Source organism: Dermochelys coriacea, chromosome 27, assembly GCF_009764565.3.
Source record: "Dermochelys coriacea isolate rDerCor1 chromosome 27, rDerCor1.pri.v4, whole genome shotgun sequence".
NCBI classification, from domain to species: Eukaryota; Metazoa; Chordata; order Testudines; family Dermochelyidae; genus Dermochelys; species Dermochelys coriacea.
In genome coordinates, this window is record NC_050094.1 from 14,774,978 (window position 1) to 14,913,919 (window position 138,942).

At 56.5% G+C, this 138,942-nt stretch overlaps 4 protein-coding genes and 1 long non-coding RNA gene across 13 annotated transcripts in view; 1 reads left to right on the plus strand and 4 right to left on the minus strand.

Moving 5' to 3' along the window:
• Window positions 1-210: 210 nt before the first annotated feature.
• GHDC (GH3 domain containing) lies at window positions 211-7,160 on the minus strand. The gene is given in 15 exon segments (XM_043503397.1): window positions 211-738; window positions 1,649-1,737; window positions 3,043-3,176; window positions 3,442-3,513; window positions 4,997-5,120; window positions 5,123-5,185; window positions 5,628-5,714; window positions 5,717-5,833; window positions 5,836-5,890; window positions 5,892-6,200; window positions 6,597-6,664; window positions 6,667-6,732; window positions 6,882-6,920; window positions 6,923-7,024; window positions 7,027-7,160. Coding segments are annotated over 15 exon segments (1,635 nt in total). The 5' UTR covers window positions 7,136-7,160; the 3' UTR covers window positions 211-537.
• Window positions 7,161-9,515: 2,355 nt separating this feature from the next.
• LOC119848910 (signal transducer and activator of transcription 5B-like) lies at window positions 9,516-23,106 on the minus strand. The gene is given in 19 exon segments (XM_043503398.1): window positions 9,516-11,885; window positions 12,043-12,150; window positions 12,985-13,036; window positions 13,364-13,519; window positions 15,017-15,147; window positions 15,239-15,333; window positions 16,019-16,225; window positions 17,256-17,378; window positions 17,456-17,543; window positions 17,965-18,016; window positions 18,019-18,143; window positions 18,601-18,756; window positions 19,267-19,418; window positions 19,516-19,646; window positions 20,132-20,306; window positions 20,573-20,662; window positions 21,156-21,312; window positions 22,137-22,274; window positions 23,014-23,106. Coding segments are annotated over 18 exon segments (2,253 nt in total). The 5' UTR covers window positions 22,265-22,274; window positions 23,014-23,106; the 3' UTR covers window positions 9,516-11,758.
• A 5,238-nt stretch (window positions 23,107-28,344) lies between these two features.
• On the minus strand, window positions 28,345-53,729 carry LOC122457636. The gene is made up of 3 exons (XR_006277278.1): window positions 50,228-53,729; window positions 35,714-35,720; window positions 28,345-28,357 (listed from the first exon to the last, which is right to left on the minus strand). It is a non-coding gene; the product is annotated as an uncharacterized LOC122457636 (long non-coding RNA).
• A 40,419-nt stretch (window positions 53,730-94,148) lies between these two features.
• Window positions 94,149-122,111, plus strand: LOC119849086 (signal transducer and activator of transcription 5B-like). 3 transcript variants are annotated; one of them, XM_043503402.1, is made up of 19 exons: window positions 94,149-94,463; window positions 97,714-97,851; window positions 104,364-104,520; window positions 105,013-105,102; window positions 105,383-105,557; window positions 106,044-106,165; window positions 106,991-107,142; window positions 107,652-107,807; window positions 108,262-108,441; window positions 108,864-108,951; window positions 109,029-109,151; window positions 109,485-109,577; window positions 110,182-110,388; window positions 110,984-111,078; window positions 111,170-111,300; window positions 111,642-111,797; window positions 112,107-112,158; window positions 112,881-112,988; window positions 116,495-122,111. In XM_043503402.1, exons 2-19 carry the CDS (start codon window positions 97,724-97,726, stop codon window positions 116,619-116,621), a joined length of 2,340 nt encoding a protein of 779 aa, XP_043359337.1. In that variant the 5' UTR covers window positions 94,149-94,463; window positions 97,714-97,723; the 3' UTR covers window positions 116,622-122,111. The 3 variants fall into 3 exon arrangements, with proteins under 3 accessions (XP_043359337.1, XP_038241669.1, XP_043359338.1); XM_038385741.2 differs by lacking the exon at window positions 94,149-94,463 and adding an exon at window positions 96,683-96,811; XM_043503403.1 differs by lacking the exons at window positions 94,149-94,463; window positions 97,714-97,851 and adding an exon at window positions 100,119-100,166.
• STAT3 (signal transducer and activator of transcription 3) overlaps window positions 120,244-138,942 on the minus strand; it is a 36,104-nt gene continuing 17,405 nt past the window's right edge. For 5 of the 7 annotated variants that reach the window (XM_038385394.2, XM_043503400.1, XM_038385397.2 and 2 more), the window contains 23 exons: window positions 136,794-136,940; window positions 135,571-135,715; window positions 133,793-133,891; window positions 133,094-133,189; window positions 132,900-132,981; window positions 132,166-132,260; window positions 131,229-131,380; window positions 130,610-130,768; window positions 130,357-130,449; window positions 129,353-129,412; window positions 128,967-128,996; window positions 128,755-128,848; window positions 128,631-128,678; window positions 128,115-128,198; window positions 126,472-126,570; window positions 125,943-126,078; window positions 125,468-125,520; window positions 125,289-125,383; window positions 124,206-124,345; window positions 123,484-123,699; window positions 123,205-123,247; window positions 122,632-122,744; window positions 120,244-122,403 (listed from right to left, as the gene is read on the minus strand). In XM_038385394.2, coding sequence (XP_038241322.1) covers window positions 122,348-122,403; window positions 122,632-122,744; window positions 123,205-123,247; window positions 123,484-123,699; window positions 124,206-124,345; window positions 125,289-125,383; window positions 125,468-125,520; window positions 125,943-126,078; window positions 126,472-126,570; window positions 128,115-128,198; window positions 128,631-128,678; window positions 128,755-128,848; window positions 128,967-128,996; window positions 129,353-129,412; window positions 130,357-130,449; window positions 130,610-130,768; window positions 131,229-131,380; window positions 132,166-132,260; window positions 132,900-132,981; window positions 133,094-133,189; window positions 133,793-133,891; window positions 135,571-135,715; window positions 136,794-136,921 — 2,316 coding nt within the window. In that variant the 5' untranslated portion in view covers window positions 136,922-136,940 and the 3' untranslated portion in view covers window positions 120,244-122,347. The remainder of the gene's footprint in view (window positions 122,404-122,631; window positions 122,745-123,204; window positions 123,248-123,483; window positions 123,700-124,205; window positions 124,346-125,288; window positions 125,384-125,467; window positions 125,521-125,942; window positions 126,079-126,471; window positions 126,571-128,114; window positions 128,199-128,630; window positions 128,679-128,754; window positions 128,849-128,966; window positions 128,997-129,352; window positions 129,413-130,356; window positions 130,450-130,609; window positions 130,769-131,228; window positions 131,381-132,165; window positions 132,261-132,899; window positions 132,982-133,093; window positions 133,190-133,792; window positions 133,892-135,570; window positions 135,716-136,793; window positions 136,941-138,942) is intronic. The other 2 variants (XM_043503401.1, XM_038385400.2) reach the window with 1 other exon arrangement.

Consider the following 138,942-nt stretch of genomic DNA (forward strand, 5'->3'; position numbering starts at 1 on the left):
TACCAACCTGGGAAGTGAACTTGAGGCTGGCACCATCTGGTGGGCAAACTGCTCCCCGACAGGGCCACACCTGGAGCAGCAGCATCGCCAGCAGGTCGGGCCCCGAACCCGCAGGGAGCTGGCAGGCCTTGCAGGGCAGAGCCTGCCTCGGGCAGGGGCAGGCAACTTCTCCACTCTGCCCCGTGCCCTTGGGCTGCAGGTGGGGCCCCGCTGCTCCCTTCAGCATGCTCCGTGATGGGGAGGCCACGGAGGGTGCAGCGCCCCAACCGGGCACCCCCGCCTGCGGTAGCACCATGAAAGGCTATGGGACAGAGGTCATGGCCCCCGCCCCACCCATCCCTCCCAGGCGAGCTCTGCACGCAGCCTCTGCCAAACTGGGAGCCGCCCCCACTCTGGCCACGGGACTTCCCCAGCTTCCTGCCCCACAGCCCCGGTTCCCTACACCAGGGACCCTCCCTGCCCCCTGCAAGCAGCAACACACGCACAGAGCCCGAGCGAGGGCAAGCTGGGCCCATGGCACCGCAGGGCTGGCCAGCCTCACGAGACGACTCTGCTCTGGATGAAGTGCAGCGGGTGCCTCTCCCTCAGGACTCTTGCCATGGGGCCCAGGGGGCCCGCAGCATCCCGCAGCTCCCTGAAGGCCCCGGCTGTCACCAGGTGCAGCCGCACCGGCCCAATGCTGCCCTTGAGGCGGAAGGTTTTGTAGACAGGAAAATCCTCCTGGAGACACTGATCCAGCTGCAGGGAGAGGGAGAGGGGTGGGGGCTCGCCCTGGGTCACATGCAGGCTGATTTAGGTTCCAGGAGCCAAGGGTCGCATCAGACCCTCTATCTCACCCGTGTACCAAAGCTCCTTCTACCCCAAAGGTCACCAGCCTGAACCAGCTGGGCCCGGCAAGCCCAGGTGCCTCTACCCACAGTGGCTGGTCACAGCTGCAGAAGGGGAAGGTGCCAGATGCCTTACAGTGCCGGGACAACCTGCCCCGAGCGCTGTTAGCAGCAGGGGCTCTCCCCCATCCATGTTTGCATCTGGAAGGTCTCGTTACCCCTGGCAACATCCAGGCCCCTTTGGAATCCTGCTCTGCTCCCAGCCTTAGTCAGACCTTGTGGCGAGGAGTTCCACAGGCAGAGCGTCTGGCTCTTCTGCTGCACCGAGTGCCCCCTTGTGCCGTGAGAGTGACAGGGCCCCTCTCTGCCCCAGACATTGCTGTGTGCCTCTCTTCACCTGTGCAAATCCCCCCACCAGCCCCCGAAAGACGGGGCATCCTGCAGGGCACAGCCTGGGAGCGCACAAGGAGCCGAGGCCCTGTCCCTGGGCTCAGCAGCGCAGCTGGGGCAGCTCCCGCAGGCCAGGGCTGCCACCTAGTGACCAAACCCAGCCATGGCAGCACAGACCTCCCGGGGGGAAAAGCTCAGGCCAGGCCGGGGCACCTGTGCGGCTCTGGTGGGGCCAGAGCCCCATGCTGGGAGCAGCCCCGAGCAGGCAGGATCATTCCCTCCTGCAGGCTGGAGAGAGAAAGTCCATTCCCCCCAAAGCCTCCTTCCAGCTCCAGGCCCCTGGATTGGGGAAAGCAGGGGCAGGAAGACCCCCACCTGCCCATGGCACCAGCTGCCTCTGCCCCATGCTGCCATTTTCCCAAGGCACTCACCTTATAGCGCTGTGCCTCCGACAGATCACGCACACCCCGCAGCTCCACGAACACCTGGTAATGGGGGGCGCAGGCCCCGGAGGAGGCACCTGGGGGGCAGCATGGACCCACGTTAACCCACCCAGCTGGAAGAGCAGGAGAGACATCCCATGCTGGGAGCTGAGGGACGGGGTGGAAAAACCTCATGGGGGGGCAGGGACCCAGACCACTCCAGGCCAGCTGGCCGGCTCTCAGCAGCAGCACCTCGCTCCAGATGGGTGCAGAGCCGCTCCCAGGAGGTGCCATCCTGTCATCAAGCTGCTCAGGGGCTGCCCCCTCGTCTCAACGCTGGGATCTGGATCACCTGGCCACTCCACAACACCAAGGCTAGTGCCAGCCACAGCCCTGGGCGGCTTGGCCCCCTCCTGTCCAGCTGTCTCACCAACCCCTGCAATCAGGCCCAGACCAGGACCCAGCTGGGCCCAGGCCCCAGGCTGGGGGAACGATGTGACAAAGTGGGACTGTTCTTAATGTTTCTTCTGAATACTGTAGGGGTGCCTCAGTTTCCCCTAGGCATTTCTTAAGTCTCTAGGTAGTGGGATAAGGGGGTGTAATTGTTGCAGAGCAAAGGGCTAGGGTATATAAATGGCCGACACTCTGTCTCCTGGCGACTGATGGCCTGGGCCCTTCCCCCTGCAAGGTGAGAGCTAAAGGGTTGGAGAACAAAAGAATCTGGTGACCTCCTGGTCCGGGAAAGGGACAAAGCCCAGAGGAGGAGGGGCTGGAGTGGGAGACAGTTTGGGGCTGGCTGGGGACATGGAGTGAAGTGCAGACGGGGTTGTCTGGCTCATTGCCCCCCCAAAATGGACCCAGCTGAGGGATCCTGTTCTCTGCACCTACAAGCTCTGGTGTAGACCATGTTCCTGTCGTCTAATAAACCTTCTGTGTTACTGGCTGGCTGAGAGTCACGTCTGACTGTGGAGTTGGGGGGCAGGACCCTCTGGCTTCCCCAGGACCCCGCCTGGGCGGACTCACTGTGGGAAGCGCACGGGGGGCAGAGGACGCTGAATGCTCCGAGGTCAGACCCAGGAAGGGGGGAGCCGGGTGAGCTGTGTGTCCTGCAGACAGGCTGCTCCCAGAGAGGAGACTTCCCCAGAGTCCTGCCTGGCTTCGTAGGGAGCAGTCCCACAGCATTGCCCAAGGACTCCATGACACACAGCCAGCCGGGCCTGAGCAAAGACAGGGTCAGGCAAACCCAGGGGTGCTGAAAGGGGCAGCAGTGCAGAGGCAGAGCCAGTGGGGCAGAGAGGGGCCAGGCTGTCTCAAGCCGGGAGCCCTAGGACACGTACAGGGCCCTTGGCCAGGTTTGGCCCAGCCTTGCCAGCCTGGGGCTGGGTACCAGGAGCGGCACTTACCCAGAAGGCTGCTCTCTGCACAGACGTAATCGACCAGCCGGGCTCCCGGCCACATGGCCACGGCATGGCGCAGGCTCCGGTAGAAGCGCTCCTCAGGGACACCTTCCCCACGCACGCTCAGGGTCTGGCTCAGCCTGGGGAGCCAAGGGCAGGGGGTGAGTGTGGGAATCGGGTGGCTGCACCTCTGCCAGCAGGGGGCAGTGCCATGGCCTCAAACTCTCTGGCCAGAACAGCCCCCCCCTCAAAGCACTGGGGAGGGGAGTCCCCAGTCCCCACCCCACTTCATCCTCCCCCCAAACTGCCCTCAGGGGCAGCTCCCATCTAGTCCCCGGCGTTCCCCAGGCAGCAGCCAAGAATGTGGGGAGCCAGCACGGGGTGTGTGGGGGTGACTGTCCCCACCTGCGCACGGGCCCCACCACGGGGCACTGGTTGTGGAATTCAGCCACCTTCAGCACCTCCCCAGTGCGGCACCTAACGGATAAAGGGGTAGAGAGAACATGAGCCTCGGCCGTAGTCCCTGCAACGGGCCCCATTCCATCGCGGCTCCCATGGACAGCAGGGGGCCCTTGGCATGGGGCGTACTGGGGTGGGGGTGTGATGTTATTGACATAATCTGGGACAGTATAGATCATTGTTGCAACCAAGGTCCTGTAGTGGCACCAAATCTTGAATAAACGGAGTCAAATAAGGTGTCTAAGACAAGGTTATGGTTTGCTGGTTAGGATTATGCTGTCTGTACGTGGGTATCATTTTTGTAGTTATAAAGTTATGAACATTGGCTCTACACTGTCTGTAGTTCAAACTTGTGCTATGCTTCTGGGGGACACCCTAGACAAGTTGGTGTCAGCTCTGCCTAGCCTGCTGGATGGCCCATTAAGGACCATCAGCTTTACAACCAACCCATTGAGAGAAGGCAGATACACCTTGGGTCTCAGCAAAGTGTGCAGGGACTTGCCCATGTGACTCCAAACTCCATTTTGCTGTAATTTTCCACAGTCAGAACAAAGAGGGGTTCTTACACCTGGAGGAGACTATAAAAGGCTGATGCCTCGTCTCCATCTGGTCTTCGGTCCTGCTTCCGACCTCTGGAGGGACTTTGCTGCACTGATGCTCTGAACCAAGGACTGAAAGACCCATCCCAGCTGGGGATGTTCTCCAGAGACTTGATTTGAACCTGCAGTTTATTCTATCACTGCCGCAAGCCTGAACCAAGAACTTTGCCATGACTGTATATAATTTATTCCATGTAACCAATTCTAGCTCTCATCTAAATCTTTTTTCCTTTTATGAATAAACCTTTAGATTTTAGAGTAGCAGCCGTGTTAGTCTGTATTCGCAAAAAGAAAGATGCATCCGATGAAGTGAGCTGTAGCTCACGAAAGCTTATGCTCTAATAAATTTGTTAGTCTCTAAGGTGCCACAAGTCCTCCTTTTCTTTAGATTTTAGATTCTAAAGAATTGGCAACAGCGTGATTTGTGGGTAAGATCTGATTTGTATATTGACCTTGCTCTGGGGCTTGGGCCTTTGGGAGCGAGAGAACCTTTTTTTCTTTTACTGGGGTATTGGTTTTCATAACCATTGTCCCATAACGAGTGGCACTGGTGGCGATACCGGAAACTGGAGTGTCTAAGGGAATTGCTTGTGTGACTTTGGATAGCCAGTGGGATAAAACCAAAGTCCTCTCTGGCTGGTTTGGTTTGCCTTAGAGGTGGAAAAACCCCAGTCTTGAGCTGTAACTGTCCTGCTTGAAGCAATTTGTCCTGAATTGGCACTCTCCATTGGGTCCCGCCAGAACCAGCATCGTTACGGGGGGAAGATGCTGAGAAGTGCAGGGCATACTGGGGTGGTGGGGGGCACGGGGCGTACAGGACTGGTGAGGCTAGGTGTATGGGTGTATGGGCTGGTGGGGCATAGGGGGCACAGGGCATATGGGGGTGGCAGGAAAGGGGGCACCTGGACAATCCAGCCTGGGCTGTCAACACCAGCTCGTACTCCTGGCCCTCCTCAATGTCTGCCAGCAGCATGGTCTCTGGGGATGCCTCGACGCCCGGCCCCTGCGGCAGGAACTCGCAGAAAGCCAGCCCGGGCAGAGCAGGTAGCGGGAGTCGGGCTTCTCCGGCCACAGGTTCAACCCGAGCAGACCTGGTGGAGGACACTGTGGGTCAGCAGGGAGAGTACACAGCCCCCAGCCCTCCGGCTACCCAGCCCCCGCAGACAGACCCACAACGGCCCCCTTGTGCAGCATGGAGCTGCTGCTGCCTCAGGGCCCAGGGGGGTTGAGGGGCTGGAAATACCCCCTCGGCCTGCTTACATAGGTGAGGTTTTTCGTAGGAGAGGGTGGGTGAGATTCTGTGGCCTGCGCTGTGCAGGAGGGTCGGACTAGATGATCAGAATGGTCCTTCTGACCTTAGTATCTATGAATCTAAGAAGAACCTGACCAGCCAGCACTGGCCCCCCATTGCTACGTGGGGCTGGGGCTCCCCACGCCCCCCCATTGCGCAGACACTGGGCTCTGCTTACAGGGCTCCTGCCTGCACACGGCGCTGACCCTGGACCCCGCCTGGCTTGGCCGATGCCCCTTTACCTCCTGCTGCTCCGTAGAAGGGGCAGTAGAAGGGGAGGCCCTGGCCACTCCGACTCCCGCAGGGCCTCCTGTAGAGCTGTTCGCCGCGGGCTCTGCCACACCCACCACCTGGAGCCGCGGCCACAGGCGCCGGGCGATGCCGTCCCAGCCCCTGGCACACTGTGCCCTCAGCTCCGCCGCCCGCGCCGCGTCGGGAGCCAGCCGCCCCTCAGCCGGCGCCGGGTCCCCTCAGGAAGCTCCAGCCGGGGACTCAGCTTCCCCAAGGGCCAGGTCCTGCGCCAGGCCCTCCCAGCTGGCGCGCAGCACGCCCAGGGCATCGTACAGCTCCGAGGCCAGCCCGGCCTCCAGCGCCCGCAGCGCCCGCTCCCGCACGGCAAACACCAGTTGCACGTACAGGGCCGCGGCTCGCGAGGGCACGGTGCCCATCTCCTCCGGAGTGCAGTACAGGGTGGGCAGCGGCCAGGCTGCGGCAGGCAGGGAGCAGCCCCGGGCCCAGGAGAAGCGGGCAGTGCCCCGCGGGCTCAGGGCCTCCGGGAAGACTCTGCTGAGGACGTCCAGGTACAACACGGGCCCCTGGGCGGAAAGAGGGAGAGAGAGAGGAGAGAAGGAGACAGAGCCAGGGCATCTCCCCCCGCCCCCCCGGGTACCAGCCTGCGTATCCCCACCTCTGGGTATCAGCATGCAACACCCCCTCCCCTCCCCCCCCCCCATTCCCCGGGTACCAGCCTGTTGAAATCCACACCCCCCCGCCAGGGAAAAGCCCAGCCTAGGACACCTCCCTCCCCTGTAGCTTTCTCCACTCACCTGTCACTCCCCCCAGCCCCTCGGCTCCCTCTGGCTCAGCCCAGTTTGGGAAAGCAGGGCTATGTGGCACACGGGTGGGGAGCTGAGACACATCCCCCCTCCTGGGCACCCTGAAAAGGGAGGAGCCCTGGTCTGCAGGACCCTGCCCCGGCTGCCCCCACGTACCTGCAGGGGGGAGTCCGCGGTGCAGCAGCTCCGAAGCAGAGCCCAGGGCCCCCTCGGCTGTGCGGGGGGGCAGGCGCCTCGCCCCCGTGGGAGCCGCGCCGTGCCAGGGGGCGACGCTCCCGGAACAGGCCCGGGTCTGCGGGGAGAACGCGCCAGGGTCAGGCTGAGCCCCCCACACCCTGCTGGGATGGGGGCGGGCCCAGCCCCCCCGGCCGGGCTGCCCACAAGGAGCTGGGGGCCCGGGGGCTGGCACCCTCGCCCCAGCGCTGGGCCCTGCCCTGGTACCTGGCTCCGCGGCCCCGGCTCGCCCCAGCAGCCGCAGAGGAGATGCCCCTGGCTCCGCCGCACGGCCACAGACGCCCCTGCTCCAGGTTGCCAGCGCTGGCAGCCCGCGGCCCGGCCCAGCACCCGCAGCGCCAGCCAGTGCGGAGAACGAGCCCCCAGGGCCCCCTCCGGGCCCCCAGGACCCTGCGCCCCCGGGCGGCAGCGCCAGGCCAGAGCAGCAGGGCCAGCGCCCTGGCCAGCCCGGCGAGCAGCATCGCGGCGCTGGGGGAGAGGGGGAGTCGTCAGCACAGGGAGAGACACGGACCCCCCCAGCCCCCGGGCCCCCCCAACACCTCAATGGCCCCAGTGCCCCCCACAACCCCACCTGGCCCCCCAACACCTCAATGGCCCCACAACCCCACCTGGTCCCCCAACATCTCAATGGCCCCCAGTGCCCCCCACAACCCCACCTGGCCCCCCCAACACCTCAATGGCCCCACAACCCCACCTGGTCCCCCAACATCTTAATGGCCCAGTGCCCCCCACAACCCCACCTGGTCCCCCAACATCTCAATGGCCCCAGTGCCCCCGCAACCCCACCTGTCCCCCCCACACCTCAATGGCCCCCACAACCCACCTGTCCCCCCAACATCTCACTGGCCCCCAGTGCCCCCACACCCTACCTGGCCCCCCAACATCTCAATGGTCCCAGTGCCCCCCCGCAACCCCACCTGGCCCCCCAACACCTCAATGGCCTCACAACCCCACCTGGTCCCCAACATCTCAATGGCCCCAGTGCCCCCACAACCCCACCTGGCCCCCCAACATCTCAATGGCCCCAGTGCCCCCACAACCCCACCTGGCCCCCCAACACCTCAATGGCCCACAAACCCACCTGTCCCCCCAAACACCTCAATGGCCCCAGTGCCCCCACAACCCTACCTGGCCCCCCAAACATCTCAATGGTCCCAGTGCCCCCCGCAACCCCACCTGTCCCCCCAACACCTCAATGGCCCCAGTGCCCCCCGCAACCCCCCGGCCCCCCAACACCTCTATGGCTCCAGTGCCCCCCCAGTATCTCGGGCCCCCCAGTGCCGCCGGCCGGTTCCGCAGCCCCCCTCCCCCGCCAGGAGCCGCGTCTCCTACCGGCCCCCCCCGTGTCGCCCCCCCCGGACACTCCGCCTCCCGCTGAAGTGACGGGAATTAAAGGGACGGGAGCGGCCTCTGCTCTTAAAGGGCCAGATGCCCATTGACACCCCCCCGGAACGGGGGTCCCGCCCTGCGGCCCCAGGGCAGGCGGCACCGGCAGAGCTGGGGGGGGGCCCAGGCCAGGGGTCGGGAATGAGGGGGCACCAGCAGAGCTGGGGGGGTCCAGGGCTAGGGGTCAGGAGTGAGGGGGCACCAGCAGAGCTGGGGGGGTCCAGGGCTAGGGTCAGGAATGAGGGGGCACAAGCAGAGCTAGAGGGGGCCCGGGCCAGGGTCAGGAGTGAGGGGGCCCCGGGCCAGGATGTGAGGGGGCACAAGGCAGAGCTAGATAGGGGCCCAGGCCAGGGTCAGGAGTGAGGGGGCACCAGCAGAGCTGGGGGGGGTCCAGCGGCTAGGGGTCAGGACATGAGGGGCACAAGCAGAGCTAGAGGGGGGCCGGGCCAGGGGTCAGGAGTGAGGGGCCCCGGGCCAGGAGTGAGGGGGCACAAGCAGAGCTGGGGGGGGGTCCAGGGCTAGGGGTCAGGAATGAGGGGGCACAAGCAGAGCTAGAGGGGGCACCATCAGTGCTAATAGCAGCATCCTGGGCCCACAGGCTCCCGGCACCCTCGGGAGCCAGGCCGACGGCCAGAGACGCCACCAAACCTTCCCCCTGCAACTGGCCTTTCTGCCCCAGTGAGCGACTCGCCGCCCCCCCGGCACCGACGTCCCAAACAGTGAACCTGAGACCCACAGCAGAGCGTTCATTCCTCCAAATGGAAGCAGAGGCCGGGCCCCCAGGAGCCCGCCAGGGACTAGCATTGCTCTCTATTTTAAGGGGCAGGGGCCCCAGACACCAGGCTGATGGGCAGTAGGCTACAGCCCTGGCCAGAAACCCAACCCCAGCTGCCAGCCGGGCGGTAGATGAGTCCCCTCGTCTCTCCTCCGACCCTGCCTCCATGACACCTCCAGCGTGGAGACAGTGGGAAAAAACAGCTCCAAGGCTCATCGCTGGCAGCAGCTGCCGTCCCCAGCACAGCAGCAGGCACTGCCCACCCAGGGGCTCCAGCACCCCAACTGGAGGCCAAGCCCAGCCCGTTCAATGTAAGGTGCAAGAAAATGTGCAGTGCAGGGAGAAACTGCCCCTCCAAGGAGTTTCTTCCTGCCCCTGCCAGCGGGAGGATGGCTGGCATCCTTGCCGCCCTATCAGAGCTGCGCCGTGTGTTCATGCTCTCCCGCTAAAGATCTAGTTCTCTTCCTGGAGCCTGCTCTTGTGGCAGGGAGTCCCCCCGGCTATTGTGCACTGTGTTTGGAGACTAAGAAATAGCACAGGAGGTCCCATGCCTGCTGGGTGGCATGCGGCATATGGGACCGGTAGGGGCCAGAGGCCTGGGGGCCCAGGGCCTATGGGGGCAGCGCTCAGGGCAGATGAGGCCTGTATTGTAAACAGAAACACAATTTTGCAGCCCCCAGCAGAGTTGACAATACTTTATTAGTGCCCTGTGCAAGTCAGGAGCAGACTGCAACACTAAAAGTAGGCAGTTGAAATAATTCAATTTCCACATACAAGATTTTCTGGTGGGTTTGTTTTGTTTTTAAAAAGAAAATCAAAAAGTTTCAGCCTGGCTGTTTTTAAAATTATATTTTTTTTCCTTTCTACAAGAGTCGTGATCTTTAACCTGTGGGTGTCCCACCTCGCATCAAAGCTTTTCCTGCTTCTCTTTGAAATTTGCTTGTAATTCCAAAAGGTGAGAACTCACCCCCACCTGGCCGGGGCCTTGGCAAGAGAATTTTTCTTTAAAAAAAAAAAAAGGAATTGTTTGTTTTCAGGATGATATTAGCTCTATCTGCAGGAGCCAGCCCAGCACTCCAGGAGCCCAGGGCTAGCCCCAGCCCTTGCCCTGCGGGCGTGCAGTCTGGCAAAGCAGGTGGTTGTGGAGTTGCGCACATGAAAGGCCACGTGCAGGATTTGCAGCAATGCTGAGCCAAGCACACACTCACACGCCAGCTGCCCCCGCTGCCTGCAGCACTGACCAGCTAAGGGACAGACCATTCGGACAAGGCGCCCCGGCCTCCTCCCCACATGCCCTGCCTGTGTCCAGGCCTCGGGGATTTCAGTGACTAGTGCAATGCCCAGGGGCAGACACGCTTTGCTTCAGGGCAGCTGGTCTTAGGTTCAAACCAGGGCAGACAGCACTGGTGCAAATGGTGTCTGTGCTGGGAGCCACCCAGCCCTAGTGCCGCTTCGCCAGAGGCTCACACAGCCACGGCCCAGTAAGTCCTTTGCAAAGCCTGCCAGGTGACAAGCACGGTGTCTCTGGGTCTGGGCTCATGGGGCGCTAGGCAAGACGTGGCTCAGGGCTGACCCAGCGGCATGACTCCCCTTATGCAGCTCAGGGCACTCAGAACACAGGGAAGCAGCAGAGGGACGAGAGGGCCTGGCTGGGGCCCCGACACACCCGTAACCAGGTTCAGCGCCTGCTGCCTCCGGCCATGCGGGGCCAGTTGATCATCTGGGGGGGCTGCTGCAAGTCCTCTAGAAAGCGGGGGGAGGAATGTCACAACTCCCCTGTCCTCCTGCCTGGCTGCCTCCATGGAGTCTGACCACTGAACCCAGCTGGCAAATGCAGTATTTTCCCCAGAGCAGCTCCTCCCTCGCACATCCGCACAGGGTGCAGCTCAGCCCTGGGCTCAAACACCTGCTGCCTGGCCCACCAACAGCCCCAGCCCCAGGGGCTCTGTCTGACCCCTCCCCAGGACGTCAGCTGGCTGCTGAGCCCAGAGCTGATGCTCCCACAGAGACACGTGGAATCCAGAGCTTTGTATTAAAAAAATATTCTGTGCTTTATTTACTCAGCCGTAGAAAAATAATGTTGAAGGGGAGGGAGGGCACCCGGGGCGGGACCGGCAGCCTCTCACCCCAGCCTGAGCCGCGCCTCACCCAGACCCCAGCCAGGAGTCCCGTTCCTCCTGCACACAGAGCAGTCGTGTCCATCTGGAATCCCCTCCTTCCTCTCAGGGTTTATTAACCCCCCCCCCCACCGCTAGACATAGGGGAAGGGCAGCGTCCCACTGGCTGAGCAGACACGGGCCAGGCAGGAACCGGGAGGAGAAAAGGGCCCTGGAGGGGCGCCTTCCCAGCAAGACACTCCCAAGGCGCAGATGCTGCTACCTGGGCTGAGAAGAAAAAGTCTTTGTCCCCAGGTCTCTGTGCACACAAACAGGACCCAACACACACACACGCCCCCCGGGATGGGGGAGCTGGTAACAAAAGGAAAGAATTTGAACACAAAAGTCCTAGATGTGACAATTACCGCAAACAAACTCCCAGACCCACCCCCCACGCTGAGAGGCCCCTGGGCACAAGGGCAGGGATCCGAGTCCAGCAGGCGCTGAAACACATGGGGCTCCAGGGACCTGCTGCACGGGGAGGAGAAGCGCTGCAGAAGCGAGAAGCTGAAGGCAGGCCTCAAAGGAACAGACAAGGAAACCATATGACAAGCCCACTGCCTTTAGTACACGGGGATAAACACCAAAGAGCCAAGCGCAGCCATGGACACTGCAGCTGGCACAGAGCAAAGCCCCCGGATGAGCACCCCACACACATGGGCCCACGCACAGAGACACGAACACAGGGCTGCTCTCCACGGGGCACGCGCCCCGGATTGTCTCCCAGGGACACGGCTGCCGGGCTGGGGCCGTACCACAGCACAGGGTCACGACTGGCTGTGGGGGATCCACTGAGTGTCCATGGGCCGCCGGAGAAGCTCCTCCACGTGTCGTGCGACGTCCATCGTATCGTCCAGGTCGAACTCGCCCTCGGGATCCAGGACGGAGTCAGGGCTGAGAGAGAGAGACAGGGCGAGCCTGGGGGAGGCATCCCAGAATAGCCATGCCAGGGGCCGGGAGCAGCATGCTCCAGCTAAATGCCCCTCCCCAGCACAGGGGAACCCCTCGCCCCCGTAACGCAGCTCAGGCCTGGGGAAGGAGCAGCACCTACTTCTGCGGGTAGACGTTGTAATGCGGCTGGGAGCACACGGCTGGTGACGGTGCCTGATCCATGTAGGTGACCGTTCCGGCGGCGGGATCCCCAGAGGCGCTGGCAAATCTGGAACAGATGAGGGACCGGCGCGTCAGCTGGGTTGGGGGTGCCAGGGCCATGGGAAGGGTGATGAGAGCATGGGGGCGAGGAAGCATTACACCGAAGGGCAGGCTGCAGCTCTGCCCCAATCTGCCGGCTCCTCTCCCTGGCTGCAATGGCAACTTCTGTCCTGCTGGCTCCATGGCCTCGGGCTACTGATGGTAGCTGAGGGGGCTGAGGGATTTCACATGGGTCCAGTTCCTGGATCAATGCCATCCTCAGCTCCCCTGGGGCCGGGGGGAAGGAGGCCATATCCACGGCTGTGTCATGGTGCTTTACACCCTCTCACGCAGTCCAGGGAAAGCCATGTCAGTGAGGACGGCCACAATCAGAGCCGGCCTCATCTGTGCAAATCCTGCTCAGCCCATACCAGCCCCTCCCAAGTGCCCAGCAAACAGCCCCATGGCCAGTTCACGTCTCAGGGGTGTTTTAAATCCTCCCAGTGCGACACACCCGGCGCAGAGCCAGGCTCCAGCCCTGCCACAGGATCCCGACACCCATCACTTCCTCCTGCAGACTGTGGGGCCACCTGCTAGGGCTGCCAGCCTGGAGTGCTCCTCCCTTGGCCACCTGCTCTGCCCCCTGTGAGCAACAGGGCAAGCAGCTTCCCCACCCCCTACGGTGCCTGCAGCTTGCAGGCCCATCCCCTGGTAAGGCTCAAGGCTGCAGAAGAGACTCGGGGCTGGGACACTGGTTCAGAATCTGACATTTCCTCAACAAGGGGTGTTAACGGAGGGGAAGAGGGAGACGCGGGCCGAGGACAGCACACAGACAGACGCATGCACGCCCAGACGGACTTACTCTGGCACCACTTGTTTGATCTGTGGCTTCACATATCCATCCACGGCTTTAGCTACAGACAGGGCGAGAGAGAAGACAGCGCTAAGGCACGGAGAGGCCAGGGGACGTTCCAGGCACTGACCCGACAGCATCACCTGGGCTAGCAGCCGGTCAGCACAAGGGCTCCAATGAGCAGGAGAGCCCATCAGCACTGTCTGGCTCGGGTCTCTGTGCCACGAGGCCAGACACCACTGAGAGGAACCGTTGGCTGCTAACGGGCTAGGCCCTCAGGGGTACGAGCTGGTGCCAGCTCCCACAGCCCCAGAGCCCAACGTGTGTGTGCCGCAGGGTGAGGGGAACACAGGCCAGTGCAGGGCCCAGTGCTGCGTGGCGCACTCACAGAGAACCGGCGTGTAGTACTTGGAGAAGACTTCGTCCTTAGGCCGGTCAGGGAACACGTAGATGAGGTAATTGAGGTCACCCAGGCGGTCGGCTAGCGAGCGGATGGAGAAGTCTCTGGTTGTGAAGGGCATGAGGTTCCAAAACATCCTCTCAGCTAGAAACGCAACAGCGGAGAGAAATGACAGTGAAATGCAAAGTCCAGAGCCACGGGTCTCCTCAGTGCCGCAGAGGGGCTTAAGAGCAATGCTGCTTAAGACAGGCCCTAGTGCGGCACAGCTGGCCCCTGGGAGTCAGGCCTCGAGGAACTGCGAGACTGGCTTCAAAATCATGAGACCTCCAGTAAGAATCAACATTAGGTTCTTTTTCTCCACCTTCTGCCTTTGAGCTTTAGGATTCCCTCCCTGCATCCCCCAGGGCTGGAAACGTACTGTTTGTGTACAAAAAGGTGAGATTCTCACAGAATTGCCGGAGTCCGGGAGCTGGGGCTTTAAGAAAAAAAAACAAATATTGCCAGACTTGCAATTCAAGTCCCATGAGTTTCCCACCGGCTCATGCCGAGTGCCAGGGCTGCTGCTGCATTCAGGGCGTACAAACTCCTTTGATACGTTTCACGAGCATATTTGTTTAAAATCTCAAGTTACTGAAAATAGCTTTTCTTTGAGCTCACCCACTCCCTTGCAACACATCATCTGACACAACAGCTCCACAGAGAGCCAGAAAGTGAAACTAACTAGAAGCCAAAGTGACCTGAAAACTCTGCTGTGATGGGCCAAGCTGAGCTGAGAGCCAGAGGCGAGGCAGAGCTGTGATGCTATTTCAGGTTTAACATGGAGTCTAATTCGTTGCGAGTGACACTCTGCTCTGGTTGTATTTTCACATAGATCTCTTTAAACACAGCTCTCGTGACAAAACACCCTTTAGAAGATTTACCGTACTGCTCAGCATGGACCCGCCGCACAATGGCCTGCCCTGGATTTCATAAATGGGAAGAGAATCGTGACAGCCTGGAGCAGCCTAGGCCACACGTTCTGAGCTAAAGAGAAAACCCAAAGCTACCCTTTCCAATGGCTCTCCAGAGCTCCCAGCCAGCCAGCGGAGGTCTGCATCCCCTAGCCAGTCATGCTGGTATAGTTAATGGTGCAACCACCCTAGCATGGCTGAGGTTAGACAGCAGGGCAAGGCTTGCACCAACATAGCCTGGTTCCTGCATGGGAAGGGGGCTACACTATCCTGGCCTGAGCACCTTTACCTGGTCTCCCGACATCAGTAACAAATCAGCACAGCATAACCGCTAGGACAGAGGTGGGCAAACTACAACCCACGGGCTGTGGTCAGATGGGGGCAGGGGCCAGGCCATGCATGGCTGTTTGGGGGGGGGCACAGCCTCCCCTAACCAGCCCTCCATACAATTTCAGAAACCCAATGTGGCCCTCAGGCCAAAAAGTTTGTCTGCCCCTGCCCTAGGAGCACAGCCGGCCTTCCAAGCAGGAGGAGCCAGAGGCAGGAACTGCCCCAGCACGACGACTGGGTTTGTTCTGCACCATGCCCAGCTCACGGGCCATGAACTGACTCACGGGCCAGGGTTGAGCTGGCCCTGTTCCAGCCCAGGCATGGATCTGGCTCCAGGCTGCCCAGGCCCACCCTGACTCACGTGAGTCGAACTTCCAGGCAATGGTGATGCCCCCGATCTCGGAGTCGCTAAACCGCAGCAGGAAGGTCCCGTCCGGCTTGTTGATCAGCAGGTCGTGCGCTTGCTGCTTGTTGACGAAGCCCAGGATGGCCCTGGAGCACAGAGAAGGGGGGTGAGGGGCTGGCAGTCGGGGGGAAAGGGGTGGTTGTGCCGTGCCAGCCGTTACAGGAAGGAGGTTCTCACCCATCATTCCAGTGAGGCTTAAGATGCTTCTTCAGCACCTCCATGACCCCGTCAAACCACTGCCAGAAAGTGTAATTCCGCCCTGGCAAGTTTTCCTGGTAAAGAAAAAAGACCCTGAGCATCTCTGAGCCCAGCATGCCCTAAGACAGCTGCTCCTGTCCCCCAGCCTGGCTCTGGCCACAGGGAGAACTGGCTTGGCACCAGGGATTCATGCACACCTAACATGCATGCAGGCATCACAACGAGCACTGGGTGAGCAGGCTCTGCTCCTGGGAGCAGCTGTGGGCACAGTCCTGCCAGCGCAGGCAAGCCTGGCGTCTCTCCTGTGCTAGTCAGAGGGAGGAAGGCAGCAGAGTGGCACAGTGGAAGTGTGCCAGGCCCCTAACCCAGGGGGTGATGGATTGCCACCATCCCCGCCTGCTTCCTTGGGAGGGGAAGGCTGGTCTGGTGTCAGTGTGAGCTGGGGCCAGCATCCCGTCTCTTGCAGTCTGTCAGCACCATTTGCTTCTTGCTCCTTCCCACATGCCATGCGCTGTTCTGCAGCGAGATGCGACTGCCAGCCTGTGCCAAAGGGATTCCTGGCACGCTGCCCCGATGGGACAGCAAGTCTCCATGCCTGGCCAGGAGCCTGGGGGGAGGCGCACTGTTGGGGCATCTCACCAGTACCCACAAGTGATGCCACTCAGCTACTACAGGATCCCTTCCCCTGCCCAGCTGGCACCCCTGTTGCCCTCCTGGCCAAGGCCCACCAGCAGAGGCTGGTGGGGTGGCGCGGCTCACCCTGTTGAACTGGGACCAGGAGACGGACATGGCGCTGTATTCCTCCAGCTGGGCACTGCTGCTGTTGAAGAGCTTCTGGGCCAGGAAGAGCAAGTTCTCCTTCGTCAGCCCCCGGCTGCTCTGCACCTCAGCCTTGAACTTCATGTTGAGCGCCTCACACAGCTGGGGCCACAGCACCTTGTCGGGCACGGCAAACGGCACCCGGCCCTGCGGGAGGGGGCAGCATGGGTGCCCAGGGTCAGGGGGGCTCCAGTTGCACCCGGGCAGGGAACTCAGAGGGAAGGGCTCCAGCCCCAGAAGCCAGCACCATCCATGCACTATCCCAGTGCCCCCGTCCTGTGGCACTCACCCCCTGCGCCCCCTCCAGAGTCCCCCTCCACCTGCCCGTGCCACCCACTCCCAGAGCTCCCCTCCCCCTCCTCCCGAGAACTCCTGTCCCCCTTCCCCTGTGCCCCCAACCCCCCACTCCCAGAGCGCCCCTCGCACTCCTCCTCCCCCCCCCGAGAAGTCCTGTCCCCCTTCCACTGGCCCTCACCCCCTGCACCCCGGTCCCCCCACTCCCAGAGCTCCCCTCGCCCTCCCCGTGTGCCTCCCTCCCCCAGAACTCCTGGTGCAGAGGCCGACTGGGGGCAGGAATGGGAGACTGCCCAGGCAAGAACAGAGAGGGCTGCAGGAGGGGCCAGGTCGGGGGGCCCAGACCAAGGGGACCTGATGATGTGGGGGACCTAAGGGGCCCCAGATGTGCATTGCCCAAGTGAAGCGGGAGGCCCCGGGTGTGGGACTCTGCCCCCCGGCGGCGCTGGCTGCTCACCGGCTCAGCGAAGGCGTATCCCAGAGCACGGTGGCCGTGGCGTTGTTGTCCTGGCTCCCGTGCACGATCACCACCACTGGCAGGGACAGCGTTCTGTGGGAACCAGCAGGGCCAGGCTGAGTGTGGGGCGGGCGTGGGGGCTGGACCCAGCTCCGGTTCCTGCCCTTCCCCCACCTGCCGCTGGGCGACTCTCAATCAGACCAAGCCCCCCCGTGCTTCTCGCCTCCATGCCCAGCCCACGGACCCTGCGCCCCCCGGGCTGCCCCAGCTAGTGACCGAGGCTCCGGAATTCCTGTGTCCCTCCCTCCCTCAACCCGGAGACACCGTCCTGGGGACGGGCGACACGGCCCAGCCTGACAGCAGCCCAAGAAGGGCTCCTCGAGCCCCCAGTGCTGGGCGGGTCCTGGGCAGCGGTGCCAGCTTTACCTTGACCTGGAAGACCAGCTCGTTGCCGCCAACGCTGAACTGCGACTCGAAGAGGATGGTGAACTTCTCCTCGGTCACCGACTCCGCGCCGCGCCGGTCCGAGCGCTTGATGCGTTTCAGGGACTGCGGGAGGCAGGGCAGAGCGTGAGAGGCGGGTGGGGGCAGGGGGCGGGGGACGGTGCCTGCGGCCCGGCTCTCACCATGTTCCTGAAGTGGGCGCTCAGGGTGCCCGTGGCCTGGTGGTACTCCATCACGCAGCAGTTGTTCAGGATCTCCCCACTGCTCTCGCTGCAACGGGAAAGGTAGGTGAGGGGGGCCAGGCACTGGGCTAGCTCTGACTGCTGGGGGCGGGGGGGAGGCTGGGCGGTGCCGACAGTCACCATGGGAGGCAGCTCAGGGGACTCCACTGGGGGTGCTGGGACAGGGGCCGGTCACCAGCCCCACAGGTGTAAGGCTGACCCTCCCTCCGCTCAGCGATACCCCGGGGGTCAGAGGAGGCAGCGCCAGCCATGTGCTGGGCTGGGCTCTCTCCAGGGGATCCAGGTTACGTGAGCAACGGGACGCAGAGAGAACAAGGGACCAGCCCCACAGGGTCCTGCCAGAGACCCCCAGTTACCCCACCCCGGACTCAACAGGAGCCGCGCGGCTCAGCGGGGCCAGCTTGGGTGTCCCCAGGACCTGCCCTGGGCGAGTGGCGGGGGGGCATTACTTGCGGGTGCTTTCGTTCTTCAGAAGGGCCTTGGCTTGCTGCTCGCTGATGTGGTGGCCTTCACCTGGGGCGGGTTCATGTGCACGTTCAGCTTCCCCCCCACCAGCAGCCGCACCGTGGCCGCGAACTTGGTCTGAGTCTTCAGCACCTGGGGGGGCTGCTTCTCGATGATGAAGGTGCTGGGGGGAGGAGCCAGCGTCACGGGGCCTGCGGCTGCAAGATGGGCCCAGGGGCCGGGCTACAACCGCCAGGTGCGGGGAGAGGCAACGACACCACCACAGCCCCGCCCTGGCTCTCAGCACCTGCACCCAGATCTGCTTTCCAAGCCCCCTCCCACCCAGAGCGCTTGCCCCACGAGCCCCTTTCTCTCGCCACCCGCCTGCAGTGCCAGCGGCATCCCCCCCCCCCCCCCCGACCTAGCCGGCCCGTGGACCCTCGCAGCCCAGTTCCTGCCTGGTCAGGTCAGAGTCTGAGCCTGTTCCCAAACCGTACCCTGAGCTCAGCCTCAGCCCTCCCAGCCCGGGTGGGGCAGATGGCCCAGCCCAGCTCTCTCCCTCCAGCCTATGTGGGGCAGCCGCAGCCCTCCCAGCCCGTGTGGGGCAGTCGGGCACAGCCCGGCTCTGCCCCCTGCATTACCTGGTCACCAGGGCGGAGATGATGTCTGTGATGGTGCCATTGAGCTCAGCCAGCATCTCCTCTACGGGCCCCGGGATGGGCAGCTGCTGGCACAGGTGCTCGGCCCGACGGATCTGCTGCCGGTTCTGCCAGATGATCTCGGCCAGCTTCTCACACCTGGGGCGAGGGGCCCCCGGGCCAGGTCAGCGCTCTGGCAAGGCCCAGGGACGTCTCAGAGCCCCAGGCTGTGGAGTCCCGTATCTGCTGGTCATGGGGCTCTCTGTCTGCGCCTCCCCCACGGGGTCCCCCCCAGGCCACGGTGTCCAGGCCAAGCCAGGCCAACCCAGGCTGGTGCGGTCCGGCCTTAGCCTAGCCCTGTGGGGAGCTCAGCCGCCCCAGGAATCCAGTCCCACCTCCCTGGCGATGGGGGCAGGTGACCACCCTGGTACCCTGGACTAATAACCCCAGTGAGGGCAGGGTCACCCGCCAGGGTCACCCCCCGGGGCTGCCTCTTGCGACCCAGGGCGGCCCTGGTGACTGCCCCGGATTCCCTGCTGCTGGCGGCACCGTTCGCTGGTTTCCCAGCCAACTGCCATGGGGCCAAGCGGCAGCTCCGGGGTGCCCAGTCCCCATTTCCCACAAGGCCGCGAGCCCCGTTCCCGCCAGCGCTGGGAGGGGCGGACGCACCAGGACTGCAGCACGTCCAGGGTGCCCTCGGGGGGGCCACCGTTCCCCGCCAGCTGCTGCCGCCGCTTCCACTGGATCAGCTCATCATCCAGGATGGTCGTCTGTTGCTTGCGCAGCAGCTGCAGGGTTTTCTGGTGCTTCTCTGCCAGCTCCTGCGAGGGGGACGGGGTGTTAGCGGGGGGACGGGGGCGTCACTGCCCCCTGCAGGCACTAGGGCAGGGAGTGGGGTCCCCCCAGGTTGGCACTCACCACTCGGTATTGCTGTAGTGTCTGGGCCTCCCGGTGCAGCCAGGCCTCCAGCGACGCCTTCTTCTGCTGCAGCGTCGTCTCGCGGGACATGCGCTCCTGGGGGCCCAGCTGGGAGAGCTGGGAGAACTGAGCTGGGGAGGAGGCCAAGAGGGTTAGGCCTGAGCCCCGCCTGTCCCGGGGGCTCCCGACCCTCGTGGCATCTCCAGAACCCCTGCACCAGGCCTGCCCCTGGGATGGGGGGAGACTCGCTCTCCAGCCCCCATGGAGCTGGTGGGACGCTGCTGAGCTGGGGACTCCCATGGGACTGCGGCGGGAGGGGAACCGTCCTGGATGTGCTCACATACCTGCAGCCTCCTCATGGGGGCACGGCAGGCAGGTGAGATGATGCCCCCCAGATGCTATGGCAGAGTCTCCCCCACGCCAGCTGCAGCCCCCGCTGGAGCCCAGGGCCTGGTGCCCCCTCGGCAGCTGGGACGGGGCAAGTGCTTCGGCACGTTTGCTGGCACGGGCTGGTGTCTCCCCAAGGATGGGATCTCAGGGCAGGTCCCTGCCTCCATCAGTCCATCCCCATGGCCCCTCCCTCTCCCCATGGCTAGAGCGCCCCCCGTCCCCCCACCTTGGAGGCGCATGTTCTCCTGGTACTGGATGATGAAATACTCCTGCGTCTGCTGCAGCTTCTTCAGCTCGTTCTCCGTGTCCTGGGTGACGAGGCGCAGCTCCTCGAAGGTCTGGTTGATCTGCAGGTGCTTCTGGGACATGGCGTCCGCCAGGCTGCTGGCCGGGGAGGGGCTCTGCAGAGAGGGGGCACCAGGTCAGTGCTGTGCCCCCCACGCCTGGGGCAGGGAGAGGCAGGGCTGCAGGGGCTGCCATGGGGGGCAGCGACGGGACCCAGAGTACGGAGGCCAAGGCTCACGCCATGGGGCAGTGGCTGGAGCCACGTGCACAGGGTGGGGTGAGGGGCCCCAGGGTGATCCCAGCAGAGTCAGCGCCGGGGCTGGGCTGGGGCACTGTCCAGAGAGACGGGGGAGCGAGACAAAGCCCCCGTCTGGCTACTCACGTTAGTGGCCTCCCGAACCAGCCGCTGCTCATGGTACAGGATGTGGCGGATGCAGCGCACCAGCTCCATAGGGCACCGGTCGTACGTGTTCTGCAGGAGGGAAAGCAAAGGCCCTGAGGCAGGCGCAGAGCGGGGCTAGGCAGGGACTCTCACCGTCCCAGGCTGGGGGAAAAGGGGTGCCATGGGCACTGGGCAGGGGGGGCTGCTCCTGCCCTAACCTACCTTGCCAGCATCCCTGCTCCCAGGCCACGTGAGTGAGATGGGGGGTCACCCCAGCCCGCCTGTGCCAGGACGGCAGCTCCCCTTGGCCAGACGAGGAGCCTGCGGAGGACGGAAGCGGCTGGCGGGGGGCTGCGACATGCCAGGGGATGGAGCTCAGGGCAGCAGCGGAGGGGCTCAGGGATGCGCTGGTCCCATGCGGTGAGGAGAAGGGAGCGACGGGCACCAGGCACCTGCCATCACACACTCTGCTGCTGTCCCAGCCCCTTGCTACGCGCCAGGCTTGGCCAGCCCACGGGGGAGCGCCCAGCCCCTGGCAGGACACGAGGGGAAAGGCCGCCCCATTGTGGCTCTGGGCACTGACCTGCAGCTGAGTGGCATAGTGCCCCAGCTTGATCTTCAGCAAGAACCCGTCCTCGCCCACTTGGTGATCTGCCTTCTTCTGCAGCTCCTGGATCAGCCCCTCCAGCAGCTGGGTGGCTTTGAGGTTCTCCTGGGGGTTATCGAGGTCGATGGAGTCCCTGGCACAGAAAGAGATCGGGGGTGGGGAGAGGGCCCAACTCGACACAGGGACTGCATCTGCTGCGGGAACCCAACCCCCCACAACTGAGGCCCCCCTGCGTCTGTCCCTCAGCCAACTGGGATGATCCAGCCAACCCACCACACAAAGCCCACAGTGAATGGGAGCAAAGCCCTATCCTGAGCCTGCCCCCCCGACCCTGACCCTGCTCTCCAGCACAGTGCCAGCCCCCCATTGCACCAGGACCCCCAGACCAGACGTGTGGGTCGCAGACAGGGAGGGTCATACCTTTCGTTGGGGCATCTCCAAGCACCATGGTGGGTAAGGGGAAAGTGAGGCCCGGAGCGCAGCAGTGACTGGCCAAGGCCCCAGAGAACAGGTGGCAGGACAGGGAGGAGGGCCAGAGCAAAGAGTCCCCAGGCTCGGCTCTAACCATTAGGCCAGGCTCCACTCAGCTGTGGGGCTGTCAGATCCCAGGACTGCCCAACAGCTCAGGGGACCCTGCAAAGACTTAACCTTCCGCCTCCTCCCAGCTCTGAGTCTCCCGGCTCCACCCCCGTGCCTTGGCCCTGCCTGGGGACAGGCGAGAGGAAGCTGAACAGCTGGTCTATGTGCCATGGCCTCTGGAGTGTAGAGCTCATTGGGGATCCCCCACAGACACCACTGACCGGAGCCAGCGAGTTGGTAAGGCCAGGCCCACAGCCCCATTTCCAGCCCCTTAGACATGGGTTTGTCAGGGCACTTGGCAGCCAAGCCACGTCTCCTCTCGATGGCCTGAAGGACCAACTGGAGTGTGTCAGGCAGCAGCGGGGCGGGCTCACCTACCATGCTTGGCTCTCGATCCACTGCGACAGGTAATGCCGCACCTCGATGGGGAAGTGCTGGCCGTACAGTGCCTGCATCTGGCGCAGGGCCTCTCCCTGCAGCTGCTGGGCCTGGATCCACACAGCCATTGTTCAGAACCTGGGGGGCAAGGAGACGCCATCAGGACAAGGACCCTCTGTCCACACTTAGGGGGAGCAGGGCCCTCTGTGCCATCAGCCTAGAGCAGCGTCAGACAACAGCTGCCCGGGGCAGCCTCTATTCTAGCGTGGGAGGGAGACTTCCTGGCTCTAACATCACATGCACTGCTGGGAAAGGCTTCTGGGGACCCAGGATCAGACTCCCCCTCCGCCTCCCAGGGAGGGCCCCTGAAGAATCCAGCTATGTACAGTCCCTTGTAATGACAGGCAATGCAATAACCATCTCCCTTAGCATGCACCCAGAGAGCTCAGCCTCGGTCCAGGCAAGTGAAGTCATCCACCGTGAAAAGGGGACAGGGGGAACTGACCAGCGCAGAGAGGAAATGTCTGCCCTAGCCCCTTGCCTGTCTTCCCCGGCCACCTTCCCTGGCTTCCAGCACCCAGACAACTTCCCCAGTCCTTCGCCTGCCTTCCCTGAGAAGCTGATGGGAGGAGCTGGCCGAGGGTGTGATGGAACAGGCCAGCACCCACCCATTCAGGAATCACCCACATGCACGTGGCACAGGTTCTCAGGGGTTCGCCCAGCACAGCCCATGCAGTCCAGCTCCTCGGGGGCAGAGACCCAGTTCTGCTACAGAACGGTCCCTGCCCTGTTAAACTGCCATGGAAGCAAAACGACCAAGCGTTCAGGGCCCTTCATCCAGGATAGCACAACAGCCAGCACAGGGATGGGGTCTTACGTGCCTCCCGCAGGGTCCTTGCAGCGCAGACCTGGGGGCCCGGGTTCAGGAGCACACTCTGCACACGCCCGCTATCGGCTGTACACAAACACTCAGGGGAAAAGAAACGGGCGAGGTCGCGGTCGGTTCTGAAATCAGATTCTTGGAGCTATTTCAGGCTAGTCAGACTCTCCAAACACTAGGGGAGAAGCGCCAGCTTCTATTCTGGGCCCAGGCCGCACCATGCAGCCATGCTCTTGCCTGGCACTTTATTCTGGGGGTTTAGGTATTTAAACTGGCTCGTGGCGAGAGCACACATGGCAACAAATGCAATCCCTGGAGGCAAATATAGAATGGCCGGACAGAGCCAGCGCCTATAAAAAGCAAGAGCTTCCCTCTTCAAGCTTGACAGATCTTGGAAAAACAACTCGCCCGACAGAGTTTTTACAGGTGACGCAACAAGGTGCACGAGAGGAGCTCATGGGCCGGGGCGAGCAGCGCCAGCCTAGGATGCTGGTATAAATACCACAAGCACAGACAACCTTACAGAACATGACTCAGGGTTCAAATCAAGCACTGAAAAGTTATGAAATGCCACAATTAACGCCTGGGCAACCTTCCTTTGGCACTTCCTAACTGCTGAGTGTTCAACTTCGTACCCTTATTAACATTAGTTTAAAACAGTTCTCTGTGCAATTTCCTAGGTTTTTAGGAAAACAAATGAACTGGGGAAGAATCTGCCAAACCCCCCAGACATGAACTCCATCACATGGCATCACGTTGACCCCCAAGTGTCATCAGCAGGGTTGGACTTTCACATCCACCACACAGACCTCTGCCACTTGAGCTAAGCATTAATCAACAGCAGTAGTAGGTTGTTATTCTGTACATGGACCAAAGCTAGAGGAGGATTATCACGGAGTGTGGGGGAGTCCGGGGCCTGCACCCCTCTTCCTAGGATTCACTGTGACTCTCAGCCAGCCATTAAAATGGAAGGTTTATTGGACAATAGGAACACCGTCTGAAACAGAGCTTGTGGGTACAACCAGGACCCCTCAGTCAAGTCCTTCTGGGGGATCAGGGAGCTTAGACCCCAGCCCTGGGGTTCCCTGCGTTCCACCACCCAGCACCAAACTGAAACACACACCCCCTCCCCAGCAGGCTCCCTCCTGCAGCCTTTGTCCACATTCCCAGGGCAGAGGTGTTACCTCCCCCTTCCCCTCCTGGGTCAGGTTACAGGCTCTCAGGTCTCCCATCCCCAGCGAAACTCCCCTGCCACATTCTGAGGTCAACACTCCCCCCTCCCTACTGCATCACATCTCCCCCCCTCGAGACTGAACTGAGTGGGGTCACTCTGACCAGTGACCTGGGGAAGTTCAGGGCCCTTTCTCCGGGACAACACATCCGCTATCGTGTTGGCACTTCCCTTCATGTGGACCACGTCCATGTCATAATCCTGCAGGAGCAGGCTCCACCTCAGGAGTTTGGCGTTGGCTCCTTTCATCTGGTGCAGACAGGTCAGGGAGAGTGGTCGGTTACATGGTGAAGTGTTGCCCGAAGAGATATGGCTCTAGTTTCTTGAGGGCCCACACCATGGCCAAGCACTCCTTCTCGATAGCTGCGTAGTGTTGCTCCCAGGGTAGCAACTTCTTGCTCAGGTTCACGATGGGGTGTCTCTCCCCCTTTTCATCCTCGTGCATTAACACCGACCCCAGTCCCGTGTCTGAACACCATAAAGGGCTTGTCAAAGTCTGGGTTTGCCAGAACTGGGCCACTGGCCAGAGCCTCCTTCAGCGCCCGGAAAGCCTCCTGGCACTGCTCAGTCCAGACCACCTTGTCTGGCTTCCCCTTCTTGCATAGCTCGGTGATGGGGGTGGCTATGGCGCTAAAGCGGGGCACAAACCTTTGGTAGTATCCTGCCAATCCAATAAAGGCTTGGACCCACTTTTTGGTGTGGGGAGTGGGCCAGTCTCTGATCACCTCCACCTTAGCTGGTTCCGGCTTTAGGCGGTCGCTCCCCACCCGATGGCCCAGGTAAGATACTTCAGCCATCCCCACCTTGCACTTCTCCACTTTTACAGTCAGCTCAGCCTCCTGGAGTCGGTTCAGCACTAGTCTCACCTGGGACACATGGTCCTCCCAGGTCTGGCTAAAGACACAGATGTTATCAATATACGCCATGGCAAAACTCACCATCCCCCTCAGTAGCTGATTCACCAGGGCGCTGGAAGGTGGCCGGCTCTCCCTTGAGGCCGAAAGGCAGGGTCAGGAACTCAGAGAGCCCCAGAGGGGTGATATAAAGGCCGATTTCAGCCGGGCATCTGCATCCAGCGGCACTTGCCAGTAGCCCTTTGTAAGATCCATGGTGGTGAGGTATCGAGCTCCTCCCAATTTGTCTAGGAGCTCATCAGACCTGGACATGGGGTAGGCATCAGTGATGGCAGTGAACTTCTGATAGTCCACACAGAACTGGATCGACCTGTCCTTTTTGGGGATCAGCACCACCAGCGAGGCCCAAGGGCTGGCAGATGGCTGGATCACCCCCAAAGCCAGCATGTCCCTGCCCTCTCTTTCCAGGTCCTGAGCAGCTTTCCCTGTCACTCGGAAGGGGGAACATCTTATCGGTGGGTGCGACCCTGTCTGTACCCGGTGGACAGTCAGATTAGAGTGTCCAGGCTGGTTGGAAAACAGCTGTCGGTACGGATGCAGCACCCCCCTGATCTCAGCTTGCTGGGCAGGGGTTAGCTGATCCGAGAGGGGAATTGTTTCCAGGAGTGAACCAGCTCTGGTCCCAGGGAATAAATCTACTAAAGGGTCATCTCCCTGCTCCTCCCAATGTCCACACATGGCCAACACCACATCCCCCCGGCATAATATGGCTTCATCATATTCACATGGTACACACGGCGGTGGTGGGCCCGGTTCAAGAGCTCCGCCACATAGTTTACCTCATTTAGCTGCTTGACAATCTTGAACAGTCCCTCCTAGGCGGCCTGTAGTTTGTTCTTTCTCACAGGGATGAGAACCATCACCGGATCCCCGGTGGCGTAGGCGCGGGCCCGCACCGTGCGGTCATACCAGACCTTCTGCTTCTTCTGAGCTCTGGCCAGATTCTCCCTGGCCAGGCCCGCGAGTTCAGCAAGTCTCTCTCGGAAGATCAGGACATACTCCACCACTGACTCTCCATCGGGAGTGGCCTTCCCCTCCCATTCGTCTCTCATCAGGTCCAGGGGGCCCCTTACCCTCCTCCTATATAGTTTGAAAGGTGAAAATCCGGTAGACTCCTGGGGTACCTCCCTGTACGCGGACAGCAAGTGAGGTAAGTACTTGTCCCAGTCCTGCGGGTGCTGGTTCATAAAGGTTTTCAGCATCATCTTTAGTGTCCCATTGAACCTCTCCACCAGCCCATTGGACTGGGGGTGATACGCTGAGGCCCAGTTGTGCCGGACCCCACATTTCTCCCACAAGCACCAGAGCAGGGCCGACATGAAGTTGGATCATTGGTCTGTCAAGACTTCCTTGGGGAACCCACTCGGCTGAAAATGGTCAGCAGCGCATCTGCCACGGTGTCTGCTTCAATGGAAGCTCAGGGCTCTGCCTCGGGGTAGCGGGTGGCGAAATCTACCACCACCAGAATGTATTTCTTCCCCGACCGGGTCGTCTTGCTGAGAGGCCCCACTATGTCCATGGCCACCTTCTGGAAAGGTTCCTCTATGATGGGCAAAGATTTCAAAGCCGCTTTCCCATTGTCCCAGGCCTTCCCCACCCTCTGACAGGGGTCACAGGATCGGCAATACTGCCGGACAGTGGTAAAGACCCCAGGCCAGTAAAAGTTCTGTAGCAGCCTCTGCCGGGTGCGCCGGATTCCCTGGTGCCATGAGCGGGGGATGTCATGGGCCACATACAGGAGCTTGCGGCGATACTTCTGGGGGACCCACCAGCTGCCTCCTGACCCCACAGGACTCCACTTCCCCTGGGGGAGCCCATTCTTGGTACAGGAACCCCTTCTCCCACAGGAACCTCTCCTGGCAACCTCTCCTCATGGTCTGTTCCGCACTGAGGTCGGCCAGGTCCCTGAGCTTCCGCAAGGAGGGATCTTTCTGCAGCTCGGCCTGGAACTCAGCGGCTGGGGAGGGGATGGGGCTCAGTTCCCTGTCATTGGCCGGGTCTTAGGTCACAGCCTCTCTGAGCTGTTCCCCTCGGTGCTCCCTCCCCACCAGGATAGGGTCCTGTGCCTCCAGCGTAGTACCCTCCCCAAGGTCAGGGCACAGTGCCCCTCATTGGCTCTGACTACGGATCACAACCAGGGCGGTCTGGGGGTTGCTTGGCCAGTCCTCTAGATCCCCCCCCATCAAAACCTCAGTGGGCAAATGGTGGTGAACCCCTACATCCTTGGGGCCCTCCTTGGCCCCCCATTTCAGGAGCACCCTTGCCACGGGCACCTTGAACCGGGTCCCTCCCATCCCCGTCAGGATCAGGTAGGTGTTGGGCACCATCCAGTCTGGGGCCACCACCACGGGCCGGGCCAGCGTCACCTCCGTGCCCCTATTCCAGTATCCATTGACCTTCCTCCCATCCACCTCCAGGGGAACAAGGCCCTCTCTCCAGAGGGACAGCCCCGCACCAACCCTGTAAACCGAGAACCCTGAGTCCAGAGCCTCCAGCCCTCTGGCAGAGCTGGCCGGGAGTACTCTTCCCTCCTGAGCAGGTGGTAAGCTGGCAGCCCCCCTTTCTGGGGCGTCTGCCCCTCGTCCAGCTGGGTCCCTACCCAGTTAACCCTGGGTAGGTTGGGTCTGCTCAGTCTGTCCCTGAGCCTGGGGCACTGGGTCCGTACGTGGCCTCTCTGCCACAGTGATAGCAGCTCAGGTCACATTGGTCCCCTCTAGCGGGTCAGAGGGTCCCGACGCCAGGCATTCCCCTTGGGTGGCGGATTCTCCATATTTCCCTGCTGGGAGGTCCCATGGTGACTCACTCTCTGCATCGTGGGGTGCCTGTTCTTTTGGGACTCCTCCCTGCTACCCCTGGACCGACTGTTCACAAACTTGTTGGCCAGCTACCCTGGGTGCTGTGGGTTCTCTAGCTTTTTGTCCACCAACCATAGCCTCAGGTCAGAAGGGCACTGTTCATACAGTTGCTCCAGTACAATTAGGTCAAGCAGGTCCTCTTTAGCTTGAGCCCCAGCTGTCCACTTGCGGGCATATCCCTGCATTTGGTTGACCAGTTGTAGGTATGTGACCTCAGGCGTTTTACGCTGACTCCAGAACCTTATCCGGTACATCTCGGGGGTCAGCCCAAACTCACGGAGCAGGGCCTTTTTGAACAGTTCGTAGTCTCCTGCCTCTGCCCTTGTCATTCGGCTGTACACCTCCACGACTTTGGGGTCCAGTAAGGGGGTGAGAAACGAGCCTGTCTGCAGTGTCAACACTGTGCATCTCGCAGGCATTCTCAAAGGTCGTCAGGAAGCTATCTATGTCCTCCCCCTCCTTACGCTGGGCCAGGAAGCACTTATCAAAGCTCCTTGCAGTCTTGGGTCCCCTCTCACTCACTACAGCCAGGGCCCCACTGCTCCTCAGCCTGGCCAGCTCCAGTTCATGCTGCCTCTGTTTCTCCTCCTCCTCCTGTTCACGCTGATGTTGCCTCTCCTCCTCTTCCCACTCATGCTGACGCTGCTTTTCATGATCCTCCAGCTCCCTCATTTTCATCTCCCTCTCCCATTCCAGCCACCTCCGCTCCAGGGATGGGGAGTTCCACCGGGAGGATCCCTTGCTGGCTGCCAGGGTCAGGGTGCCCTCGGTATTCATTGGGCTTCCCCCAACCCCTCCCCCAGGCATAGGTAGGAAGGGTCTTGGGATGTCCTCAGCAGCAGTCTGACCCCTCCCAGCCTAGTCAGGCCCCAGGCTGCATCCACCGGGCGGCTTCCCTCAGGGACAGGGATCGGGTCATCCAAGCGATTCCTCTTCTCCAACTGGGCAATCAGCTGTTCCTTGGTTGACCTCCCAATGCGCAGCCCCCTCTGCCTGCATAGCTCCACCAGGTCGCTCTTAAGGCGTTTAGTGTACATCTCCCTGCTGGCCACTCACAGGCCTGGGCAGCTTTCCACGGTTTCCAGGAAGAATCCCTAGGGTGCCAGCCCTTCTTGAGGTCACCACCTCTTTGCCAGGGTCAAGCTGCAGACTCCTCTGCCCCTGGGACCACTTGCTGCAATCCCCTGGGGGACCCTGTTACTGCAAAATTCCTTCTCTCTGGTCACACACTCCCAGGGGTTAACCGCCCCCGGAAACCATCTCTCTCTGAGTCTTCAGCATGCCTGGTCCCCATCAATCCCCCTTCGTTTTACTGTTCCCCAGTCACTTACTGCAGGAAGCGCTGTTCACGGGATGCAGTAGATCCCACCCCTGCCACCAGTTGTCACGGAGTGTGGGGGAGTCCAGGGCCTGTACTCGTGCTCTTGTGGTCCCAAACCCATCTGCCCATTCCCCCCATGCTTGGCCTCTTCTGCCCTGTCCTCTCCAACCTGTCCCAGTTCTGGCTCTTCCACACCCTGGCTCTCTGTCCCATTCTCCTCACCCAACCAGTTCCTGTCCCCCCTACCCAGACTGTCCTAGAGGCCCATCTGGAGTTCCTCTCCAAATCTCCACTCAATTCCAGTGATCTCCATCAGCCCCTGTCTCCCTCCCACCCCCTGCCAGCTCCTAGTCCAGTCTGCCTCTCTCCTTCCCCCTAGCTGCCTCCTGCCTCCCGCCATGTTCCCCAAGCTCAGTGGTTCCCAGTTCCAGGCTCCCTCCCTGATCCCCTTGTCCAATCTCGGTGCCACCCCAGCCTCTTTGCCCAGCCAGTCCCAGTTCTCCCCCCCATACCCAGGTTCTCTTGCCTCCTTCCTCCTGCCCTACTGGTTCTCAGTCCATACCCCTTGCTGAACTAGTCACCCCACTATTTCCCTCCCTGGTTCCCAGTCCTCAACCCTCTGGCCCCAATCTCCGGCACCCCATATACAGGAAGGCCATACTTCCAGGAGGGTGACTCTCCCCTGGGAAGCAGGGACTCCGAAAAAAAGTGGGAGCTGTGGAGGATAATCAGCCGAACATGAGCACCCAGCGTGATGCTGTGGCCAAAAGTGCTGATGTGATCCCAGGCTGCAGAAACAGGGAACCTTGAGCAGGAGCAGAGAGGTTATTTTACCTCCGTGTTTGGCCCGACTGGACTCCTGTGCTCAGTTCTGGCGCCAACAATTCCAGCAGGATGTTGGTAAATTGAAGAAAGGTCAGAGAAGAGCCCCAAGAATGATGAAAGGTTCAGAAACCTGCCTTACAGTGACAGACTCAAGGAGCTCAGTCTATTTAGCTTAACACAGAGACAGTTCAGGGGTGTAAGTACCTACGTGGGGAACAAATATTTAGTAACGGCCCCTTCAGTCTAGCAGAGGAAGGTCTAACCCAGTCCCATGGCTGGAAGCGAACGCTAGACGAAGTCAGACTGGAAAAAAGCCGTACCTTTTGAACAGTGAGGGCTATGAACCATTGGACTCCAGCTGCACCCTAGCTCAGCCTGAGCTGTTCTGGGGCCCCAGGGCACAGCACTCCCCCCCCAGCGCCAACGAGGCAGCTCTGAGCCTCACGCCACATATGGCGAATCCCAAGCTCCTGCTAAGCAGTGGGGGCTGTGAGCATGAGGGGGGAACAACGGGGGGGGACAGGAAAGGTTCTGTGCAGAGCTGCCATACAGACCCCTAACCCTGCCATGCTGACATCTCGCCAATGCCCCAGGAAGCTTTTGCTGGAGAGCCTGGGGGCTGGTCGCAAACTCACTCCTTCCAGCACAGAGCGGTGGCCCCGACGACAAATCTCTCTTTCAGCGCCGGATCAGAAGCCGCTGGTCCCTTCCCCGAGTGCAGGGGATACTCACGGCAGGAACATGTGTTCTCCTCGCTCTGCCCTTCCCCATGCACTGCCCTGGCAGCGCCTTGCCAGCCACCTGGGCACCCTGACCCTGGGCACCGAGGGGGATCCTGCCTCTTGGCGAAGGGGTCGTGCCCGCAGGGATAGCCTAGCGTGGCAGCCCAGCGCTGCTGCTCCTCAGGCTGCCTGCTACAGGAAGGAGTGAACAGCAACTATTTCCTTCCAAAATGTCAGCTGCTTCTCGCAGACCAAACAGCAAGTGCTGGGCTCCTGGCAGCTTCCTCCCCGCCACTGCAGTGAGCGCACGGCCCTGCGCAGATCCAGCCACGCTCGCTGGGAGCGCCAGCACCAGGCCACATGGGGCCGGCAGCAGCACAAGTGTCTCACTCAGCTGAAGACATGCCATAAAACCAGCGGGGCAGCTTCCCACTGCAGAGCCTCAGGTGGGTGTTTGCACCCGGGGGTCTCCGTGCCTGGCTGCTCTTCAGCAGGGCACAAGAGAAAGGGAAGGAGGCTGACCTCAGGCCTGCACAGGCCACATGTACTCAGTGGGCCACGACAAGCTGTGACCCTCTCCCCTCACACCAGCACTTACTGCTGCTTTGGTATTACTGGGCCCAGAGGTGCGCTGGGCACCTGGCAATGCCAAGAGAGAGAGACCTAACCAAGGAACTGAAACACCAGGGCCCCAAGCCTGCCATGGGGGGGGGGGGGTAGGGAGACATCAGGGGACAAGGAGAGGCATTTAACGAAAGACACAGAACACACAGCACCCTTGGCTGTGCCCAGGAAGCAGCTCCTAAGGGCGGCTCTGAGGAGGGGATGGGCAATGCCTACCCTGGAAAAATGTTTACTGCCATCAGGCCATGTGAAAATGTCTCTCTTCCAGCAGGGCCATGCTGTACTTCGCAGTGCTCCACAGCCCATGCATGGCATGCCTGGCCTCTCCCGCTTCTCAGTGACCATTTCAAAGCCTGCGCCGGCACCTGAGCTCCCTCCCCCAAGGTCACTGTTCTTACAAATACAGCACAGGGTCGGGGTGGGGTGCAAGGAGCCAGCCCCAGAGTTTACCCAGCAGCCGGCAGGCTGAGCCCACGAGCAAGCGCTGGCTGCTGCACTTTTGCCTCCATTTGAATATCATTTGTGCACTCACTGCTTGGCACCATTCAGCTGCCAGCCCGGTCCCAGCAGCCTCCGGGCCACCCAATGGAACAGCTGGGGCCGACGGGCTAGGCATGCTTTGGAAGTAGCGCCTGGAGTGAAGTTCTGGAAGGCTGGGCTCACCACCAGTGCCTTATGGAGCTCAGCAGGGGCCCCACCAGCACATAAAGGGGCAGAGCTCATGGGAGAGGAGGGATGACAACCCAGAGACCGGTGGCCAGGGGACTGCTCACTAAGCAGCCTGGCCAACCAAGCATTCAGAAATCGTGAGGCAGGCCCTACATAGATCTTGGGTTCTTTTCTTTGCCTTCTGTGGATAAAGCCATCAGGTGCCATGTCCTGAGTTCTCTGCAACGATGAGGCTACAAATTCCCTTTCCCTTCAGACAGATTCTCACAGAATCTCAGGATTCCAGAGGCTGGAATTTTAAGAAGCTCACCAGACTAGCCGGCGAACCCCGCCAGGGCCCAGGGACAGCGCAGGCAGGGGAGATGGAGATGTAAACTCCTTACCTCACCTCCATGTTGCCTGCAAGCCCTTCGCTTTGGAACCGACTGTGTGGTTGGGTCGCTTCACATCTGCCTGTGGTTTCCAGCACGTTTGTTTCAGGCAGAGCTGGCACCAGCTGTGCTGGAGAGACAGGCTGCTCTAAAGGTTTGGTGCGTCAACAGGTTTTTGTTCTTCTCTTGGAGAAGAGCACAGCATTTGCCCTGCCAGTCTTTCGCTGCAGCACAAAGAGAGAGACAAAGAACCAGCTTCTCTGCACAGAACAGCCCTTGCTCCCCCAGACAGCCCACACTGGAACGATCTGTGCCAGGCGAGCGAGGGAAGGGAACGTCAAGGCCTGCTCCACACTCACAGAAGAGAGACAGTATCAGTTGTGGAAATAAAATATTTCCTCTTGAGCACAAAAGCGAAGGGCCCAGCTACAGGCAAAGCCTTTGAAACCCAGCCGTCCAGAGCCAGCAGCTCTGCGTGTGCCCCCACGGGCTCGACGCTTGGCCGGGTTCACCAGCTCAGCAGTTGGCTGGATAGAGCCCAAGAGAAACCTGATGCTACCACATGAATGCTCCAGCAGGAGGCACTCTCCTCTCAGTCACTAGCGCAGCAAACATGGCACCTGGAGATGCGGAGAGCGAGACACGCTGGAGGTGGGAAAGACGCGTTCTAAACACTCACCGTACTTTTCACAACGACTGGGGCGCTGTTAACTCGGGTGCCCTTCCAACTCCCATCATCAGGGCTCTGCTTTCCAGAAGTCCCCCACTACCACCGCACCCAAGCTCCTCGCTTCCGGTCTCGACACTCTTGCATTGTGCTGCTAAAATTCTGCTGTGCTCTGCCCCTGAGAGGGCTGCATTTCAGAGGAGGCCAGTCACTCCGGTCACTCTGCAGTGTGCTTGGAGATCTTTCAGGATGAAAGTTGCCATGGAAACACAATAGCTCAGGCTCCAGATCTAATCACACAGTAATTACATTGGCGATATGTAACCCCATGTCCTACTCTGCCACCCACCACTCAAGGACCAAGCAGTGGAATAAAGATTGGCTGGATCTCAGAGCTCACACTCGACATACACTTGTCCTCCCTGATAGCGTATCAGTCAGAAACACACAGGAGCAGACACACGTCGGAGAGGGGACTGGCTCCCTTCCTGAAATTTCTGAAGAGCCACGTATGAATTGAAAGTTCAGAGATGAGACCCTGAACCAACCTGGACCTTTACATTCTTTGCCGGCACATGAGGACACTGCCTGAATACCGAACTCTCATTCAGGGCTGGTCTGCACATGAAAGTCCATCTGGAGTCAGGCAGGGTGTGAAGTAAAAGTAGTTCAGCTGTTCCTGATTAGCTCCATGTGTGGTCGCTCTTATTCCAAATTAGCTTAATCCAATAGTTTAAAGTGGAGTTAATCAGGACTAGCTCTTGTGGAATAACCCCCCATGTAGACAAGACCTTTTAGAAAAACCTGTGGAGAGAATCCAAACAGCAAGAGAAACAAGAGGAGAATACGCTGTGAATCCTCGCAAAGAGCTTCTGATGGGGCAATTCTTTATCCTCAGCAGGGCCAGCATTACTGGGGTGGAGAAAGTGAATAAGGAAGTGTTATTTACTCCTTCTCCTAACACAAGAACTAGGGGTCATCCAATGAAATTAACAGGCAGCAGGTGTAAAACAAACGAAGAGAAGTATTTTTTCACACAATACAGTCAGTCTGCGGAACTCCTTGCCAGAGGATGTTGTGAAGTCCAAGACTATAAACAGGGTTCAAAAGGGAACTAGATAAGTTTGTGGAGGATAGGTCCATCAATGGCTATTAGCCAGAATGGGCAGGGATGGTGTCCCTAGCCTGTTTGCCAGAAGCCGGGAATGGATCACTTGATGATTACCTGCTCTGTTCATTCCCTCTGGGGCACCTGGCATTGGCCACTGCCAGAAGACAGGATACTGGGCTAGATGGACCTTTGGTTTGACCCAGTCTAGCCATTCTTATGATGGCTATGGCAGTAAAGAGACATGGGAGCAAGACTGCCCAAACATGGCCAGGAAATTGCCCAGCAATTGTCACCCCAAAGCAAGGAACTAACCCATTACCTCCCAGTTTAGCTCCCAAACAGCAGTCCACACACTCCCTCTCACATGGGAGAGGGCTAGGTATTCTTAACCCTCCCTCAGTGCGGGGCGTGAACTAGAGGAGCCCTCGAGGTCTCGTCTATTCCTAGGAGGAGTGGAAACATCTCTTTCCTCCAGAGCCACTTGTGTGCACGAGGCAGTGATCAGATTCACCAGTGTCAAGTACTCGGAAAGCAGGAGTCAGGCCAAAATACTGAGATTAGTTCAAAAATCCACAAATCAATGCCGGAGTCCTTTGCTTTGCCATTGGGACCCACTTGGGGGTTTTCAAGCTTCTCTCTGCAACCATGAGGGCTAGAAATGTACAGCCACAACAAAGGACCGAAAGCGGAGATTCTTGCGGAATCACATGACCCCAAGAGCTGGGGCTTTGAGAAAAACACCAAGTATTGCAAGATATCTGATACAATCGCAGGAGTTGGCCACCCTGAGAAACATCCTCACAAACAAAACCTGAAGTTGAATGAAAACAGCCATTCGGTGGATGAGAGATTTCCCGCAGATGGCATCTGAGCACTTAGCAGCCTCATCTGCACCAGCATTTCCCTCCAAACTGCCTTCCCCAGCGGCTCCACGAGTGGCAGCAACAGGGGAGGGCTGGTTCACAGAGGCCCCATATGCCTTAACCACCAGGCTGTCTACAAACTCCACATGGGAAAATGGGGAACGAAGAGAGAAGGATGGAGACATGCCCAAAGGCACACGGGGAGCTTGGTAGTAAAGCTGAGAACAGAACCTAGAGTCCTGGCTCCCAGCCTGGCACTCAGTCCATTAGAGCACATGATTTTCCATGGCAGAAGGACAAAGGATGCATTCATCCCAGGGCAGGAGTCAAACGAGCGACTCCGAGGCCAAGCCTTCCTCTGGCTGCTGCAGCATAGCAGCTGTGTGTGTGTGTGTGTGTTTTCTAAACTCTCTGTAGAAACACCTCCAAGCTCTGCCGATCCACCCAGGCGTTCGCTCCCCGGCAGGCAGCCGCCCCCGCCCCCCCACTCAGCAGAGGCTGGGCCTGCGGAGGTGTTGCAGTACAAACACGCTCCCCAGCTGGCTCACAGAGTTTGAAAGTTATCCCAGAGCATCTTGAATGCAGAGCTGAAGGAACCCGCTGCAAACCCCAGTGAGGCTGCCCAAAGCCTTCACAGAGAGAAGATCAGCGAACATTTCAGATTTCAGAGTAGCAGCCGTGTTAGTCTGTATTCACAAAAAGAAAAGGAGTACTTGTGGCACCTTAGAGACTAACAAATTTATTAGAGCATAAGCTTTCGTGAGCTACAGCTCACTTCATCGGATGCATTTGGTGGAAAATACAGAGGGGAGATTTATATACACACATAATGTTCTCTGTGTATGTGTGTATATAAATCTCCCCTCTGTATTTTCCACCAAATGCATCCGATGAAGTGAGCTGTAGCTCACAAAAGCTTATGCTCTAATAAATTTGTTAGTCTCTAAGGTGCCACAAGTCTTCCTTTTCTTTTTACGGTAAGGAGTGATCACTTAAGATAAGCCATCACCAGCAGCAGGGGGGGGGAAAAACGAGGAAAATCTTTCATGGTGACAAGCAAGGTAGGCTATTTCCAGCAGTTAACAAGAACATCTGGAGAACAGTGGGGGGTGGGAGGGGGAAATAACATGGGGAAATAGTTTTACTTTGTGTAATGACTCATCCACTCCCAGTCTCTATTCAAGCCCAAGTTAATTGTATCCAGTTTGCAAATTAATTCCAATTCAGCAGTCTCTCGTTGGAGTCTGTTTTTGAAGCTTTTTTGTTGAAGTATAGCCACTCTCAGGTCTGTAATCGAGTGACCAGAGAGATTGAAGTGTTCTCCGACTGGTTTTTGAATGTTATAATTCATGACGTCTGATTTGTGTCCATTCCTTCTTTTACGTAGAGACTGTCCAGTTTGACCAATGTACATGGCAGAGGGGCATTGCTGGCACATGATGGCATATATCACATTGGTAGATGTGCAGGTGAATGAGCCTCTGATAGTGTGGCTGATGTGATTAGGCCCTATGATGGTGTCCCCTGAATAGATATGTGGGCACAGTTGGAAACGGGCTTTGTTGCAAGGATAGGTTCCTGGGTTAGTGGATCTGTTGTGTGGTTGCTGGTGAGTATTTGCTTCAGGTTGGGGGGTTGTCTGTAAGCAAGGACTGGCCTGTCTCCCAAGATCTGTGAGAGTGATGGGTCGTCCTTCAGGATAGGTTGTAGATCCTTGATGATGCGTTGGAGAGGTTTTAGTTGGGGGCTGAAGGTGATGGCTAGTGGCGTTCTGTTGTTTTCTTTGTTGGGCCTGTCCTGTAGTAGGTGACTTCTGGGTACATTTCAGAGTGAACACTGCAGAGCCCAACCCAGGGAGTGCCCGAGATCTGCAGCTCTTCCCAGCCTTCCATACCGATTCTCTTGGCAACCCTGGATCGAGGAAGGAGACCCCACAGGAACAACACACGCAGCTCAACACGCTGTCCGCCAGCTTCCCCCCAGAGCCGGGCGGTGTGCATGGCTCCATTGCTGCTCCACTGCAGAGAGGGACCTGGCGAGGCCTGTCTGCACCCAGACCCTCCTTTACAGGTCAGAGCCAGCAGCTGTTCCCTTCACCTCCCCAGGTATTGCATGCTGCCCGCTGAAATGCTCGCACCAAGCAACTGGAGACTCCAAGCCAGACCTAATCTCAGGGGCACTGAAACCTGGTTACCAGGGGACAGGAAATGTAGGAGCCGGAGTTGAACTCACCAGGTCCTAAGGGGAGCCAGATATGCCTGAAAGAACAACCAGTACTCACTCTGGAGCAGGGTATGTTTAGGAATTGCAGATGGGAAGGGAGGGCCTAGCCTGGAGCCGGAGCGGACCTGAGCATTGAACACGCAGGGCCCAATTTCCCTCCCTTGTTGAGTTTACTCTAGCGCCACTCTCAAGAATTGTCCCGCCCAGACGTACACCAGAGAGGCAGGAATTGGGCCCACCCCTCGGGGCAGCAGCCAGCCCAAGCAGCCAGGGTCCTCGGGCAGCAGGCCGAGACCTGCTCTGCAGGGTCGCTCTCACTGGTGCTTGGCAGAGCCACAGGCAGAGGGGAGTCCATAGAACAGTGGAGCCCCAGGCCACCCGTGCCAGGCCGCCCTGCGCAGCCCACACCCTGCCCTTGTGCAGAGGTGCCATGCTGGCTGCACAGCCAGGGAGCCTGCGCACCCACACGGGTGGGCCCTGGGTTCATCCCTTTGAGTGGCACTGAGCAGTGCCTAGGGGGCTGCCCCAAACCCCTGGCAGAGGAATTTCAGGGCAGCAGTTTGGGGAAGGGGGCAGAGGGGAAGGCTGGGCTCTTCACAGCCCAAGACCCCAGCCCAGCAGCCATATGCAAGAAGGCCTGGCCCAGACCAGATGCAGAACTGCTGCCTGGCAGCAGGAGGCCCTGCAGCATTATTCCCCTCTGAGCACAATGAACCAACTGCGCAAGACTCCTCGGGGCTGGGACCCAGGGGCAGCTGCACATGACCCATGCTCCCGCTCCTCTCCCCTGGCTGCCAAGAGCACTGCAATGGCAGCACTTGGCTCCCTTGGATACTGGGTGCCAGGGCCCAGAAGCAATGCTGCCCATCACCCCAGCGCCAGGCCTTTCCAGGAGAAGAAACGCGGTGCAGAATCTCATTCCTGGCCGAGGATAACGACTCTCAACCCACCCAAGGGAGCAGAGCTGCCGGGGGCTTGGCGAGGGGGGGAGGTTATCGTGGCCATGCCTAGAGCCCCTGTGCAGGAACAGCTCTGCAGACAGTAATCTGGCTGGGAGGATGCGACTAGGCAGCTTAGCAAGCCCTGGGGAAGCCTAATCTCTGCTATTAACGTCAGTGCCCCCATCGTGGCTAAACCCAGACATGGATTAGACAGGCCTTGGTGGCGCTTTAATAATGGCCCCCTGCGGCGCCTGTGGCCACGCGGCCCAATTCCCCTTGCTCCGGGGGGCAACAGGGGCTTGACCAGCTGGAGCCAGTGAAGCACAAAGCAGGGACCCACCAGTATATAGGCTCTGCCACAGCCCAGGGGCTTTCCCTGCTCAGACGGGATTCCCTAGGCCAGGAACCCAGAGCCAGGCGCCTCCGCGGCTCAGCCAGCTCCATCCCATCCAGCCACTTCCCTTCTCGTGAAGGGCCCAGCAAGCCCAGTGCCCTGACGCCTCTCCCTACAGCCAGGGAAGGGCTGAGGTCTGCACTATCTCCCGCTCTTCCCTCCACTGCAGCAGAGCAAGCCAGCGGCTAGCACACAGGGACAATGAAGAGTTAAACCGAAGCATCCCCCTGCAGTAAGGGGCCCAGGAACCCTGCGTTCTGCTGGCCTGAGTGCAGCCAGCCTAGCCCAGCCTCCCGCGGGAGCCACTCCTTCGCACTTCATCTGCCTGGGACACGCAGTGGAATCGCCGCCTGGGTGCCCCCGTTCTGTGCTGCAACGTTCTGGCTGGGCCACTGGCAGAACTAACCCCGAGCCCACACCTAAACCCTGCCTGCAGGAAAGGCTCCAGCTTCTGTACCAAGAGGTGCCAGACCTAAGCTCACAGGTGAGTTACAAGGGGCAGCCCCTGGGGGATTTGAGCTGCTACAGACAGAGCATGGGGCAGGCTCCACAGATACAGCTCACTTCCTGATCCTGTACTGAGCCCAGCATCAGAGCAAGTTACCAGTCAATAGGTTCCCCAGAACCCCAGGCAGGTCTGCGCTCCTGGGCCATGAATCCGGTGGGTTCCCTAGGACACCAGGCACGTCTGCGCTCCCAGGTTGCAGATCCAGTGAGTTCCCCAGAACCCCAGGCAGGTCTGCACTCCCAGGCTGCAGATCCAGTGGGTTCTCCAGCACACTGCGCTCATCCAGGTTTTGCCCAGGCCTGTTTAGAATGACTAGAGCAGCTGGGATAACACATCCCCGGCTTGGTGGAGGATTCAGCTGTGCAGGCAGCATGGAAAGCTCCTGACCTAATGTGCAGGCCCCGCCTTCTCCCCACAGCACAGTCCCTTTCAAATTCTATTCCCAGAGCCCCATGCTGGTTCCTCACTGCAAAAATCAAACAGGGCTTAGTAACCCAGAGCCACACACCACCCACAACAGCCCTACCAAAACAGAGGAGCAGATTCCAGAGCAGTGCTGCTGCTCATCCCAGCACGGGGGAGCGTAGCTAAAGCAACGTATTTAGAAACAAGAGATTATTTCAAGCTTTTTACAGTGGCCAGGATATAAAATAGAATGAGTGCTCTGTGGCCGTCTCTCCCAGTTGCTGGCTCATGGGCTATGGGATTAGCTGTACCCACCTTTCCAGGGAGCGCAGGGCAAGGGCTGTGCTGCAGACGCACTGTGGTGTGTTTCAGAGAGGTGCCAGAGTAGCAGCCGTGTTAGTCTGTATCCGCGAAAAGAACAGGACGACTTGTGGCACCTTAGAGACCAACTAATTTATTTGACATAAGCTTTCGTGAGCTAATAACACTCTAATAAACGTGTTAGTCTCTAAGGTGCCACAAGTCTTCCTGTTCTTTTTGCAGAGAGGTGAACGAGGCCAAAGCTGCAGGAACCCCATGCTGCTGGACAGCTGCTCTCCTCTGTCCCTAACCCGACCCGCTGGATCAAACAAGGTATTTTCTCTACACTATGAGCCATGTCACCAAGATCTTGATCTGGGGCAAAGATCCCCGGCCAGGCCTGCCCTCAATCTCCCTAATGCAATTGCTCGCTTGGGATAAAGCCTCCGGCTGAGCAAAACCCTCCCAGATACAGACAGAGGCTTGGCAAGGCTCCACTGCAAAGTGCACCCTTGTTGCGCAAAACTCACTGCCTGCCACTCCCCGCTGGATGCACCACAGAGCCACTCCAGGTACAGACTCCCAGCCTGCTGCCACTGCCCCTGTCAGGGCAGCACAAACCCTGTGGGACACACCATGTGGTGCTGACCAGAGGGCTCCCCAAAGGGGACCCCCAACCTTGCGCACAGCCAGAAGGATGCGTGGCTCACAATGCCAGGCCTGGATGGTGAGAAAAGCATTCATGGCTCCACAGACACCTTCTGGCCACTTCCAGCTAATCCTTCCGTTGCCCCAGTCAACCCCAAAAAGGGGTCAGGACCCGACCCCAGACAGGCACAGCCAGAACAGGGAATCCAGCAGAGAGCGAGCTCTGCTGAGCATCCCACGGTCCACCAAGGACTCCCAGCTTGACTCTGCCTTTGCCACATTTGATTCATTTCTCGGGGAGGCAGCTCCCGTGCCCTGCCAGAGCTGGGCAAGGCCTTGCCTCAACTGACTGCCAGCACTTCAGCATCCACAGCCACCTCTGGCAGGCCAGCCACGAGCTAGTGCCTAGGCAGGGCTGCTAATCTGTCTCCACACACAGCATGGGCACGGGCGGGCTGGGTGAAGGGAGTGAAGGATTATGCACGTTTGAGTGAAGAATTAGTCCCGCTTTGGGCCTGGAGACACAATTTCATTTTATCTGTTATGCTCAGGCAAGCGAATACAAGATGAAAAATCCACTTAGCAGCCAAGCTAGGCCCAGACAGCCCTGGGGGAGGCGCCCCAGTAGCTTTCAGCATCTCAAGCCACTTTCTATGCATGCTCCTGGGGAGGGGGGCGTGTAACAAGGCTGGTTCTGGCGGGACCCAATGGAGAGTGCCAATTCAGGACAAATTGCTTCAAGCAGGGCAGTTACAGCCCAAGGCTAGGGTTTTTCCACCTCTAAGGCAAACCAAATCAGCCAGCCAAACAAGACTTTGGTTTTACCCCACTGGCTAACCACAAGTCACACAAGCAATTCCCTTAGACACTCCAGTTTCCCAGTATCACCACCAGTGCCACTCGTTATGGGGACAAATGGTTATGAAAATCAATACCCCAGTAAAAGAAAAATGGTTCTCTCGATCCCAAAAGACCAAGCCCCAAACCCAGGTCAATATACAAATCAGATCTTATCCACAAATCACGCTGTTGCCAATCCTTTAGAATCTAAAATCTAAACTTTTATTCATAAAAGAAAAGAAATACAGATGAGAGCTAGAATTGGTTAAATGGAATCAATTACATAGAGTCATGGCAAAGTTCTTGGTTCAGGCTTGCGGCAGTGATAGAATAAACTGCAGGTTCAAATCAAGTCTCTGGAGAACATCCACAGCTGGGATGGGTCTTTCAGTCCTTGGTTCAAAGCTTCAGTGCAGCAAAGTCCCTCCAGAGGTAAGAAGCAGGATTGAAGACCAGATGGAGGAGCTGCAGCAGCTTTTTATATTCTCTTGTCATGTGGTCTTTCTTTCTTTGTCCCAAAGACAAGCTGTCCATCACATGGCTTGGAAAAACCTCAGAGTTCTGTCCATAAGCAGGTCCCTGCACATCCTGCTGAGTCGCAAGGTGCGTCTGCCTTCTCTCAGTGGGTCAATTGTATCGCTGATGGTCCTTAATGGGCCATCAGGCAGGCTAGGCAGAGCTGACACCAACTTGTCTAGGGTGTCACCCAGAAGCATAGCAGAAGTTTGAACTACAGACAGTATAGAGCCAATATTCATAACTAACTACAAAAATGATACCCACATATAGACAGCACAATCATAATCAAACCATAACCTTGTCTGAGACGCCTTATTTGACCCCCCTTATACAAGATTTGGTGCCACTACAGGACCTTGGTTGCAATAATGTTCTAGATGGTCCCAGTTCAAGTCAATAATGTCACCTGGGGGGGGCTTTCCCCTGGGAACGTGGTCCCTTGTGGCTTGCACTAATGGGTCGCACACAGGTCAAGTCATGAGTTTGAGCCACAGGGCAGCCTGGATCCCGGCCGGCTGAGGCTGGCTAGAACAAGGTGGGGAAAAAGCTGTTGCTGTTCTCTGGCTGAGTCGTTCAAGTCAGCTCCTTGCACCATTTTCAGGGGGAGCAAGAAGACCCTGCATCTTGGCCAGCCTCCCTCACCTTGAGCAGGCTGGGGTCTGACGTCCCAGGCTGCTGATCACAGCAGCTGGCGCATTCACCTGCTCGCCAGTGCCCTGCTGGTGCCACCCTAGTGCCATGCAGGGGCCTCAGTGACTACACTCAGAGGCTGCAATCCAAACCAGCCAGGCAGGGCAGGGGCTGTATCTCAACATTTACAAACTCCTTCCTTTGGGTCAAATGCACATGGAAAAACAGTCCACTGGCTTCTCCCCACCCTCTCTCTTGTACATTCCCGGCTCATTTTGCCCCTTCCTCCAAACACCACCATGGCTGCTGGGCACAGGCTGAGTGACTGTGCATGCTGCTGTGCCAGGGGTCGGCAGCCCAGCCCAGTCCCACAAGGAGGCGGCACAACATGGTCAGGCTCCCAAAATCCTCGTCCTTCTTGCACAAGGGACATGGAGTCACTCAGGGCTGGATCTGGGGAGGTGCCAAGCACCCTCGACGCCCATGGGCGCCAACGGAGTCAAGGGATTCTCAGCGCCGGGGCTTGGCTAAGGGGCGTTTGAGAGCCACAGCATGGAGTGTAACCTTAGGACACAGTAAAGGGGCTGGGGAGACTGACGGCAAACGCCAGCTCATCTCACCAGCAGCAGCATGCGTCCCTGCTCCCTGGGAACACTGCAGCACTGTCATAGGCACCCCCAGGGCTGCACAAGGCCAGGGAGTCCTGGTATTACAGACGAGGAAGGAACCTGCAAGGGCTGCCTTCACTTTCCACAACCAGTCCACATCTCTGCCACAAGAAGTGGGATGAGCGGCCAGGACCCTGCATTCACACTGATTGGCAGGGGCTTGGTTTACACAGCACCATTCATAGACTCACAAGTGGGGCCCAGGCTAGAATACCCAGAGCACTGCCAGTCAGGAGCGAGGAATAGGCAGGATCAGAGCGGGAGGTGAGCAAGCCAGGGCTAGAAGGGGGCAGAGGGTCAGGATTGACGGGCACCAGCGGATGTGCGGGGAGTTTTCAGGATTCCTGCTTACAGGACAGCTGGCGCTAGGCAGTTCTATCAGTCACTCATTTTAACCTGCAAAAAGTTACACACACAGGATGAGCCCTGCCTTCTCGCCAGCAGACAGACAGACACTCATGATTCAGGAAGCAATCCGTCACATACTCATGCTTTATGGACACAGAGGAATGACTATTAAACACTGGTTTTAAAATGTCGTGACCAAAACCCAAGTGCCTGCTCCTTACGGCATGTGCCAACATAGCAGGCCCCTGGCAACCTCTGGATGCTCCTGCAATACAGATCAGGATCGATAAAACCGAGTGAAGCTATTGCCTTAGCAATATTAGCCTCACTAAAAGCAAACAGTGGTCCGTCTCGGGAGAGATGTCCATCTTTTCACGATGCTCCAGCCTCCGTCAGAGAACAAACTATTTTTCCTTTCACCCTCCAGGAAACACAATTTGTAAAGACACATTTTAAAGCAAAGTTTCTACTCGTGATTGGATAAAGACGAAATCCTTGACACGTTGCACTATTTAACCGAATCAGTGTGGAAACTGGTGTGACCAACCCCTTTTTGTGGACACTTGTACATTGATTTCAGTATGCCTGACACCGAGTTAAGAGAGCATCCGCTTAAGCTAAGCTATTAAATTGAATTAAAGAGTGCCAGAGCCAGAATTAGGGTGTTGCACCCATATTACTAAACCAGTTTTTAATCCATTTCAGTTAAATCAGTGCAAGCTGGGGCTCTAGACATGGCCTAAGTGACTTTCGCCAAAGGAAATCCATTCCTGGAAGCCTGGGCTAATATATCTCCCAGACACTGCAGCCTTGTTCCTTATTAAGCCAGGAGCCTTATGAAGTTAGAGATCAAATTAAGGCTGTCGATCAATCAAAGTTAACTCACGCGATTAACTCAAAAAAATGAATTGTGATTAATCGCACTGTTAAACAATAGAATACCAATTTAAATTTATTAAACATTTTGAATGTTTTTCTACATTTTAAAATATATTGATTTCTGTTACAACACAGAATACAAAGTGTACAGTGATCACTTTCTATTAGTTTTTATTACAAATATTTGCACTGTAAAAACAACAAACAAAAGAAATAGTCTTTCAATTCACCTCATACAAGTACTGTAGTGCAATCTCTTTATCGTGAAAATGCAACTTACAAATGTAGATTTGTGTGTGTTACATAACTGTACTCAAAAACAAAACAATGTAAAACTTCAGAGCCTACAAGTCCACTCAGTCCTACCTCTTGTTCAGCCAGTCACTAAGACAAACAAGTTTGTTTACATTAACAGGAGATAATCCTGCCTGCTTCATTTACAATGTCACCCAGAAAGTGAGAACAGGCGTTCGCATGGCACTTTCGTAGCTGACATTGCAAGGTATTTGCATGTCAGATATGCTAAACGTTCATTCATATGCCCCTTCATGCTTTGGCCACCATTCCAGAGGACATGCTTCCATGCTGATGATGCTCGTTAAAAAAACAAACCGTGTGTTAATTAAATTTGTGACTGAACTCTTTCCAGGAGAACTGTATGTCCCCTGCTCTGTTTTACCTGCATTCTGTCATATATTTTATGTTACAGCAATCTCAGATGATGACCCAGCACATGTTATTTGATTTACGAACACTGTCACTGCAGATTTGACAAAACGCAAAGAAGGTACCAATGTGAGATTTCTAAAAATAGCTACAGCACTCGACCCAAGGTTTAAGAATCTGAAGTGCCTTCCAAAATCAGAGGGACGAGGTGGGGAGCATGCTTTCAGAAGTCTTAAAAGAGCACTCCGATGCAGAAACTATAGAACCCAAAAAAGAAAATCAACTTTCTGCTGATGGCATCTGACTTAGATGATGAAAATGAACATGCATTGGTCCACTCTGCTTTGGATTGTTATCAAGCAGAACCCATCATCAGCATGACCTCTGGAATGGTGGTTGAAGCATGAAAGGACACATGAATCTGTAATGCATATGGCACGTAAATATCTTTCGACGCCGGTTACAACAGTGCCATGTGAATGCCTGTTCTCATTTTCAGATGACATTAAAACAAGAAGTGGCAGCATTATCTCCCGCAAATGTAAACAAACTTGTTTTTCTGAGCAATTGGCTAAAGTAGGACCGAGTGGACTTGTAAGCTCTAAAGTTTTACATTGTTGTATTTTTGAATGCAGTTTTTTTTTTTTTTTTTACAGAATTCAACATTTGTAAGTTCAACTTTCATGAGAAAGATTGCGCTACACTACTTTTATTAAGTGAATTGAAATATTGTATTTTTTTGTTTTTACAGTGCAAATTTGTAATCAAAAATAAATATCAAGTGAGCACTTGTATTGTGTTGTAACTGAAATCAATGTAGAAAACTGAAAATGTAGAAAACATCCAAAAATATTTAAATAAATGGTATTCTATTATTGTTTAACAGCACGATTAATCGAGATTCATTTTTTTAATTGCTTGCCAGCCCTAGATCGAATATTTTTACGGAAGAGCTGAGAAGTGAGATCAGCTACACAACACATTTCCACACGTGTGCATCTGCCACACACTAGTTAATGTACGGCAACGCAAGCCCGTCAGCTCATAACCGCAGCACGGACATTTCTCCAGATCATACGGCCGCACAACCCTGACCTTGCTCTGCACACAGGGATCTCCAAGCACCTCATAAAGGAGGCTAGTGATTCCACCGATGGGGTAACTGGGGTGCAGAGACTCCCCCAGCATCACACAATGGGCCAGGGGCAGGGCCAAAAGTCAACCCAGCTCTCCTGACTCTCAGGGACGGTGTGGCCAAGCTGGCCTAAGACATTACTGTTCTGCACCCATCCTTTCAGTAAAGGCCACACCAGAGATCTGACGCTCTATTCAGAGCCCATCCTTGAACACGATTCCTTTTCCAAGCCATCTGTTACAGACGTACTGACCACACAGCCAGGATCAAAGCCATCTTGGCGTTCAGAAAGCAAGAGGTCTGTGCTGCAGATCCACTTCCCAGAATGCCTCCTGCACAAGGCTACGCTTCCCAGGGACTCAAGACAGGCAAGCTACGCAGAGGCTCAGACCACCAGCACCTAAGCTTGCCCGTTAATATCTTTGGCTGCAGTCAGCCAGTTGCTGGGCAGGGCAGCCCCCTCCCCCACCCTGAAGGTCTGGAGTGAAAATAGCGACAGCTTGCTGAGATGCCGATCAGCCAGCTAGGGGAGTGAACCAGCTCACATGCTGCTCTCTGAACCTTCCTGGGTCCCAAGCCAGGGCTTTTTGGCTCTCCTCCACTGCCTCCCCAGCCAACGAGCAAAGCAGCTGGGCTTTTCAGAGAGACGCCTGAAGGAGAAACACTGACCAACCAGGCTTCTTTTGATTGCAGATTCATGGCCAATGTGTATCCAGTTAAGAGAAAGGTACCTGACTCCCAGGGCCTCAGGGCAGCAAAAGCCTCCGTGCACCCAGCAGCATGGGTAAGCCAAGCTGTGGCATGCAAGTGCCAAGCTCTTGAGAAGCAACAGAGCAGTCCAGTGAAATGAATCAAGGGATAGTAACCTGGGGCAGAGCCCAGTTCCACTGGGATTTCTTGATGTTCTCTGCTCTTTTGGGCCCTGAGTGTACTGCAGGAGACTTCGACCTCACCCCACGGCTGTGTGGGGAGAGAAGCTACCTGGAAACCCAGTGAAAGGGGTGGTCAGATCAGATGGGGAGGGAAGGAAAACAGACTCTCCTCCAGGCTGAGATGGGGGGAGGAGTTTTGGATTTGACTAGAGTTCAGGAGCTGGGATTTCTATTCCATGGGAAATTCTGACATTTTGGGATAAAACCATTCTGGATTGAAAAGAAAAAAGCCGAAACCTCAAAATTTCCTGCAAAATGAAATGTAACAACTGTTTTTATTTGGGACCACTGAAATATTTTTGTTTCCACTTTATCATTTTGACTTTTACATTGTATTAAAATATGAAACACAATGCAATACGTATATAAACTTTGTATTAACATTACTAATTGAATATAAAAACCACAATGTTTCATTTTGACTTTTTCCATCAACATTTTAATTGACATTGAAACATTCTGATTTCGACAAACCTGTATTTTTCAATGGAAAACTGTTCTGTGCAAAGTTGCCCCCAGCTTTAGATGTTATATTATGGAGAGGCTGCCCCCCAGAATAATGAAATAAAAACCCATTGGTCCCCCGCACACCTGACATACTCCCAGCATCTCAGAGCAAGTGCAAAACTGGCGCTTGCCTTAGTGCAAGAATGTGACTTGCTCCTACATGGCACTGACCACACCCTGGGGAGGGGAACCGGGTATATCAGGCTATCAGCAACTAACCCTAATGCAGCCCGATACCGCTGCCAGTAACTGGGCCTTCGCAGGGCCACTGGGCACGTCACAAATGCACAGCCTGACAAACAGAGCTAGGTTTGCCTTCTGTTTCAACTAGAGACAAAAAGGGGAGCCGGGGAAGGGTCCTTGTCCAACCGGGGGAGGAACAAAGGGAGTCGGGACCCTGAGAAGCAGCCACCTCATATTTTTCAAGTTTCAGGCAAGCCCGGGGCATTGCAAAGCCATGCCAAGCGTGGGGCTAACTGCCCTATGTCTCAAACCAACCAATCCTTGTCTGCAAAGAGCTTGGGGCCACTCTCAATTAAACCTTTCATGGGGCAAGGACAGGCACAGCCTCTTCTGGGATGCCAATGCCAACAGTGATGAACCCTTTGCACTGAATGGACCAGCACCCCCAAGCCATGTGGACATCCACGTGCCAACTCCAGACTAGTGACCAGCACATCTACATCTTGCCTGAACCTGCCCAGCGCAGCCCCACTGACCCGCCTTTGCCAATAAGCCCCTGGAAACCAGCTCTGACTGCAGGCACCTAGCCCAATACAGGTTAAAGGCGAGCTGCAATTAACTCCTTTGTTGCTGACATCCATTGCAATGAACAATTTCACACCCTCCTCTCGGCACTATCAGCTGCACTCCACGCAAGCTCTGGCATGTCCCTGGGGCCCTGCCAGGGGCTGGGAACTGGAACACTCGATGGCCCAGGAGCTGTGAAGGCGTCTGTCTGTAAAGCTTTTGGGATTTGGCATCGTGCTCACAGGCCTGTGCTTGGATGAAACTTTCTCTCATCTCATCAAAAATGTGAGATGTTCATTTCTGCGCGTCTCCCCCACGAGCCCAGGCTCCCACCGCCTCTCGCACCCCCAACAGCAATTGCACAACAGAAATTGCCCGGGCCAAGGTTCAGTGGCCAGAAAGTCCCGCAAGAATGGTTTGAACCCACCTGGGGGCCACCCTAGAGCCTGCAGCCCCTACCCAAAGCACTCCAGAAATCGACACTCCATAGCCCTACTCTGTCCACGTTTCTCCACCGCTGAGTGACTCCTGACCAAGCCGCATGGTAAACAAAGCGAGAGGAATGGTCCACAAGGCCCATTAAATGGGGGGAAGAAGAGTGGGCTAGTGTGAACCATGGACCTAGAACGAAGGAAGCTCAGTGGAAATGGAAAATCAATGAGTCCTTGGGAACCTGCTGGGAAATAAGCGGAGCATTTCTGAACACACCAAACAACCGTGCTGAATCAATGGCTGCTGATGGGGGTTAAAGGCAGACATGTGTATAACAAAAGTCCCTGGAGAGCAGATTTGGAAAAGGGACTTTAAAAAAAAATGGAGACTAAAATTAGAAATATGACTAACAGAGGGGCCCAGAAAAACGAGAGGCCCAAAGCAAGAACTGGTGTGATGAGCTGGCCGGCATGGGGCGGGCTGGCGGTAGGGGGAACTCATTCCACGTGCCATACAGAAGGGAGATGGAGAGGTGGGGGGAGCAGAGTGGGGACCACACCGCCCTTTGGGAGGCAGGCACAGCACAGACCCTGGGGAAGGAGCGCTTGCTCCCATATGATGACAATCCTAAGAATCCTACAGGGAAATTTTGGTATTAACCTATCTGACAATCTCCCCCTCCTACCCACTGCCACCTGAGCTACCAGAAATATGCACAGTTTCTGCTCTCTCTTCCCCTCAGGACTCCTGTGAAACAGGAGCCAGTGCTGAAGAACCCAGGACCATCATGGCATCGCAGGCCCTTGCCCTGGGAAAGCAAGCACTCCCAATCTAAGCACTTATAAAAAGGCACAGATGAGTAATGGGCTCATCGGTGCTGGAGAGAAGCCTGTCAGGCTGCAGAAGCCATGCCCAGCACACCCCCGCACACCAGAAATGCCATGGCTGCGTTTTAGAAAAAACAACAACAACAAATGGGAGAGACTCGCAAGCATTGGACACCCGTTCTCAGCCTGGGCAAGGGGTTATGACACACAACAGGCAAGAATCTTCTCCCCTTCCCTCCTGCAAAGCTTAACAGCCAGCATTTGTGCATCATGGGGAGTAGACAGACAGGAATGTGTAAACCGCACTCGGCTTTCACACTAACAATGGAGAACCGAGCACTCTGAGAGCCAGCAACCCACACAGTATCTAATAAAACCCTAGCAATCCCCCAATCAGACACACAGCCATGTCGCAAACCATAATGTCCATGTCACAACAGCAGTGAGTTCAGAAGCCAGAGCAAGAGCAGAGATTGTAAAACTTACCAACCAACTGTTTCAATAAAGAACAATCCGTGACCATGTTATGGCTGGACTATAATATTCCACTGCAAGAAGCTGTACGGCCCCAGTGGGAATCCAGCCTGCTGTTAAAAGGTAAAACTTGGACCCCGGACTAAGCCGAACATGCGCGGCTGCAGCAGGGGAAACGTGCACCAACGACCATATTTTGTTTTGCAAGCAACAAGTGCTTCCGTCCCCTCTCTGGTGCAGCTAGATGGGCGGATTCCGCTTTATCACCAGCTCAGCTCACCCCTATCATCCAGGAAGCTGTGTACACATACGCGCCTCCCCCTGACGTTTCCCAACGCGGCAGGGAGAAGCAGCTGAAGGCAAAGCACCTTCTATCAAGGGGCAGAGGCTGAAAGGCTAAAACCATCCCTGCACCCAGAATGCCAATTTCAGGCAGGCAGAGCCGGCTCAGGCCCTTCCAACACACCTGCTGCTCCTGGGAGAACAGGCTGCATGAATAAAGCCCCTGGTCTGTAAATACACTCCCCACCACGTGAAAGGCATGTCAGAAAACAGTACAGCTGCTTTGTCTAGCCAAGGAGGAGCCTGAGAGCCTGGCGCAGCCAAGCAAAGGGATCCCCAGGATCCAGCTAACTCCTCTGGCTCAACAGCAGCATTCAGGTTACAGCACAGACGGAGCTCAGGGAAGCAGGAGGGTGATGAGTGAGGTCTCAGGAAAGCCCCCAAATAAGAGAATCAGGAGGGCCAAGCTTATGTTCAACCAGCACCACCACCTCAAAGTGAGCCGCCTCTCCTCACCCTAGCACTGACGGTCCCTCTCTCTCTCCGCCACCCTGAGGAGTTTTGCTCCTGTTGGAATCTAACAAACCCAACCTCCATGAGGGGACAGAAGCTGCTGGGCTCTCTTGGGGTCTGTCTCAAAGCATCCTGCGTACTTCTCTTTCTGAGAGTGAATGTCTGAGCTGCCATGACTGGGGAAGGGGACCCAGGTCTCTGTCAAACTGGGGTTCCTTCCAGTGACTTTCCTCCATTCAAATAACCCTCGCAATGTTCACGGTGCTTCCCAGATCCCCAGATGTTATCCAGTCTCAGCAATGACGGCACCAAGGCCATGGCTTGGAGGGAAGGAAAAGCTGAAGCTGGGGGAAACCAGCCTGTGGCTGGGGCGAAGCACTGCAGGCAGCTCTGGTTCAGGAGTGCCAGAGAAGGCACTGCATCCAGCTGGGACAGTGTTGCCCTTTGGAGGCAAGGAGCTGTATGCACGAGGGGCCCCATATGCACTCTACCTAGCTACCAGCCCAGCCCCACCCATCCGCTGAGCCTGCTGTGCCAGAGCACTGGGAAGGGGCAGACTCCCCGGGGTGGCCAAGAGGCAGAAAGCAGTCAGGGACACGGGGCTGGACAGGCCTGAGCCCTCCCTGGACTGCAACGAGTGCCCCACTGGTTGGGACTTCCTGCTCCTGCCCCCTCTTGTGAACAGGTCCCACCCTCACCTGGGTGCCTGTGGCTTCAAGCCAAACCCATCAAGAAAGTGGCTTTTAAAATCAGCTGAGTGGATTCCCTCAAGTGTCTGACTCACATTTCCTACATCTCAGAGCCCTGCCACAGGGCCCCAAGCACCACTTGGGCCTTTCTAGAGACCAGAGGGTAACACGCTGCACTGCTACAACCACCTTTTCACCTGGAGATCCTAAAGCATGCTGGACCCCACAGCTCCCTCCCGGGATGTTCTCAGAAGCTAGGGGCCATACGAAATGCTCCCAAGGCATGCATCCCAAGGCATCATATGGGGTGCATTCAAAACAAACAGAAATACCATTATACCAAGCAGAGAGGGCCTTTAAAATGTAAGGCCCTAAAGAATTTAATGGGAATGAAACCAATGGGGTCCTATAGAAATCACGCTAACCCCCTATAGAATTTAGTAGAGAATGAGCTCACTTCTATAGGGTTCTCTCAGCGACGCTATAAATAGGCTTGGAAGGATTAGATTTTAAATCAATAAATGTTAGTAAACCTCAATTTCAATGTACACACACAGCTAGATGAAAAAAATACTCCCATCAGTAATAATCAAAATTTATAGATAGGCAAAGTAAGCAAAATTCTGGTCGAGAACTTACTAGAGACTGTCATTACATAATTGTCTGACAGCCCCAAAATTTCCTGCAACTGTGAACATTTCAAATCAATAAAAAATTTTAAAAAATGCTTAAAAATAATCAGCATTATCGGCTGTAATCATAAGAAAATCAGACTCCAATTCTGCCGACCCTAGCTGTACAGTTCTATAGCGCAGAGAGAACGTACGAGCAAGTTCTCCAGCATGCTCCAATGTATCTAGGAAAACCTGGCTGTAGGCTGAATTCTGCAGGGACAATCCCCCACCTGGATCACTCAGAAGCGCTTTCCAGTGCAAGTCGCCCCTACAGTAATTCCTGCTCAGCTCGAAAGCCATTTCTGAGTCAAACGTGCTTCTTCACCATACTCTGCGGCACAGCCACCAACTGCTTTCTCACACCTATGCAGTGGTGAGCGCAGGGAGCAGGGATTTTGCATTAGCTAGACAGAGCAGGGAAACCCCATGAGCAGAGACTTCACTGCTTATCTGGGGTCAAAGCTTCCCCGGCTCTCGGCAAGGCAGCTCCACTGAGATATGGCAGCGAATCAAGTGCTGAAAACTCTGGCGGCAGCTGGACTCCATCCCCAGTCCAGCAGAGCAAACATCCCCTACAGTGCCCCAGGCACCGTGACTATGGCCTTGTTGCCACCCTGTCCTCTCCTACAGGACTGTCACTCACACTGGAAGACAAGAGACTCTACAATCGCTCTTCGTGATCAAACCGTGGGCATCCGCTCTCCTGCAGGTGCAAACCTGTTCCCAAAGGGAACACGGTAACCCCCAGCTAACACTCGAGAGCGTCTGCTGATTTCTGACACTGGAGTCAGAGAAGTACAGATCCTGCATGCCATAGCTGGAGGTCTGATGCCAAACCCAGGGGTGGCACGCAAGGGGGTTTTAAGGAGGTGCCCCTAGGGGCTGGAGGAGAGGGCTGTCGCAGTACAAGCACTAGCAGGAGACCGTCTTACTTTTCCATTATGGCAATACAGGCTCTCTCAGTGCCCCTTACACCTGGCACCTCCTTCCACATCACCTCTGAATGCAGCCCATGCTTTTCCCTCGTCCATCCTGAGAGCATGACCTCAATGCACATTCCTCCAGCCTCCAGGCAGCGTCCCAAAGCCACCCCAGAAATGGCCTAGAATGCTGCTTACCTGGAGGCAGGACAAGTTATCCTGGGACACCAACCTGCACAGCGACGGGCGGGCTGTCGCACCAATCAGGGCAGCACAGCACCATGTGGATAGAGAGTTTCAAAAGTGATGCAGCTTGCTTGCCACAGCATGAACACAGGCCAGCCAAGAGATGTGAGCTATCCCAGTGCAGTTTCTAGGCATAGACAAGCCCTAGGACACTCGCCCTCTGCCTCACCAACACTCAAGGAGTTAACCGTATATACTATGAACTCCATGAAAGGTACCGTGCCAGCGTCCCTATGCCCCACCACTTCCCTAGAGCAAACAGCCTCGGAGGGAAGAAGCGTCTCTGGCTGGCTCCATCCACACCCACCCAGGGTCCGCTCCCTTACAGGTGGTGATGAAATTTGAAACAGGACCCGCATCACTGAGTCAGCCCAATATTGAGATACGGAAGGCAGAACAAGGGGTCCGCCCTCTTCTCAATATCACCATGAAAAGGGAACTGAAACCACACCAGGCGAATACGCTGCAGCCACAGCAGCCACCCAGTCAGCAGGGGACTGAATCAGAGCAGCAGCCACTCATCCCGGGTCCAGAACTCGCTGGGGGATCCCGCAGGAGCGAGCCCACAGACACATGCAGCAATGCCAGGCCACGCAGGGTCTGCTTTCCCCAGGAGCAAAACACCCACAGTCAGAGGCAGCCATTCAGACGTGCTCTGAGCCAGCGTGCTGAGCGCCAACACAATTCAACAGCCCTGTGCTTGGACAGCAGCTCAAAGTGCTACCGGAAGCAGAGATTCTTCCTACTCTTCCAGGGACAAATTGAACATCCCTGAGGCAAAAGAATTGGGAAAAGCTTCGCTTCGTAAAGGAATGTTAGAATCTAGCCGACTCCCACCCAGCCAAGCTGCCTCCTGCTCTTCACATCCGAGTGCCTGGACATTAGACAGGCCAGTCTCCCGCTGTCATAGGGGGTTGAGTTCTGCAGCTCCACCACTGTCCATCTCCGCAGGGTTTTCTTTTTCCAAAGGGAAAGGTTTGTATGTTAGGCTTCAGCAAAAAACAAACAAAAAAAAACCCCCAAAGTCTCTGAAACTTTGCTTTTAAACTAGAGAGCAGCTTATCTTTGCCACTGTACTCTGCTAAGGCAGCCAGCTTTGTCACCAGACTCTCCCAGTCCTTACCCAGATGGCCCCCAGGCAACAATGAACCACCCTGAACTCCTCTGCAGGGCCACAGCCTGTCCACATTTCAGTCCCTCTTAAAGACACCTCTGCCCTGCTGCGATAGTGAATCTCCTGGATCTGTGTATGAGCTGTACGCAGACTGCCTGCCTCTGCCTCGCCTCCACCGACCTTTGTCATTCAGCTGCGAGTCCCTTGGAGCAGAGGCCGTCTTTACATGTTTGGAAAGGTGTGGCATGCAGCAAGTGCTACTGCAAAGAAAAAATATCCTAACTTTGGGGCCTTCAGCTGGGCTTGGTTACTGACCCCTGGGGTGTTCCCAGAACCTGGGTTTAACTCCCAAGACACCACGCACAGCGCAAGCCAAGAGAGCTCATAATACAGTAGAGGCACTGCAGCCTGGCTAGTAGGCACAGTTGCAAACAGACCAACAGGCTGGAGCTGGTGTATTGCTACCCACAAGCCCCCGAGCAGCCCCCAGCTCGGCTCCCAGGGCAGTGCGGTGAATGAAATAAGATCCCGCAGATTCCTGCCTGCTCTAAACACATTCCACAACATGCAACATGGGGCAGAACCCTGTAAGGGGCAGCCAGTGCTGCACAGCTCTGCCCAACCCACAGCTTGGTACAGGGCTGGCATTGGCACTAAGCGAGACCTCCAGCCTCGAAAGGGGCCAGAGTCTAGATTTAGCCTGCGCAACCCTGAGAGCTACCAGACTGGGAACCAACCAGATGAGTACAGTTTCTACAGATTAGACCTAGGTAATCTACCCTGCTGCTCATGCCCCTTGGGTTCCAAGCAGTACGTCTAGTGGTCTGGGCAGAAACCCAGCACCCAAAAAATCCCAAATTCTACTCCCAGACTGTCAATAATTCCCTGGGTAAGGCCTCTTCTGCCTCATCAGTAACACAGGGGCAGTCATGGAGCAGGGAGGTGGCTAGTGATGGCCTGTCTACACTGGAACATCCACCACTGGTGAATTTGCATCACTGCCAACTCAATTCGCACCTTGCTGCCTATCAGTCTGAAACTGGAGTAAGCTGCCCTGGTGCAAGCCACATTGCACCAGTGTAAATCACGACTGCACGGGAGGGTGTGAGTGTGTGTGGAGTTGAACTGCTGCAACAGGGAGTGTCTACCAGGCCTTGTTTGTGACTGCCCCACATTGGGAGGGTGTGAAGTGCTACACGAGTATCAGATCTTCCTTCCACAGCCAGAAGCCATTTACAAACAGTCCCTGTCCCTAAGCCTTGCAGGTTTTTCTGCAGTGTCACTATCAACCATTACTGATTCTGAAACAAAATGGTAATGTTAAAAACCAAATAGAGAAGACAAAAGCTACCAAAAGTCCCTTTGCCTCATTAAAAAAATGAAAATTACCCTTTCTTCAGTTGTTTGGATTTCAGCTTTTCAACTGTTCTCAGCCCAGTTCCCAGGATGACACACAAGGCTAGGAAACGAAACACCTACATACGAAGAGACACATATGGGGGAGGTACCAAGTAGTATCATGCTACCATCTTGTTTGTACTGTTTGTATAGTGCCTAGCACAGTGGGGTGCTGGTCCATGAGTAGGTCTCCTGGGTGCTATGACAATACAAATAATATATAATAAAGCCTATAGCAACATGCCCTAGAGGTTTAAGCTGAGGAGGGGAAATCCACTCTCTCACGCTGTACAACAGGGAATGCAAACTGTACCTGGAGCAAGACAGCAGGCTGAACTCTCACCATCATCCTCACAGTCACCTCCAGGACAGGCCCTCTACCATACCAGTCAATCCTAACTGGCCTATCGTTCCCAGGTCAAGGCACCTTGTCTGCACTGAAGTCGGTTGGGGGAGTGGATAGTGTTGTGGGGAAGAGCGAGAAGTCCAACATTTCAGACTATACCCCAAGCATGGTATGGATGTCACTCTAGAAAGGACACTGAGTGATGGCCACATGAGACCTGTCTTTCACACTCCATAGGGCTTACCTAGGATAAGAACAGAGGTTATGCCGGCTCTGTGAGACAGGATGTGAATTTCACTGGAAGAGACAACTTGAGAACTGAATTAAGTAGTTTGTCTCTGCTCTCACCACACACACACACACACACACACTGCCGGCAGTAAGGCCCTGGTACTGACACTGCAAAAACTACCTACGGCCTGCACCCAAGGTTCGGGGGTTTTTAATGTCGGGTTTAGTGACACTGAGTTTCACAATGACCAAAATATTTACAAAGCTCTTACCTCTCATGGTCGACTTTAACACTTCCTCCCCACCCCATCCTGGCTCATGTGAAGCAGGTGTTTGAAGAAATCCCCTCTTCAAAGGGCAGGTACAAAACAACTCTAAAACCAAGATGTTGGTTTCACTTTGATTTCTGGGCAATGCAACCTGGGGGCGTGCATTTCAGAACCATACAATTAGGCCCTGATCCTATAACTGATCCCACAACTGGACCTGAGCAGACAGACCCATTCACCTGCACGTAGTCCTGGTGAAGTCTATGGGACTCCAAACAGGTCCGATTACAGGGTCAGGGCTTTGACAACACAAAACATTCCATTTCTTTTTACTTGTTCAAATTGTCCTCCATGGCTGGCATCTCCTCTGCCCTGTCACTGACTCACCCACCCTGCAAGATCTCCTGCCCTCCTTGTCTTCCTATGCTAGGGTTCTTCAGGTGATTTCCTATCATGGCATTAGCTCTGATGCAGAGAAAGCACAAGTCTTTTTACCACCATGTTGCATAATTTTGCTTCAAGCAGGTTGAAAATATTATTATCTATGCATATTACAGTCAGGCCTAGAGCCCCTGACTAAGTCAGCGCCCCATTGTACAACACTGCAGCCACACACACTCTTGCCCTCTCTTACATCTGGCCAACCACAGGTTTTGTACCAGCATATCTATGTGGGCTGGGGGGTGATTTGTTACTGATATAGGTGTACCAGCACAATCACTGCTGTGGATGCAGTTATACCAGTATAAAGGTGCCTTGTACCGATATAGCGTATTGTCTATCCCATATGGGAATAAGCTATATGGGTAAAAGCACTGTCATACTGGCAAAACCTCAGCCACACGGGGGGGGAGGGGGGGGGGAGGAGGTAGCAGGTGTCCTATTTCAGCTGCACTGGGGTCTCCACTGTCTACGTGGAAGCAAGGCCTTACCCTAGCACTATCGCCAGAGCTAGCAAAACAGTGGAAGCTGGTTTGTTCCCAAACTGCTCAATTAGACACAGCTGGTGGGAGTGGCTTTCCTGCACTAGACACCCCCGGCTCTAGCCAAATCAACTACTATCTGGAATGCAATCACCAGGACCAGACTTTCATGCAGCGCTTTGAACTACAGCACGAGACAAAAACAACTGAACCCAAGGTCTGCACCAACTTCATTGAGCAGCACAGAGGCAGAACTAGAGTGCCAGGCTGATGACAGCACAGTGCCAGTTAAGAATGGGGACCCCCCCCCAATGACGAGAGAGATCACGCACAACCCTGGCCTCTCTATAAATCCAGGGTACACCCACATCTTGAATACTGCGTGCAGATGTGTCCCAACTCAAAAAAAAAATCTATTGGAATTTGAAACAGTTCAGAAAAGGGCAGCAAAAATTATTAGGGGTATGGAACGGCTTCCGTATGAGGAGAGATTAATAAGACTGGGACTTCTTGGCTTGGAAAAAAGAGGACTAAGGGTGGATATGATCAAGGTCTATAAAATCACAACTGGGGTGGCGAGAGTAAATAAGGAAGTGTTATTTACTCCTTGTCATAACACAAGGACTAGGGGTCACCCAATGAAATTAACAGACATCAGGTTTAGAACAAAGAAAAGGAAGTATTTTTGCACAAACGCAGGGTCGGTCTGTGGAACTCCTTGCCAGAGGATGTTGTGAAGGCCAAGACTATAACCGGGTTCAGAAAGGAACGATGGAAGTTCATGGAGGGCAGGTCCATGGATGGCTGTTAGCCAGGCTGGGCCGGGACGGTGTCCCTAGCCTCTGTTTGCCGGAGCGGGGAACGGGCCACAGGGGAGGATTCCCTGATATGTTCCTTGGCTCTGGGCAGCCGGCACTGGCGCAGTTGGCAGAGCGGACACTGGGCTAGACGGACCCTTGCTCGGACCCTCTCTGGCCGTTCTGATGGCTCTGGGACCGGCGTTCCCTTCCGCAAGGAGGGTCCCTCGAGGATTTAGGAGGGGAGAGAGCAGCACATGGGGATGTCCTCACCCTACGTCTGGGAGGGAAACGCCCTGCTCCTTTCGCCAGGTTTACGGCCCCGCCCCAACAACCGGGGAGCCGGAGCCAAAGCAACCCAGCGGCCGCATTCACGGCCCAAGGTGCAGGCGGGGAAGCAGCAGCCACAGCGGAGGGGGGCAGCGGGGGGCCCCCACCCCCTGCCGCGGGGACCTGCGCCCCACGGGCTCCTCCTGCCTCCCCTTCCTCAGGGAGACCCAGGCCGGTGACGGTCAGTCTGCGCCTCGGCGTCACCCAACGGCCTGGCGGCGCCAGCCTGTCACCGGCTGCCTGGCTGCCGGCCGGTCTCTCTCAAGGGCAGCCCGCCAGCGTCCGCCCGCCTCCGTCCCCGTCCCCGTCCCCGTCCGCGCCGCAGCCCCGGGCCCGGCCCGGCCGCGCGCTGCCCGCAGGCCCCGCTCCGCCCCCCCCGGGGTCTCCCGGCCCGGCCCGCGCGGGCGGCCGGAGCGAGCGTCGGGGGCGGCGCCCCGGAGCTGGAGCTAAACCAAACCCGGCCCGGCCCGGCCCGGCCCGGCCCGGCCCGCTCCTACCTGCGGCCGCGCCGGGCGGCTCCGGCTCCGGCTCCGGCTCCGGCTTCCGCTTCGCTCCGCGGCGGCTGCTCCCGACTCGGCTCCGGGGCCGGCTCTGCCCCCTCCGGCCGCCACCTGCACCGCCCCCGCCGAGCCCAGCGCCCGGCCCCGCCCCCGCCGGCCCCTCCCCCGGCCCCCCGGCCCCGGCCCCGCCCGAGCCCAGCGTCCAGCCCCGCCCCCCGACCTCCCCGAGACCCCCGGCCCCGCCCCCCGAGCCAAGCGCCCGGCCCCGCCCCCCCGAACCCTCCCCCCCAAGCCCCCGCCAGCCCCGCGCCCAGAGCCCCTCCCCGGCCCCGCCCCCCGAGCCAAGCGCCCGGCCCCGCCCCCCTGAGCCCCCCCAGCCCAGCGCCCGGCCCCGCCCACCTGAGCCGCCCCCGCCCAGCGCCCGGCACCTCCCCCCAACCCCCGCCGGGCCAGCGCCCGGCCCCGCCCCCCCGAGTCCAGCGCGCAGCACCGCCCCCCCGGAGGCCCCTCAGCGCCCGGGACCGCCCCCCCACAGAGCCCCCCCGGGCCCAGCACCGGGTACCCACTACTCTTTCCCCCACAGACCCCATCGCACCCTAGGTCCCTGCCCTTCTGTGCAGCTCCCTGCACCCCACTGACCTTCATCATACTGCAGTCCCCTCCCCCAACCCCTCTTCCCTTCCCCATGTGAACTCCCCTGATTACCTGCCCCCACATTCCGCCCTGCCTTCACCCTCCTGTCCCCAGTGCAGCCCCACATTCCCCCCTGCCCTCCTCCCCCCCCGCAGAGCAGTAGAGGTGACTTGCAGAGTGAATAGCAATGAGAAAAGGAGTACCCGTGGCACCTTAGAGACTAACAAATTTATTTGAGCATAAGCTTTTGTGAGCTACAGCTCACTTCATCGGATGCATCTATAGCTCACGAAAGCTTATGCTCAAATAAATTTGTTAGTCTCTAAGGTGCCACAAGTACTCCTTTTCTTTTTACGAATACAGACTAAGACGGCTGCTACTCTGAAACCTGAATAGCAATGGGGTTTCTGCTTCCTTTTGCCCCTCTGTGGGGCAGGGACAGGGATCAATCCACTTCACACAACAGGGCAGCTGCCTTTCCTTCTAGAGGTGGGGTTCCAGTTCTTGACGGCTTGGCTTGGCTTGGCTTGGCTTCCCCTCTGTGGGTAGCAGGATAAGGGGTTGGCTTGTGGCACCAGTGACGCCAAGGACCCCATACTGCCATAGGAGCCTCCAGGACAGAGCTGGCAGCATCAGGACCCTCGCCCCGGACTAGCTAGCAGAGCTAAGAGGGCTCCCAAGCCCCCAGCCTGGTTCCTCCAGGGAGACCTTGAATAAAACCAGGGAAAAGAGAGTCGAGCTCCTTGTTCTATCTAAGGCTGAAAAGGAACCACGGAAAATCTCCTAGCCTCTCCTAGCCTTCTCTGTGCAGCACAGACAGTACAGGACCCACAGCTACATTCTTCCTGTGCAGTTCCCCTGGAAGCTTCACTTTCTCCTTGTGCTCAAAGAAAAGGAGTACTTGTGGCACCTTAGAGACTAACAAATTTATTAGAGCATAAGCTTTCGTGAGCTACAGCTTTCCTTTTCTTTTTGCGAATACAGACTAACACGGCTGCTACTCTGGATCCTTGTGCTCAGTAAGAGCCCCCAATTCAGCCCTAGGCCGGGGGCCAGTACAAACCTCATTCCAACCCCCCCAGAAAAGCTGAGCAGCACGTGGGCTTTGCGCTGCCCAGACAGCCCTTTTACCCAAGGGCTGCACCATTGCCGCCCTCGGAGGCTTGGCAGTGGCATCTGGAGAGCCAGACACACACATGGGCTCATAGTCCCTTCTCCTGCCTTTGCAGCCTTTGACAAATGCAACCTTACCCACCCAGATCCCATAAGAATGCTGCAGCAAAGATCCTTCTCCTAGCCTGGCACTTTGACTGTGGCACTCTGCTCTCTGCATCCCTCCAATGTCTCCCCCTTCTCTACAGCATCACAAGGAAGCTACTTGCCTTCACTTTCAGCCTCTCCCCGGACCCCGCCCTACCCGTCAGTTCTCCGTTGAGAGTCGATTCCCCTGGTGCCAGCCTCCATCACCCACTAGTTACATTTTCAGACCAGCACCTTTGTGCTTTCTCTCCTGCTGCCCCTCACCCTAGGGAGGAGCTCCCTCTAAACCCCCTCAAAGCTAGATAACTATTCACCTTCAACCCCTGCTCAAAACTCCTTTTCTGTGACACTGACCACTAAATTAACACGAGTGTGCCAGCAGGTGTGCAGACATTACTGCTGACCAGTATGTCTGTGTATTCCCCGCATTGGTCTGGCTTGTGTCTGGTACACTCTTTGGGGGCAGGACCGCCTTTTGGTTCTGTGTTTGTACAGTGCCTGGCAGCTCAAGGCACTAGGCACTATGGTAAAACATAACGAATAATCCAGTTTTCAGAATAACTGCCTACATTACAGTGTGCTCCAGCCAGCCAAACATGAGAGAAACATGCTTCCTGGATGGACAGAGAGTTCTTTTGGATGCAGCACTAGTTGTGCAAAGGACTTGCATGTAATTGGGAGGGGGAGGGAAATCACTGCTAAGCAAGTGCAGTAGGAGTGAGATCATCATCCAAAATCCTGGTGGTTTTCTGGCTTCCTTATTCCAGGTTAATCAGCTAAAGTGCTGCTGGGTTTAGTTTGGAGTTTTTCCAAATTTCATTGTGCTGTATTCAGAGTTCATCTGGATCTTTGCTGTTCGAGATTGTAACTCACGGTCACATCACCCAAGCGGTCTGTGGAAGGTGTACGATGGAGATTTCATTACATGCTACTTCCACCTTACAATACAAGAACAGTGACATTAAACAGGCAACAAGAAAAAGAGGACTTGTGGCACCTTAGAGACTAACAAATTTATTTGAGCATAAGCTTTCGTGAGCTACAGCTCAGTTCATCGGATGCATTCAATGGAAAATACAGTGGGGAGATTTATATACACAGAGAACATGAAACAATGGATGTTACCATACACACTGTAAGGAGAGTGATCACTTAAGGTGAAAAGAAAAGGAGGACTTGTGGCACCTTAGAGACTAATTTCAGAGTAGCAGCCGTGTTAGTCTGTATTCGCAAAAAGAAAAGGAGTACTTGTGGCACCTTAGAGACTAACAAATTTATTAGAGCATAAGCTTTCGTGAGCTACAGCTCACTTCATCAGATGCACTCCTTTTCTTTTTACGAATACAGACTAATACGGCTGCTACTCTGAAACCTGAAGGTGAGCTATTACCAGCAGGAGAGTGGGGGGGGGGGGGAACCTTCTGTAGTGATAATCAAGGTGGGCCATTTCCAGCAGTTGACAAGAATGGCTGAAGAACAGCGGGGGGAGGGGGGAATAAACGTGGGGAAATAGTTTTACTTTGTATATTGACCCATCCACTCCCAGTCTCTATTCAAGCCTAAATTAATTGTATCCAGTTTGCAAATTAATTCCAATTCAGCAGTCTCTCCTTGGAGTCTGTTTAGGCAGCTGTTTAAAACAGGCAGATTGCGAAATCGTATGCTCCCTGCTGCAGGATACCGCTGAGCATTCAAATAGATTAGACACACATGAATAAGGGGAGCGTCCCCAATTGCAGTCGTTAGGGTATTGATTGGGAATGTCAGAATTGCCAGACTGGATCAGACCAAAGGTCCAGTATCCCACCTCCAACAGCACATCTTCCCAGGGAGGTGAAAAGGCTCCCTAGCAAGCAGCTGTGGGATAATCTGCCCCTACGTAGTCTCATTTTGGTCTCTGGTAGTTAGAGATTGGTGTGAGCCCTCATGAACAAGGTTTAATACCCCTGTAATGGTACCTGGTCCTTACTACGGCAGGGCACAGCTGCCTGTAGGAGACCCAAGGCAAGCGAAGTACTGCGGGATGGTCTTAGAATCATAGAATCATAGAATCATAGAATATCAGGGTTGGAAGGGACCCCAGAAGGTCATCTAGTCCAACCCCCTGCTCAAAGCAGGACCAAGTCCCAGTTAAATCATCCTAGCCAGGGCTTTGTCAAGCCTGACCTTAAAAACCTCTAAGGAAGGAGATTCTACCACCTCCCTAGGTAACGCATTCCAGTGTTTCACCACCCTCTTAGTGAAAAAGTTTTTCCTAATATCCAATCTAAACCTCCCCCATTGCAACTTGAGACCATTACTCCTCGTTCTGTCATCTGCTACCATTGAGAACAGTCTAGAGCCATCCTCTTTGAAACCCCCTTTCAGGTAGTTGAAAGCAGCTATCAAATCCCCCCTCATTCTTCTCTTCTGCAGACTAAACAATCCCAGCTCCCTCAGCCTCTCCTCATAAGTCATGTGCTCTAGACCCCTAATCATTTTTGTTGCCCTTCGCTGTACTCTTTCCAATTTATCCACATCCTTCTTGTAGTGTGGGGCCCAAAACTGGACACAGTACTCCAGATGAGGCCTCACCAGTGTCGAATAGAGGGGAACGATCACGTCCCTCGATCTGCTCGCTATGCCCCTACTTATACATCCCAAAATGCCATTGGCCTTCTTGGCAACAAGGGCACACTGCTGACTCATATCCAGCTTCTCGTCCACTGTCACCCCTAGGTCCTTTTCCGCAGAACTGCTGCCGAGCCATTCGGACCCTAGTCTGTAGCGGTGCATTGGATTCTTCCATCCTAAGTGCAGGACCCTGCACTTATCCTTATTGAACCTCATTAGATTTCTTTTGGCCCAATCTTCCAATTTGTCTAGGTCCTTCTGTATCCTATCCCTCCCCTCCAGCGTATCTACCACTCCTCCCAGTTTAGTATCATCCGCAAATTTGCTGAGAGTGCAATCCACACCATCCTCCAGATCATTTATGAAGATATTGAACAAAACGGGCCCCAGGACCGACCCCTGGGGCACTCCACTTGACAATCTTACAGTCTTACATCAGCCTGTGTTACTTAGTACACGGGCTGCTGGATTCTGACCCAATCGTAGCACTGAGCTTGGTGGTTTCATGCCTAAGTGCAGAGAGTTATGATAATAAAGCCTGGATGTCCCGAAGGCGGGTCACTGTAACTCCGGTAAGTCTGAGTCACTCTCAGTGGCTTGGTTTCCCTGCAATGGGGTCAGAACTTCCTGTTGTGTGAAGTGGGCCTTCGGTGTCATTGGGGGCCCAGGCAAGTTGGTCTGTCGCTCCTGAAGACGGAAGGGAAAGAGACGCCAGCAATATTTCTGGTTTCTAGCTCCCCTGGGCTTCCAATTCCTCCCTGGGCCACACTGAGCCACAATGTGCTTGGTGGGGCCACTGCTGCCCCCTCCCTCCCATGTAAGTATGGTGCTTCTCCGTAGCAGGGACCCCACACAGCTGGGGGCAAGGGATGGAGAGCAGCTACTAACCCATGGCCACAGGCACCACAGACATCAAATGTGCAGGGCCCCCTTGCAGTGCTCGCAGGGGCAGCTTCTAAGATGCAGCTGTCTGTGCGCTGTGCTGCCTCTGCGGACATCCTGAGGGGTTTTTGCCTTTCTGCGTAGGTCGCTGAGGGAGACAGGATAATGGCCCAGAGGCTGTGTCAGCTGGGCAGTTCCTGGACTCCTGTAGCCCGGCGTTCTGCTGCAGGAAGCAATACTCAGTATGTTTGCTTCTGCTTCAGCAGTCTCGCTGGCCACATGGGATTTGCTGGGCTTTCACTTTCATTACCAGCACCAGCCTGTGAACTCTGCTGAACAGAATTTTCCAAGGGCCATCCGTGGACACCCATGCTCACAGGGAACAGATCTTTCCTTCACAAATGGCCCCACTGAAGCCAGGAAGACCACTTGGCCCTAACTGAGACCAAAAAGCTGCGCTCAAGAAGCCATCTGGCCCCAGCTAGCCTAGCCCCGAGGGTGCTGGGGTTCTGATTCAAATCCTCCAGACATATCTCCACAGCTACGATGATCAACATCCCCCACAACACACCTTTCCAGATCCATGGGTCCTACACACACCTGTCACAACACGTGCTGCACCTCAGTAAGTGTATCTAATGCAAGAATTATGTGGGTGAAACCAGACAATTGCTATGCTCTGAATGAACTCACCAAGAAAATGATACAAGACAAAACACTCCATCACCTGTGGGTGAACACGCTTCACAAAGTGATCACTCCAGATCTGACCTACCAAAGGAAACCCGTACAGCACCTTCAAAAGACAAGCTTAGGAACTCAGATTCATAACTCTGCTAGATACTAATAAAATTAGTCTTGGTCTCTTCTTGAGATGCTGGTTTTACGGCTCATTTCAACAATTGGTTACCTACTAACCCTCCTTTGTCTCAGGACTGCAGAAGTGTTAATTTCACACTTAATTTGAATTGGTTTCTTGCAACATGTTAACCCCTTATGCTTAACAATCTGTCCCACTGAATGTAGCTGGGACACTCAAAGAAGAGCCCAGTGAAGTTTGAAAGCTTGTCTCTTCCACCAACAGAAGTTGGTCCAGTAAAAGATATGACGCTCCCACCTCTTGGGAAATGGGATCAGACTTCACCAACAACAACTGTAACAGCTGCAGCCCATTCCTGCTGTTTCTATTTCCCCAAAAAGGACAGTTATTACCACGACAGCGGGCTTGACAACCAGCGAGTTCTCAGCTTTCGGCAGAGCGCCCCCACCCCCCTCCACGGCCCCTTTGGTGAAATTCTGTGAAGGTGGCGGCCACTGGGGAAACAGGCCTGTCTGGGGGTGTCCAGGCAACACCCCTCTGTTGCCAACGTGGGGCGACTGGGTCTCACGTGGCGGCCCAGAGAGCGCCTGTCCCCCAGCACTGGATCTGGTGTCCCACAGGGCTATTAACCACAGCCTGACCTCCTGCAAACATGCCACAGGGCCCAGCCCAGCCCAGCCCAGCGGCTTTAGGAATGTCTCAGAGAGGCGCCGCAGGCTCCCCTTCTGGCCTCTCCCCGTAACAGCTGAACAGGAAGGGCTGGCCCTTGCTGGGGCCTCCGCAGAGAGAGGATGATTGTGGATTGTGGGGTGGACCGAGTGGAGTTTCACAGCCTGCTGCCCTCCCTCTGCCCCAGAGCTCTGGGAACATGAGGCGGGGCTGCAGCCTGCCCCTCCTCACCACCTTTGTCCTTTCCAGGGGCGGGTGGGTGGAAGCAATAGCCATCAGCCTTCCCTGGGGCACTGGACTTTGTCCTGCCTTCTGCAAGAGGCTAACCGGGCCATGGGCGCTCACGAATCAGGCACCTGGCGCTCAGCCCCCTCTGAACTCTCGGCCTGCCCAGTGCTGCTGGCACTAAGCTGCAGAGTCACTGGCCTGCAGGCAACGTCCTCTGTTACTGCACAGAGTGGGGTGTGCTGCCCCACTCCCTGCCCCCGAGCCCTCAGCTGCCCAGCTGCCCTGCCCCCAGGGGGTTGGTTTCTAGGACTGTGGTGCCACCTCTACTCCTGTGCACTAAGAACCAGACAGGCAGCTCTGGTCTGACACACCAGACTTGATTAACGATTTTCACTGGCTGGCTGGGTTCAAAGCAGTGCCGGAGAGCCAGAGGGCTGCGTATCACATAGCCAGCGCCCTCGAGGGAGCTACTCCCTGTCCAGCATACCAGCTGCCAGGTGCTGCCACAAACCACTGCTTTGCCTCTCATGCCTTCTGCCCACTCAAGGTGAGTTACATCCTCGGAGCAGCCTGCAGACAATTAACACCAAGGTCTGGCAAACTCGTGATGCCCGCCTTTCCCACTCCCAGCTTGCACCGGAAGCCTTTTGGTACCTAGGGGTATGTCTACACTGCAGACCCAGGCGTTCTCTTAACTGGGGTTAGCTAAACTGGGTTACAACAGCCGTGAGGACACAGCTTTGCTTTCACCTGGGGTCCACAGCTCAAGTAAGAGCCTATAGGGCCCTGGGGTGGAACTGGAGCTGCTGACCCAAGTTAAAGCCGAGGTGCCATGCCTCCCCTGCTATTTTAACCTGGGTTAGCTAACCCCAGTTAAGAACACACCTGTTTTGGCAGAGTAAACACCGAGTGACACCCTTGCTCACAAGACTCTCCAATGCCAGCCAGGCTGACAGATCAAACGGAGCTGGTGCCATGGGGCAGACCTGGCTTTGATTCCCTACCCTGATGCCTTGTGGACCAGGGCAATGGCACTTCAGAGAGAAGCTTCTTGTTCAGAGTAGCAGCCGTGTTAGTCTGTATTCGCAAAAAGAAAAGGAGGACTTGTTGTTACTCAGCCAGGTGCTGGTGGGCCTGGATGAGATCTCTGTCCAGTCATCAATGGAAGCAAGGATCTCTCAAGTGCCTCCCATGGCACTCCTCACTGTGGTGTCTAGGCGCCATGGGCAGGTTGAGACGTGGATTTAGGGGTAAAGAGAGCCCCGCTTGGGGTATTTAGACAAACAGCAGACAAAACACGTTCCTGCCTCACCCCCCATAACAACGACCCCTATTAACATCAACATCTGTCTATTGACTCTCCACACCCTAAACAAGATGCCTAGGGCAGCCTGTAATAAGGGGAGAGCAGAAGTGGCCTTAGCCCAGGGTCGGCCAGTTACAGCAAGAACAGGCCGGCTGGCCCAGGAAGCCTGCCCAACTCTTCCACTGTCCAATTTCCATCCCCGCTTGTGGCTGTTCCGGCCAATGTGCCAAACATTCTCTCCCCCTTTGGAGGGGTTGTTTGGGTCAGCCCTGCCAGGAGCTCCCATAAACTCCCACAGGAAAGCCATGCACAACCTTGAGAAATAAGGATTTTATACACATACTGGAGTCACCAAGGAGTCTCAGGCCAGTTGTGATTATGCCGCCCAGCAAGCTGCATTGCAGAGTCCAGGATGCCACAGTCTATTCCTTGGGCCTTTCCGCCTCCTCTCCTCTGGTTTTGGGGTTATTCTAAGTTTACGATAATCACTAGAAACTCCCAATTCCATCCGTTTCCACCAAAAAAAGGGAACAGAATGGGGGAGTCAACAGAAAATTCAATTCATCTCCCTCTCCAGATTTGCAAAGGAAACACACACACCAGCAAGTTGCACCAAGCAAACAAACCTCTTTCACAATACAAAATCCACATGACCAGTCAGCAGTGCCATTTGGCCAGTGACTGATCTAGCCGAGAAAACCAAGGTCACTTTTAACATGGAGAGCTCAGGGGCTTTCCCTGCAGCACATGTCCAGACTCCTCTGGCTGAGAAATCTTTTGATGAACACCAGTTCTCTTATAGCAGCAGCCAGATACACAAGCTCCAGGGAAAGTTGGAAGATGATAAATAAGGGTGAAAGTGGGTTTTTCCCACTTTCACTCACTTTTCCATTTTTGTTTCCAGTGGGAAACATGGGGGGGAGTAAAAAAGGGGAGAAAAAACCCAAATTAAGAAAACACAAATGGGAACTGAAATTTTTCTGTTACCAAAATTGGCAACAAAACATGAAGATGTTGTGGAGGGTTTTGGGGTGGAAGGAAATGAAGCGGAAAGGACAGCATTTCTTTGAGATTATATACCATGGGCCAGCCCCTTGTCAGGCATAAATCAGCACAGCTCTCTGGAAGTCAGCGAAGCGACACTGATTTACCCCAGCTCAGGGTCTGGTGCGACACATGCAATTCCCATCCTCCAGCCTAAAAGGTCTTGTCTGTCAAAGGGTGTATGGCTGGGCATAACCCCTTTGCATTTGAGCTGAGCAAACTGTATATTCACATGGACACACACTCACTGTCTCTTTGCACCTGCAAGCTTCTCTGAATATTTTCCCAAGCAGGAGTCTGAGGCAGCATCTCCTGTCTGTATCCTGCCTTAGATTGCCAGCTGCCACTGCAGCATTCTTCCTAGCTTCTCTGGAGGAGACTCTTGTTACTAATGTCTTCTATCTAGACCAATGCTCCCCGAACTTTTTTGGCTCCAGGTCCCCCCACCCCCTGGTACCTGGTCTGTGCCTCCCCCCCCAACACACACACACACACACCCGGGAGCTATGGTCAGCAACTGGGGCTGGGAGTGGGGCTGCGGTTGAGGCCAGGAGCTGCTGTCGGGACCGGGGCTGACGCTGCAGCTGGGGCCGCAGTCAGAGCTAGGAGCTGGGGACTGCGGCCGGGAATGGGCCCATGGTGAGGGCCGGGAGTTGGGTGCCATTCGCAGGAACAGAGCTGCAACCAGGAGTGGGGCTGGGTGCCAGTGGCTGAGGCCAGGGGGTCTGGACCTGGGGCTGGGGGCAGGGCCGGAGTAGAGCTGGGAGGTGTTCCCTCCCTACCCCCCATGGGAGCTGCCTGGGCCCCCCCACTGTTCCTCTGCACCCCTCTACAGGGGCAGTCCTCACAGTTTGGGGACCACTGGTGTACACTTCATACATTGTGTCCTGGTATTGTAGTTTGGCTCATCCCAAGACACACCTCCATCCCTGTAAAAGGTGCAGTACATGTAGTATGATTTCCTCTGAGGAGAGACTGTGATAACACCACCAGGACATGCATATCTGGACTGGGGCCATGTGCATGTGGGTGGCATGCCGCAGGGTGCTGTGCCCCACAGAACTCCAGGCCAGCTGCCGCTGGGAGAAGTGCCGGGGCCTGCGTGTGAACATCACACTCACTCTGGGGGAGGGATAACGAGGGGTAATAGAACAAATCTGTGGAATCTGCCCTGATTTCCTGATCTACTACTGCCCACCACTCTGCTTGCGAGCCCCTGTAATGCAGCACCAGGCAAACAGACGCCCTTGAGAAGTGGTTGGAATTAGTGCTGTCAGACCGCGCTCCTGAGAGCTTTTAATTACACTTGGCATTCTGCAGTTTTTAATGGAACACACGTTTGTCCTTAACAGCAGGACACTCTAGTTTTGGGGTCCGGGGAGTTGGGGGGAGGGGATAGCTCAGTGGTTTGAGCATTGGCCTGCTAAACCCAGGGTTGAGAGCTCAATCCTTGAGGGGGCCATTTAGGGATCTGGGGCAAAAAAAAATTGCAGATTGGTCCTGCTTTGAGCAGGGGGTTGGACTAGATGACCTCGTGAGGTCCCTTCCAACCCTGATATTCCATGATTCTAATTGCAGGGGAATTGCAGGTTGGCATGAAAAGGATTTCTTATACAGCAAAGGCATGACATGACAGCTTCGAAAAGGTGGATTTTTCCAAGCAACCTTTGCAGAATCCTGCCTAGAACTGCAAATTGATTGCATCCTCCGGTGGACATGGCTAAGGCAGGCCAGCAGCCTTGCTGCTCTGCAAAGGAGCTTTGCTTTTGCTGAATTCTCAAAAAGAGCCCACGAGGGTAACCGATGGCCAGCTGGAGCAGTGTCCAGACCCAGGCACGCGCTCTGTTGTCTCAGCTGAGCTCCCCAGGACCTGCCCTGGTGCAGCTTGTCTGAGCTGGGGAGGGAGCGCAGGCTTTGTAATTGATTTCCTAGAAAATTGTCTCTCCGACTCCTGCATGTGGAGCACGAGCTTGTGACTTTCACAGCAACCTTCCCCTCTAATTATGTGGCATTTGGGGAGTCTTAATTATTCTCCAGGGCTGGAAGCACCTATTTAGCCAGGAGATGAGAGAGAGATGTTTCAGAGGAAATGAGGGGGTGCGAATGCTGCCCTTCCTCGCTCATCCCCCTACGCTGTGCACGCAGCCAGTCACACCTCCGCTGCAATCCCCTGCACCACTCATGCCCCTTCTCTCCTGAGAGCTCTCATGACTCCTACCATGGGCGGGCTGCCTCGTGGGACACTGCATGGCTATGTGGTATGGTCACAGCACCAATCACGCGCACCGGAGCCAGAGCCGGAGCAAGGCTGGGTTCTTCGGTTCACAACCGTTTGGGTGTAAGGAGGAGATGGGAGGTTCTGCTTGGAACCCTGCCAATCCAGACCCACATCTCGGGTTTTGGCTTCTTAGGCCAGAAGAGACCATAGTGCTCTGACCTGCGGCAGAACACAGGTCACAAATCTCCCTTTAATTCAGCAGTTCTCAGCCAGGGGTCCGGGGCCCTCTGGGGGGCCATGAGCAGGTTTCAGGGGGTCCGCCAAGCAAGGCTGGCATTAGACTCGCTGGGGCCCAGGGCAAAAAGCCAAAGCAGGGCTGCAGCCCAGGTCCCAAGCCCCGCCACCCAGGGCTGAAGCTGAAGCCTGAGCAACTCAGCTTTTCAGGGCCCCGTGGCATGGGGTCCCAGCCAACTGCCCTATGTGCTACCCCCTAATACTGACCCTGGCTTGTCTATGCAGAAAAACAGTTGTGGCACAGGTGGGCCATGAAGTTTTTATAGCAGGTTTGGGGGGGGGGGGCTCTGAAAAAGTTTACACCCCTCTGCTGTAACTAATTCCTGTTGCTGTGGGAGAACAAGAGCATCTCGTTTAGAAAAAAAACATTCTTGGCTTCCCAGAGAGTGCAGAGCTGTGAGCCAGGTGGCTACCACCTGCCCTTCGCGCGAGGGAGCCTGGTCTGTGCCCGCCAGGGGTCAGCTCCCTGACAGCCCAGCCACACGCAGCACAAACCCTCTGCTGTCCCTCATTCAGGCTACTGATAGACACGCTCCAGCCCAGCATCCTCCCTGCACCCACTGCGGTGTCCATCCACCCCTCGTCCGCTGGACACTCACACAGTGACCAGGCCTGCTGCTCCCAAAGGAACAGTTACACCTGAGCTTGCTAGTTCCATCTAGTCCGCAGCTCTGCTGAGCACACAGCACTTAGCTTTGTTTCTAGAGAAAGCAAGGATAAGATTATTTAAGAACATAACAGCATAAGAACGCCTCTACTGAGTCAAACCAAAGGTCCATCTAGCCCAATGTCCTGTCTGCCGACAGTGGCCAATGCCAGGTGCCCCAGAGGGAGTGAACAGAACAGGAATCATCAATTCCATCCCCTGTCACCCATTCCCAGCCCTGGCAAACAGAGGCTAGGGACACCATCCCTGCCCAGCCTGGCTAATAGCCATTGATGGATCTATCTTCCATGAATGTATCTAGTTCTTTTTTGAACCCTGTTATGATCTTGGCCTTCACAACATCCTCTGGCAAGGAGTTCCACAGGTTGGCTGAGTGTTGTGTGAAAAAATACTTCCTTTTGTTTTAAACCTGCTGCCTATTAATTTCATTTGCAAAAAGAAAAGGAGTACTTGTGGCACCTTAGAGGCTAACAAATTTATTTAGCAAAAGCTTTTGTGAGCTACAGCTCACTTCATCGGATGCATTCAGTGGAAAATACAGTGGGGAGAATGCATTCAGTGGAAAATACAGTGGAGAGATTTATATATAAATCTCCCCACTGTATTTTCCACTGAATGCATCTGATGAAGTGAGCTGTAGCTCACGAAAGCTTATGCTCAAATAAATTTGTTAGTCTCTAAGGTGCCACAAGTACTCCTTTCTTTTTGCGGATACAGACTAACACGGCTGCTACTCTGAAACCTGTAATTTCATTTGGTGACCCCTAGTTCTTGTGTTATGAGAAGTAGTAAGCAACATTTCCTTATCTACTTTCTCTACACCTGTCATGATTTTACAGACCTCAATCATCTCTCTCCTTAGCCGTCTCTTTTCCAAGCCAAGAAGTCCCAGTCTTATTAATCTCTCCTCATACAGAAGCCGTTCGGTACCCCTCATAATTTTTTTCCCCTTTTCTGAACCTTTTCCAATTCCAATACATCTTTTTTGGGATGGGGAAACCACATCTGCACGCATATTCAAGATATGGGTGTACCATGGATTTATATAGAGGGAACATGATATTTTCTGTCCTATTATCTACCCCTTTCTTAATGATTCCCAACATTCTGTTTGCTTTTTTGACGGCTGCTGCACGTTGAGTGGATGTTTTCAGAGAACTGTCCACAGTGACTCCAAGATCTCTTTCTTGAGTGGTAAGGGCTAATTTAGACCCCATCATTTTATATGTATAGTTGGGATGATGTTTTCCAATGTGCATTACTTTGCATTTATCAACATTGAATTTCATCTGCCATTTTGTTGCCCAGTCATCCAGTTTTGTGAGATCCTTTTGTAGCTCTTTGCAGTCTACCTGGGTCTTAACTATCTTTAGTAATTTTGTATCATCTGCAAATTTTGCCACCTCACTGTTTACCCCTTTTTCCAGATTGTTCATGAATATGTTGAATAGGACTGGTCCCAGAACAGACTCCTGGGGGACACCACTATTGACCTCTCTCCATTCTGAAAACATTATAACTACCCTTTGTTTCCTATCTTTTAACCAGTTACCAATCTATGAGAGGACCTTCCCTCTTACCCAAGGCAGCTTACTTTGCGTAAGAGCCGTTGGTGAGGGACCTTGTCAAAGGCTTTATGAAAATCTAAGTACACTGTATCCACTGGATCCCCTTGGTCCACATGCTTGTTGACCCCCTCAAAGAATTCTAGTAGATTAGTGAGGCATGATTTCCCTTTACTAAAACCATGTTGACTCTTCCTCAACAAATTATGTTCATCTATATGTCTGACAATATTGTTCTTTATTATAGTTTCAACCAGTTTGCCCAGTACTGAAGTCAGGCTTACAGGCCTGTAACTGCCGGGATCACCTCTGCAGCTCTTTTTAAAAATTGGCGTCACATTAGCTATCCTCCAGTCATCTGGTAAAGAAGCTGATTTAAATTTTGGTAGTTCTGCAATTTCACATTTGAGTTTCTTCAGAACTCTTGGGTGAATACCATCTGGTCCCAGTGACTTACTGCTGTTTAATTTATCAATTTGTTCCAAAACCTCCTCAGATCTGTCACCTAAAAACAATGGTTCAGGTTTGGAAATCTCCCTCACATCCTCAGCAGTGAAGACCAATGCAAAGAATTAATTTAGTTGCTCCGCAATGCCTTATCGTCCTTGAGTGCTCCTTTAGCACCTTGTCATCCAGTGTCCCACTGGTTGTTTATCAGGCTTCCTGCTTGTGATGTACTTAAAAAAAAATTGTTATTACTTTTTGAGTCTTTGGCTAACTGTTCCTCAAATTCTTTTTTTGGCCTTTCTACTTGTATTTTTACACTTCATTTGCCAGAGTTTATGCTCCTTTCTATTTTCCTCACTAGGATTTAACTTCCGCTTTTTAAAAGATGCCTTTTTGCCTCTCACTGCTTCTTTTACTTTGTTCTTTAGCCATGGTGGCTCTTTTTTGGTTCTCTTACTGTGTTTTTAATTTAGGGTATACATTTAAGTTGAGCTTCTATTATGGTGTCTTTAAAAAGTTTCCACGCAATTTCACAGAGGACAGAGACTCAAATACTACTGAACCAAAACATTGGAAACCAAGGGTTACAGATCAATCAGCATCACCGCCTGCGTCCTGGAGCCCTAACGCCCTAAGTTCCTGCTCGCCTAAAGGCCTTTCCACAGCAGTTTTCAGCCAGGCTGGCGAGCCCCTCCTTTCATAAGCCCCAGCCTCTGACAACTCCTCTCCTCTGGGGGTTCATTTGCATCTAGGGTGACCAGACAGCAAATGTGAAAAATCAGGACGGGGGTGGGGGGTAATGGGCGCCTATATAAGAAAAAGACCCAAAAATCGGGACTGTCCCTATAAAATTGGGACATCTGGTCACCCTATTTGCATCTCAGGTATTATTCTCATTGAAGTGAGTTGTAGCTCACGAAAGCTTATGCTCAAATAAATTTGTTAGTCTCTAAGGTGCCACAAGTACTCCTTTTCTTTTTGCAAATACAGACTAACACAGCTGCTACTCTGAAACCTACTCCTAACCAGAATTTCACCATCTGTTTCTGTTTTTTCCTGCAGCCCCTGCAATCTGTTGATTAACATTTTGCTCTGACTGTAAATGGCCGCCCAATGTGAACCATCCAACACTTAATTTGCACATAGCAGCCAGAGTGAGCTAAGCTTCTCTTCCCACTTCCTGACCACCGGACCGTGGGGATCTCCACTTGGTGAGGTGCCTTAACTTACAGATGTAGAGAACACAAATTTAGTATATATCCCTAATTCCACACATAGCTCTCCAGCGATTCTGATGACTGGTCTGACACAGGCTTTCACTGGAGATCTGCCATGGCACTCTTTGGTAAACTAATATGTGGATCCCACACCCAGGGGATCCCTGCAGCCCTGAGGCATCCTCTACCCTCTGCCAGTCGGCACAAAGTATAACTGGGTTCATAAAAGAATGAGATAAGTCAGGGGTCGGCAACCTTTCAGAAGTGGTGTGCCGAGTCTTCATTTATTCACTCTAATTTAAGGTTTCGCGTGCCAGTAATGCACTTTAACATTTTTAGAAGGTCTCTTTCTAAAATCTATAATATTTAACTAAACTATTGTTGTATGTAAAGTTAATAAGGTTTTAAAAATGTTTTAAAAGCTTCATTTAAGATTAAATTAAAATGCAGAACCCCCCGACCGGTGGCCAGGACCTGGGCAGTGTGAGTGCCACTGAAAATCATAGGTTGCCTACTCCTGATATAAGTTCTTGGCTGATGGCTCATCCAATGGCTATTAACCACGATGGTCAGCGATGCTATCCGGGCTCTGTGTGTCCCTAAACCTCCGACTGCCAGAAGCTGGGACTGGAGCACAGAGGATGGATCACCTGATAAATTGCGCTTTTCTGTTCATTCCTTCTGAAGCATCTGGTACCTGCCCCTGTTGGAAGACAGGACACTGGCATAGAAGGACCATTGGTCTGACCTAGTATGGCATTTATTTTCCAGTTTCAGTCCAGATATGAATGAAATCTGGCAAGAACCAAGATAGTGGAAACCCAACAAGAGCAATTGATCTTACAAAACGCCCACTATTCCAAATGGGCTGCAGTCGTGGGAGAACAGCTCGAGAGATGATGGCACAGGGAAATCTGAACCTTGGACCGAACCAGAACCCCACCCAGGTCTCACCATGGCCTCATGCATCTCTCACCTTTCAGAGACACTTGTCACGCAGTTTATAAGTTGTCAGAAAGGCTCCAACCTGTTTCAGAAAAGCAGCAGAGAGGGGCAGAGGAAGTCAGTATTTCAGCCCAGCTCTAGCTCAGCTACTCTGCTGCCAGCGCGAGCTGCTTTCTGAGACCGTTCCAAGTGTGGTCAGGTCACTCCAGAGCTGCTGGCAAACAGGCTGCACAGCACAGAGCTGCCACTGCATTTCAGAATCGTTGGAGGGGCCCCTCACAGTACCTGCTTGGCGAAATTCCATGGTCACTTTCACAGGTGCACTAGCATGCTCCTCTTCCCTACTCCCCTGCCCCAAGAGTCCTCAGAGACCGGCTCTTGGGGCCCTGACTACCTGTGCCTAGCATTGCAGATCTTTGCTCCATTTTGCAAAGTCTGCCTGTTACTTCAACAGGGAAAAACTCTGGACTGCTCAGTGTCTCAGGCCTACACAGATGGATCCTCCTGGGAAGCGGCCAATTCTTGCAGCCACTTAGTAATGCTGTAAGATTTTTCCCAGCACTGTATGCATCTCATTCAACAAGTCAGCAATTTTCTCTGTAATCACACACTCCCTCTTCTGGAGCCTCACGAGCCCAGGCATTGGAAGTTCTGGGAAGAACGTTGTAAGTTAGGATCCAAAGTGCCCCGAGTGCTCTTGGCTGTCCATGGGCAGGGGCAGGGGGTCACTATCGGCGGCTGTTGTGCTGTGTTTGTGAGGTGGCCGATTCATCTGGGACTCTCAAACTCATTTCACACAGGCCCTCAGTCCTGCTGTGGGCTGGCTTTGGAGCAGCCGCACAGAACTGAACGCTTCTCTTTCCTGGGCCATTGCCATACCAAGGATTAGCTGAGATTGGAACAGATTCTGCACCTTGTTGTGTTCTTTCCTTTTAACACAGTTCACAAAGACCCAGTGCAGATGATGCCTTGTGTACACAAGCAGGATGCTGCATGCAGTATCGGGGACTCTCATGCATGACTGGGGGCAGGCATAGGAGTGTAATTGGTGCTGACAGGCTCACTGCACATACTGCGATAGCATAGCTACGTGGCATGCAACAGCCAACCCAGCGGTGTGCACTACCAGGCTGTTGTGTGCACAAGGGTAGAGGGGTGCTCTGTGCACCAGTGGAGACTCTGTGAGCACTACTGGGGTGCTAGGGCACTTGCTGTCTCTCTGCCAGCACCAGTGGGGAGTCTGCGTGCCTGACTCCTATCCACTTGAAGGAAAGGAGATGCCCAGGGGTGTTGGGTGAAGAACATGCCAGGTCAGATTTGGGAGCTATGAGCTGGTGCTTCCGGATTTCATGTATTTGGTGGCAAAATATTCCTTCAGGGGAAACTGAAATCTGCTTGTTACCAAAGCTGTGTCAAAAGCTGAAGATACCAAGGCCATGGGAAGCTGGTGAATACAGAAAACCGACTGACAGCTGAGGGAGAAAGGGGCACGCACGGCCCCTGGGAGCTGAGGCATGGTGAATTCCAACCAAAAATAGGTCCTTGTTTTACTAGAGCAGGGGGGATGATGTAGAGAGGGCAGGTTCATCTGACGGTCAAACCAAACTGGCCCTGCAGGCCTCACACCCATCTCCCTGGCGGGCTCGGGTGGGAGGGTCAGACCTGCCTTGCTGCATTGCTGGAGCTCCAGCCAGTCCGATCCGTTTCTGTCACCCGCTGTGCTGCCTCTCATTTCCCCCTCAGACTCTTCACTCTGCAAAGCGCAGAGTCGCTCAGCCTCAGGAGGGGAGATCAATCTCATACTGAGCTGAACCAACCAGAAGGAGGCTTCGTCTGGGAATGGGCTGGGGCCAATTTGGGGGTCAGAGTTGTGCCCCCAGCCTGATATTGTGACCCCCCGCACCATCTGTTACCGCCCCAGGGAGGGATCTTTAGCACAAGCTGTAGCCCTCATGTTTTTAGCTTTGGAGGTCCCAGTTCAACCTCCGAGGGCAGCAGCATCAAGCTGCATCGTTACATTCTTGAAGGAGAACAGCAAAGAGCCATTTACGACTAGCTAGAACTCTGGTTCATAGACCCAGCCAAGTGGGTGAGGGGGCTCCCGTGGTCCATGTAAGGAGCTGCGTGTTCCCTGACAGTTCCTGTTCGCAGAGCAATAGCTTCCCGCCCTCTATAAACCAAAGAGCGAACTCCAGAGAGGGTCGCACGCTGCACAGCAACAACAGGAGGCTCACACCCTTAGCAAGACCCATGCCCCATTGCTGTGCACGCCATCCAGCCTGGGAGACCATGGGTCCTGTGCACGTACAGTCTGGATACACCCCGTGAGACAAGGAAGAGATAAACGAGTAATGTCTCCAATAGACGGTTTGTCTTCCCTGGTGGCAGCTTCCTTCATAGACTGAAAACAAGGAGTACAAGTACTTCAGACAGGAAAAAGACTCCTGTCTATTCAGGGATCACAAGCCCAGGCCCTGAACTCCTCAGCCCCTGCACCCTGCCGGTCCCATCTCCCTGCTTTGGCTTCAGAGCCTTGTGCATAGGGAGTGCCATGGCCCTGCAGGAATTAACTTCTCTGGCTGGGTTCATCACATTCTAAACTCGTTTCACCGAGGGCAGGTGCCCCCACATCCCATCACACTGCACATTCCTCACCCCACCACTGAGCTAGGGCTGCTCCAAACCCACACACAGTCTCAAGACTGGTCCCAGGCCCCCTGACAGATCAGAGCGGGCACAGCTGGATGGGAGATGGGCAGCAGTGGTATGCTGGAGCCCAGCCTGGCCGGGATGAGGAAAAGAGCTGGCCAGAAAAAATGTAGATGGAAAGTGGCTAATTTGTTGAAAAGGGAATTCCATGGGGTGGGGGGGAGGGGGGTCGCTGAAAAACTGAAAACTAGAACTTTTTAACTGTTCGGCAATCAATAAACCAGAAACATTTCAGCTGGCCGGGCAACACTGCTGGGTTTTACTGAAAATATTCAGCTGGTTTGCTGAAAATGTTTTCGATTTTGGTTGCTGAAAACGAAAGACAAAAATGGGAGTTTGGTTTTGCAATGAAAATCTGAATATGGTGTCAGAAAAGGTCGATGAAAATGGAAAAGTTTGGATATTTTTGCAGGACAAAAAAAAAAAAAAGCAACCCAAACAAAACAAGAAAACGTTTCCCCTTCGGCTCTAGGAAGGAGCCAGACCGGTACGTTTCCAGGCGATGGAAACTCCCCGACACAGCTGAAGAACAGGGACCAATGGCAGGGAACAAGCTGATGCATAAAGGGAGCCACCTGAAGCCATATTTTGGTCCCTAAAAACCTGGCCTCATTTCCAGTCTCACCCAAATCAATGGGAGCTGCAGGCCCCAGGGTGTGTAAATGTTGCTCCCTCTCCCCTTAGCAGGAGGGGGGTCAGGAGGGATAATAATGAACATGGGCTCCCATTCCCCAGGCAGGGTCACCCTGTACCCTGGGCAGGGACCGCACAACCCTAGGTGTTGCCATGAATTAACACATTGGATGTATTTTGTTCCCTCTTTGACTGGAGCCAGCAGTTGCCACGGTAACCCGGGGCTGCCTCTCTCCCCTTGGAGACTTGCTCTTGCGCAAGCCGGGCTGGTAAACACGGCAGAAGCGGGGTCACCCTGGTTCATTGGCACAGGCCGGAGTGGCCGCCCGCCCACACCTTTGAGAGGCCTCGAGCTTGCTGCGCGTTTGCCCAGCCTCTCCCTGGCCAGCCTGGCTGGTCAAAGGATCTGGATCTGTGCCTTGCCGACTTCAGTAGGGGGCATTAAGAGAGAGCCAGGCAGGCTAGACAGCACCATAGAAATCCTGCTCCATCTACTCGCAGCTTCGGAGGAGGGGGGAAGTACGAAAGGGGGACTGATAAACCAGAGAGCGGGGCACAGCATCCCAGGCCAGCAGGAACCAGGGCAGGTGCTGTCGGGGTGCTAGTGCACAGCTTCACAAGGCCTTTCAGCACCAAGCCATTGAGCAAGAGCCAGGCTTTGCTACTCATGCCCATGTGGAGTCATGCCCTAGGCCTTGTCTACACGGGGTCGCCAACCTGGCATAGCTGAAATCCGACTGTGGACAAGACACTACATGTAGTCCCTTTGATTTAGATGGATGAGGAGAATATCCAGGGCGAGAACAGTTAAGATATCAAACATTTTGAAAGGGATATTAAACCTCATGTGTGGTGCTCCCTAGGCGTTCCCGGGCTGTAAGGCACATGGCTACCACCTGCCCTCAATGTGAGACTGTCTCATCTGCACCTGCCAGGGGTCAGTTCCCTGAACCCGCCAGCCCTTGGCAGCACCAGCACTACCTGGCCGGCCCTGCAGGCCTCACTATCCATGCACAGATTAGCGGTAGGCACACACCAACCTCCGAGCGTCCCTCTGGAGCGCCCAGCCTGTTCCACTGAGCACTCACAGAGCTCTCCCAAAGGAACAGAACACCCCTGCAAGCAGCACTCAATCAGGATCACCACCCCGCTTACCACACACACAGCACTTAGAGAACCTATTATCAGTACATAGCCCCAGCTCTTCACACACTGTCTGTCCATACCTCTCGCCGGGATCCTGATGGCCAGTGACACAGGCTTTCATTAGAGACCTTACATGATGCTCTCTGGTGAACTACTTTGCCAGGGGATCCCTGCCACCTTTATGTACCCCTGTTCTCTCAGCCAGGCGGTACCAAGAGATCCCTGGGTCACATCAGGCTTCAAAGTCTAAATCAACCTCTATCAGAAATCAAGACTAGACCTAATGTGGAGGTCAGATTACCCCACACCTGCTGTTGCAGGATCTGACATCTTCCTCTGAAATATCTGGTGATGGCCATGGTCAGAGATGGAAAGCTGGACTCACTGGGCCTGGCAGTTCCTAAGTCTGATGATTTCTCGGGTATTTCTCTGCGGCATAAGGGTGCATGAACCCCAGGTGCGGTGTGCTGCAGGGGCGAGTAACCCAGCAGCTGTTTGCTACTGTTAAAAGAGGAAGGATTAAGAGAAAAGGATCCAGATCAAGCTTAGTGGAACAAAAATAAGACAGGTGTATGAGGAGTAATTGAAAATGAATTTCCTAGCCTGGGTGAAACCTCAACCCAGCATCAGCTTGGCTCATTAGAAAAAGGGCCCTTCCAAAATAAACACCTTGTGTCAACAGCACTCAGTGTATCCGGATTAAGGAAGGAGGGTGGACAATGCATGGGGCGCCGGCAGACAGACAGCAAACAAGCACATTGTGCTGCTTCCCAGGCCTTGTGCTGAAGGACACAGAGAAACACACAACATACCTCTTGTGAGGAATGAGCAGGACAGACTCGCAATAGAGCGAGCTAGCTGGTGGAGCAGGGAGGATTGGACTCCTGGGTTCCATTCCCAATCCCAACTCCTTCGCTGTGGGACCCTGAAGAAGTAATTTCAATTCTGTGCCTCCGTTTTCCTGTCTGCCAAATAATCGCCACACTGACTTATTTCCCTGGGTGATCCTAGGAAAAGTTCTTTGAGCAAAGCATCACCTGAAGTAGGTGATAACGCTGGAGGTTAGAGTCAAGCTGACAGAGAGATCTTTTTTCAGAGTAGCAGCCCTGTTAGTCTGTATTCGCAAAAAGAAAAGGAGGACTTTGAGAGATCTTTGTCCTTTCTCAACCAACCTGTTCCCCTGCTTCTCCCTCCAATCCCACCACAGACACACGCAAGGTCTGATTTGCAAAGGCTCAGCCGTGCTGTGGAAACCCAATCCATGCACCCTCACCCGTTTGCTGTGGGAGGGCAATTCTTTCTGGTGTCACATTTAAAAACAAAGCCACGTGGGCTTGCAGCTGTGGGCTTGTCCCTCTGGGGTGAAGAACCTGCTTTCAGCATGCAGCACCCTGTTTGAGACAGGACACCTCTCATCTGTCTCCTTAGGAGTGATGCATTTTGTGTTGTCATATCCCCCCACATTGAATGTGAAATTACACCGAATTCTCCACCTACACAGGGTTTGCACCAGTTGCATTAAACTGGTTATTAAATTGATGTTGGATAAATTGGTACAACTTGTGTGCAGACAAGACCTAGCCCAGTGAGTGGGATTCCACCTCTTCTCCAGCTTGCGGCACAAGCAACAGACGGAAGAAGTTCACTCCTCCATGCCTGAACCATGTTTGCAGCTGGCCCTGCAGAAATGGCTCAAGCGCATGACCTCTGGGAGATGGCAGAGGATTCCGGGCATTTGACCCACAACTCCTACAATTCCCTACCAGCATGACTGGCCCTAAAGGGCCCCGCTGCTGGCAGTGAGGGCAGGGTGGGGGCAGGTGAGGGGAAGCTGTGGGGGAGCAGAAAGAGTGGAGGAGACATTTGGAGTGGCTGAGGAGGCACCAGGGGCAGGAGGACGGGGAGTGGGAGAGATGAGAGGGACTGGGGGAGATGGGAAAGCAGGAACCAGGGAATGTGGGGAGGTTGGGGGAGGTAGCAGGGGAAGCTAATGTGGGCCGGGGGCAGGGCCAATGGGGGGTGCCCGGGTCTGCGAGGGAGGCTCCGAGGGGGGGGGCGGTCCCGGGCTCAGGTCCCCGCACCGGGTGCTGCCCTCGGCTCGGGTGGTGCTGGGGAAGGGACTGGCGGGGGCAGTGCAGGTGGCAGCCGGAGGGGGCAGAGCTGGACCTGGAGCAGAGTTGGGAGCAGCCGCCGTGGCCGGAGGTAGGAGGGGGCCAGGCCGGGGTCCCCGCTGCAGGGCTTGCGGGGAGCAAAGTAAGTGGCCCTCGGCCCCCCGCAAGGGCCCGGTCCTCGGGCCCCATCGCCCAGCAGCTGCTGCCGGGGATCCACAGGCGGAGCGCGAGCAGTTTGAAAAGCTGGGATCTGCTCCAGTGCCCGCAGCTGGCCCGGTTTGGCCAGAGCCAGCACCTGCAGAATGATCCCCGTGCGGCGCAAGCCCCCTTGGGGCGCTGCCTGCTCCCCCTTCCCTGAGCCTCTGGGCTGGGCGCAGCTGCCCACCCTGGGGACGGAGCCCCTGGGTGTGAACTAAGGGGATAGGGCCCTGAGAGGTGCTGGGGCAGCAGAAACTGTGGCTGATTCAGGACCAGGCAGAGGAGGATCTTTGACAGGGACCTGTCGGCTGCCCCTCGCTCTGTCCATGCCAGGCCCAGGGCCTAAGGGTGGTGCCCTGAGCGGTACGTGGCCTTAGGACCGGTGTGAAATAGGATGAAGCCCTCAGTGCAGACAGGGACTGCCAGTGGCCACGGGGAACTACAGCCAGCCCCCGTGACACTGAACAACACTTTCCCCTGGCCCTGTTTCCACTGGGAGAGAAGGGGTGGGGTTCCAGGTGTTAGCGAACAGCCCTGGGGTTAACTTCTGCCAGCTGACGGACATGTGTCAAAACACAGGCTGCCCCTGGACAGGAGGGTTTTTTAAACCCATTAACCTGTGTGAGCTGGCACATCTTTAAGAAAACCACAGCCAGTTTCCGGGTGAAGACGGGTCACAGCACAGTTAACTTGAGTTCTTATGGGATGGAGTTTGCTAGTGTAGACGAGCTCTGGAAGCACAGAAGCGCAGTGCAGGAGCACCTTTGTAAGGCAGGGATCTCACTTCAACTCCATACCAGCGCCGTACCAAGCCCTGGACGGCGTAATGCAATTGTGCAGCACTGGGCTGGCTGCCCCTTACAGGGCTCTGACCTGCACTGCTTGTTATGTAACATGTCACTGTTATTTACAGCAGGCAGGAATCTGCTGCATCTTATTTCATTCCCAACGCTGCCGGGGGAGCAGAGCCAAAGCAGCTTGGGGACTCAGGGCCCATGATACACTTAAACTCCATCCTGTTCCATATTTGTGTCTCTCCCTCCTGTTTTATAAACTCCCTTGGCTTGTGCTGACTGTGACACACCCCCTGCCCAGACATTGAAAGCCACACACAGTCACAGGTGGTCAGACCTGGAACCCCACAAATGTTTTTCCATGGGAAATGTGGTGCCAGATTCAGAATCAATCCTGACAATCAAGGAACACATTTATAATCAAGATGAATTAACTCTGGGGGTTGGAGTGGACCACAAGCTAAATATGAGTCAACAGTGTCACACTGTTGCAAAAAAAAAAAGGAAACAACATTCTGGGATGTGTTAGCAGGAGTGTTGTCAGCAAGACATGAGAAGTAATTCCTGTGCTCTACTCCACGCTGATAGGGCCTCAACTGGAGTATCGTGGCCAGTTCTGGGTGCCACATTTCAGGAAAGTTGTGGACAAATTGGAGAGAATCCAGAGAAGAGAGACAAAAATTATTTAAGGTCTAGAAAACATGACCTATGAGGGAAGATTGAAAAAATGGGGTTTGTTTAGTCTGGAGAAGAGAAGACTGAGAGGGGACATAACAGTTTTCAAGTACGTAAAAGGCTGTTACAAGGAGGAGGGAGAAGAATTGTTCTTCTTTATCTCTGAGGGCAGGACAAGAAGCAATGGGCTTAAATTGCAGCAAGGGAGGTTTAGGTTGGACATGAGGAAAAACTTCCTGTCAGGGTGGTTAAGCACTAGAATAAATTGTCCAGGGAGGTTGTGGAACCTCCACTGTTGGAGATTTTTAAGAGCAGGTTAGACAAACACCTCTCAGGGATGGTCTAGATCAGGGTGGTCAAACTTACTGACTCTCTAAGCCGCATAGGACAATCTTCAGAAGTTCAAGAGCCAGCGCGTGCCTGCTGGGGCTCGGGGCTTCATCCCTGTGGGAAGCGCCTGCCAGTGCTGAATCCCCTATCACATCCCCCCGCTGCAAGGCAAAGGTCCTGAGCTCCCCCTGCGCCCCTAAGTCTGGTAGGTGGAGAATGGGGGAGGGGAATGGGGGGTTCCCATTAGCCGCACTTTAACTGTAGAAGAGCCACATGTGGCTTGCGAGCCATGGTTTGGCCATTGCTGGTTTAGATAATACTTAGTCCTGCCATGAGTGCAGGGAACTGGACTAGAGACCTCTCGAGGTCCCTTCCAGTCCGACGATTCTATTTTTCCCAGCTTGGAAATAACATTGTCTCTGGACACAGAATGGGCGGGCAGAGAGCCTTAGGTTGCGAGTGTTTATTCCCAGTCTGTGTGCAGCAGGCCCAGCTCAGGACACGGCTCCGCTCTCTGGGGCCTGGTAGAAGGAACTAAGCTTTTGAGAAGTGGGACCCTCTTCACTGTGTGGGCAGCACCTAGGCCCATGGGCCCCATGACTACGCAGGCTTCTAGCTGCTTAAAGCAACACAAAGAGGTTGTGTAACCTTTCGTTCCCCACATATTGACCCTGCAACCAGACTCTTCTGCCTGTGGGGATTCAAGGCTTGTCTACACACAGCATTGCACCAGACTAAGTTGTGACTTTAAACTGGTTTAGACCTATGTCAAAAGACTGAGTGGAGACTCTTGGAGCTTGCGTTCAGAGCCTCTGTTACCATTGCCTTGGGAGCTCCCTCCCTGCACTCCCAGACTGACCCTAAAAGCCAGAAGGGGGGTTAAAACCAAACTATGCAGAAACATTCTGGAGCACAAAACACAGCAGAGACATTCAGAAATTTGCGACTATGTTTCCAGCTGGAAAAGCCAAATCCCACGATCTCCCCCCTTCTGTAAAAAGAAAAGGAGGACTTGTGGCACCTTAGAGACTAACAAATTTATTAGAGCATAAGCTTTCGTGAGCTACAGCTCACTTCATCGGATGCATTTGGTGGAAAACTTCTGTAATAACCACAGAGAATTAGGGCAACAATATTAATGCTAAATAACCCTGCTCATTCCTCCCGTGGGCTTCCCAGTTCCTCCCACCTACTCTGTGTCCATCTGGCTTACTGGCAAGCTCCTTTGGGCAGGCACTCCATCTGTATTGTGTGTCTTGTGCAACACTGAGCCCAGTGATGTGCTGATTACAACTTACAAATATAGTGTAGATACCAGCTAAAGGGGGTAAGGGGCCATTGTGTCAGGAAGCTGCCCCTGGCTGTAACAGGGCAATCTCCTCAAAGGTCTTTGGGGTGTAGCCTGTGCCACCTCAGAGGAGAAGAACGTTCTGGGACAGACTGGTTCTGTCTGTCTACACTCCAGTGCTTCTGATTATAACTGGGCAGTAGGGTGGTTTTGTGCAAGGCAATGGCAGGTGGACTGAGCGTCTCCATTCCTGACCACTATCACGTCAGGGACCTCGCTGGGCCTTGCTTCACTAGCATACGAAAGTGGAGGGTGTGTGTGTGTGATGCAATAGCTGAATGTTGTTTTATGAGCATTAGCACTTTGGGCACAGGGATGATGTGGTGAGGGCAGCAATCGCTTGTGCTCTCTAGCTGAGCACAACGCCTCTGTTGTTTTTACACAGGGGGGGGGTTGGGGGGGTGGAATGAGATTGGAGTGTTTCATTCTAGCAGAACTCAGCCTGCCTCCTCTAAACGCTGGTCATTGAAGGGCTTGGCTTTGTGGGTCAGAGCTTTGAGCAGCAAACTGCAAAGCTACCATTCCCTTTTAGTAAAACAGGCATAGAGGAGTATTTTGTTTACAAAAAATCCCAAATGTGCCAGAGCTCCCGAGGGGTTGGGAGCAAGGGGCTTTGGCAAAGATGGGGGGAGCTGGGGGAAGAGCCCAGGGACAGGACAACAGTGGGCTCTCAGGACTACGGGCAGCTGCAGAGTTTCCCTAGATCAGTTTTGTAGAGGCATGGTATAGGGCAGTAAAGGGAAGCTTGCCAGGCTGCCGTGCTTGGTCCTGGGTCAGAGAGAGGGCTCTGGCTCCAACATGGAGCTGAATGACCCTAGTAAATTTGAGGTTGGGCTGGTGCTGCTGCTGCTTTAGTTTTCCACCAGTCTCTTGGTCTCCTTTCAATACAACGAACGGCTCAGGCGGTGAATGCTCCGCGGTTGTGTTGGTTTGTCTGTGCGGTACCTGGGGTATCCCTGGTAACATGAGAGTGCGCAGTGCATGCAGACAGGGGATATCACGCTGTCATGGAGAGCCTAGCACTCAGATTTCTATGAAGCAGGCGATTGTAGGCACGGTTCATTTAACACCTTCCCCCCAGTGCCAATAGTTTATCAAGTTACAAGTCCAGGTCTCTGCCCTGACCGCCTAGGACAGCCCTGACCGCCTCATCCTGATGGGGGTGAGTCACCCCACGACTGCCCGGCCTGGGAGCAGCTGCTGCAGGGTGGATTTTGGAGGCAGGGCCGGTGCTCATAAGTTCATAGCTTCCCAGGCCAGAAGGGTCCCCCTGCACAGGCCCGAGACCTGCCCCACAATAGCAAACAGAAGTGGAGGATGCAGGTGGTTGGTGGGGGATGTTGTGATGAAGGGGGATTGTTCTGAATGTTTCCTCTGAATATTGTGGGGGGTGCCTCAGTTTCCCTTAGGCAGTTCTTAAGTATCTAGGTGGCAGGATAAGGGTGTATGATCCTTGCAGAGCCCTAGAGGGCAGGTGTTTGCAGGGGTCTGGACACAGAGAATGGCCGACACCCTGTTTCCTGGCAACTGATGGCCTGGCCCTTCTCCCCTGCAAGGTGAGAGCTAAAGGGTTGGAGAACAAAGGAAGCCGGTGCCCTCCTGGCCCGGGAAAGGGACAAAGCCCAGAGGAGGGGGGGCTGGGCAGAGTTTCAGTTTGGGGCTGGCTGGGGACATGGAGTGAAGTGCAGACGTGGTTGTCTGGCTCCCTGCCCCCAAAATGAATCCAGCTGAGGGGTCCTGTTCTCTGCACCTACAAGCTCTGTGTTAGACCATGTTCCTGTCGTCTAATAAACCTCTGTTTTACTGGCTGGCTGAGAGTCACGTCTGACTGTGGAGTTGGGGGGCAGGACCCTCTGGCTCCCCCAGGACCCCGCCTGGGCGGACTCGCTGTGGGAAGCGCACGGAGGGGCAGAGGATGCTGGATGCTCGGAGGTCAGACCCAGGAAGGGGGGAGCCAGGCGAGCTGTGTGTCCTGCAGACAGGCTGCTCCCAGAGAGGAGACTCCCCAGAGCCTGGCTTCATAGGGAGCAGATCCAGAGCATCGCCCGGGGACTCCGTGACAGATGTTGCTGTTGCAAGGGAAGGCTGCGCAGGGGAGCCCACTCATGGTGTTACCTGCCCTTTCAGGGAGAAACGGGGCAGGCTTCTCACAGAGGAGAGTTCTCACCACCCCGCCTCACTTCTGGGCAGCCAGGCTTGGTGTCATTGTGGTTGAGCGGGAATCCCCTGTCACAAGCCCCGCTCCTCAGGGGAAGTCCAGACTGACTCAGAGGGGGCAGGGGCGAGTGGTGTCTGTTAGGCGCTACCGTAACTCCAACCAGGAGGCCGTGGTACTAGGCCCTGTAGACACAAGGCTCAGCTGCCCTGGACTCTCCTCTCTTTCTTCATCCCTCAGTTCCCTTCTCGCTGCCAGGTGTCAACAGCTGCACAGCCAGCCTGGGCACGTCAGCGTGGCCCAGTCCGAGAGTCTTGGTTGTTTCATTACCCACTTCGAGTGGATTCTGTGCCCGGCTGGTGCCCTCACACAGGGACTTTTCTACCTGAGGAGCGCCGTCCTGTGCTCTGGGGGTTCTTCTTAGCTGCTGGGCTGCCCACGCTGATGCAGATTCTATAAGATGATCCCTTCACTGCAGGGCATTTCAGAAGTAACATCAATGCACCCCTGAAAATGCAGCCACCTCTGGGGAGGGGACAGCAGCCAGGAAGATGGCGGACTGCTGAACAGATGTGGAGAGAAAGGCACTTTGATCCAGGCAGCTGTACCCGACCCCTCCATTCTCACAAGGAGGGTGGTGGAGTCCAGTGTCCCTTTGGAGAAGAAAAGGAGTACTTATGGCACCTTAGAGACTAACAAATTTATTAGAGCATAAGCTTTCGTGAACTACAGCTCACTTCATCGGATGCATTTGGTGGAAAAAACAGAGGAGAGATTTATACACACACACAGAGAACATGAAACAATGGGTTTATCATACACACTGTAAGGAGAGTGATCACTTAAGATGAGCCATCACCAGCAGCGGGGGGGGGGGGGGGGGAGGAGAAAAACCTTTCATGGTGACAAGCAAGGTAGGCTAATTCCAGCAGTTATCAGAGGAACAGTGGGGTGGGGGGGGAATTAGCCTACCTTGCTTGTCACCATGAAAGGTTTTCCTCCTTTCCCCCCCCCGCTGCTGGTGATGGCTTATCTTAAGTGATCACTCTCCTTACAGTGTGTATGATAAACACATGTTTCATGTTCTCTGTGTGTGTATATAAATCTCTCCTCTGTTTTTCCACCAAATGCATCCGATGAAGTAAGCTGTAGCTCACGAAAGCTTATGCTCTAATAAATTTGTTAGTCTCTAAGGTGCCACAAGTACTCCTTTTCTTTTTGCGAATACAGACTAACACGGCTGCTACTCTGAAACCTTTGGAGAAGATTTGAGTGGTGTTGTTTTATATTTCAGCTGGAAAGGCAGTCTGGTACCTGGAACTGGCTTCCTGGACCTTTGAAAGGTGAGGGGCTGGGTCTGTCCTATCGTGCTTCAAACTTCTTGTCTGAAAGGTAGAGAACGGAGGTTCCAGTCCAGGAATTTCAAACCTGGTGCCTAGCCCCCTAAGCCATCCCCTGCTGCTGGGATACTTACCTTTTCACTTGGCTGTGAGTGGAGAGCAGCCCTTTCCTATGACTCAAAGTATGTTGTAGCACTGCCTGCCAGCCAGCCAAGCAGAAATGCCAGGCATTAGAGAATTAACTGCCCAGCCTTGAGCTGACTCATGCTGCAATAACCACAGTACCCGGTAGCCAAGGTAGCCGTGATGCAGGGACACCCCTGAGTGCCCGTCTCCTAAGGGTGGTTTGAATGCTCTCGCTGGAGCATGCCTTGTGACCTGATCCCCCAACCCTCCAATGCAGCCCAGATGTCACAGGTGAAGTGCTGTGCAGGAGGAAGGGAGAGCTAAGGAGCCAGCCTGTCTTCGTTATCTGTACACTCCCTGATGGGAGCGGAGCCAGAAATCACGGCTTGTAAAATAAACAGACGCCTACGTCCAAGCTGATGTTCACAGAGCGTGGGAATAATCTTGAGAAGGAATTTGCAACCCGAGTCCCAAACTGGGTTTCGTTTGTGAGTCCAGGATCTCATGCCCATGATCTTACCCTAGTGCTGTGTTCCAGGGCACATGCAGGATCTGCGGTGAGATGAGCAGCCCTGGTTAAGGCAGACATCCTGCCTATGCCAGGGACAGCCTGAGCCGAACATGAAGTCTTGGCAGGACATGGCTCGGTGGCAGGGTTGCTCCTAGTTCTAGTTGACAGGTAAGTCCAGTAACATGGTAGTGCTCCCTACCAGTGTGTCAGATGCCAATGCAGAGTGCAGCCAGGGAGTCCAGTGGGCAGAAGCCACCATTAACATGTGAATTGCTGGACTAGGCTGCTACGGGTCCCTACCCTGCCAGGGGCCGAGTACCTAACCCTGTTTGATTTAGGAAAGGTGCAGGAGATTTGTGCCGAGGAGCAGGATCTGGGTTCTCTGCTCCAGGACAGGGTGATGCATTAGAGACTCCAGACCTGCCAACTCCCCTGCTCGCCCCATGAGGTGACTGCTCCCCAAGGCCATTGAGAGGAGGGAAGTGGCTGGATGGGATGGAGCTGGCTGAGCCAAGGCGGTGCCCAGCTCTGAGTACCTGCCCTGGGGAATCCCATCTGAGCAGGGAAAGCCCCTGGGCTGTGGCAGAGCCTGTACACTGGTGGGTCCCTGCTTTGTGCCTCGCTGGCTCCAGCTGGTCAAGCCCCTGTTGCCCCCCAGAGCGAGGGGAATGTGGCCGCGTGGCCCCAGGCGCTGCAGGGGCCGTTATTAAAGCACCACCAAGGCCTGTCTAATCCATGTCGGGGTTTAGCCACGACAGGGGTGCTGGCGTTAATAGCAGAGATTAGGCTTCCCCAGGGCTTGCTAAACTGCCTGATTGCATCCTCCCAGCCGGATTACTGCCTGCAGAGCTGCTCCTGCACAGGGGCTACAGGCATGGCCACAATACCCCCGCCAGCTCTTCTTCCTCAGAAGACTCCATGCATCCTCTTCCCACAGCTCCTGCCCCAGGAGAGAGAGGAACCCACTGGAGCAGCACATCCTTCTCCCAAGAGTCCAAGGAGATGTGCTGCTCCTGTGCAGAGAGGTGCATGGATCAAGAGTCTAGAAACCTGCCCACCCTTCCCCTTCTCTTCGTAAGGGGGGGGGCAGTGAGGGAAGCCAGCCCAGAGCAGAATTAGCCTGTAGCAGCAGCACACATTGCATAGCGCAGGGCTCAGCACAGACTTGATACGGAGCATTACTGACAGTGCTGGACTCCCAGGTTGGGAATGCAAGGCAACCTCCCATCTTGGGAAATTGGCCCAATCCTATGTTGGTTGCTCTGTGGCAGTGGTGGGCAACCTGTAGCCTGCACCACTTCCCACAGCTCCCATTTGCTGGGAACAGCCAATTGTGGCCACTGGGAGCTGCGGGCAGCAATGCCTGCGGATGGTCAATGTAAACCAACTGTCTAGTGGGCCACCAGCAGATTACCCTGATGGGCCACAGATTGCCCACCACTGCTCTGCAGGATGGCAAAGCTTTCCAGCTTTCTCACATAAGAGATCAGCAAGTGAAGAAAGCCTTCTGTAATTGGAAGGGCAGATAATCGAATGTTGCAGAGAAGCCAAGATTGTGCCTTTCCCAGAGTAGATTGCAGTGGCTCATGCTGTGTTTGGAACAGAGTTGTGTGAGGAAAAGAGGCTTTCTTGGAATTCTTCCTGAGAGTTTTATAACCCTCTGCAGTAGTCAAGGATGGATGGGGAGTGGAGTTGGTCCCTGGTGCACTCTGCAGGGGTGAATGTAGCAGAAACTTGCAGATGGTCACAGGGCAGAAATTCAGTTACTCCCCATTTTGGATCTATCAATCTTTTCCTAGGTCCCTTGGCCAGGAGGGGACATTGTGATCCTCTAGTCTGACCTCCTATGACATACACCAGAGACCTGGCCCCAAATCATTCCTAAAGCAGATCTTGTTTGTAAGTGACTTGCAGCAATACGATGCCATTAGCAACTTTCACCCCAGGATCTCAGGAAGCAGTTACTAAAGCCTCCCAGCATCGCAGTGGGCCAGGCAAGTCCTAGGGATAAACTGAGGCAGAGAGGCCAAGTAACTTGCCCATGGTGTCCAAGGCAGAGCCAGGAAAAAAAACAAAACAAAACAGGTGCCCCGACTCCTCGTTCCCAAACACAACTCCTTTTCCTCCATACCTGTACTGACCTAGACCGCTGCTGCTTGCCTGCACCCTGTGTAACAGCCTTCTGCTGTGGGCTCCGAGCACTTTAAAAAGGAAAGGAAAGTCAGTAATTGAAGTAAACAGAAGCTGAAGCTTCCCCCTCCCTGGGTGGCCTGTGCCCCTCCCTCTGCCCATAGCTCAGCATTGGGGGCAGCTGCTTGGGACGTGCGGGCAGAAGCAATTGCTGAGACAGCCCATGGTTAAAGTGAAGGCTGCTCCTCAGGCCTGGCTGTATAGCTGCTGCATCTCTTTACAGTGGCCACCCTGCGTATTTCTGGGAGGCATCAGCTGCCAGGTGCTAGCTGTGCAGCACTTTAATTGATCTCACGGCTTTTCCTTTTATCCCCAGGGGTTTGCCCTCCGAGGCACAGCTGTCACCCGTGAGCATTTGAGCAGCTTAGCTGTATTTGGAAATCCCTAAGCCATGGGGGTGTTTGATTCACTCTCTGAGCAGCCCCTTCCTTGCTGAGCAGCTGGCACCATGTCTCTCCCCGCTGCTGGGGGCCTGCTGCAGAGGGGTGCCCACCGGGACAGCTCCCGCCCTTCGGGAAGGAGGAAGTCTGCTCTAGTGACCTACTTTTCTAGCTGCAACAAACTGCTACACAGCAGAGACCCAGCTCAAGGCTGGCTGGCTCACTCCCTGCCGCTGCTTCGCAGGACTCTGTGTGTGTGTGTGGGGGGGGGGAAGTGTGGGGTGGGGGACAGAGATCCCTGCAACTCCCTCCTTCAGGCAGGCCCCGGGCTGGCTGGGTGCTTTAGAGACCATGCTGCTCCTAAAGGTGGGGATAACCCATCCCACTTGGGGGAATGCCAATGACTGTGCCACCTTCATGAGACAGGCAGCTACTGGGGTCGGAAGGGCCATGCGGTCTCTACCCCGCCTCGCTTCAGGGGAATTACGGCTCCTTACCACAGACCCAGGAGCTTCCAGGTATGAGCCCCTCCCTCCAGCCCCCTGGACATCTGCAGGCACCTCTCTTGCCTTCACGCACATCCCAGCTGGAGCTGTGACTTCCAACTCGGGTGGACATACTCCCACTCGTGCGGATTGAGCCAGCGTGCTGCGAACAGCAGGGTAGCCTCAGTGGGATGGGCACACTGCCCGGACGGAGTACAATCCCTTGCTGCCTGCGTGGGCACCTGGCATGTGCTAGCTAGCTCTCACCAGAGCTAGTGTAGGTAAGTCTCCACTCCAGCTGTAGTGTAGAGTACCCATTGTTGCGGACAAAGGGCTGGGAGCCCAGAGCTTTTGGGTTCCAATCCTGCCTCCAACACAGATTTGTTCCATAGCCTTGGGCAAGTCACTTAGTGCCTGCCTCCATCTCCCTCTGTCATGGGGGGAGAACAGATCCTGCTGGCGCGGGATTGCAGTTACTCAGCCTGCGATTGAGAAGCACTGGCCGATGGAGAGGATGTGGGAATCTCAATGCCACACACGGCTGAGCCCATATCACGTCCCATTCACACTAAAGTCAGAACTGTAAATCACGATTAGCCAAAAGCGCCATTTTACAGCTGGTTTCCTTTTGTTCCGTCCTCCCGGATAGTAAAACTATAAATAACTCTTGGGCAAGGAGCACAGATGTAATGTGACCCTCTGACACTTGTGCCGCTGCTGGCCCCACGTGGCCTGGTGCTGGCGCTCCCAGCGAGCGTGGCTGGATCTGCGCACGGTCGCGCGCTCACTGCAGTGGCGGGGAGGAAGCTGCCAGGAGCCCAGCGCTTGCTGTTTGGTCTGCGAGAGGCAGCTGACATTTTGGAAGGAAATAGTTGCTGTTCGCGCCTTCCTGTAGCAGGCAGCCTGAGGAGCGGCAGCGCTGGGCTGCCACGCTAGGCTGTCCCTGCGGGCACGACCCCTTCACCAAGAGACAGGATCCCCCTCGGTGCCCAGGGTCAGGGTGCCCAGGTGGCTGGCAAGGCGCTGCCAGGGCAGTGCATGGGGCAGGGCAGAGCGAGGACAACACCTTTTCCTGCCGTAAGTATCCCCTGCACTCAGGGAAGGGACCAGCAGCTTCTGACCCAGCGCCAACAGAGAGATTTGTCGCCAGGGCCACTGCTCTGTGCTGGAAGGAGTGAGTTCGCTGCCCAACTAGTAAAAAGCTCCTAGGCATTGGAGAGATGCCAGCACGGACGGCTTACAAGTGACATTCTGTGCAGAATCTCTTTCTGAAATGCATCCCCACCCCTGGCCTCTCACGGGTTCCCTGGCCAGCGGGCACAGCTGCCCGCGCCCGTGTTGGCTGATGGAAGTCTTGCTGCCTGGCAGAACACAAGGGGAGCTGTAGATGGGGTTGTCTATGTGTGTGGGGTGGGGGTGTGTGAAGCAAGAACGAGAGGAGCTCTGATTTAACCATGTCTGGTTAATGCCTAGTAAGCAAAGACGGCAGCTCCCTGGGCAGGAGAGCTGGAGCAATCATGGATGCGCAGGGCAGGGGTCCAGTCTTAACATTAATGCCACTCCCAGGGTCCTTGGATCTGACTTTAGCACTGTGTCCACCTGAGCCCAGCTGGCAGGGAGCCAGCCCTGTGTGGCATGGCCAGCAGGTGTTTGGCTGGACTTGCTGTAACTCCGGGTAACGTGCCTGCCTGGTCATGGGGGCTTCGCCCGAGCTAATGGGCGGTCGGAACCGTGGGCTAGGCAGGCCTGGGAGAGCAGGCACCGACAGGGCAGGGATGGTGAGGACGGGGGCTCAGGGAGATGCAGGAGTCACACGTGACTGTATTTATGCAGCCCCGGGGGGAGGGGATGAAGCAAACAGCCCCAGATCTAGCAGCCCTGGGAACGTTCTGTGTCTACAGGAGACCCACAGCCAGAGGTGGCTCATTCTAGCACAGGCCAGGGAAGACGAGTCCTGTTAACTGCACTAGGAAATGGCATCTACTAAAAGAGCCAGTGTGGGCTGTGCCCTGGACAAGTGTTCTACAGTCACATGTCCCCTGAACCTAACTCAGCTCCTGACCTGTGCTGGTGGTGGTGGCACTGCCAGGAGCCTAGTGGGGCAGGCTAGCTGCAGGGGCCCTGGCTAGTTGCCCAGGTTTAGCCGGTGGTGCAAATTTAGAGGACCTGGTGCAACCCCTGTGTGGACATTTGTTTTGGTTTAGCTTAAACCTTGTCTAACAGACCTGGGTGAACCTAGACAAAGCTGCTCTTCGCGGAGAATGAGCATCCACAGAGCTCGGCACTGGCCTATCTGAATGTGGGCCAAGTCACACCTGGTGCGAGTGTCCATCGCAGATGAGCCCTCATTGGGGCAGTAACTCAGCAACAAGAGGGAGGCTGCGTGCTGGAGTCACCCGTTGCTGCCCCAGCTCCCGCAGTGGCAGCCGCAGGCAGCGTGCCAGGGGATGGGTTGTGAAGCAAAGTGTGTGGATGAGGGGCTGAGGGCGCCAGCTATTAGCAAGCTCTTCCTTTATACCAAGGCAGGAAACACCTCCCCAAATGGGCTGCTCCCTTTACTTGCTGGATTACACCATTCAGACAGCTGGGCCCCCATCTGCACTAGATAAATGCAGCCACGTCAGGGAACCCAGGCACAGCCGGGCCCCAGAGCGTAGCTCAGAGCATTTGCTGTGGGGAGACCTAAGCCGCCGTGCACCCGGAGCCCCTGGTCGAGCCTGCCGCTGGCACACTGGCACGTACCTGGGGTTGGCTGGTGGATGCAGCTGGGCCTCTGGCCCCCCGCTGGAGCAGGGCTGGGTGCCCCTCAGGCTGGCTGTCTCCTGGGGGCTGCGGCTCCCCTTCTGGTAGAAGAGCCTCCCCCTGCCAGGAGAACTAAACCTCCCCAAATGCTCCTTCAGCCTCCCAGCCCCGTTCCCGGTGCTCTTCAGTTCTCCCCCGTCTTGATGTGGGAAGGGGTTTTCCCTGGCTGGGACCCCAAACAAGTGCAGGTGGCAGCGCCAGCCTGTCCCTAGGCCTCCCCACAAGCCCTTTCCTGCAGCCGCCCTGCTGCCCCTCCATCCGCTCGCTCGCTCTCCTGAGCTGCAGCTGCCTCTCCCTTGGGCGCTTCTGCACCTTATATTCCCCAGCAAATCCTCCCACCATGCCTTGCATTAGCCTACAATTCCCATGACCCTCCCCTGGGAACTACATTTCCCAGAATTCCCTTGGTCTAGCTTGCTCTGGGACTGGGCCATACCTGATGGTCCGGGGCCGGTTCCTGCATGACGGTGCAGGCAGACAGTGCTCAAGGGGATGTTCTGTCTGGGTTGCCCTCACAGCGGGTGCAGGGGATTCATGCAGTGTGGGGTGGGTGAGGCTCTAGCTACTCGAATCCCTCTGGGACTGTGAGAAACTCCCTCTTGGCTTCAGCTTAAGGATCCAGGGTAAGGCAAGCAGGGACCCGCGTGCTAAGCTTTGTGCATGGGGCTGGCTCCTGTGCGTGAAGTCAAACCCACATGGGTGCGCGCCGGGACACCGGTCCCTCGGACGCCCCTGGGTTCCTGAAAGCAGAATCCGTCTCAGCCACGAGATACCCCGCAGGCTGCTATGCGGCACCGAATTCCTGCCGGCATCCGGGTGTGGTGGAGGAGGAGTGTGAGCAAATGGTGTTTGCTCACTTCTCATCTGGGGACCAGGGAGTTGAGTTTAGGATTTTACCTGCTTCATTTTCACCACCACTCCTCCGGGTCAGAACCTAGCTCTTGTCTGGGAGAGCTCAATGCTCAGAGACGGCTGGGGACTTGGGGGACCCTGTCTGAGAGACTCTTTAGGGACTGCTCAGCCCCTACCCTCTGGAGAGCCAGGCCCTGCTAGGGGCCTCCAACCGGGCCCCAGAAATTGTGAGTTCCTTGGAAGGGCTAGACCTGAGCTCATTAGACATCGAAGTCGCTCCTGCCGTTGGCTTCGGCTCACCCTGTCGCACCCGTCTGCTTGGAGCAGCATCTTTCCCTTTGGGGTGGTGACAGTTGGTGGCTTTTCCGGTCATTCAGGGCCAGGCTGGTGCGCAGCTCCTGCTGCAGCCTCCGGCTCCAGGTTCCCTCTGCCAGTGCTTTTGTCCCCTCCCCTTCTTCACATCCCTTTCTGGGCGCAGATCGGATCCTGTGCCCCACTGCTGAGGGAGCAGCTGTGAGACATGCCTTTCACTAGACAGGAAACGGTGTGAGGGAGGCAGACAAGTTTCTTTTTCTGTGGGTACGTAGCCCAAAGAGAAAATGACCACTGAGCATGCAAATCCTCCCAAGTGGGGGAAGAACCTTCCTGGGTAACTGTCGTGTGCCTCCACCAGGTTCTGACCGATGGCCCTGTGGATCCAGGCCCAGCAGCTGCAGGGAGAGGCCCTGCGCCAGATGCAGGCACTGTACGGCCAGCACTTCCCCATCGAGGTGCGGCATTACCTGTCGCAGTGGATCGAGAGTCAAGCATGGTAGGTGAGCCCGCCCCGCTCCATGCCGTTGTCACCATGCCTCTGCAATCTCTTTCTCCAGGGGCTGCACGGTGGAGCTGGGGGCCGGCTGCTGATGGTGCTCGTTGCTGCTTGCAGAAGGTTCACCTAACTCCCCTTTCCTCTTCCCCTGCAGTACGAGGGGTCTAGAATGGTGCTGCCGCATGAACATTGCATCCCGGCTCTGTCCCCAGGCTGGGGCATGTGTCCTCTATCAAACGCTTCCCATCCCCACCCCATTGTTGGCCAATCTCTGTTTTATCAATTAAAAAAGGTAAATGCTGCTTTTGGCTGTGACAGAGACAGGCAGCACAGCCTAGTGGTCTGAGCACAGATCTGGGGCCCATTGCTGGTTTGCTGTGCCTCAGTTTACCCTAAAGTAGGCACATGGGTTAGATTAACCAGTCATCATTTGTAAAGCCTTTTGCTCAGTGCCATGGATCAGCCTTGCTACCTTATCAGCCTTTCTACCTCTGTAGATGCCACCTGAAGCTGCCTCGTGAGGGATCCTGCACGAGGGGAGCTGCCCACTGCGGCAGGGAACCTGGGCGCAGCCTCAGTGTCTCCCCCATTAGAGTTGGCAGAAAGGCTTCAGGGCTGGGCTCGCAACTTCACTCGGCCCACACAGCAAAAAGGAGTCAGCAGCTGAGGGGACAGCCCTGTGAACACTCAGCAGGTCCCTCTGTGTACACCCCATATGGTGGAGGGGGCACTGGCATGGTGGGTGTGACGAAGCGGGACTGTTCTTAATGTTTCCTCTGAATATTGTGGAGGTGCCTCAGTTTCCCCTAAGCAGTTCTTAAGTATCTAAGTGGTGGAATACGGGTGTATGATCATTGCAGAGCCCTAGAGGGCAGGTGTGTGCAGGGGTCTGGACTCAGAGAATGGCCGACACCCTGTTTCCTGGCAACTGATGGCCTGGGCCTTCCCCCCTGCAAGGTGAGAGCTAAAGGGTTGGAGAACAAAGGAACCAGGTGCCCTCCTGGCCCAGGAAAGGGACAAAGCCCAGAGGAGGAGGGGCTGGAGAGAGTTTCAGTTTGGGGCTGGCTGGGGACATGGAGTGAAGTGCAGACGTGGTTGTCTAACTCACTGCCCCCCTAAAATGGACCCAGCTGAGGGGTCCTATTGTCTGCATCTACAAGCTCTGGTTTAGACCATGTTCCTGTCATCTAATAAACCTTCTGTTTTACTGGCTGGCTGAGAGTCACGTCGGACTGTGGAGTTGGGGGCAGGACCCTCTGGCTTCCCCAGGACCCCGCCTGGGCGGACTCGCTGTGGGAAGCGCACGGCGGGGCAGAGGATGCTGAATGCTCCGAGGTCAGACCCAGAATGGGGGGAGCCGGGTGAGCTGTGTGTCCTGCAGACAGTCTGCTCCCAGAAAGGAGACTTCCGCAGAGTGGTGCCTGGCTTCGTAGGGAGCAGTTCCAGAGCATTGCCCGGGGACTCCATGACAACTGGTGGCAGCGGTGGGATGTACTGCTCCCCGTGGTTGGCACTTCCTGCAGTAAGCGACTGGGGAGCAGTAAAATGAAGGGGGATTGACGAGGACCAGGCATGCTGAAGGCTCAGAGAGGAGCGGTTTCGGGGAGCGGTTAACCCCGGGAGTGTGTGACCAGCGAGAAGGACTGTGCAGTAATGGGGTCCCCCTGGGGACTGCGGTGAGCAGTCTTGGGGCGGAGGAGCCTGCAGCTTTGCCCTGGGAGAGAGAAGGACTTTTGCAGTAACAGGGTTTCCCTAGGGATTGCAGTGAGCAGACCCGGGGCACAGGAGTGTGTAGCTCGACCCTGGCAAAGAGGTGATGACCTCGAGAAGGGCTGGCACACTAGGGGTTCTCCCTGGAAACCGTGGGGAGCTGAGAGCCCACAGGCCTGTGAGTCCACAGCAACTTGGGAAGAGCGGAGTGATGGCCTGTCACCATCTCCTTAAGAAGGACATTGTAACCCTGTGCAGAAAGAGAGGGTTGAGCATTGGAAAGTTCCCCAAAGCACAGTTAATCTTGCAGCTGGAGGAGGATGATCACTCTAAGGAGCAGATTCCTGACCCCAAATGGGGCTATAGCAGGATCTGGGAGCAGCTGGAGTGGTAGCCAGGCATCCCCAAGACTCCTGTCCCCGACCAGATGAGGGTCTTCAGGATCGGGTTCCCCATCAGGGGATCGGAGACGGACGGGATTGGAGCTGAGTCTGAGAGAGCAAGAGGACTGTGAGAGACAGCGAGAGTCCGAGAAAGAGCTGCAGGAGCAGCAGCAGCATGAACTGGCGATGGTGGAGCGGAGAGACAGAGGGGACCTCCCAGGGGTGAGTGGGGATAGACCCCGGGGTGCCAGCTCCGCAGGGACCCTCAATACTAAATTGCTGCCCCTGGTTAAGGAGGGGGGGATGTGGATGCCACCTCACTGCCTTTGATCAGGCTGGCGATTTGAACCAGGGGGACCCTGCGGAAAAGCCCTGGTGTCTAGCTCCCTTGCCGGGTCCCAAGGCCATAGACTCCATCAGCCAGATGGGTGAACATGCTCCCACTCCTGACCCCAGCCTATTTGTCTGCGTGGAGTCTCCTGGGGCCAGGCCTCTCGGACCCCCAGTGGGAGCGGAAGGTGATGGTCAATGGGGAGACATTCCTGGGGTGGCGAGATCCTGGGACAGAGAGAACTGTTGTCAGGCCCTGGGTGGTGCAGCCTCAGATGCTGAGGGGCTGTGTGAGCTGGGTGAGGGTCCCAGGGATGAAGCCCTTCGCCCTGCCTATGGCCCGGATCCCTGTGCAGACCCAGGAGAGGTGGGGTTGGCTGGTCATTGGGGTTCTCCAGGATATCAGCTGTGAGACCCTGTTCGGGGGTGACTGTGTCTCTTTGGGACAGGATCCAGGCCCTGCTCCTGTAATGGCCGAGGGTTTGAATTTGAATCCAGGGAACCAATCGGTGGAGAGGGAAATGGTCAGTGAAAATGCAGATGGACTGGCTGGCAGCAGGGAGTAGCTGCTAGGCTCAGGATACCTGCCTGCCTGTAACTAGACCCCTGGGGCTTGGTGGGACAGAGAGATGCTCCCTGCCCCCTTGCACATCAGTGAGCTCGCTGCCTGCCCCCACTGAGACAGCAAGGGCAGCGCTGAGCACAGTGGGAGCTGAGACCCCAGCTGAGTGGGGGAGACACAGGCAGGGCAGGGTATCGTTGGGAGTGGCAAAGTGCTTGGTAAGGAAAGTTTGGATGAGCCTAGGCAGCCTTGTGAGCTGATGGCCTTGTCTAGCCAGCAGCGTGGGAAGGCGAGGAGAGTGGAAGATGAAGTGAGCTGTAGCTCACGAAAGCTTATGCTCAAATAAATTTGTTAGTCTCTAAGGTGCCACAAGTCCTCCTTTTCTTTTTTTGGACCTTACCTGTTAGCTGGGTGGAGAATTTTGACAATGAAGGAAACGTGCCTGTGTCTGTCAGGGGTATTGACTCACCTATGGAGGGTGTGTCACAGAGTCCCCGGGCGATGCCCTGGAGCTGCTCCCTACGAAGCCAGTCAGGACTCTGGGGAAGTCTCCTTTCTGTGAGCAGCCTGTCTGCAGGACACACAGCTCACCCGGCTCCCCCCTTCCTGGGTCTGACCCCGGAACATTCAGCATCCTCTGCCCCCCGTGCGCTTCCCACAGCGAGTCCGCCCAGGCGGGGTCCTGGGGAAGCCAGAGAGTCCTGCCCCCCAACTCCACAGTCCGACGTGACTCTCAGCCAGCCAGTAAAACAGAAGGTTTATTAGACGACAGGAACGTGGTCTAAACCAGCTTGTAGGTGCAGAGAACAGGACCCCTCAGCTGGGTCCATTTTGGGGGTCAGTGAGCCAGACAACCACATTTGCACTTCACTCCATGTCCCCAGCCAGCCCTAAACTGAAACTCTCTCTAGCCCCTCCTCCTCTGGGCTTTGTCCCTTTCCCGGGCCAGGAGGTCACCGGATTCCTTTGTTCTCCAACCCTTTAGCTCTCACCTTGCAGGGGGGAAGGACCAGGCCATCAATTGCCAGGAAACAGGGTGTCGGCCATTCTCTGAGTCCAGACCCCTGCACACACCTGCCTTCGAGGGCTCTGCAATGATCATACACCCTTATCCTGCCACCTAGATACTTAAGAACTGCCTAGGGGAAACTGAGGCACCCCCACAATATTCAGAGAAAACATTAAGAACAGTCCCACTTCGTCACAGGGAGCTACCCCGGTCTCCAATCAGTTATCTGTGAACAGCCCTGTGTGCTGGGACAAGGGGAATGAGATCCCAAGCTGTGTGTCTGGTAAAGGAGAATGTGTCTCCGGCTCCTCTTTGTCTGTGGAGCAAACAGAAGGGGCTTTTCAGCCGGTGATGGTTGAGAATAGTGCAGTTGTCTCAGAGTTGGTTCTGGATTCAGCTAAAGCCCAGGAAGGGAATGGCTCTAAGTTTGTGTCTGCTCGGGAGAATGGCCCTGTAACTAGGTCGCATCCAGTTAGTGTCTATGCAAAATCCCAGAGACCAGACAATTCTGGTGCTTGTATTTTGCCTGTTGCTAGTGTGTGGCTGGGAAAGGGTGAAGCAACTCTGTTTAATCAGGGTGAGATCCTAGCCAGGGCACAAGGAGAGCAGAAAGGTGATTTGATTGTGTTACCTACTGAGGGTGTGGAAACCTGTAGCAAGAAGGAAAAGATTCCTGAACTTGTGTGTGGCAAAGGGAAGGAGAAGGCTTCTAACCTTTTATCTGGGAAGTCTGTAAATTTGCCTGAAAGGGGATTGTGTAGGAATCCGCCTGATGGGCCAGAGGTGATTCTGGATGTAAGAGAGACCCAAAAAGAGTCTGTTGTTGCTCAGGAAAGTGTTCCTCTAGAGCAAGCCCTAGGTGAAGAGGGTAAGGGCAGAATTTCTGTGAAGGGTGAATTGTTGCATAGAAAAGCCCCTGGGGAAAGGAATCCTCCTGGAGTCTTTGCAAGCAGTTTACTGCCACTGAAGGGTGGGAAAGTGATTTAATCAAGAAAGTTTCAGTTCCTAACAGCCAGAAATTTTCTGTTGTGAATGAAGCCACTGACTTTCCTGTTGAAAGATCCAGTGTGGATGGCTTTGAGAAGGTCTCAGATGAAGTGAAAGCTGTTAAGAAAGTTACAGTCCTACAACCAAGTGACTGTGTTTGGCCAGCTTGTTGGGGAGACAAGGTTGTTGAGAAAGGGATGCCTCCATGCTAGTTCTGTAAGTGAACAGTATGTGGCCCTGGTCAAGATGGGGGCTCTTAACCAAGAGAGCCCAAATTGCAGCCCTCCAGACTGGAGCGGTGGGAGAAGACCCGATCCCAGTTTGACCCCCAGGGGTTTTGGAGTGGCAAAAGGGCACGGGCCGCAAAAATCTTCCCACATATGGCATGCGAATGCTATCGACCACCCTTGACCTAAGGGAGAGCATGAAACTGGAAGGGCCTGGTATAACTCACACCAAGGAATGGGAGAGATGCTGGGGCATCCATGGGAACGTTGGTGGCTTTGAACTTCTCCAGGTCACCGGCTAAAGTGACCCCGCTCAGTTTGGTTTTGAAGTGGGGAGAGATGTGATGAAGCAGGACTGTTCTTAATGATTCCTCTGAATAGTGTGGGGGTGCCTCAGTTTCCCCTATGCAGTTCTTAAGTATCTAGGTGGTGGGATAAGGGTGTATGATCATTGCAGAGCCCTAGAGGACAGGTGTGTGCAGGGGTCTGGACACAGAGAATGGCCGACACCCTGTTTCCTGGCAGCTGATGGCCTGGCCCTTCCCCCCTGCAAGGTGAGAGCTAAAGGGTTGGAGAACAAAGGAATCCGGTGACCTCCTGGCCCGGGAAAAGGACAAAGCCCAGAAGAGGAGGGGCTGGAGGGGGAGTCAGTTTGAGGCTGGCTGGGGACATGGAGTGAAGTGCAGACGTGGTTGTCTGGCTCACTGCCCCCCAAAATGGACACAGCTGAGGGGTCTTGTTCTCTGCACCTACAAGCTCTGTGTGAGACCATGTTCCTGTCGTCTAATAAACCTTCTGTTTTACTGGCTGGCTGAGAGTCCCGTCTGACTGCGGAGTTGGGGGGCAGGATCCTCTGGCTTCCCCAGGACCCCACCTGGGCGGACTCGCTGTGGGAAGCGCACGGAGGGGCAGAGGATGCTGGATGCTCTGAGGTCAGACCCAGGAAGGGGGAAGCCGGGTGAGCTGTGTGTCCTGCAGACAGTCTGCTCACAGAGAGGAGACTTCACCCGAGACCTGCCTGGCTTCGCAGGGAGCAGCTCCAGAGCATCGCCCGGGGACTCAATGACAGTGAGAGGAAGAGGGACAGGCATAGGGGGCAGGTGCAGGGCCGGGAGGGCAGGCTCGGGATGGGGCTTTGCTCCCATTCACTGTGGGCTTTGTGTGGTGGGTTGGCTGGATCATCCCAGTTGGCTGAGGGACAGACGCTGGGGGGCCTCAGTTGTGGGGGGTTGGGTTCCCGCAGCAGATGCAGTCCCTGTGTCGAGTTGGGCCCTCTCCCCACCCCCGATCTCTTTCTGTGCCAGGGACTCCATCGACCTCGATAACCCCCAGGAGAACCTCAAAGCCACCCAGCTGCTGGAGGGGCTGATCCAGGAGCTGCAGAAGAAGGCAGATCACCAAGTGGGCGAGGACGGGTTCTTGCTGAAGATCAAGCTGGGGCACTATGCCACTCAGCTGCAGGTCAGTGCCCAGAGCCACAATGGGGCGGCCTTTCCCCTCATGTCCTGCCAAGGGCTGGGCGCTCCCCCGTGGGCTGGCCAAGCCTGGCGCGTAGCAAGGGGCTGGGACAGCAGCAGAGTGTGTGATGGCAGGTGCCTGGTGCCCGTCGCTCCCTTCTCCTCACCGCATGGGACCAGCGCATCCCTGAGCCCCTCCGCTGCTGCCCTGAGCTCCATCCCCTGGCATGTCGCAGCCCCCCGCCAGCCGCTTCCGTCCTCCGCAGGCTCCTCGTCTGGCCAAGGGGAGCTGCCGTCCTGGCGCAGGCTGGCTGGGGTGACCCCCATCTCACTCACGTGGCCTGGGAGCAGGGATGCTGGCAAGGTAGGTTAGGGCAGGAGCAGCCCCCCCTGCCCAGTGCCCATGGCACCCCTTTTCCCCCAGCCTGGGACGGTGAGAGTCCCTGCCTAGCCCCGCTCTGCGCCTGCCTCAGGGCCTTTGCTTTCCCTCTTGCAGAACACGTACGACCGGTGCCCTATGGAGCTGGTGCGCTGCATCCGCCACATCCTGTACCATGAGCAGCGGCTGGTTCGGGAGGCCACTAACGTGAGTAGCCAGACGGGGGCTTTGTCTCGCTCCCCCGTCTCTCTGGACAGTGCCCCAGCCCAGCCCCGGCGCTGACTCTGCTGGGATCACCCTGGGGCCCCTCACCCCACCCTGTGCACGTGGCTCCAGCCACTGCCCCATGGCGTGAGCCTTGGCCTCCGTGCTCTGGGTCCCGTGCTCTGGGTCCCGTCGCTGCCCCCCATGGCAGCCCCTGCAGCCCTGCCTCTCCCTGCCCCAGGCATGGGGGGCACAGCACTGACCTGGTGCCCCCTCTCTGTAGAGCCCCTCCCCGGCCAGCAGCCTGGCGGACGCCATGTCCCAGAAGCACCTGCAGATCAACCAGACCTTCGAGGAGCTGCGCCTCGTCACCCAGGACACGGAGAACGAGCTGAAGAAGCTGCAGCAGACGCAGGAGTATTTCATCATCCAGTACCAGGAGAACATGCGCCTCCAAGGTGGGGGGACGGGGGGCGCTCTAGCCATGGGGAGAGGGAGGGGCCATGGGGATGGACTGATGGAGGCAGGGACCTGCCCTGAGATCCCATCCTTGGGGAGACACCAGCCCGTGCCAGCAAACGTGCCGAAGCACTTGCCCCGTCCCAGCTGCCGAGGGGGCACCAGGCCCTGGGCTCCGGCGGGGGCTGCAGCTGGCGCGGGGGAGACTCTGCCATAGCATCTGGGGGGCATCATCTCACCTGCCTGCCGCGCCCCCATGAGGAGGCTGCAGGTATGTGAGCACATCCAGGACGGTTCCCCTCCCGCCGCAGTCCCATGGGAGTCCCCAGCTCAGCACCGTCCCACCAGCTCCATGGGGGCTGGAGAGCGAGTCTCCCCCCACCCCAGGGGCAGGCCTGGTGCAGGGGTTCTGGAGATGCCACCGAGGGTCGGGGAGCCCCCGGGACAGGCGGGGCTCAGGCCTACCCTCTTGGCCTCCTCCCCAGCCCAGCTCTCCCAGCTGGGGCCCCAGATGCGCATGTCTCGTGAGACGACGCTGCAGCAGAAGAAGACGTCGCTGGAGGCCTGGCTGCACCGGGAGGCTCAGACACTACAGCAATACCGAGTGGTGAGTGCCAACCTGTGGGACCTGTCACGGAGTCCCCGGGCCATGCTCTGGAGCTGCTCCCTACGAAGCCAGGCAGGACTCTGGGGGAGTCTCCTCTCTGGGAGCAGCCTGTCTGCAGGGCACACAGCTCCCCCGGCTCCCCCGTTCCTGGGGCTGACCTCGGAGCATCCAGCATCCTCTGCCCCTCCGTGCGCTTCCCACAGCGAATCCGCCCACGCGGGGTCCTGGGGAAGCCAGAGAGTCCTGCCCCCCAACTCCGCAGTCAGACGTGACTCTCAGCCAGCCAGTAAAACAGAAGGTTTATTAGATGAAGGAACATGGTCTAAACCAGAGTTGTAGGTGCAGAGAACAGGACCCCTCAGCTGGGTCCATTTTGGAGGGCAGTTGCCAGACAACCACATCTGCACTTCACTCCCTGTCCCCAGCCAGCCTCAAACTGAAACTCTCTCCAGCCCCCCACCCCCCCCGGGCTTTGTCCGTTCCCGGGCCAGGAGGTCACCTAGTTCCTTTGTTGTCCAACCCTTTAGCTCTCACCTTGCAGGGGGAAAGGGCCCAGGCCATCAGTTGCCAGGAAACAGGGTGTCGGCCATTCTCTGGGTCCAGACCCCTGCAATCACCTGCCCTTTAGGGCTCTGTAACGATCATACCCCCTTATCCTACCCCCTAGATACTTAATACTGCTTAGGGGAAACTGAGGCACTCCCACACTATTCAGAGGAAACATTCAGAACAGTCCCGCTTCGTCACAGGACCCCACTCCCCGCCCTGGTGCCAGCAGGGGGTGGTGACGCCCCCATCCCCCGCTAACACCCCGTCCCCTCGCAGGAGCTGGCAGAGAAGCACCAGAAAACCCTGCAGCTGCTGCGCAAGCAACAGACGACCATCCTGGATGATGAGCTGATCCAGTGGAAGCGGCGGCAGCAGCTGGCGGGGAACGGTGGCCCCCCCGAGGGCACCCTGGACGTGCTGCAGTCCTGGTGCGTCCGCCCCTCCCAGCGCTGGCGGGAACGGGGCTCGCGGCCTTGTGGGAAATGGGGACTGGGCACCCCGGAGCTGCCGCTTGGCCCCATGGCAGTTGGCTGGGAAACCAGCGAACGGTGCCGCCAGCAGCAGGGAATCCGGGGCAGTCACCAGGGCCGCCCTGGGTCGCAAGAGGCAGCCCCGGGGGGTGACCCTGGCGGGTGACCCTGCCCTCACTGGGGTTATTAGTCCAGGGTACCAGGGTGGTCACCTGCCCCCATCGCCAGGGAGGTGGGACTGGATTCCTGGGGCGGCTGAGCTCCCCACAGGGCTAGGCTAAGGCCGGACCGCACCAGCCTGGGTTGGCCTGGCTTGGCCTGGACACCGCGGCCTGGGGGGACCCCGTGGGGGAGGCGCAGACAGAGAGCCCCATGACCAGCAGATACGGGACTCCACAGCCTGGGGCTCTGAGACGTCCCTGGGCCTTGCCAGAGCGCTGACCTGGCCCGGGGGCCCCTCGCCCCAGGTGTGAGAAGCTGGCCGAGATCATCTGGCAGAACCGGCAGCAGATCCGTCGGGCCGAGCACCTGTGCCAGCAGCTGCCCATCCCGGGGCCCGTAGAGGAGATGCTGGCTGAGCTCAATGGCACCATCACAGACATCATCTCCGCCCTGGTGACCAGGTAATGCAGGGGGCAGAGCCGGGCTGTGCCCGACTGCCCCACACGGGCTGGGAGGGCTGCGGCTGCCCCACATAGGCTGGAGGGAGAGAGCTGGGCTGGGCCATCTGCCCCACCCGGGCTGGGAGGGCTGAGGCTGAGCTCAGGGTACGGTTGGGAACAGGCTCAGACTCTGACCTGACCAGGCAGGAACCGGGCTGCGAGGGTCCACGGGCCGGCTAGGTCGGGGGGGGTGGGGATGCCGCTGGCACTGCAGGCGGGTGGCGAGAGAAAGGGGCTCGTGGGGCAAGCGCTCTGGGTGGGAGGGGGCTTGGAAAGCAGATCTGGGCGCAGGTGCTGAGAGCCAGGGCGGGGCTGTGGTGGTGTCGTTGCCTCTCCCCGCACCTGGCGGTTGTAGCTCCGGCCCCTGGGCCCATCTTGCAGCCGCAGGCCCCGTGACGCTGGCTCCTCCCCCCAGCACCTTCATCATCGAGAAGCAGCCCCCCCAGGTGCTGAAGACTCAGACCAAGTTCGCGGCCACGGTGCGGCTGCTGGTGGGGGGGAAGCTGAACGTGCACATGAACCCGCCCCAGGTGAAGGCCACCATCATCAGCGAGCAGCAAGCCAAGGCCCTTCTGAAGAACGAAAGCACCCGCAAGTAATGCCCCCCCGCCACTCGCCCAGGGCAGGTCCTGGGGGACACCCAAGCTGGCCCCGCTGAGCCGCGCGGCTCCTGTTGAGTCCGGGGTGGGGTAACTGGGGGTCTCTGGCAGGACCCTGTGGGGCTGGTCCCTTGTTCTCTCTGCGTCCCGTTGCTCACGTAACCTGGATCCCCTGGAGAGAGCCCAGCCCAGCACATGGCTGGCGCTGCCCCCTCTGACCCCCGGGGTATCGCTGAGCGGAGGGAGGGTCAGCCTTACACCTGTGGGGCTGGTGACCGGCCCCTGTCCCAGCACCCCCAGTGGAGTCCCCTGATCTGCCTCCCATGGTGACTGTCGGCACCGCCCAGCCTCCCCCCCGCCCCCAGCAGTCAGAGCTAGCCCAGTGCCTGGCCCCCCTCACCTACCTTTCCCGTTGCAGCGAGAGCAGTGGGGAGATCCTGAACAACTGCTGCGTGATGGAGTACCACCAGGCCACGGGCACCCTGAGCGCCCACTTCAGGAACATGGTGAGAGCCGGGCCGCAGGCACCGTCCCCCGCCCCCTGCCCCCACCCGCCTCTCACGCTCTGCCCTGCCTCCCGCAGTCCCTGAAACGCATCAAGCGCTCGGACCGGCGCGGCGCGGAGTCGGTGACCGAGGAGAAGTTCACCATCCTCTTCGAGTCGCAGTTCAGCGTTGGCGGCAACGAGCTGGTCTTCCAGGTCAAGGTAAAGCTGGCACCGCTGCCCAGGACCCACCCAGCACTGGGGGCTCGAGGAGCCCTTCTTGGGCTGCTGTCAGGCTGGGCCGTGTCGCCCGTCCCCAGGACGGTGTCTCCGGGTTGAGGGAGGGAGGGACACAGGAATTCCGGAGCCTCGGTCACTAGCTGGGGCAGCCCGGGGGGCGCAGGGTCCGTGGGCTGGGCATGGAGGCGAGAAGCACGGGGGGGCTTGGTCTGATTGAGAGTCGCCCAGCGGCAGGTGGGGGAAGGGCAGGAACCGGAGCTGGGTCCAGCCCCCACACCCGCCCCACACTCAGCCTGGCCCTGCTGGTTCCCACAGACGCTGTCCCTGCCAGTGGTGGTGATCGTGCACGGGAGCCAGGACAACAACGCCACGGCCACCGTGCTCTGGGATAACGCCTTCGCTGAGCCGGTGAGCAGCCAGCGCCGCCGGGGGGCAGAGTCCCACACCCGGGGCCTCCCCGCTTCACTTGGGCAATGCACATCTGGGGCCCCTTAGGTCCCCCACATCATCAGGTCCCTTGGTCTGGGCCCCCCGACCTGGCCCCTCCTGCAGCCCTCTCTGTTCTTGCCTGGGCAGTCTCCCATTCCTGCCCCCAGTCGGCCTCTGCACCAGGAGTTCTGGGGGAAGGAGGCACACGGGGAGGGCGAGGGGAGCTCTGGGAGTGGGGGGACCGGGGTGCAGGGGGTGAGGGCCAGGGGAAGGGGGACAGGAGTTCTCGGGGGGGGGAGGAGGAGTGCGAGGGGAGCTCTGGGAGTGGGGGGATGGGAGCGCAGGGGAAGGGGGACAGGAGTTCTCGGGAGGAGGGGGAGGGGAGCTCTGGGAGTGGGTGGCACGGGCAGGTGGAGGGGGACTCTGGAGGGGGCGCAGGGGGTGAGTGCCACAGGACGGGGGCACTGGGATAGTGCATGGATGGTGCTGGCTTCTGGGGCTGGAGCCCTTCCCTCTGAGTTCCCTGCCCGGGTGCGACTGGAGCCCCCCTGACCCTGGGCACCCATGCTGCCCCCTCCCGCAGGGCCGGGTGCCGTTTGCCGTGCCCGACAAGGTGCTGTGGCCCCAGCTGTGTGAGGCGCTCAACATGAAGTTCAAGGCTGAGGTGCAGAGCAGCCGGGGGCTGACGAAGGAGAACTTGCTCTTCCTGGCCCAGAAGCTCTTCACCAGCAGCAGTGCCCAGCTGGAGGAATACAGCGCCATGTCCGTCTCCTGGTCCCAGTTCAACAGGGTGAGCCGCGCCACCCCACCAGCCTCTGCCGGTGGGAGTGGGCACCTGCTGAGGGGGCTACTTGGTGACAGCAGCATGGGGAGGGTTGTGGGCAGCAGGAGACCCAGAGTAGCCTGACCCATTAATGTTCTTCGACTGCCAAAATTCTTACCTTGCTCTCCCCCGCCCCGCTGAGCACCGTCCCTCCCCACACATGCACACGCTCCCCTCGAGCACCATCCACCCTGCCCCCTTCGAGCACCATCCCTCCCACAGCCCCAGCCAGATGTCCCTCCCCCCTCGAGTGCCATCCCTCCCGCAGCCCCAGTCAGACATCCCCCCCCGTCCCCCTTGAGCGCCGTCCCACCTGCCCCATCGAGCACCGTTCCTCCCCTAGCCGGGACCAGACATGCCCCCCAAGTGGTTTGTTCTCTGCCCCGCCCCAGGGGAGACTTGCCAGTGCGGGGCTGGGGAGTGCTGTGTTCTGCTGGGGTTTGTTATGTACAGTCCAGGCTGCTCCAGCACTGCCATGGGTTGCCTGCAGCCCCACAGGACAGGAGTGAGTCCTGTGGCACGACCCGCAGGCCTGGCTGTCACCGCATTGATCTTCCCCCAGGAGAATTTACCTGGCTGGAATTACACCTTCTGGCAGTGGTTCGACGGGGTCATGGAGGTGCTGAAGAAGCATCAGAAGCCTCACTGGAACGACGGGTGAGAAGCTCCTTCCCATAACGGCCGGCACGGCACAACGCCCCCCTTCCCCCCGACTGCCAGCCCCTCACCCCCCTTCTCTGTGCTCCAGAGCCATCCTGGGCTTCGTCAACAAGCAGCAAGCGCACGACCTGCTGATCAACAAGCCGGACGGGACCTTCCTGCTGCGGTTTAGTGACTCCGAGATCGGGGGCATCACCATTGCCTGGAAGTTCGACTCGCGTGAGTCAGGGTGGGCTGGGGCCAGTGCTGGGCTGGCTTTGCCCTCCTCTGGCGCATCTCACCGCTGGCTACTGGGGCACCCCATGTTCCATTGGGAGGCTGGTGGGGAAAAGCCGAAGGAACGGGGGCATCTCAGTCCGCCCGGCCGGTCGGCACAATAGGACAGAGACATGGCAGTGATCTCCAGCCAGCATGGCTGGTGGGGAAGGACAGCCCAGCCCCCCTGCCCAGCCCACATGGGATCGGGCACCTGAGCGCAAGGCCGGGTTTGCTCTTGGCTCCTTTGCCTGCCACGCCTGGCCCTTTGCGGGCCAGCTCATGCTGCCACCTTTCTCCTGTAGCCGACCGCAACCTGTGGAACCTGAAACCCTTCACCACCAGAGACTTCGCCATCCGCTCGCTGGCCGACCGCCTGGGCGACCTCAGTTACCTCAACTACGTGTTCCCCGACCGGCCCAAGGATGAGGTCTTCTCCAAGTACTACACGCCGGTTCTCTGTGAGTCGCTGCAGCAGGTCCGCCCGACGCGGCGTGCGCTGGCTGAGGGGCTCTGCCGAGACCTGGCTCCCTCGGATGCTGGCGGGGCTGGGCCTGCCCTGGGTGTTCTGCGGCGTGGGTGCGGGGAAGGCCGGTTCCTGCAGCCTGACAGGACGCACAGGGCATTAGCCGGGCTGTGCGTGCGCTTACACCCGCAGGCTGCAGCAGGAGCTTGCGGGTGACTGGGCAGCGCTGGGTTGCAGGGGCAGGGTTCTCGCCAGCACCCAGCGTTCGGGGTGCTGAGCTCACAGCTCTTTTCTCCAACTGCAGGCAAAGCCGTGGATGGCTACGTGAAGCCCCAGATCAAACAGGTGGTGCCAGAGTAAGTACTTCCCTGCCGGCATGGCTCATGCCTGGGCTTCTCCCCCTCCAGCAAGCCAGGCTGTGCCCTGGGCGAGTCCTGCCAGCCAAGGCCCAGTTCCCTCAGACTTGGCAGGCACCTGGCCTGGCCTTTTGGGTGAAGTGCCAGCAAGTAGCTCCCAGTGGGACTCAACCAGGGGGAGGCTTGCTGCCTTTTGAGCCCGCCCTGCACTGGGTTAAAGTCTGTTCCCGGCTGCGAGCGAGCAACTAACACCCAGTGTGGCTCGGCTCAGGTGCCAAACCGGGTCTGCTGGCCCCCCTGTGTGAATGTGGGCCGTGGTGGGGGTGTAAGGCACTATTGGCACCCCTCCCAGCCTGGCCCAAACAGAACCCCTGGCAGCAGCACTATGATCACGAAAGGGAGCTGGAGCCAGGGCTGGGGCCAGCAGGACGTGAGCTGTCATTCCAGCCAGGGCTGAACCTGTCCTGGAGCCGGCCCTGCAGTGTGACACCAAGGGCCCCAGCATCTCTGCTCCCCACTGCTCAAATACAGCCAGGGCGCAGTCTCCCTTACTGCTTTTGGTAGCTCCCTCAGTTCTGCCTTGTGCTCCCTCCTTCTCACTCTGTGCATTAGGCCAGCCCCTTGCTGTTCAGGGCCCCCACCCACATTTTTCCCCATCATGGGGGCGCTGCTCCCTTGTTGGTGCCCCCAGCCCAGCTGACGCGCCAGCCCATCTGTTCCAGGTTTGCCAGCGCCTCCGGGGATCCCGCTGCTGGAACGGTCACCTACATGGATCAGGCGCCGTCACCGGCCGTGTGCTCCCAGCCGCATTACAACATCTACCCGCAGAAGTAGGTGCTGCTTCTTCCCCAGGCCTGAGATGCGTTCCGGGGGTAAGGGGTTCCCCCGTGCTGGGGGCACTTTTAGTTGGAGCATGCCGCTCCGGCCCCCCCGGCGTGCCTATTCTGGGATGCCTTGCCCTGTCTCTGTCTGGACGATTGAGATGCTAAAGCAGCACTCAAAGACGATAAGGCCATTGCGGAGAAACTAAATGAATTCTTTGCATCGGTCTGTTGAGGATGTGAGGGAGATTCCCAAATCTGACCCATTCTTTTTGGGTGACAGATCTGAGGAACTGTCCCAGATTGAGGTGTCATTAGAGGAGATTTTGGAACAAATAGATAAACTAAACAGTAATAAGTCTCCAGGACTTGATGGTATTCACCCAAGAGTTTTGAAGGAACTCAAATGTGAAATTGCAGGACTAACTATAGTCTGTAACCTATCATTTAAATCAGCTTCTGTACCAAATGACTGGAGGATAGCTAAGGTGATGCCAATTTTTAAAAAGGGCTCCAGAGGTGACCCTGGCAACTACAGGCCAGTAAGCATCATTTCAGTACTGGGCGAATTGGCGAGGCATGATTTCCCTTTAAAAAAAACATGTTGACTATTTCCCAACAAATTATGTTCATCTATGTGTCTGACAATTTTGTTCTTTACTATAGTTTCAACCAATCTACTAGAAATCTTTGAGGGGGATCATCAAGCATGGGGACAAAGGAGATCCAGTGGATATAGTGTATTTAAATTTTCAGAAAGCCTTTGACAAGGTCCCTCACCAAAAGCTCTTATGCCATGACTGCTTATTTTGCTTAAGAGGGAAGGTCCTCTTATGGATTGGTAACTGGTTAAAAGATAGGAAACCAAGGGTAGTTATAAATGGTCAGTTTTCAGAATGGAGAGAGGTAAATAGTGGTGTCCCCCAGGGGTCTGTTCTGCAACCAGTCCTATTTAACATTCATAAATGATCTGGAAAAAGGGGTAAACAGTGAGGTGGCAAAATTTGCAGATAATTAAGTCCCAGGCAGCCTGCAAAGAGCTACAAAAGGATCTCACAAAACTGGGTGTCTGGGCTACCAAACGGCAGATGAAATTTAATGTTGATAAATGAAAAGGAATGCACATTGGAAAACATAATCCCAACTATACATATAAAATGATAGGGTCTGAATTAGCCCTTACCACTCAAGAAAGAGAGCTTGGAGTCATTGTGAACAGTTCTCTGAAATCATCCACTCAATGTGCAGCGGCCGTCAAAAGAGCTAACAATGTTGGGAATCATTAAGAAAGGGATAGATAATAGGACAGAAAATATACTGTTGCCTCTATATAAATCCATGGTACGCCCACACCTTGAATACTGCGTGCAGATGTTGTTGCCCCATCTCTAAAAAAAATCTATTGGAATTTGAAATGGTTCAGAAAAGGGCAGCAAAAATCATAGAATCATAGAATATCAGGGTTGGAAGGGACCCCAGAAGGTCATCTAGTCCAACCCCCTGCTCAAAGCAGGACTAAGTCCCAGTTAAATCATCCCAGCCAGGGCTTTGTCAAGCCTGACCTTAAAAACCTCTAAGGAAGGAGATTCTACCACCTCCCTAGGTAACGCATTCCAGTGTTTCACCACCCTCTTAGTGAAAAAGTTTTTCCTAATATCCAATCTAAACCTCCCCCATTGCAACTTGAGACCATTACTCCTCGTTCTGTCATCTGCTACCATTGAGAACAGTCTAGAGCCATCCTCTTTGAAACCCCCTTTCAGGTAGTTGAAAGCAGCTATCAAATCCCCCCTCATTCTTCTCTTCTGCAGACTAAACAATCCCAGCTCCCTCAGCCTCTCCTCATAAGTCATGTGCTCTAGACCCCTAATCATTTTTGTTGCCCTTCGTTGTACTCTTTCCAATTTATCCACATCCTTCCTGTAGTGTGGGGCCCAAAACTGGACACAGTACTCCAGATGAGGCCTCACCAGTGTCGAATAGAGGGGAACGATCACGTCCCTCGATCTGCTCGCTATGCCCCTACTTATACAACCCAAAATGCCATTGGCCTTCTTGGCAACAAGGGCACACTGCTGACTCATATCCAGCTTCTCGTCCACTGTCACCCCTAGGTCCTTTTCCGCAGAACTGCTGCCGAGCCATTCGGTCCCTAGTCTGTAGCGGTGCATTGGATTCTTCCATCCTAAGTGCAGGACCCTGCATTTATCCTTATTGAACCTCATTAGATTTCTTTTGGCCCAATCCTCCAATTTGTCTAGGTCCTTCTGTATCCTATCCCTCCCCTCCAGCGTATCTACCACTCCTCCCAGTTTAGTATCATCCGCAAATTTGCTGAGAGTGCAATCCACACCATCCTCCAGATCATTTATGAAGATATTGAACAAAACGGGCCCCAGGACCGACCCCTGGGGCACTCCACTTGACACCGGCTGCCAACTAGACATGGAGCCATTGATCACTACCCGTTGAGCCCGACAATCTAGCCAGCTTTCTACCCACCTTATAGTGCATTCATCCAGCCCATACTTCCTTAACTTGCTGACAAGAATGCTGTGGGAGACCGTGTCAAAAGCTTTGCTAAAGTCAAGAAACAATACATCCACTGCTTTCCCTTCATCCACAGAACCAGTAATCTCATCATAAAAGGCGATTAGATTAGTCAGGCATGACCTTCCCTTGGTGAATCCATGCTGACTGTTCCTGATCACTTTCCTCTCCTCTAAGTGCTTCAGGATTGATTCTTTGAGGACCTGCTCCATGATTTTTCCAGGGATGATTAGGGGCATGGAATGGCTTCTGTATGAGAGATTAATAAGACTTAGTTGTCTCTTTTCCACGCTGAAAAGTCCAAGGGGAGATATGGTAGAGGTCTATAAAATCATGAGTGGTGTGGAGAAAGTAAATAAGGAAGCGTTATTTACTCCTTCTCATAACACAAGAACAACGGGCCACCAAATGAAATGAATAGGTAGCAGGTTTAACAAAAATACAAGCAAGTATTTTTTCACTCAATGCACTGCCAACTTCTGGAACTCCTGGCCAGAGGGTGTTGTGAAGGCCAATACTATAACGAGGTTCAAAAGGGAGCTAGATAGATGCATGGAAGACAGGTCCATCAATGGCTATTAGCCAGGAATGGTGTCCCTAGACTAACCACACACGTGGTAAGGCAAGTCAAATCTGTGACATCTTTTCATGTATTTATACTTGCTCCTGTATTTTCCACTCCATGCATCTAATGAAGTGGGTGTTAGCCCACGAAAGCTTATGCCCAAATAAATTTGTTAGTCTTGAAGGTGTCACAAGGACCCTTCATTGTTTTCCCTAGCCTCAGTCTGCCAGAAGCCAGGAACGGGCAACGGGATGGATCACTTGATGATTCCCTGTTCTGTTCATCCCCTCTGGGGCACCTGGCACTGGCCACGGTCAGAAGACAGGAGACTGGGCTAGATGAACCTTTGGTCTGACCCAGTGTGGCCGCTCTTATGTAGGTCTCTCTTTCTCTCTCTCAGCTCTGACTCCGTCCTGGATCCTGAGGGCGAGTTCGACCTGGACGATACGATGGACGTCGCACGACACGTGGAGGAGCTTCTCCGGCGGCCCATGGACACTCAGTGGATCCCCCACAGCCAGTCGTGACCCTGTGCTGTGGTATGGCCCCAGCCTGGCAGCTGTGTCCCTGGGAGATGATCCAGGGCACGTGCCCCGTGGAAAGCAGCCCTGTGTTGGTGTCTCTGGGCGTGGGCCCATGTGTGGGGGGTGCTCAGCCAGGGGCTTTGCTCTGCGCCAGTTGCAGTGTTGCTGTTGTCGGCTGCATCTGTGGGGGCCCCAGCTCTGGCAGGGCCCCTCCCCCTCACTCAGCCCTCCTCCCCTGCACTGGCAGAGCTGCCTCTCTTGGGGTGTGCTGGACGTAGCCTAGCCCAATCCCCCCACATAGCAGCCACATTGGTTTCTTTATCGAGATCGTCCTCTGCCCCATCCTCCCCTGACACGCACTGTGCCTTAGGGGGAGATGATCTGATCCCAGCGGGCCCCAGGCCCAAAAGCCAGGCAGGAGGTTGAAGAGCAAGAGGCAACGCTGGAGTAGCCCCTATTCTGGGAGGGGAAGGTTGGGCAGGAGCCTGGGGAGGGACAAGCAGGGGTCTCCCACCCCCTGCCCCCCATGGGCTCATCCCTCTCCTTCCTTGTAGCAGCAGGGGAAGGGGGATTCCCCTCTCGCCCCAGCCATTGCTTCGGGCTCTCAACCACTTTTCTCTCCTGACCAACCAGGCAATAAAATAGATTTTTTTTTTAAAGCCAGTTTGTGAAGTGAGGCTCTGCTCCAGCCGATGTTCTGGGGTATCTGTCCATCCTCGGCCAAGCCACGTGCACAGCCACGTGCATGGGGAGCTTGCTGTTCTTAGCCAGCCTCCTGCAAGCAGCCCACTCAGCACCACCCTACCCTGTGCCCACTGTGCTGGAGGGGGGCTCGGGTGCATGAGCAGCGATGCTGGGGTCCCCCTTGTACAGGTGGGCGCTGAGGGACTGGCCGAAGACAATGCAGGGTGGCTATGGCAAAGCTGAGCCTAGCCCATGCCCCCTCCATCCTTTGCCCTGGTCACTGGGCTCCCAGCCAGGCCCCCCCCCACCTTAGCCCCCATGGAGGGAGTGAAACTGGGGCCTGCAGGGGCAGCGGAAAGGAGCAGCCCCCCTGCTTTGGGCCAAGCTCTAAAGTGAAGCAACCCAGCTTGGCACTGCTGCAGCTTTGCGGCTCGCCACAAGGTGGCAGCACAACACAGCACTAGGGCCCTGCCCCTGCCCCAGCCCTGCAGGCTGGCACCCAGGGGTGCAGCAGGGACCCTCCCTGGGAGAGGAGCTTCCCCTGCAGAGGTGCTAGGCTCTGTCTGCGCAGGGTGCTGCACAATGCACTGGGCTGGGCCCCGACTCCCAGCTGCCGCTGAGCTGGGCCAATAGGCCGGGAACTAGGGCACCCACTCCTCCTGTGGATCCTTTGAGAGCAGCTAAGCACCCCTGTCAAACCTGCAGGGTGCCCTCTTGGAGCACAGGTGAGCTCCCCCATCTTGCAAATAGGCCCTTGCCCATGCTGCAGGCCTCTCCGTAACAGGATTCTGGGCTCTGCCCTCTACCCCCCCTTCTCTCCCTTGAAGCCAGCACCTCCTTTTATACATGGGGACACTGTCCAGAGGGGCTTTTATCCATCCCCCTGCCCCGTTCCCCCACCAGCAAATCGAAGCCATTCCCACCCCCTATCAGGGCCTCCGTGTAAGAAAAGAAGCCAGGCCTGTGCTTGGTGTGGGTCACCGCTGCGGGAGTGAGCAAGCGGAGGATATAAACCGTCATACATCACAGGGGCAGGAGGTGGTGCGGGTGAGCTGCTGCGCCCACAGCCAGGCTGTGGCCCTGGCCCAGGAAAGCAGGAGAGTTGCCTGGTGGACCACGGCGATGGAACAAGCAGCCATGGCAGGGCTGGGCAAGGCGCCGCCTCGGCTCAAGCCCCGACTGTAGAAGCCAAATGCTTTCTGGCCCAGGGGCTGCTCGGCCTTGGGCAGGGAACTGGCAGCAAGGCCAATAGTTCCCGCAGAAGGGGACATGCCCAGGGCAACAAAAGCCGATCTGAACAGCTTGTGCACAACCCCGGGCACCCCCCTCTTCCTTGGGGAAGGGGAACTGGCCCTGCAGGCTCAGCTTCCAGGCCCTGTGGCTCCTATGCTGGCATTTCAATAACCTTACCTAGCCCCCAGCTTCTGGGCTGGAGGGGTTAGTCATGGGACAGCAGGGTTCTGGCCCTGCCCAGCCTGGGGCTCCAACCACAACGTTCAGTGCAAGAGGCTGCTTCTGGGTCCCTGCCAGGGCTGTTGGTGGCTGGCAGAGCACCCTGCCTGCCGAGCGTGGCACCAGCAGAAGGTACAAGAGGAACGGGTGGGATCTGCTGTAGCTCAGGCTGGTCTCTGGCTCCCTAGGAGCAGCCGGGGCAGGCTGGGAATACACAGGTCTTGCTGGCTACCAGGAAGAGCTGCCAGGCAGCAGGCTCCACTCCTCTTTCGTTATCCAAGAAGCCAGGCCTGTCCAGGAACCGCAGCTTTGGCTACAGGGGCCAGTTCTGCTATTTCTATAGGCGGAGAAGCAGCCATGGGGGAGGGGACGGAGGTGTCATTTCTCTTGCTTGCAGAGTAGGAGCTGTGTTAGTCTGCATCCGTGTTAGTCTGTATCCACACAAAGAAAAAAGGTACTCCATTTCTATTTGTCTTGGCATTTACCATACAGCTCCCCCACCTTGCTATAAAGCGGAGATGATCTAACCTTGGGCTGCTGGGGCTGCCTTGCGGATAAATGCAGTGTAACGCACATTGGAAAACCAATCCCAGCTCTACATACAAAATCATGGGATCTAAATTAGCTTTTACTACTCACAGCTCTTGGAGTCATTGTGGAGAGTTCTCTGAAAACATCCACTCAATGTGCAGCAACAGTCAAAAAAGCTAATATCAGGAACCATGAGGAAAGGGATAGTAAGACAGAATATCATAATGCCACTCTATAAATCTGGGGTACACCCACACCTTGACTACTGCGTGCAGGTCTGGTCACCCCATCTCAAAAAAAGATACATTAGAAATTTAAAAGGTACAGAGGAGGGCAACAAAAATTATTAAGGGGATGGAACAACTTCTATCTGAGGAGAGACTGAGAAGATGGGCTAGTCAGCTTGGAAAAAGAGACTGCTCCAGGGGGAGACGAGCGAGGTCTCTAAAATGACGACTGGTGTGGAGCAAGTGCTATTTACCCCTTCACCTACCCCAAAAACCGGGCTCACGCAATGAAATTAATGGCAACAGGTTTAAAACAGAAAAGCAAGTACCTCAGGCAATGCAGTCACCAAGGGCCCTCTGCCAGGGGATGTTGTGAAGGCCACAACTATAACTGGGTTCAAAAAAAAAAGAACTAGATACGTTCGTGGAGGACAGGTCAACGAATGGCCATTAGCCAAGATGGTCAGGGACACAACCCCGTGCTCTGGGTGTCCCCTATGCCTGTTTGCCAGAAGCTGGGACTGGCTGACGGGAAGGATCACTCAATAAATTACCCTGTTCTGGTAATTCCCTTTGACGCACCTGGCACAGGGCTTTGCTAGCAGACAGGACACTGGGTTAGATGGACCATTGGTCTGACCCTGTCTGGCCTCTCTCATTGTCCCTGGTTTTTGCATTTAACCCAACCGAGTCTGAGTGACTGCTTAGAGATCAATCAGCTGGAGCACACAGTCGCTTTAGCACCTTTATTTAGGAGAAAGTTAAAGCCTGTAAATACAGCAATAAAATATACAAAAAATAAAATCTTTACAGTATTGAGTGTCACTAGGGGACATACAGGCCGGAGGCGGCCGGATGACGGAGAAGCAGAGAGGCAGGCAGGAAGGTGGTGCTGGAAGGAGGCAGCTATTGTGTTAAGAAATAAACCTGGGTCGGCAAACAGCATTCACCTCATCCAAGCACCTAGGTCTGCGCCAAAGGGCCAGGTCGGTGGGCGTGAGCCCACGCAGTGCACGAGTGCAGAGCACTAGCCCCATGCGAAGGCTGCCCATGGTGCAGGGCCTGGAGCAGCAGCTCAGAACAGGCGCTTGCTGCCACCCCAGCCCAGAAGCTTCTCCAGGCTTCTGGGTGAAGAAAAGGAAACACCCACCAGTGTTGATAAGCCTGGGTTTAGACCACACTGTAAAATGCAGATGGCTCTGGCTCTGCACCCCCGCTCCGCTCGCCCACGCCGATTCAATACTGTGATCCATTAAGCCTGAGAAATTCAAAGCATGGTGCCTGGTTAAGCACAGGACAGAACTATCTGTGTGTAATGGCTTCATACAGACGCCGACTGTCTGCAGGGCGACCCAGGCTCCACTGAGGAGATCACCTTCTCTGACCCACAACACTTTGCTGGCCATTTGGCATGTTTCCGGCAGAGGATAGGAGAGTCGTTACTTTCCTCCTGCAGCCCTCACCCCGCACAGCTGGTTGGGAGGTGGCTGCTGACTCTCCTAGGCCATCCAGCCTGCTAGCTTATCACTGAAAAACCGACCTCCGACTGAAATGAAGGGCAAAGCCCCCCAGGTTTGTCTAGTGCCTGCCACTCGGTGTTTCCGCTCCCAGTCCAATGGGGCTGGCAGGCCACGGAGCAGCAAGAACTGGTGCCAGCCGCCCTGGAGGTCTGTGGGGTTTAAACTCTGGAGGGAGAGCGCCAGGGACACTACACTGCGTTTGATTCAGTGCCCCGAGGAGCCCAGCAGCCAGGGTGGGGATGGGGGGGGGCGCAGTCGGGTTACACCAGAGAGCGGATCGATAACTGAGGGCACCCCACTGTCACTACAGTGACCACCGGAGGAAGGACCCAGCTGCGTGGGATCAGGGAGCATCGGGACAGCACACAGTGCATGGATCTGGTGTGACAGGGAGAGAACTACTGCCTTGCTCGCTGGAGATTTCCCCCCGCTGCAGCCCTGGCACACAGGATAAGCCAAGTGTCCCTGCAGGCCAATTTCCAGGGGGCCTGCCTGGAGAGGCCGTCCCAGGAGGGGGAGGCGGGTACCTGGCTTCCTCGTCGCCCATGCTGGGTCTAGCCTGAGCCCCGGCAGAAGGGCAGGGACCGGAACCGTGCCGTTGACATCGGACTCCAGCTCAGGGGCCAGGACAGCCGTTCCCCAAATTGGAGACAGATCGGCCGGGCCACCCGTTATCCCAGCACCGGGGCTGACGGCCCGCCCAGCCCAGGCTCTGGCCTTTCCTGGAGGCCAGAACCACTTGCCTGTCGGGGAGTCGCTTCACAGCCCTCTTCCTTCAATGGCATCTGGGGCCCGAGGCAGGTCAGCCCGGCACGGTCTCTGCGCTCCTCACCGTTGTGCTGACTGGCTAAAGCTCATGGGGTTAGGGTTGCTGGGTTCCAAGGCTCCTTTCCCGGCTGCCTCAAAGCAACAGCCTGTTCACTGAATCCTCATGGGGATTTGGAAGTTAGCGCAGGGACGAGCTGGGAAAGGGTCTGGCAGCGCTGCAGGAGATCTGGAAAGCGCTTCGCATGGATGGAGGCAGCAATCAGATGCTAACAGCATCTTGATCGAGCAGAAAACGTTTGTTATGGAAGGAAGTTAAAAAAAAAAAAAAGTTCCCTCCCCCCAGCCCCGACACCACCTCCGAGCACCGACTGGGTGCTCCAGTTAGATGGCTGCGAACTGATCGGGACCCCCAGGCTGACGTCTCTCCCCAGGGAGCAGCCCGGGGATGCTCTGGGGGATGGAGCGAACACATGACCTAGCAGGACAAGGGAACGAGTTGGAGCCGGGAAGAGAGAGTTGTCAAGACGCGGAGCTGGGCACGTGGCCCTCACATGGGCGAGGCAGCACACTCCGGAGTCAGCTCCATGTCGAAGGTCAGAGACTCTGCAGGGAAACAGGGACAGGGGGCCAGTCAGATGGGGGGAGCCCCTAGAGCCAGCTGGACACAACACGCCTCTCCCAGCTGGGGAGTCACCAGGCTGGGAAGGGTCTAAGGTGAGCTGGGCTCTCTGAGGGGGCTGGCGCCAGATCCCGAGTCACCTGCCAGCCCGAAGTGATCAAAGGCCTCATGCCCTGGGGCACCATCCAAGGGGCCAGGCATTTCCCACTTACCAAACTGGCCTCCTGCGTTGGCCTCTGCTCCCTCGCTGTTATTGCCAAACTGCATGAGCGAGTCCAGCGTGCGTGGGGACATGGGCAGGTCGATGGTGTTGCTGCAGGTCGTTCTGTAGTGGGAGGGAGTGGAGGACAGCACAAGAGAGGCAATGAGAGGCCGAGAGCCACGTCCATCACCGCTGCAGCGGGGCTGCCTATCGTCGGACAGAGTTGGGCCTTTTGGGGGGGGGGGGTGAAGGATGGTGCCCTGGGATCAATTCCCAGCTCTGCGCCCACTTCTTGAGTGACCCTGTGCCTTAGGCTCCCACTTCCATCTGCAAAAATGGGGAGAACTCCCTTCCCCCCCTGCTCTGCAGGGCTGAGCCGGCGAGCCTCCGAGCTCCTTGGGAGGGGTGTCTCCATGCGTGTCTGTGCAGCACCCAGCCCAACAGGGCTGGATCTTGGGCTCGCTGCAACAGAACGAAACAGTCTCGCTCTCACAGTCGAGGCACGTCTGCCATGGCTCCTACAGAGCAGGGCAACCCTGTGTTCAGACACCCCCAGGCAGCAGCCTCCTCGGAGAACACTTACGGGGTGACGCAGATGAACTTGGTCTTCAGGTATGGCGCAGTGCCTGTGGGGAGAAGAGGCGGTTAGTTGAATGCCATCTGTCCCACCCCGGACGGCCCCGCTATTGGGATACCTGGCCAGCCACAGATGGGCCGGCTTCTCTACCCACGAGCACAGGGAGCATTGATCCAGGCAGGGAGGCAGCTCCCTGCCATTGTGACACTGATCGTTAGCGGCTGCCAATCTCCGCAGAGCTCCCGCCAGCCGCTGGACAGACAGCAGGGGTGGAATGTCAACGACTACCTGAGTCCGTAGCTTCAGGGTGCTCCTGGCTCTCCGGGCGACAGTATTTGCCAAAGGCTTCCTCCTTGGGGATGTCGGGGTAGAGATAGACCAGGGGCGAGACCAGGATGTTGGTGGCATCCATGATTTTGTAGCCCATGATGATTTCCGCGAACGACATGCTGTTGAGCTGCTGCTTGGTGTACGGCTCCACGGACTGGATCTGGGTTTTCCCTGGAGGAGACGGCAGCATTTCACGCGGGCCCGTCCCTGGCTCACTTGGGCAACACCCCACAGAACGACCAGGAACAGAGACAGCCCACCCAGCCACCACTAGTCGCAGCGGAGCGGCTGTGTGCGAACGGAGGCGGGTTCTGGGCATGGCAGCACGGGGCCCGGGATCCGGGGAGACGCAGAACACCTCCCGTTCCTGGCAGCACCAGGCGCTCAGCATCCTGGGGCCGGTTACTACGCTTACCCGGCTCACGAGTCACAGATCGTGACTGTCGTGGGGAAGGAGGGGCAGCGTTTAGAGTGCTAGCTGGGGACTCGGGAGAGTGGGCTCCAAGCCCCCCCCATGACCCTGGCCGGCTGCCGGGCGGCAGACTTGATTGCAGGGCCGGGCAAAGACACACTAAGATCACAAGCGCCTTGCTCCACAGTAAGGGGACCACGCGGCTCCCCCCGGCTCAGTGCCTGGCTCTGTCTGGACACACGAGTGCTGCCCGCGGGGTGCGTACCGCTGATGTCCTTCTCCACCCAGGTGAAGGTGATGCCCCCCTCCTTGCTGCTCTCACTGAACCGCAGCAGGAAGGTGCCTGGTGGCTTGGTGCTCAGGATGGCACGCTCCCGCTCCTTGCTGATGAACCCCATGATGTATCTGGCAGAGGGGAAGACAATGCTGAGCCATGCAGCGATCGGCCGTATCGCCACCTCCTTCACCCACCCCCAGAACCGCCGACAGCGGCTGCAGGATCAGAGCCGCCGGCAGCGGCTGGGGCTGCACGTTACTGTCACAAGGGATCCCTCACCCTGCTGCTGCGGACGGTTGCTAGGTGCGGTGCCAGTGGGCATGCAGACAGTTTGAAGCGACTGCAAGAGGAACTTTCTCCAGGGGCTGATTTGCCCCAGGGTGTTGGTGGAGACGGATCCATTGACCCTTCTGTACAGTTCTTCCTGCTAGTTGCCACCATGCAGCCAATGCCATGGCCGGGAGGGAAGGAGGGAGCTGTGGTCCAGCCCTGCAAGCATCCTCAGAATGGGCTGCCAATTTGATGCACCTGGGCCACCCTGCCAGGGCTAACGGGCCGGCTCGCATGTCCCGAGGGCCTGACATCAGCTGCAGAGCTTCCCAGCGCTCAGTCCAGAAGGAAACAGCCGAGCCCCCAGCCTAACCGGCACCACACAGGCCAGAGAGCCCACCTGGCTCCAGCATCCAGCCCACAGCAAAGCTAGGGCACATATCAGGAAGAGACCCCAGTCCTGATTCAAAGACTGCACCACGGCCCTGGCTGAGCTGTTCCCAGGGCTAATGCACCACGCTGCCCCCTCCGTAAAGCGTGCACCCCGCATTTCTAATCTGCATCAACACTTGAAACAAAGTTCAATAACTGCAAAGGGATGCAGCATGATTCTGAGCCTACAGGGAACTCACAGGGGCTGGTTTTTGGGAAAATACCCCAGGCTTTGGGAGTCACTGAGCTACAGGAGACCTGGACACACCCCCCGCAGCCACCTTACAGCTCCCATCTCAGGACCTCCATCCCCTGGTGCCCAGGCCCATCCCCAGGCTCCAGGGTCCCAGAGGTGGGGCCACGGCTCACCCTTCATTCCACAGCGCTAGGATGTATTTCTTCACGAGGTCGATTATGTTGTCCAGCCAGACCCAGAAGGAAAACCCCTTGCCAGCCATGTTTTCCTACAGGGAAGACAGAGATGCCAGGTCAGCGCAGGCTCGGGGAGGGGAACGTGGAGCAGGAGTGCGCCGCGAGGCAGTGCTCACCTTGCAGAACTTGGCCCACGTGATCTGGCAGCCGGAGTAGTTGACACCTGGCCCTAGGGTGGGGACAGAGCAGGTCGTTAGCACTGGAGAGATTTCCTTAACGAACAGCATTTCCACGGGTCCAGGAACCGACTGCGACCGCAGAGCCCCACACGCCACACGGGATCCCACGGCAGACGCTGCTGCCGCCACGCTCCCAGCTAGCGAGTCAGGCCAGGAACAAACTCGGCCTCTATCTTCGGCCTGCGTCACTGGGCACGGACCCTGCCATGCCACTCAAGAGCTACCCGGGCAGAGCAGGCAGGGCTCACCGGGGGCTAGGCCTCCTGCTGAGTTTCACCTCCATGGGGACACTGGGCAGGCTCCCTCTGGCGCAAGGACAGAGCCTACACCCCTCATGACAATCTGCCTGCCTAAGGGGTTTAGAATCCACAGGCACAGCCAGCCCGGCCCTCCGGCGGGCAGGGCAGATTACCTAGGAGTTTCTCTGCCAGCGTGGTCAGCTGTTCGATGCTGAGACCCCGCTTGGTGGTGGAGGAGAACTGCCAGCTCAGAACCTCGGCCACCTGGTCCCACGTGCCGATCGGGGGCTTGGTGAAGAAGTTCACGTTCTGCGGGAAGAAATGAAACCTCCCAGTGGGCGATGCCAACAAAGGCCAGGAAACATACCAGCTTGCAGCGGGCAGCCCGAAGGGGGATGCTGCCCAGCCCAACCCCCCACCCACCTTTGACAGGGTACCATGGGAGAAGGACTGCCTTTCTGTGGGCAGTGCCTCTACCACCCATGTGTGTGACCTCGGGCCAGCAACTGCCAGGACTCACTCAGTTTCCCCTCTTGACCTCTCTGCCTCGTCTGGGTGGCTGGGAAGCTCTCTGAGGCCCAGGGCAGCTCAGCTGAGCAGAGACAGACACTCTCGGGGTTGCTCCTCTGGGGGGCCTGCTGAGTCTCTCCCACCCAGGGGCCACATGGCGACGGGGCACTGCTGGGCAGGCCGCGCACGTACCTTGGGGTTGTTCGTCAGCATGTTGTACCACAGAATGGATGCCCAGGCATTGGGCATCTGGCAGATGTTGGAGATGACCACGACAGGCAGTGAGTGAGTCTAGAGAGACGAGACACACAAGAATGGCCCCACTGGGTCAGACCAAGGGTCCATCTAGCCCAGTCTCCCATCTTCTGACAGTGACCAGTGCCAGGTACCCCAGAGGGAACGAACAGAACAGGGAATCATCAAGAGATCCATCCCCTGTCACTCATTCCAAGCTTCTGGCAAACAGAGGCTAGGGCCACCATCCCTGCCCATCCTGGCTAATAGCCATTGATGGACCTATCCTCCATGAACTTACCTAGTTCTTTTTTGAACCCTATTACGGTCTTGGCCTTCACAACATCCTCTAGCAAGGAGTTCCACAGGTTGACTGTGCGTTGTGTGAAGATATACTTCCTTTTATTGTTTTAAACCTGCTGCCTATTCATTTCATTTGGTGACCCCTAATTGTGTTAGGAGAAGTAGTAAACACCACTTCCTTTACTTTCTCTACACCAGTCATGGTTTTACAGATCTCAATCATCTCTCTCCTTGGCTTGGTCAAGAGACTGCTAAGAAGTCCCAGTCTTATTAATCTCTCCTCATACGGAAGCCGTTCTGTACCCCTCATCATTTTTGTTGCCCCTTTTCTGAACCTTTTCCAATTCCAATAGATCTTTTTTGGGATGGGGAAACCACATCTGCACGCATATTCAAGAGGTGGGCGTACCATGGATTTATATAGAGGCAACAGTATATTTTCTGTCCTATTATCTACCCCTTTCTTAATGATTCCCAACATTCTGTTTGCCTTTTTGACGGCTGCTGCACGTTGAGTGGATGTTTTCAGGGAACTGTCCACAATGACTCCAAGATCTCTTTCTTGAGTGGTAACCGCTAATTTGGACCCCATCATTGTATAGGTATAGTTGGGATGATGTTTTCCAATGTGCATTACTTTGCATTTATCAACATGAAATTTCATCTGCCATTTTGCTGCCCAGTCACCCAGTTTTGAGAGACCCTTTTGTAGCTCTTCGCAGTCTGCCTGGGTCTTAACTCTCGAGTAGTTTTCTATCATCTACAAATTTTGCCACCTCACTGCTTACCCCTTTTTCCAGATCATTTATGAATACGTTGAATAGGACATGGTTATTTCCTCAGGTCCCTCCAGACACACCCCACCTGCCCCGGCCCCATCTCCCGGCCCAGGCCCTGCAGCATTCTGCAAGCCACACGGCCTGGCTGCGCCCTGCCACGGGTCCCTGATGTGAGCACAGCCTCGTCTCTATTGCGCTCTCCCTTCTCAAGCCGGCCGCCCCCTCTGCTATGAGCGGCTTCGCCCAGTGCCGAGGCCACAGCAGCGTCCTGCCTCCCTTCGCCCATCTCCTCCCGGGAGCCTTGTGAAGGCCAGCAATAGCGGCGAGAGACTGCGCTCTGCCTAATGCTCTGTGTGCTCCCACAGGCCTGGACAAGCCATCAGAGAAGCGGGGGCTTTATCTGAGGGGGGAGGTCGGTGGCACCTTCCCTGCTGGGCTGGGCAACCCCCTCCTGCTCCCGCCGGGGGGCAGGGGGATGGACGCACAGCTCTGTCTGGCAGCAATTCCCACAGAACTCACCTCCAGGTCGATCTTCAGGCCCTGGTGATAGACCTCGGTCTCGAAGGTGATGAGGTGCAGCTCCTCTGTGACGATCAGGGAGGCCTGGGAAGGTGACAGGGAGGGTGTTCATAGGATGCCAGCTTCCCCCCACTCCCCTGGGGGCCAGGCGGCTGACAGGCCAGGCACTGCTCTGGGTCACAGAGCCACATGGGGCGCCAGTGGGCTGGCACCTGGGCACAGCGAGGTCAGCAGCAGCCTGTTCACCCCAGATGCCCTGCGGGTACATGCGGGCTTGACCTGTTTTGCAGGGGCCCGCTGGGGGGTTGCTTTGCCTCCCTGCAGAATGCGGCGCACAAACCCCCCCCCCCCCACGCAGATGGTCTGGAGGAGAAAACTCCAGCGAGCTCTGGATGGGCTGCCCAAGAGGAGGGCCTGGCGGGAGCTCTCCCTCCCTGTGGGCTGGGGACCAGGAGGGTCTCCTTCAGGGCCCCCCAGGCCGCCTCTCCGGCCACACGCACAGGCTCAGACACTCACGTCGCAGTTGGCTCTTCCCCCGTTGCCGCACCTCTGCTCCCGCAGTGTCTGCAAAGAGAAGGGACAAGCTAAAGCCCCGGGCCAGCTCCCGGGCCCCAGGCCAGCTCCCGGGCCAGCTACCTACCAGGTGCTTGAACTCCGCCGACAGGCTGCCATTGTTCGATTCCTCCATGTTCATGACCTTGGTGTTTGTCCCCAGGATGTTAAACTTCCGGGACCTGGGGGGGGGGGGGAGGGAGAAGAAGGACAGTTAGGACCCTCCAGAGCCCAGCAACAGAGCAGGGGGCGGGACGACACAGGGAACTGAGAAAGACGAGACGCATTGGCTCCACTTACCCCCGGAGCGCGGCAACGTCACCAGAGTCCCTGCAGAGGAGACAGAAGCAAAGTGTTGGTTCGCTCTGGAGTGAGGGCACGTCCCGTTCACATCCCCCATCCAGGTGGGCACTGCAGCTCCCAAGGGGCCCTGACTTGGTGCGGACGGCTCACGCACACCCTGACTCCAGCAGCCCAAGGGCACCCGAACGAGGGCCACGTGCAGTGGGCATGAAAGCCTCCCCCGTGCCCACAGAGCCCTCGCTTCTCCTGGGTCCCAGCACAAGGGCAGATTCCCCCAGGAGAGGCTGGTGCCTGGGCAGAGCCCATGGCCACGACTTGGCCCTTCGTTCAGCGACTCCTCCCCAGCCCCGTGGGCGCAGCACGGCCCAGAGGGGGATACTCACTTGTCAATGCAGACTTTGATCTTCAGCTGGTAGTTCAGCTCAGGAAACTTGACGAGTAACCTGTCGGAAGGCAGCAGGTGTTTCAGCACAAGCCGTTTGGATGCCAGAGCAGCCTTCGCCGGTGGCAACAGGCCGAGCATCCCAGGAGAATCGCAGGAGGTTTAAGCACCACGGCAGCACTGTTCCCACGAAGGCTCCCAAGCAAAGGCCCAGGGAGGTCTCCGCTTCCAGGAGATTAGAGCCCCATTCCCAGGGCACCAGCCCGTGCAGCTGCTGTCGAGCGTGCTGGGAGTTGCGGGTGCTCCGAGGGTCCGGCTGTTAGCACCCACTGCCCCCTTGCTCCCCCATGCACTCAGGGGACAGGCCCTCAGCTGGGGATCTGACCGGGGAAGGGTCTGGTCCCAGGCCATGCAGCAGAACTGGGATCAGTACTCAGGATCCCCCTGCTCTCAACCTCATGCCCGTCCCACCCCGCTCTAGGAGCTCCAACGCCAGCTGCTGGACGACACCACTGCACCGGGGCGTCTGCCTCCAAACCCAGGGCCTGGGGTCATGCTGCTCTTGTTGCCAAGCGTTCCAACATGACAGAGCAGAAAGGTGCCGTGTGGAAGAGGCTGGGCCGGGGAGACCAGCCACTGGGAATATGGCGACAAGAGCCAGGCACGTGGATGGGCAGAGGCACCGCGCCCCAAGAGATCGGTCGAGGCAGAAACGTGACCAGCAGCAGATGCAGGAGCACTTGCCACGTCCTCCCGCCAGCAGGGGCAGAGAAACAAGAACCCGCAGTCTTTGGAAACAGAGCAGCTGGCGCTGTGTCAACAAGGAGCCTGCTCCTGCAGCGCCACCACCCCGGGCCAGCCATTTGGGCCGGATTCCCCACCCTGGCAGGACACACGTTTTCAGCCAAACTAAGGAGTGAAAGGACCCTCCACATGCATGTTAACAGTGACCGCGTGTTTGGCCTCCCCACCTCGACAGCTCCCCCAGCACAAACAAAGACTAACCTGACTTTGGTGGTGAACTGCACGCCAGTTTTGATGACCAGGGGGCGATCCGGGTGCATGGGCATGCAGGGCTGCCTCTCCACCACGAAGGCACTGCGGGACGAGAGCACATGGACCGTCATGCTCGGACACTGGCCGCCTCCCAGACACACCCGCGCTGCCAGCCTCCTCCCTGCGATAGCCGCTTCCAGTCGCACACAGGGTCAGCGGGAGCCGCGATTTGCCCTCGTGACCCAGGAAGCATCCACGGTACCTTTTCATTAGATTCCTGAACAGCTCCACAATCCTCTCCTCCAGCATGGGCCGGTGCTGGACAATCGGGTCTCCTTTGTAAGAAACTTTCTGCTGCAGCTCCTCTAGCTTCTTGATCTGCTGCCGTGTCTGGAGCTGGGACTCTGCGAGGGATGTGATCCTAGAGGACGGGGGAGCCGCATTAGCGCCTCTCACTGCCCTGGGCACCAGCCATCGGCAGCCAGCAGAGGGGAGATGCCGGGATCCCCGCTCAGCACCTTTCCCTGTGGGCTGCAGGAGAACGCCCAAGGTACAAGATTTGCAAAGGGGAACTGTGTAGATCGCTCAGTAGTGGCTTGGGCAGAGCCCTGAGTCTTCACAGCCACCTTGCAAGATCAGACTAGCTGGGACAAATGATTTGATGGGCCTGTCAATCAACCACCATTCATTCTTCCGGCAGCCAGGTGGGCTGGCACGAGGCGCATTTGGGCTAGGGCGCATTTAGCCAGGCAGGAGGAGGGGCCTGGGACAGAGATCCGTTCCCGGTGGTTTGAATTAACCCTCTGCCTAGGATCCAAGCAGCGCTCTCAGCTGGGGAGCACTAATGGGAACAGGCCGTGGGGAGGCTCATGGGTTCTCACCAATTTTCCAGGCGATCCAGGCAGATGTTGGGAGGGCCCCCGATACAGGCGATTTGCTGCCTTCTCTTCCAGTCAGCCAGCTCCTCGTCTGCCAGCGTCTTCTGCACGTACTCCATGGCTGACAGCAGCCCGGCCAGTTCGCTCACAATCCCCTGTCAAGGGAACAAGACAGTCAGGTGTCGCTGGATCCCTCCAGGCCCTGCAAGTTCTAGATCCCTTAGACAGGAGGAGCCCCTGAAAAGCACCTGCAGCTCTGCCAGCACTAGTGGCTTCTACTGCGGCTCTGCGGGCGTGTTCTGTTCTAGCCGGTGCTTATATCAAGCACCTCACCGTGGTATCTGAGCATCCCAACACTGAATTTAGGAACAGACGTTCAAGTGCTCAATGCCCAGAGGTGGGGCCAAATTTCCCAGCTCAGCTCCCAACCTGCCAAGCTCCGTTCTGGCCACGTGTCATGGTGCCCATGTGAGAGCAGAGCCCTTCCAGGGGCTGGCCCCAGGCTGCTCTCCACACACTAGATGCACCAAATGCTCAGCAGCTGGGAAGTGGATTTAGTGAAGCCACTGCAAACTCCTGGGGGCGGCGAGTGACTCGGCTGTTTGCTTTCAAACAGAATGAGCAGAAGTCAGGGCTGGGTAGGTCTGAAAGTGCCGGCACTGGGTCAGCGAGATCACACACGATACGTCTGACGTGTGCACTCGGACAGGACGGGCACGTCTCGCTACGCAGCTCAGCTGCTCTTCTGCCTCTGTCAGCAAGTGGCCTCGTGCCGGAGGTGCTGCCGCTCTTTTCATTTAGTCTTTTCTACTCGTGCCTAAGACAAGGTGGTTTGGCGCCAGAGAGGGAACCGCCCAGGGACTTTGACAAGCGAGGGCATGTGTGGGGCGGGGAGGCTGAGCAGAGGATAGATGGAAGCCGGGGGAGGAGAACACTGTACTCTGCGCATCTGGTCCAGCGCTGTCAGCATCTGCTCCAGCTGCTGCATCTTTTGCCGTGTCACAGACTGATTGTTTCCGTTCAGATCCTGCATGTCTGGGTGGGGAGAAGAGAGAGTTACTTGCCAAGTGCACGTGCCCCAGCCCTCTCCCAGCACGGGGCGCCCAATGTCTCCCCAGCTCCCTGCTCAGTCACCTGTCCAGCAGAAGGTGCTGGGCTTTTGGTTTTAACTCTCCATCTCTCCAGCCCCATTGGTGCTGGAATTAGGGGCGCTGGGGGCGGGGGCTGCTGAAGTGGTTTCCATCACGTACAGGGTTTACAGTTTGGTTCAATAACTCTCAGCACCCCCACGAATTGTTCCCACACCGTTGTCCAGCCCCCAACATGGAAGTAGCAGACCACTCCCAACCTCTCATGTATTTATCCCCACTGCCTGGGGGCTGAAGCCCAGACGGCTACTATCACGCCGGGCTGGGAGCCCCACCGCACGCTGAGGCTTGGAGCATGATCCCCACGGACTGGCTGAGACGCACAGACTGAGCAACTGTCCCGAGTCACAGGGAGTCTGTGGCCGAGCCAGGAATAGAACTGGGGGTCTCCCGAGTTGCAGGCCAGTGCCCTGTCTTTGCCTCTGCTGGGAGGAATGCCGGGCTTGCCCCAGCGCTGGCTCAGACAGGCCTCGCCAGATCGCACCTCCTAGCACATTCCCCTCCGGACAGGCACTTCCCCCTTTACCTCCTTGGCTCTTCAGTGTCTTGTAGTTGAAGTCAAAGTCATCCTGGAGATTCTCCACCACCTTCATCTTTTGCTCCAGATCCTGCAAGGTGAGGGGTCGGGGGTCATTTCAGGGGCAGAGGTTCAAATGCACTCAGCAGGGCCATGGGGTGGGGATCCCCAAGGTTGGTCCCTGGGCAGCTGGGCTGACCTACCTGCACCCGCTTCCGCACATCCTGTAGATGCTGCTCCAGCATTTGCTGCTTCTCCGTCACCACAGTGGCCGTGGGGTGCGATGCCTGCCCGCCTTGCTGTAGAGGGGAAACAAGATGGGTGTTTGTGAGAGCCGGATCCCAGACCCTGCTGCAATACTGTCTGCCCACAGGGGAGCCACTTGCGTTGCTAGCGAGCTCCTGAACGGCCGGGCAGCTCGGGCACTTTGGCCTCTTGGCTCAGGGCTTTACAAGAGATTTGCCTTCCCACCATGAATCAAACCAGCAGCATTGAGTCCTGGGATTGTAGCTCAGGGGCCCCAGATCTTAGTAGATGCCCCCGCCCCACCCTGACACCCAGAGTGACAAGCTGAATGCAGACAAGGAGAGAAGACAGGTGGATGCACAGACCCGCGGGGGCAGTGACACAGCTCCCCCGAGCCAAGTGGGGACTAGCACTGTGCCACTGAGGGGGCATTATCTAGCAAACAGCGGCCCTAGCCAACTAATGGCCATCCCGCACTCGCTGCTTTTCACACACGCTGAGTGAACATGGTCCCCTTCTTGACGGATCCTGTGAAGGGCCACTTAAATCCCACAAGGCCTTAGGTACCGCCTACGCCCCACTTCTGCCCGCGTAAGCCTGTTCTACATCAAGGGGGGGGGGGGATTGTCTGGCAGGGAACTGCCTCCAGCTCTCACCTGGGCTGCGGTTGCAGCTGTCTGGAGCAAGCGAGATTCTTCCCAGAGACACCGAGCCACGATCCGGGCTATTTCCATCGGCTTTTCCAGGTACCTGCTCTGTAGGCGTTTTTGGAGAGAGGGACAGGAGAAAAACAAAACATCCAACCAATGTTGAGCAGGTGACGACAATGATGGTGATTTTCAAACCTAGAGCAAAGGCCGAGCGTTTCAGAGCCGTTCAGGGAACCGCTGAGGGGTTTAACAGGAACTGGGAATCACGGCCTGCTAGGCTGAGGTTTTCTCCCTCACAAAACACTGCCTAAAATGTAGAGTGGATTCGTCACAGTTCTGCAGAGTCCAGCACGAACTGCTGGTCTCTCCCTGGACACAGACGACCCACAAATGCATTTTACAAGTAGTTAGTAGAACCTGCCAAGCCCCCTCCATGCCTCAGTTTCCCCAGGAAGTGACCTGGTCACAGAGCGAATCATTGTCAGAGTTGGGACTAGAACCCAGAAGTCCTGGTCCCCAGTCCTCTGCTCCAACCACTAGGTATCACTGCCCACTATCAGTTCTCCAATCTGCCGAAGACTGAGTGTAGCAGAGATATTAAGTGGTGGGGTCGTGAGAAACCAGTAGGGCAGGAATCCTAACCCACCCATAGACAGCTGAGGTCATTACCCAAAGGGCAATTTGACCTTGCAGCTCAGCATTGGCCTTGGAGGGGAGAAGACAGTGCCCTGTTCAGGTCGCAGACGAGGCAGAGCTGAGAGTGCACACGACTTTCTCTACCATCAGAGCAGGGAGGCAGGGGCTGCTAGTCAGTGACATTATGTGGCGTCCGCCTCTTCTCTGGTGCTTGAGGAGCAAAGGGGGAAAACGCCAACCAGGCTCCCAACCACCTTTGGCCAGGCCTTGCCTCGTGACTCCTCCACTTGCAGTCCGGCTAGGGCAGGAGGGCTGGGTGCGGGACAATGGAAGCGCGTGCTTCGCTGGGTTTCCGATTCCAAGTGTTGGGCAGGGCCCCTGGCAGCCATGCCACAGCCCCATCAGTCCTCCGGAGGGGCCAGAGTACAAGGTCTATCAAAGATCTTGGACCAGCAGAGCCATGTCATTGGGGGGCAGGAGGGTTACCTGTATAGCTACACAGGTGCAACCCCTCATGTGGACAATTCTACTGCAATACAGGGGCCTTAACAGGGCCAGGAAAGGGTTAATGAGCTGCTGTGGGCTTAGTTAGTCCTACCCGGACACATTGGCAAAGGGCTTGGAGGGAGGTGTAAAGGGGGAAAGCTGGGGGCTGGCTGGGCGGGGACGTCGAGCTCGGACTCAGAGACAGGCCTGGCTGGGGACAGGCGCTGAGCTGAGACTGCTGCTCAGAGCCCCGAGGGAAGGCGATGCTGAGGGGGGACTGCTGCTTTGGAGTGGCTACCTGCCCATTGCTGCCAAGCGAGACGCCGGCCGGGGACACTCCGCCTGAAGGAAGCGACAGCTCTGTGTAAAGGGCCCTGCAGTGGCTTTTCTCGCGTGGCTACGTGATGCAGCTTGTGCGGCTAGACAGGGCCTAAGGGTGAGTCGAGCCCATAAGTTCCGTGGGTCCCGAGGTCAGGGAGGCAACACAAGCATCCTTAACTAGCTGGCCAGGCTGAGCCGAGAACCCCGCTGCCGCTGAGCACGAGACAGGAGGCAGAGCGTTTCCCCCCATGCACCCCACCCTGCCACCCGTGCTACTGACCCCGGAGGCTCTTCACGGGGCCTCCAGCTCTGTAGTCCTCCCCCGGTTGCACAGCACCCACCTGCAGGAACTGTTTGATCCTGCGCAAGTTGTGCTGGTAGAGGACATTGGATTCCTGCAGGAAGCGGCTGTATTGCTGATCGATCTCCCCCAGCAGATTGTGGAACACCAGCGTGGCGTGGGACTCCTTGCTGGCAGCGTACGCCCTGCATGGGAGGGACAGCACAGAGGCGGGACTGAACTAAACATGTAAAGCGGGTGCAAGGAAGGGGTAGGAACAGTCTGTGCCACCAGCACGGGCCCCATTCTGCTCACCCCAGCCTTCGCCGGGGCAGCTCCATGGGAGCGACTCCCATGTGCACAGCGAGGGCAGGCTCAGGCTCCCTGCTGGGGTGTGACCCCGGGCACCCAGCTGCCTGACGAGGGCCCCCTAAGCAAGCCCCAGTGAGAGTAAGAGGCGCCGTCTGCACACCCAAGTCAAGTGGTTGCAGAAACCTGCTCATCCGTGTGTGTAGGCCCGACTCACTCATGCAGGCAGCTGTGCATGCAAATTCTACGGGGACATTTTTAGGCTGCCCGACAGCTCAGCCTGAGTAAGTCTTAGCAAGCTGAGTACGCGCTCTGCATCAATCCCGTCCATCTCCCGCCGTGGGGAGAGTCTGCAAGAGCCAGTGCCCAGTCTCGGACCCGCTTGCGATGTGTCAAATCCACCATTAAAAGTGCTCCGGCCAGCCCCGGCACCAGCACCGTGCCCCCAGGCTGCCCTACCTGCCTGCAGGTGTGACGCACGCCAACGTTCACCACCTTGGCAGCAGCAGGTCAGCCAGTGACAGGAGAGAGAGGAGGGGAAGTGTTTGTGTTTGCAAATCTCTCCATCAGCTCCGGTTCTAGGAGAGACGCTCAGCAAGGGTCAGATTCACCCTCTGCAAAGGGCTACGCACCAGGGCCAGGCGGCCTGAAGCTCCCGGGTGCTATTTCAGTGGCATCTAGCCCTGGTGTCGGCCCTGGGCACGGGAGAGGGTCATCCAGACAGCCACAGCAGGGCAGAGTGCTGCCGCACCATTTGGCAACAGCAGCCCAAGTGCAGGAGGTTTGGACAGAGGAATTGCCAGGCCAGGTGCCCACCTAGTGCTGTTTCCCACCCCCAGCTGCTGCGGTTATGGGATACCCGCCCCAGGCAAGTCCCTGCCTGAGCCCCATGCGCTGGAGGCTGGCTCATGCCCCGAAGCAGGCGGACAGACACCCCAACTGACGGCTGCGTGCTGGCACTGCACGAGGACTTACCAGTCCTGGCTTTCGATCCAGGGGGCCAGGAACTGCCTGAGCTCCATGGGGAAGCTGTCGCTATACAGCTGATGCAGCTGCTCCAGGTACCGCGTGTCCAGCTGCTGCAGCTGGTTCCATTGTGCCATCTCGTCTGACTCTAGAAACCTGGCAACACACGGAGAACCGCGTCAGAGCCGCAGGGATGCTGAGCTGCAGGGGGCCGCCGCGGGCTTCAGGGGCGCGTCTTAGTTCACCAGGGAACTATCCCTGCGGGCATCTGCCTCGCTGTCAGACCCATACGGTGGAGGATGCTCCGCTGGAGCGACTAGTGATGGTCATCACAGGCCTGTGGGGAGGGTCCCAGTCAGATTTTAAAACACCTCCCCCCCGTTTTGCCAGGCTCCTAGCCCCACTGGTGGGTCGCCTGAAAGGGTGGCATCTCCCATGCTTGATCTTAGCCCAAAGTTCAGTTTTATTTAAGGTTGATGGAAATCCCCTGAGCCATTTCTGAATTCAGCAGAAAGACCGGGTCCGTTCTTCCCCATTTTCAGAGGCGTTCCTGGCTTTGATATTGCCCCTCTGCCAACAGGAGACAAAAATAACTTCCCCCTAAACACTGCAGAGTGGCCCGCCCCGAGCGCCTCCCCCAGGCAAGTGTGATTTGCCAGAAGTGTTTCTATGAATCCTGTGCATGCTTCAATTTCCCCCTACACTTTGCATTGCTGTTGGGGGGAGGGATGGGGGGGGGGAAGGATTACGTTTGCTCTCAGGGCAGACTAACAGCGAAGCAAGGGGGCTGCAGTTTAGCGTGGCCCGCCCTGAAGGCGGAGGGACTCCCCTGGGGGTCTGGCACACTGATGGGTTCTGATCAAAAGCTGGGGTGTAGCTCCGATCCTGTGGATCCGGGACACCAGAACTAGCCACTATGGGCCAGATAACAGGCTAGCGGGAACAGGCTGCTGGCTTCCCCAGGATCTCACAGAAAGGCTCCGTGCAACACTCAGCAGGACAGGTTGAAGGACACACTAAACAGAGGTAGGACCAAGCTGTCTGACTAGGGGATTTAGAGACGCCTCAGGAATAAAAGATAAATCTGACAACCTGAATCTCAGGCCTATCTTCTGATCCATCTGCCCTAGGGTCCATCTGCAACTGGAAAGAACCTTGGTCTAGAATGAGCTGCCAGAGCGAATAGATCTCCTGTCGTTAGCGTAATAGGGCAACTAGACTTTGAAGGTTAAAATTCACCCTGGTGCAGCCTCAGCCCATGCTCCCCTCTCACCCTTTCCTGCACAGGCCCGTGCTGGCCCCCTGTGCAGGAGTGAAATTCACTCTGCAACACGAGGGCCTTGCACGCGCTGGTTTTCAGGAGCTCGATGCCACGGCACGAGCCCCAGGCTTCGCTCTGTGGTCCCTGGGGGCGAACATGCACCCAGCCAGCTCTGTCAGAGAGCCTGGCTCCAGGCAGTGCTGTGGTTAGAAGGTTAATGAGGAAAATCAAAGAGGCTAGAGCATCCTGGTAGGCCACTTCTCCTGCCCCCCGCCCCCTTTCTGCTGCCAGGATACAACTGCACCTACTTGTCCACCAGCAGCAGGGAAGCGTATTGAGAGAGGCAGCTCCCAGGCATTTGCTCAGGGTTAGTTTGATGCCACTAAGCGCAAGACCCCAGGACATCGGTTTCCCATTGAGGCCCTAAGACACACTACACATCCCATCCACAGGGGTCTTTGGGGCTCCGTTCGAGAGCCTCTGGCCTTTTGCTCTGCCCACCTGCCCCTTTTGCCTGTCTTCTCGTTAGCACAACAACTAATGCCTGACTAATCTAATTGCCTTCTATGACGAGATAACTGGCTCTGTGGATGAGGGGAAAGCAGTGGACGTGTTGTTCCTTGACTTTAGCAAAGCTTTTGACACGGTCTCCCACAGTATTCTTGCCAGCAAGTTAAAGAAGTATGGGCTGGATGAATGGACTATAAGGTGGACAGAAAGCTGGCTAGATCATTAGGCTCAACGGGTAGGGATCAATGGCTCCATGTCTCGTTGGCAGCTGGTATCAAGTGGAGGGCCCCAAGGGTCGGTCCTTGGGCCGGTTTTGTTCAATATTTTCATTAATGATTTGGAGGATGGCGTGGACTGCACCCTCAGCAAGTTTGCAGATGACACTAA

Bases quoted from the DNA above. Each gene is read 5' to 3' on its own strand.
- LOC119849086 (XM_043503402.1), top strand. From the start codon at position 97,724: ATGGCCCTGTGGATCCAGGCCCAGCAGCTGCAGGGAGAGGCCCTGCGC. The intron at 97,852-104,363 runs GTAGGTGAGCCC...TTTCTGTGCCAG, and splicing joins TGGATCGAGAGTCAAGCATG to GGACTCCATCGACCTCGATA. The intron at 107,143-107,651 runs GTGCGTCCGCCC...CCCTCGCCCCAG, and splicing joins CTGGACGTGCTGCAGTCCTG to GTGTGAGAAGCTGGCCGAGA.